Source organism: Struthio camelus, chromosome 23 (assembly GCF_040807025.1).
Source record: "Struthio camelus isolate bStrCam1 chromosome 23, bStrCam1.hap1, whole genome shotgun sequence".
In the NCBI taxonomy this organism is placed as follows: Eukaryota; Metazoa; Chordata; class Aves; order Struthioniformes; family Struthionidae; genus Struthio; species Struthio camelus.
In genome coordinates, this window is record NC_090964.1 from 5,554,914 (window position 1) to 5,678,478 (window position 123,565).

General features: G+C 46.3%; 2 long non-coding RNA genes across 12 annotated transcripts; both read right to left on the reverse strand.

The window, feature by feature from the left end:
* Positions 1-56,531: 56,531 nt before the first annotated feature.
* On the reverse strand, positions 56,532-103,055 carry LOC104140788 (uncharacterized). Of its 11 annotated transcripts, none has more exons than XR_693390.2 (12): positions 102,766-103,055; positions 83,209-83,341; positions 74,671-74,875; positions 71,685-71,830; positions 66,134-66,189; positions 64,478-64,824; positions 63,361-63,505; positions 62,382-62,576; positions 60,992-61,114; positions 59,528-59,763; positions 58,502-58,553; positions 56,532-57,742 (listed from the first exon to the last, which is right to left on the reverse strand). It is a non-coding gene; the product is annotated as an uncharacterized lncRNA (long non-coding RNA). The 11 variants fall into 11 exon arrangements; XR_693386.2 differs by having other exon boundaries at positions 67,887-71,830; XR_693389.2 differs by having other exon boundaries at positions 64,478-66,189.
* Positions 103,056-111,246: 8,191 nt separating this feature from the next.
* Positions 111,247-117,708, reverse strand: LOC138062035 (uncharacterized). The gene is made up of 4 exons (XR_011136012.1): positions 117,591-117,708; positions 115,628-115,917; positions 113,614-114,157; positions 111,247-111,284 (listed from the first exon to the last, which is right to left on the reverse strand). It is a non-coding gene; the product is annotated as an uncharacterized lncRNA (long non-coding RNA).
* Positions 117,709-123,565: the final 5,857 nt, after the last annotated feature.

A 123,565-nucleotide genomic window follows, 5' to 3' on the forward strand; every position in this document is an offset into this window, starting at 1 on the left:
CCCTTTCTGAGTACTAGCCACGCAATCACCTCATAGCTCTTGTCCCCTGGGGCCACAACATTGGCTAAGAGGTGCAGGGAGTTTTTTTCTGAATTGGGGGAAACGGAGCGCAGGCTTTTCTGGCTTCCACTGACTTCAGTGGAGAGGGGCCAGTTTACGCCAGCTAAAAGTCTGGCTCTTTGGAAATGGGAGCAAAGTGCAAAGAAGCAAAGGTGATGCTTTTACAGGTATCTCCAAATGCTGCTGACTCTGTTCACACTTCTTTAGGGTGGTTTGACGCAGAGAGTCCTTTGAAACACTGGAGGAACTCAGCTCCTCCAGAAATCCCAACCTGAGCCTCATCAGTGTGGCAAACCCCCCACAGAAACTACTCGTCTCTGCTATATCAGAGACAGCCAGCACATCCCTCTTTGCGTGCTGCTTGTCACCGGCATCCTAACAAGACACTATTGATTAGGACCGTCAGCATCGCTACAGCATCTGCAAGCTGAGAGCGAGCTCGCTGCATCTGCAGAGGGCAAGCAGAAGGCACTCTCACTGCCGTAGTGGCTGGGCAGCACAATGCCTGTTTGGGGTGATTTATTTGCTGCCGAGGGCTGCATCAAACTGTTCTTTCCCTTTTGTTTTCCCTTTTGTTTTCTGTAGTGGCCTGTCAGTTCTCAAATACTGAAGAATCGTTTTTCAACTGAGCAGGGTCCCTGACCTTCTGCATTTAATTACTAATCAGAACCACATGGACCATCAGTAAAAGGTGATGAAAGGCAGGTCTTTATTGGCTGTTTGCTCATTTTACCAAAGAAGTGTTGGGTCCTGGAGGTGAGAGGTGCTAAAAATTGCTGTCGTGTGGGACCTGACATTTTCATTTAACAAAGAAAACAAAAAAAAGGACCTCATGAGACCTATTTTTCTGAAGGGAAATGGAGAAAAGACAGACCCCGATTTCTTGCACTCCTTCCAGCAGTCCTCAGAGAGGGGAGAGGCCAGAGACTACCACCTCCATAGCCTAAAATCCTGAGCTCTGTCCAGGCTTTCTAGTATTTTCATGACCAGGGCAGGCAGCCAAGATGTCCTGGCTTTTCCAGCCCCTTTCAATGTTTGTGCTGCAGAGCTGTGACTCTTGGGATCCTGGTGGAGTACTGCAGCTTGTCCTTCCTAGGGCCAAGAGGACAGAGAGCAGCCAGCCCTATGCTACTAGCAAATCCACTCAATCTGTGCCCTGTTAGTCTTTCTTAATGAGACTAAATAAAGGGTGGCTGGCCTCTATAATGAGCTTGGAAGGAGGCAGAGGCAGCTGGTGATGTGGAAGATGAGTATCCAGGCTCTGCAGGTAGGTCTTAATGCTGCTTCTGTGGTTTGTGCTTTCTGGAGAAAAAAGGTTGGGAAATTGGGAAGATGCCTTATGAGCTGTGTAGAGTTTGGCCATGGAGACTAAATGATCCTTGTTTCCTATGAGCTTGTTTGCTTGCAGGAATCTATGCATCCGTTGCTTAGGAGGAGTGCTCTGAGTAGGGTTTGCTCTAGGTTGGTTGAAAACAGTAGATGCATAAGAAGGTTGATGGTGCAATAAAGGGACTTTTTTTTAGGTTCTTTAGACTCTCAAATTAGGAAGATAAATTGTACATCAGGTCCAAGGCAGGCATGCACTCAATATGAAAGACTACTGATTGAAATGCTTTTTTTAAAATTACTGGGCTCTTCCTGAACGTATCCTGAGCAACAGCTGGATGGAAGGAAGCATTACAGAGAGGGTCCTAACATGCTGCACTGTTGTGTACCAGCCCAAGGCAAGGCACTGAACAGACCTGTCCTACTGATACAGATCACTGGTGCCTCTTACTCCAGGCACAGCATTGTGGGGATCTCCATTCCCAAGGCAAGAAGCTGGGCAGGAATCTGGCTTCTTTGGGGAGTTTTCTAGAGGAGGGGAAAACAGAAATAGAAATCTGGCTCTGAATTGGTACTGCCTGGCAAGAAAACAGTTTGTATTGCAGCACTTCATCTGTGTTATAATACCCCAAAAGGTGCCTCTTAAAATGTGCTGGGGTACCTGTGCTTGATATGGATGAGGGCTTTTTGCACACGAATGGAATAGCCACAGTGACTGGAGAATTTCACCTGTCTTTGGCTGAAGACACTTGACTCTTCAGAAGAAGCAGATGAGAAATGATGCAGTGAGTGCCTGGGGTTTCAAAATGTCAGCATCTGTTCAATGGCTTCGTCTTACAAAGTGTTTGCATAGTGCCAGGAACCATGGGACCTCGGTCTGTACTGGAGTTCCTAATGCTGCTGCTGCATGCTGACAGGGTGGTAATGCACCTCCTGGAGCCACATGTCCTGCGGTGACCTGCAAAGTCAGAGCAGTGCATGGATGCTGCAGGCACAAACCAAAAGATGATGGGGAAAGGTTTGGTGCATAAGGCACCAAGAACAGCAGCAGGAGGCCAGCCTTCAGAGCCAGGGATGAACTGAGAGGCTGAAAGCTGAGGTCTCTGCGCTTCTTCTTCCACACCTGACTTGTGCGGTCGTAAAATCCCTTGGCCTCTCCTAGGGGAGAAGCAAAGGTCAGAGACTCACCTCTGCAGGCTACGTTATTCTTTTTACTTGCACACTGCCTGGCACTGCTCAGCCGTTACACGCAGGCTTGGCCATTCACAGTCTCGCATTAGTTGCAAGTCCAGAACATCAACTCCCTTTTGCTGCTTGAGATAAAAGGGAAAATCCTTCTAGTTTCTTTTACAGAAAGGCAGAGGGTCTGGGACACCCAACACACAAATCTCTTCCTCAGCAGTAGAGGACAATGGCTTGCAGCTTCATTTTCTTGGTGCTAGATAACTAGCTGATGGAGCTACCAATGACGCCCTCCTCCCCTGTCAGTTCAGTTTCCTTTTCTGATGAGAATTATATCTGCACATCAGACCTTGGAGTTGTGCTCATAACCCAAACGTGCATTTGATCTGACAGTCCATGGCCTGTTCCCAGGACCAGTCTCGGTGCCCTGAGCAGCTCTGGCAATCCTATCCCCATGCTCCTCTCCTTGTGAACAGCAGAGTTTATTAATTGATCTGTGTTGCAGCAGGAGCTGGGGGTGGGAGGGAACAAGTGTGCGCAAAGGCAACGATAGCATCTGCTTTGTACCAGGCAGCAGGCAGAGGGGTTATTGTTTGTTAATAGATTGCTTTTGAAAAGCTGCTCATATGGGACCAGGCAAGTTTCAGAGGTAATTAAAACTCCGTCTATGCAGAAGGCAGGATCTGATTATTTCCTTTCCAGAGCAGGCAGATTAAACCAAGAAGGTTTATTTTACCAGTTCTAAGAGTGCAGGGTTGCTTTGAATGAAGTTCAGAATATAGCAAATAACAAATAAAACTCCTCAGCTTCTTCTCTTACATTTACTTTTTTTTTTTCCCTCTTTTGACCATCTTCTTCCTGGACTTCTTCCTTGGATTTAAACAGTTCCCATTAAACAGGACACACATGCATCCATGAAGTACTGTTGCTCCAAAAGTCACTTCTTGGTTAACACCTTTTAAACCCCCTTACTCTCATCTTTGAAAACTGTTCTGCTTCAGGACTCCATTGTAACTGAGAGAAAAATGATGGGGACTGGGGAAAGAGGCTGAAAAATAGTAGTGAGGTCTCCTTACCACCTTACCTTTAACACTAGTTGATCTCTCTCTTTTATTTATTTTTTTTTTTTTAGATGAAATCAAGACACTTCAGAATCAGGTCAGCATCTCTAAGCTTAAAGACCAGCTGTGGAACTGTACTGTTGCCCATGGGATTTGATCTCTGCACTACTTTTGGCTTTAGGCTCTGCCTGTTCTACATATTTCAAAAAACTGACCTTTGTGGAGCTCCAAGGATGAAGAAATCTAGGTAGAGGTTCATAAATCTACCAAGGAGAAAGAAAAGAATGACTTTATCTGAGAGTCTGGCACTATTCTTATAGTTCTTTCATCTGACACCTGGCTGAAACTCAAGATTTATCTTGGCTGGGAGGTATAGCTAGCAGAACTGGCCAGATGGGTGAGCACTGGCCTGTAGTTGGAAAGAAACATGCCCAAGTTCTTGCAGCAGCAATGAGGCATGGAGGAGACTTGCTTGGGAAACGTCTCTGAGGTGGAGACAGATATATGCCTGATCCAGCCTTAGTTTTCCCCACACTGAGGTGGGCAAGCCTATGCTAAGCAGGTCAAATTCAAGAGGAGTCAGGCCTCCTAACACCACTCTTCTAGTGCTTTTCTGGAGGCAAAAGCTCTTGGCAAAATCTGTGCCACGTTGCTGCCTGGCCGTGAAATTTAGCCCCAGGCAGATTTATGCTTTAGATGACTGTGCTACTGTGTCCTGCATGAAGAATGGAGAGGGACTGTGCAGGAGCTTCCCTCGGAGCAAAAATCCTGCTCTGTGGCTGCCAGCTGGATCTCCCTGCCTTTCTGCAGTAAATATGGTGAATAAAGAGCCTTGCTGTATTTTGGGCTCTGAGGGTCACATATGGGGAAGCGGGGAGGCCAAAAGGCTCAGAGGAACATGGTAAGTGACCAGGAGCAAGGGGACTTGGGCGGGGGGGAGGGAATCAGTAACTTGATCTGTTTCTCCTGACTATGTTCAGCAGCTCAGAGACCAGGAGGGTTTGCCTGCAAATTCGGCACAAAGTTGCCAGCTGAATCTATGCCCAAATAGACCAGCTGACTGCAGTGGGTTTATGTAGGTGGAGCAGAGATCTAGGTGCAGACCTCCATCTCCTGGATGCTGAATACCTCTAGCAGCGGTAGATTTTTCTAGCTGAAAAACACTATGCGAAGAAGGACTGCTTTATGCAAGGACATGTCAGCAGCATCGTGACTGCTGTCCCTGCTTCCATGCCAACATCATCGTTTTTTATACAGCTCAGATGGCTGCTTCTCACCTACAGTCAGGTGTACAGTAGCAGTGGGTTAAATGAGAGATCTCAGTCCTTTCCAAGTGAAAAAAATCTCACTCCAACTTGTTGCTATGGGCCAGCTTTGTCAGTTGTGTCATCAGAGGAGGACCAAAATACACAGAAACCTTAATGGAATCATAAGCCTTTTTCACCCCTTCTTCTCCCGTGGCTGTCTGTACTCTCCAAGTTGGATGGTGCAGATCACATTAGTCCTAAATTAGGAGTCACTCCTGAAAATCCTCCCTACTGGTCGGGTGAGGATATTCTCTGTTGCCCATAATTTTTCTGTCAGGGCTGAAAGTCTCCTCTAAAAGAGGTAACTCGATGCAGAAATTACGGAACGAAATGACACAGCCCTTATCCCATAATAGATTGGACTAGCTGATCATAACAGTCCTTCCTGGCTCTAAAATCTGTCTAGCATATGTAATATAGTTGCATACATTTTACAAGTGCATGGGTTTCTTTGCGTGTACTTAAATTGAGCACATGTATGCATGCATACACATATTTTATTGCTGATAGGAAATGAAACCTCAGATTAAAAGGCATTAACAAAGATAAAAAGCAACAGAATCTAATTTCAATTGTCTGTGGCAGGAACCCAATTTTCGAATGATAATTACAATAATTAAAAATTCCCTTATCAACAGAGACAAAAATGCTGCACATTGGCAGCCAGAGACGATGAATGAAGCAAGCACAGACTCCTCAGTGCTGAAATCAATTTTCAGAAGTTCAAACAAGCCCCAGAACAATTCCAGTTTTGTTACTTTTTTTTTTTTCTTCCTGGCAGGGGGAGAGACTTTCCCCATGTGTGTGTACATATCCCCTCTCCCCTTCTTTTCCCCCCACCCTTCATCCACAAGCACGTTAGCTGGAGTAATGGACAAACGTACCTCTCAAATGAAAATCTCTCATTAACAAAACCAGCACAGTTGGCAATAGTTGTAGGAGCACCATCATCATCATCTGCCAGGATTATCTCAAAGATAAGAAGGGACAGACTGCTCTGGGTGGATGTCATCTACCTGTTTTTACAGGGTGCCAGGTCAAAGCTGAAATTGGACTTTCCTGTAGAATTGCAGTATGGGGATGGTTCAAAAACATATCAAGCCTTCCCAGTTTGGTGGTCTTTTCTAATTATGGGTTGTCTTTATTTAGAATTAACAAAAGCATATGCTCAGTTTTTGGAGAATCAACCAAGGAAGGTTATTAAAGAGCCTTTACCATGAACCATGAAGTTGCTTTCTGGTGACTACTTCTGTTGTTGCCCCCATTTTACCACTGGGGAATGATGCACAGAAGTTGAAATTTAATTTTGAAAAGTGTGCATCTAGAAAATGGACATTTTTTGCTCTGAGAAATCCCAGATTTACCTGCGGGCACTTTCCAAAGGTAATAGACTGCAAAATTTGTGACTCAAGTTTTTATGTCGCAGAACAAAAATAGATTGGGTGGTTCTCTAGTTTTTTTTTTTTTGGGGGGGGGTGGGGGGGTTAACAAAAAAGTGTGCAAATTAGCAGGCAACTAGGCCCAATTGATCAAGCTCGGTGATGCCCCCAGAGAGAGGGAGATGGGACTCCAGACAGAGCTTGTTCTTCAGCCTTAGCAATTCCCTGGGAACAGAGGGTGGGAGAAGCATTTTCAATGGAGCAGAGCCTTGCTTTCTGCAAGATGCTTAGTCCAGGTCTTTAGGGAAGCTTTCACTTCAGCCTGATGGAGTTAGTCATCACATTGTCATAAACATTGGAATGCAACATGATGTATTTATGAGCAGATGAGTTTTCAGTGCATGGCAAATGCATTTAGCAGTCTTTAAGCAGCTTTAATTGTACCTAATTAGTAGACAGAGTCCCTAAGCAGAAAGTTTGGCTCTGGAAGTCTATCCAAATGTCTTCATTGTTATGTGAGCATTTGACTTCAGGATTTAGGGCAGGCTGTGATTCCATTTTGAGATCTTTTATTTGTGGGGGCTGGCACTTCTCACACATCTATCTCATGATTCAGCGAGTTCATCCCTACCCATGAGCAAATGTTTGCACTATCAGCTCCATACTATGTCATCTGGTACATGATGCATACAATTACTTAATGTTCCTTCTCTTAGTGCCCTCTCTCCAGCTCAGGAAAATCCTACAAAAATATTGAATTGTGTGGGTGGATTAGCGTAACTGCTCTAAAACCGCATTAGTTGCATCTCTGTTGGATTTTTATATGAATTGGATTTTTGCTACTGGGACAAGCTGTTATTTGGGTAACAGTCAATGAGAATTTTCTGTTTATCAGTGCATGTACAGGAATGTGAAGACAGACAGAAAACTAACAGCCTAGTTCATTAATTCCTTGCTGGGTTTGAAGAAAGTTGCAAGATCAAAATATGTCTGGGGAGGCAGAGAAGGAAAACTTTGTTAGCTTAAAGGTAGGCTGCACCAACTCCATGCAGAGTGGAGTGGGCTTGCTGTGGTGGTGGGCTTTCCTGTTGGCTTTTTCTCTCCCAGTGGATTATAATCCTGGAGAGGAGGAGGACGCATCTCAGCCATAATTTTCCACCTACGTGGAACTGACCTAAAGCAAATGTTTCTGCAATATGTGATTCAGAGCCACAGATCGAGGGCATAGCAATAAGGGGAAGCCAGCTAGAGGGGAGAGAAGCTATGTTGCCTTCACTGACTTCTGATTCATGCTTCCCCAGATCTGATCTCAGTGGCTGGCAAAACCAAGGTGGGGGGTAACAGTGGGGTTTGTGCCAAGCAGGAAAAAGTTGTGCCTTCAGAAAGAAGTGAGGTGTCTGATAATGAGAAATAGGTTTTGTACTAGTTAACGATTTTGATGATTCATTCCCCTAGGTTACAGGGCTTGTACAAGCCCTTTTGTGTACAGTTGGATACTTCCTTTCCTGTAAGGGAAAAAAATGATGGATCTGCAGAGCTGGCTCCATGCAGGGGCAGGCTCCCCCTTGAGTGGTATAGGTCAGTCCGTCATAAGCTTCACTGTGATGTCCATCTCTTTTGAGACCCTCAAGAGTCACCACAGCCTTAATGCCAGCTTTGGAATCTCCCTGCTCCCCCTCAGCAGCCTCCCCTCTCTCTTTCCCAAGCTGAGAGGATGAACATGGATTAGACCCACCCTGCTGAGCTGTGCAGCTCCAATAATTACCCAGCTCTGCTGGCACCACGCAGAATTGACGTGTTGATGGGAGCAACTTCGTCAAAGCGGGCAGAGCTCAGAGTGACCTCAATTTCTCAGCTCCGATATTCAATTATTTCTGCAAGGAAAAGAGTTTTTATTATTTAATAGTGGTTGAGACACTCAAAATTATGCTTTAGGGGAGGAAGTGAGTTGCTGAGATGCAAGGAAAGGATCTGTTTTATGTCAGGGGTGTGATGCACTTGGAGTCCTACAGGACGGAGAATTTTCTACCTGCTTCACCTAATGTCCATACCCAGCACAGATAAAACCACCTATTTTGGGGGTCTCATCCAGTTATGTGGGCTGGAGGTATCCTGGGTTTAAGCTTATCCATTAGTTTTTTGGGAAGAGCTCACCTAATGACTGAACCTGACCTTATCAATGGGTGACACTGTTCTTGTGGGTACTAGGAGACTGGGATCACCTCCAGGTTAGGCCACGGGGATCTTCTTGTGAGCATATATAACCCATATCCAGGCTGTCAGTGCCTTCAGTGGGGTTTCTCATTCATCTAGAGCTCCTGGCAGAAAGCTTATTCTCTGGCAAAGGTGTCTCTCCGGGTTGCACAAGCAGCTCTGGCCCACAATTTTTTCCCAAATGCTAATGATAAGCATCCTACCTTTTAGGCATCAAGCCATGCAGCTTCTACCTGCATCTTCTCATAAGTGGCTCTTGTACAGCAGGTCAGTGGTGTGTCATGAGATGCTGCTGAATGAGTGTGAATCTGTACTGGTGCATGCATCCCCCACCCACATGCATCACAAATCACATTCTTCCACTCAAGTCAGAAGGTGAACCTGTAACATGCTGGAAGCCGTTTTCTGAATGTACCATACCTGCATGTTTGAAAAGAAAAAACATCCTTGCTTGGATATTTAATTGCTAAATTACCATATAAATGTCATGTTACTTAGGATGCCAGAACTCACTGATATTTTAAATGTTTCCATGTTTTAATTCCTTACAAGTCAAACTTTGCAAGCCTAATTACAAGGGGAAAAATCACTAAGGGCATTCTCTCCACTATGTTTGGAGCTGAAGAAAATTTCTTGAGACCTTCACAAGAATCTTCAACTGATTTTTCTTTTGTGGTGATCACAGGAGTTCCTCCTGCTGCTCTTCACCAGAACAAAATGAGCTGCTGTCAGTGAAAACCACAGAGTGGCAACACCAAAACATGCTTGCAAGTTTGGGTTAGTCTTGTAAAAACATTTCTGCAGAATAACCCCAAAATAAACAGAAAAGCCTACACAGAGTTGAAAACCTTGGGGAGGCCTCATGCAAAAAAGCTCTGTGCTTCAACATTTCCTTCAATTTTATTATAAAAACAGCTTCTGAAAAGGATCAAAATCAATGTGAGCTATTTGGCAATAGCATGAGGGATTTTTTTTTGTTGTTGGTATTTTTGGTGTGTTGAGAACAGCACACCTTCAAGTCAGTCCAATATTTATGTTCATGATTACAAGTGCATGCTTGCTGACTTCCCTGTATTCACTTCCATATACTCCAAACCTATGTTTGTGGTGCTGGTATGGCATCGCCTTGCACCAGCCTCTCCCAGTACTGTATTAGAGCCAGAGTCACGAGTCAGCTGAAAGAGTAGTCGTTGCATTTACGATCGGTAGGAGTTCTGTAACAACTGTAGTCAAACATGACAGAAATAGTTGTGCTTCCCTTAGCTCACCCCTCCTGGTGGCCTGTGGCACTTCTTGGCACTCACTCCCATATTTTCAGTAAGAATAAATGGCTCTGGCTACAGATGGGATGTGAAATCCTGAAGGAATCCTAGGGAATAGATGTTCTTGTCCGCCTGAGCTCTGCCTCACGCAGGTCTGGTGGAAGGGATAGCATTAGTCTTTAGTCACCTTAATGGTCTTTGGAGTAAGAAAGGATATGTTTCTGTTTGTGACGTAGAACAGCTAGAGGGATGTTCTGTTTTACAGCCGGTCGCTCACCGCACTGTTTTAGCAGCTACCTTTCAGAACTGAACTGCCTCTGAAGAAGCAGATGTTTCTGTCGCCTCTTCAGCATAATGTCCAAGTGTATTCCCATCTCTGTTTACAAACAGAAGAAAAACAGGAGAGCAAATACCAAAACACCATAGTGAGGTAGAGGCATGACTGATGTTGTGAGTGAACATATGAGAAATAGCAGCTCTGCAACACTCGAGTACTTCTGAGGCATCAGTGGTGTTGCCCAGCATCTCAATGTGACACAGACCATTTCCTCCTTCAGTCTTGTCCTTGGTTTCAGTCTCCCTGCTCTCCTGGAGCACTTTCCCTTAACAAGAGCAGAGTCATGTCTGTGTGTGTGATAGAGCTGACAGGGCACTTCCTAGTTCAGCTGTTGCTTCACCAGAAAACGTCGATGCAAATTCACTTTTTTGTGGAGCTTCAAAAGGTGGAAGGGTAAATACTGTCAGAAACGTATCTGATTCCAAGCCTGGCTGCCTGGCAGTCTTTTGGGGAGCCTGATCTTCCAGAGAGCCTTTCTGCACTTGGTAGCTTTGGGTCTGCAGTTCCTGATTTCCATGCTTTTGATGTAACATAGCTACTGCTGATAACCCTCCTCTTCCTTGGAGTTGCTGGGCGTGAGATGGTAGCAGAGCACTTTCTAAGCAGAAAGCAGAGTTCTTCTAATTCTGCTTATCTTGTTGTTCTTGCCTGAATTTTTCTGGTTTGAAGTGGAGGAAGCAAACTCATATCCGCTAATCCAGATATTTAAGACTACATAGCCAAGGTTAATAATCCAGTGACATCTGAATTGCACATACTGTAAATAATCAACATCTTTCCAAAGAGCTGCTGAAGGATTTAAAATAGGCTAATTGCAGAAATATGAAAGGGAAATGGCCCCATTGATTCAGCATGTTGCTAAACAGAAAGACAATTTCATAAAAGACTGGGGGTGACACTCTGCAAAACTGTGTGTATAAAATATATATACAGCGTGTATGTGTATATATACATGCGGGTATATATATGTATGTATGCACAATACAAAGTTTAGGAAACTTTGGAAATAAGGATCTTATTTCTACTTTGATGTTTCTTGCTTCCTAGTGAAGATCATGTCTCCTACCTTCTTGCTCCTGAAGAACAAAACTAGTCCAGGGTGTTGACACGATTGGATTTCCAGCTTAGCTTGCTCTGGGTCTCTCCAGTCTGCTTGGACATGCACAACAGAGGCTTTGAGTGCTGGGGATCTGAAGCTTGATCCCAGCTCTCTCAGACTTTCTGGACACTTTGGTCAAGGCACTTAATGTTTATGTTTCCCCTCCTGCCTCTTATTGAAGCTGCTGTAATCTGTTCTGCCCTGACTTTAATGCATTTTGTCCAGTGAGTTCCCTGTCTTGATCAGAGACTGCCGGACACTGTGGTAATGCCAATAGTGATATGTTTTGCCTAGGACTCTCAGGAAAGCAGGGGGTTTTTTTTGTTTGTTTGTTTGTTTTTTTTCCAGAGTGCATATTTACTGCAGACTCAACTACCACAGAGCAAGTCCTCCATCCTCAGCCCCAGAGCAGAGCCCATGTCCAGCCTTGGGCTGGGCAAGGTGCTATGAGCTGCTTCCTGATATGAGTATGCGTAAGGGAGGGGACAGGACCTCAGCAACAGGGAGAGTAAAATGCCTTGTTGGTGAAACACTTCAGACTGCAGAACCTGCAGAGAGGAAAGCTAGCCTATATATAGTGACAGGCACTCTAAGACCCAAGGAAAGGAATGTGTCTGCTAGAGAGAAAAAACACCAGCTATTGACTGCTGGGATGGGATTAGAAGCATGGATGGCCAGACCAACAAACCCCTGCAGCGGAGAGGAACCAGTGCCAGTGTTTCATGGCCTTTCCAACCCTACAAAGAGGAGCTCGCTATAAGAATTGGTGGTGATAGCATAGGATAGCAAGGGACACAGCTGCGCTCAAACCAAAGCAAGCAGAGACTGTAGCAAAGGGACCTCCCTAAAGTTCAGGCCACTTTTGTCTTAGTGCCCCCAACCTTTGGGTTAAATCTGCACATCTCTTCCACTGGCTTCTTGTCCTGGCCACACAGCAATGCTGGCCATGGGGCTGTGTGGCCAGGACAAGTTTGCGTGTTCAGGCTTCCTGAGATGGTGTCCATAGATGTGGCTAATTATTGTCTAATGCATAATAAATCTTTGTGGAAATCTCATTTATAAAAATGCTGCGTTATTCCTCCACGACTTTTCTCTCTTCCCAAGCAGAATGTGTGATGTTCCTTAAAATGAAGATGTAGAGAACTTATGTTTGCTTGCACTGGTGGACAACACGGTAAGGACAGGCTGTTGTGGGGTCCGATCCCTCAGTGTTGTTCTTTGCAGCCCCTCCCTCCAGAAAAAAACAAGGCTACCCACAGGGTTTATATTGGAATAAGGACATAATGGAGTCCTAACGTTTCAACCAAGAGTTGAAACATCTTGAGCCGTGTGCAGGGAAAATTAAGGTCTTTGCACTTTCCAGTAGCAATATTGCAAAGACCAGGAAGCCAAGAGAGATTCATTGCAGCCCATAAGTTGCATGCAAGGCTTCATTTGCAGTGTCTGTTTTTAACCTTCTGTCATTACAAAGCGTTTGTATGAAAAATAGGGAAAGTCAGGAAGCAGGAATGCTAGAGAAATAAAGCTCAGGAATAGATTCACCTTTTACCTGGGTGCTTTCTACTCCTTTGCAACTCCACCAACTTCACTGAAGTTCACTCTCTGAGTGAGAGCCTGGGGCCCCTACGCCTTAAAGCCCAGCACGAGGTCTTGTAGGATAACAAAGAAAATGCTCTAACAAGCCACAAAAGTTTATGTAAGGCCGAAAATGAAGCTAGGGAGGGCATGAAAATACAGACTATTTTTTGCTCATGCCTATTTCTGTTCACAGTACTACTATAAAAGCCTCTTAATTACTGGAAAGAAACTTATAATAGGCCTTTTGGTGGAAGGCCACATTGTTAGCTGCATTTGTATACTAGGAGTTACATTAGAAGCAATCTGAAATCTATTATAGCAAGTTCCGTGGATTAAAGGGGGATGGATGGTGGGGGCAGCCAGAGCTTTGTGTGACTGTCCTCTTTCCGCTCTTTGATGGTTTAATGCAGTCAGGGGCATTGGTGCTATTGTTCAGGAAGCTGCAGCATACGATTTTGCCTTCACTTCATCATCTGAATTCTGCTGGGTCCTTCACTCCTGCTGGCATTCCTTGCCCAGACTTGCTTTTCTGCATGTTTAGCCTAGTTTCATCATGCCTGTTGCACTGGCTTTGTCTGGTCTGCCACTTCTCTGGGAAGCTGGGTCGTTAGAGGACATATCTCCCCAAAGACTAAGAGGTCAGCCAAGGTCTTCAGAAGTTTCTCTCCCAGAAGGGTTATATTGTAATCACCAACCCCAAGATTTTCATGCAGTACCAATCACTCTGTGAGGACTGATCTCCTATCAGGAGGTAGAGACAAAGTAAAGCAATTCTTATCTCTCCAGTGGTTAAGTCATTTCTCACTCATGAATGACTAGCAGTGAGGAGAGCCCTACAGTTGTAGCACCATGGGCCCCCCTGCCAAAGAGAAGCGCCTGGCCCACAGCGGACACGTGAGAAACACCCTCCTACAGGCCCTCCAGGAGCAGGGAATGACAGCCTAGATCACATCCCTTCCTCTCTCCCAGCAGATCCTCCTTGGGGCCCACGCTTAGCAGAGCCTATCTGCAGGTCAGCACCAGACCCAAGACATTTTGTGTATTTTAGACTTTCAGATGCTCTAGTGTAGGCCAGCTGGTGAGGCTTTCATCTGGGGTGGCACAGAGACAAAATGACCTTTTGGGAGTCCTTACCCACTGCTTCCAGAGAGCCTCTTCTGCACCTTCAGCTTTGCAGTCTCAGTGGCAAACCAATCTTTTACCTCTGCCCAAAATGATCTCTGCGTAGCAGTGTGGAGGGATGGGGTTTGTGTGGTACAGGGCTGTGTCTAAAAGAAAACACCTCTGCAAAGTCAGAGGTACCCAGCCGGGCAGAGCATGCACGATCTTGTGTAACAGTCAGGATGGGAGCCTGCTCCAGCCAGGCGGGAAGAGTGGCCCAGATATGAATTGCAAAGCAAATGAAACTTTGATTTTCCTGTCAGCCTGTGTGCTCTGCACTCCTGGCACCCTGCTGATAAGCTTGTTTTAATGGCAATGGGATACAAAGCTATATTGACCGCACCTCCGCGCTGCCTTTCTCAAAGGGAAGGCTTTGCGTCCCCAAAGTTTTATGACTTGAAGCTGTCAGGTGCGGAGGGGGAAAGCTGTGATGGATTCATTCTTCTGCCTTATCCAGTGGCTACGCTGCTCCTTCCGCAAATATCAGCATCTTGAAATGCTGTGGAGAGAGTCAGGAGAAAGAACAAGCCCCAGATAAACGGGCAGGGTTTGCAAGGCTTTATTGCCAGTGACAACAGCATCTGAAGAGGCCCTTATTTTTCTCCCTCTGTTTAATTCTGTTTTATTTCTCCTTGCCCTCCTTCAGTCCTGTTCCTACTCTCACTTGTTCGTTGTTACACTTAATGACTGTATTAATTAGGAGACCTAATTATGGGTCAAAATTCACTTGAGCTTGGTGCTGCACAAATTCAGAAGACAGGTGCATTCATCTGTGCGTTTTCTCCTTGCTGCTTCTCTCTGTATTGCCCTCTCCCTTCTCTGAAGCAGGTCTGGGAGCCCAGGGTCCTGCCAGCGCTGCCCCAGATGAACTCCCCCACCTCGACCTGCCTTCACCTGCACCTGGTGAAGGATGCTGCACGTCTCTGCCCGTCCATGGGAGACCCCCTCGTTCAGAGTCACGGCACAGGCACAAATCCAGAAGGGGGCTGTTCAAACCTGTACCTGGGCAGTAGCACATGACCAAGAGTTTAAGTTGCAAATCAGGCCAGCTCAGCACTTGGAGCTTTAGAAAAGAGTTCATATGTGCTCTATGTCAAATAATCACAGGATTTCAGGAGACGAAAGGTATAAAAGTCATGATGGTGGGAACCCTGTGAGGCTCTGGGTGCTGCTATGAGTTGGGGCAGTAATATCGGGAGCAGCGGTGATGATAAGCTCTCCTAAACGAAGCAGGCTGTTCCTTTAGGAACCTCCGAGGACAGGAGGCCAGCACACCGTTGTGCAGAAGGGGAAACTCATGCAGGTTACTCAGACACCCAGCAGGGCCCAGAGGACATCTGCAGTCTCTCAAGCTGATGCTTCTGCATCATGAGGAGGGAAGAGGGAGGAAACTGTGACACAGGAAGGGCTTTAAAGCTACTGCTTTGAACACTAAGCTGCCTCTGCGGGACTCTCAGCTGAGTTACAAATCTGGGGGTTGATTCATGTTTTCTGGGGCCGAATCCGGACTAGAAATCCTAAATAAAAGGATTTATTCAAAGCTTCAGCAGATGTGAGGTGTATGGTGCTGTGTTCTGGGGAGGGTTGCAGGGACTTGGCAGCTCCTGTACTGCAGCACACAAATTGCCCAGAGCTTTTATGTTGCTTCAGTGCTGGAGGAGGATCAGAGAAAGATTAGAGAGATTGAGGTGTGGGATATTGGACACCTGCAAAAAAACCCAGGAAAGTGAAAAGAATTCATTTCTACAAAACACTGAGCACCTCTTCTCTCCTCTTCACTGAGTTTCCAGGGCATCAAGCTCTTATTGCAGCTATGGTTTATGTTACAGACAAAGGCCTTAATGAAATCTTGCTCCAGTTTGTTAAAATGCTATCTGTACCTAAAAGGAGAGATGATCTCCTTTCCCAGAGCCCAGCTCCAGTGCAAATAGAGAGGATCCAGCAACGGAGGGACTGGTTTTACCTTCCCAGTAGCAGCTGGAGCTGCTGGACCTGCAAGGAGGTGTGAGGCAGTTAATTCCTGTTAAGTCTTATTGGGTATTTTGGCATTGCCCAGGGTGGCAGGAGGAACTGGGTCCAGATCCGCAGTTGCAGATGGCTGATCCAGGTCCATCTTTTTGCCTGCCTGGATTTGTCCTTTAAAAGAGGCTCTAAAGCAGCTTCAAATTTTGTAGGCAGGATTTGTGAGTGGCAAATGCTTTTCATTTGGACTGATTAGCATGAACTGTGAGTTTTCTCATTGGCTGTGTCCTGTAAATCTTTCTCTCTTGCCTCTCACTTTTCTTTTTTCTTTTTTTAATGGGTGGGGAGGGAGGGGGAAGATGTGGGATATAACCCTAGCAAATCTACTTTAACATATGTAAATCCATCTCTGGCTTTTAATTCAGCAAAAAGCTTAAGCTCAAGTTAGGGTCTGAAAGCACTGATTTCGAAATCAGGCCTTTTTCTTCCCTCCACGCACTCAGAATTTCTTGACAGGTCTTATTCACTGGCACAGAGACTGTGCGGCTTGGCCTAATACAAATACCCATAAATACAGCTTGCAAGAGCTGCTCATACCCTCAGCCTGATTTGCTCCCCTTGCAGTCAGGCCGGAGCTTTGTGTTTTCACACGCAGCAGCTTTTTTTTTTTTTTTCCCAGGCAGTGCAGACATCAGTGCACCATTCGAGGAGGCAATGCGAGAACTTATGTAAAACAGGGTACATGAGACCTTTGAGAGGTGCTCATGGACCAGCTCGGCAGATGGATGTAATGCCACCAAAATTCATTCAAGTCAATGGAGCTATCCTGTTTTACACCAACTGAGCATATGGCCCTTAGCGCATAATACCAGATGGTATTTTATAAGCACAGGAATTATTTAGGAGTGTGGCTATTACCCCAGTACTAATGAACTACAAATAACTCCTCCAGGAGAGACCCTTTGCTGACTAAGAAACATCTCCCCGAGACAAACTAACTGTTGAGGTTTAAAGGGTCAGCAATTTTTTAAAAATATATTTTATTCCTTATAAGTTAAAGGGGCCCAGGATTATCCCACTTGCCTCATTAGCAAATATTACCCAATTTTTCTTTCACAGTGTAGCAGGGGAGAAAAAAACACATAAAATAAACACCTGGCAGGAGCGCATAATCTGCATAAATTCAAGTGGTTACACTCTTGACAGAAAACCAAACCAAAATGAGACTTTCTAAGCAGGCAGTAAGACCTCAGTAATGATTTATTTTCACGCGTGGCTAGGATTTTAAAGTGTAGCCTTACAGATCCCAGCACTCAATTCCCTCTGGATGGACGAGTCAGCTGATGTGACTGCCCAGGTGTTTGTGTTGGTTGGTCGGTTTGGGTTTTCACAAGTTACTAGAAAAACAAGGTCAGTACCACCTCCCCAGATTTCTGCTGCCTAGGCTGAGTAACTGTTGCGTTGTAGCTGTAGGTCACCTCCAGATCATCAAGGTAGGAGGTTTGGCTCCTCTTGGTCACAGGCATGTGGTGTGTGTGCTGGAGACGAAGCACAACAGTTTCACAGGTTTGGAGGTGAAGTTTGTTCATTCACACCCTGCTAACTCATTGCAATGCACACAAGCATTTTTTGTTACAGGAGCTGTGGTGTTTTGGGGACGACCAGCACAAACTCATGCCGTTTCTCCATTCGTATCAAATACAGCAGCGACCAAGGAAGCACAAAGATGTGCTGCATTCGTTTGCAAGCTGTGGTTCGCACCAGCTAGCTGGCACATTCTCAGTTTACTCTCCTTCCCAGTCCATCCTTTCATTCCAGCACCAAAAAAAACCAATAAAACACAGGGGTGGCTATGCCAGCAGGACAGGTTTCCAGCCATAGCTGAGGGAAATGGAGAAGGCCTTCTCTTTTTAAATGCATGTGTCCATTAGGAAGAGCTGAGGTAGGTGGCCTGACTACCAGTGCTAGAGCAGAGGGGAGAGGAGCCCTTGTCATGCCAGGAGCACTCACAGCTTTCTCCAGGCTGTCTCTCATTCTCAATCATCTGGAAAAGTAAGCCCACTCTAGAATGCTTCAGTAGTATGGAGCAATGCAGTGGGAGGAATGAAGAGGGATTGTCTCTGAAAGGAAAAAAGGTTTTTAGTAAATTTTTAATGCTCAATTAATTTTAGGTGCCAAACAACATATTTGCAATAGAGCTCATCTCATCAGAATAATAGAAAATCCATGTTCATAGACATCAATTATTGATAAGGGTCATCAGGGCCATATCCATTTGGGTTGGCATGCAGAGCAATGCCTTCTCCTTGTACATCAGGTTTTCTGTTTCTTTCATTCTCTCTTTTCAACTTCTAACCCTGATGTTTTAAACCTTCCCCTGCCTGCCGTACCCTTCCCACTGATGATTTTGCCCTAGAGGTAACTGGTTTATTTTCTCCCCCAAGATAAGGTACCATTCAAGGTGCTGGACTGCAAGCCAACATGTTACCAACAACACAACAAAAAACAAATCCAGCCGCCTGAAGTATTTCATCCCAAGTCAGGAGACTACATTTAAAATGAGGCATTAAGTTGTAGGTATATATGCCTTAGAAATCTAAGGCAAATAGATTGCTCTTCTTTTGTTTACAACTAAGAAGGCTGGAAACCAGCAAGAAAAGAAAGGGAAGTGCTGAGGTTCTCTCAAAACCACAGGGCTCTGAGACTTGATTTAAAAAACCCGTATGGTAAAATTGCAATAAACTTTCTATAGCAAAATTGGCAATAGCTACCCTGAGATCAAATCCCAATGGTTGTTGTCACTTGCTGGGCTTTGAAAACCACCAAAGTGGAAACAAGCCCAGAAAACTCCAGCCCTGGTTTTATATATTTCCTTGCAAAAGCCTGGTAGCATGGAGTCCTTTGGGACTGTGATCACCTCTGTACCAGTTTCCAGCCCCACTGAACACAGTAACTGCCCTGCTAAGTCTTTACTTTTGAAGCTTTAACGTTTTCATTGAGCTTTGAGCCACCCTCTGCTTTCCCATCTACCAATATCAGAGCAAGGCAGGGCAAGATGACACCTGAATGGCAATTTTTGCCTAGGATTTCTTCTCTCCTGCACTTGGTGACATGCTTCAGCAGAAATAAGCCAATTATTTCTCTGCCGAAGCTTTTGAAGGACCGGGACAAGCTGGGACGTGGGGCATGGAGAGGTTTAGAGCTTCCTGGTATCCTAGAGACCTAACTAAACAAGACGACATAGGAACGCTCCCCAGCTACAGGGCTATTTCCTGGCTCGTGCCAAATGGGATGACGTCATGGCAAAGGAATACGTTCCCCAAACTCAAAACAGTATCTCAAAACAAAATGGCCAAAGTGATTATTCATTAATCCAGGAGTCAGGAGCAAGAGCCTCTTACCGTACGCACTGGGCAAACCACGCCACAAGCCCTGTCCTTACCTAGTATCATTTTGTTGCGATTATTTCACATTTCCTCTTTTAACTAGCAAAAACCTCATAGTAATGCTGGCTTCTTCAGGGTAGGGAAAGGAAGGAAAGTTGATTTCATCTCCCTCCATCCAAAATCCATATTTGAATAAAGGCTAGGAAAAATTTGTGTACAGAAGCATCATCTCACAATTAATCATAAGAAGTAGCATAATGCAGCAATGATTACCTAGCAGGAACAAACACCCACTCTCTTCTAACTTCCTTTTGTTATGATTTGAACAATTTTCAAGAGTTAATAGGTAAAGCCCAGTTTTCAATAGCTCTTTCTTCCTTTTTTTACAATAATAATAATTAAAAAAAAGTTCTTTTCTCAATTATTACATGTCCCAATAGGTTTTAGGCATTAATGGTTGTTTTCACATCACTTACTGGATTCATATTTGAAAAGCAAAGTAGGTGGAAGGAATAAAATTTGGATGCATGTGTTACATGCAAACTCTGAAAGTTTACAGTGCTACTGAGTGAATGATTATGTGTCTGGATCAACGCCAGACCACCCAAAATAGACGTCTGTGATTCTCTGCTGTTTTGGTGATGCAAGTGAAAGAGAGAAGTGGGGAAACAACACAGATTTTTTCCAAAATCTGTGGAACTCATTGCTGCAGGATATTACTTTGGCCTTCAGAGTGCTTCCTCTCCCTATTTCATCACAACCATCTTTGAGCCACATCCGTGGGTCATGTACCTCAGCCTGGGAGTCCAGCCACTGGAGCAGTCATGTCTTCTGAGAGCACTTTCCTGATTGCACTCCTCAAATTTTGGCTAGTTTCTTAGGACGGGTGGTTCAGACTTTCCCTCTCCCCCGTCCCTATAAAAAAAAAATCAATTATTTCAGCATTCATTTATAGCAGAAAACAAGCCTTACAGTCTCTGGGTTTAGTTTCTAAAGCAGCATCGGAAAAACACTTCTGTCCTATCCCAAGCAAAGTCACTTTTAGATAAGAGCTGGAGAAAGTGTCCTACCACACATCCCTCTCCAGGGCAAACGCCTGGGCAGAGCTTTTCTCCAGAGACAAATTGATTGTAGTGAAAGGGGAGAGAAAGGAGTTCCCTGGCCAGAGGGAGGGCTTTAAAGGAAGGCAGGCTGGTAGGTCGTATAGACAACATCAACCTGGCTCTGCCACCACCACCATAAGGGCCAGGTGTCCCAAGGTGCAGAGCAGGCCCTACCCCATGCACTGTGGGAGATCCCTGCCAGGAGCCCATCATGGCGAGGGGAGTCAGCAATCAGCATGCTGCAAGCTGGGCTTCCTGGATTTTATTCATCATTTGTAAATAGTCCAAGAAAAAAAGGCCATTATTCTGATTAGAAAGCGCTTTGGCTGAAAGGCTGCATTTTTTATTATTTTTGTCTGTGCAGTCCACAAATAATAAATAAAACCTAGGTAATTTAGCTTTAATTATGCTCCCTGGTTTCATTGCTTTTCCATGTCCTAGGTGTGCCAGATCCATTCCCCCCTGTTTAGCTACTCTATCACTTCCACAGAAACATGCATCTGATTATTCACCCTGTGTGCTTTTGTGATGTAGAATAGACCTTTTCTTGTCCCTGCCGCTGGACCTTGGCTTTGTTTCGCTACGGTATCCCTCACCCCAGGCTGGAGCAGCTGCAAGCAGAGGGAGGGCAGGGGCCAAGGGAGCAGAACACGGAGTGGACGGACCAGGATTTGGGAGATATCAAATAGAGCCACTCAGGAAGTTTGTAATAGACCTTTCCCTCCCCTCCCTGCAGAAGTTACCAGGTTTACAACTTCAGGACTGTTCACAGCAAATAAGTGACCTCAGTGATCTCTCCTCCTTCCAAAAAAGGATAATTTGAAAAAAACCCTTTGGACCTTTTTGAAGTGAAAATATTCTGACTGAGGGTCAACATTAATTTCCATTTAGATGTTTAGCTTAAAAAGGAGAAATAAAAACAGGGGGGCTGACATCAAAAGAATCATTTCCATCATTTCCAGTGATACGAGAGATCTGCACTGATCCAGCCGGGAAGGAGGATTTTCTGGTTGTTTCATTTTTGGTGTCCGAAATGATGGTGCCTCTCTCTCCGCAGTGACAATCTTTGCAGACCAGAGAGCCAATCTAGCTGGCAAAGCTATGTGTGCAACTGCAGACAATGCAAACACCTTCAGTCTCTAGGGGACTCCCTGGAGCGGCTGATGTTATCCCCCCGCTCAGCTCCAAGGTTGCAGATATTTGAGGGCTTTGAATACCTTGGATGTATCGACAGAAGTGAGGAATGCCAGTCCTGGGTATCACTCTCAAGGCAGAAATACTATTCCAAGAGCTCTGCAGCTTTTCCTACTTGCAGTCAGGCATTTGGGTCACTCCACCTCTTTGGGAAGATTTCCAGAGACAGGTCCCCTCAAGAGAGAGCTCTCTGTCCCCAGCTCGGTCACGTTTCCTTCTTGGCTTTGCAAGCTGTTTTGTCCCAGAGGAGCGCAGCTGCTGTGGTCGTTCGCAGATCAAAATCCATTCTTTGATGTAAGCTGGGGTCTGAGCCATGAACTGGATTGTAAATGAGGACCCTGACCTTAAACTGGCACAAGTAACTACCCAAGACTCGGTGGGGGGAAATCTGAGCTTGTATCCGATGTCCTCGCAGCAGCTTAAGCTTTGTGGATCAGCTAAATAATTGGAAATTTGCATATAGGCTGTCCCCAGGAAAAGATCCCAAAATTCCACCTGAGTGATGTTCCTGTCACTTAGACACGAAGCCTAAACAGTGGAGTTATCTGGCCTGCACCGACAGAGCTGAGTGACAGGTGGGAGATCTTAGTGCTGTTTGTCACAGGGTCCTTTTGCTGCCTTTGTGCAGAGTGGGTTCTTCCACGATGTGGCACACCATGCCTGTAAAGGGTTGGGCAGCTGATCCAGCTAAGCTGGATCTGGCTAAGTTGGGATAGTTGACCCAGGTAACAGAAACTGCATGCTATCCCAGCCACGTGCGCCAACCACGGGCTGAGGTTTGAACGAATGTGCTTCATCTCATGCTTGTGATGGAGAAGAAGGGTTATCAGAGGGTTACCTGGCTCAGCCAGGGGAAGGTGACTTGTTCCCAGGCTTCATTCCTTTGCGAGCCCTGCTGAGGTGCTGTGTTTCTGGGGCATAAATACTCATATTTTGCATGTGAAGGGATGATCTCACTGCACAGCAAGTTAAGCACCAACTCCACTGTGCACCTTATTCAAAAGCGCATGGGAAATCCCAGCTCCACCTCACTCCCAGCTGCTTCAGTCCTTAGACTGAGAACAAATAAAGCCGGAAAAGACTTACTTACTTTTTGGTATTTATCAGGCAGTGGCTGAGAAGTGAGTAAAGACTCCAGGCTCACTTCATAAAGGTCCACTTTCCTTGACAAGGCTTGCCTTGATCCAGTTTCCAGGCCACTGTGCCATCTTCATGTCCATGCCATCAGCAGGACCCACCACTGCAGCTAGTCAGCCTGGATCCAGCCTCCACCGAGTGGTCAGGAATGGCCTTGACTTCTTCTGGGGAAGGACGCACCGTATTCGGGTTGTGAGCCCTTTGGGATCGGAACGGTCTACTGTCTACCAAAGTGCAGCATCGGGCCCAAATGAACCGTATTCCTGTCTGATCTGTAGGGACCATTATAATGAACCAGGTTAGGGTGGCAGGAGGATGTTACTGAGCCACATATTGCAAACTGGTCCCCCCCATCAGCTCTGTTCTTGGTAACTTTGAGATATCATCATTCCAGCACCTCTATCTAGACAAAACGAGCCTTAAATAAACATAACAGTAAAATCCATTGTTCACTGGTACGATGACATGCCTTTAGCAGTCAGTTCCCATAGGGAGGCATCTCTTTCCCAGCATGTTGGATATAAACCTTAAATTTACATCTCTAGTTAAACAGCAGATTCTAAGACTAAGACTTCAGTCTCTAGTGACAACGAACAGAAACATCTCCTCCATTAATTTTTTTTTCTGATGGAAAACTGTGCTGCGCAGGCATTTTTATAGGTTCCCACATAGGTGGTCTAGCTGCAGTGTTAAATCTTTGCCATGTCAGGCAGAAAAGCCACTAGATGATGCCTAAACATCACGTCCATTCCCCTGCCATGAAAAAAAATCCTTCCCTGCTGGCTCACAAGTCAGAGATTAAAATCAGCACCTGCCATGCCTCAAACACAGAGGGGAGGTGGGAGGGTGCAGCAACCAGGCACTGCGAGCCAGAGCACCTGGGTTCCCTCCCTGCTGCGATCACCCACCTGCTGCGTGACCACGAGCAAGCCGTTTTTTTTCTCTACTCCCCAAGCCATTTCTCCTCCTTGTTGATTTAAATGATCCGCGTGCCAGGGCAGGGACCGTCTCCCGGCGGTGCACAGCACCCACTTCAGCCAAACGCCAGCACAAGATCAGTAACGCAGTTGCGTGGTGCTCAGCCGGCGTTGTACAGCCATGCCTGGCCTCCCTCCTCTCTCCCTTTGCGGGCAGTGTAAAAGACCAAAAAAAAAAAAAGTTGTTAAAATAGCATTGCTTATTGCTTAAACAGACAAATGCACAGCACTGCAGAATTGAAGGCTATTATCCCCCACCCTGGTAACTCACCTAGCTTTATGGAGCACATATGGCAGCCTGACCACCCACTGCTCAGAGATTTTGGCAATCCAGTAGCCAAAGAGGGAGTGGGGTAGTGAATTAAAGATGAAGTGGCAGCTGGAAGTGTGAAGTTCCTGCCTTAGTATTATTTTGGAGGAGTTCGGTGCATTTGATAATATGTGCCGTGCACACGGTTATTTCCTTGAATTAGATAACAGTAGATAACACAATGATCCTAATCTCCCCCCGTTGCTTGAAACCTGGCATTACGCATCGGCAGCAGAGTCCCTGCTTATCGGCTCGCCGATGGCTTCCTCGGGAGCTCTCACCAGCAGCTCTCCTTATTTAGATATTGCCAAGATTACTGCAGATGGAAATGAGTGTCTGCTGGCAACCAGTGCTCCCTGCAAGGTGGGAGACTGGAGATATTCAAAACCAGTGCTGGTGGTGGAGACAAGCTCCTGCCATCTACAAAATGCAAATGCTCTGAATGGGATTATAAAGGTGGAGGGGCTAAAGAAGAAGAGGAAGGAGGACTGTAATTCCAAAGTGAGTGCCTGGAAGGCAGAGCGGCTTAGCGCTGCCCAGCAGAGCATTGCTTCCCGCTGCTGGCTAACCCCATAAGAGCATCTGTCTCGTTCTCACAGGAAGAGCTGCTTGTCCTGGGCCCACTCCAGAGCACTGAGAAACCCACAGGTTTTCCTTTTCCCCACATCTCCCCTGGTTTTCTGGCATAGGAGCAGTGCTATAATGGTGCTGCATCAAGGGCAGTCCTTCCTGGGCTGCCGCGGGAAGACGGGATCCCTGGGAACAGCCTCGTGCCCCAACCTCCCCCGTCACACCGGCTGTCCCCACTGGGGTGCCATGACATCCTGGATGTGCCCGTCCCATCACAAGGAGTCTTTCTGCAGTGATGTAAAGGCAGAGATTTGCGTCAGTTTGCTGCCCTGCCAGCTAAAGGCTACTTCAGCTGGAGACACCTGTAACGCTTGCTTCTAATCTTGCAAGAGACCAGGACAGGAGGACATTAAATATAAAGGTAAATCCGCTACCAGCACCTCTTGGTGGGAAAATGAGGTTGAGAGGTGTCGTACCGGTTCTGTGGAGAAGATATCAAGCTAGCGCCTCCTTATCTTTTGGAATAGCACCAGCAGATGCCAGGCAAATGCATCTGCAGCCCTTGTCAGCCCTTTTTCCCAGCCAAGAGCAGCATCCTCTCCAAAGGAAGACGAAATGCCTTTTTTTTCTCTCTCTCTCTCTCTCAGGCACAAAGGGTGGTAGGATTCTGGTATTTATGTATCGTTTTTCCCTGCTGGCATTTAATGGGCGTTTTAGTAGCACAAATAGAAAATGCTGCATATTCATCTTCCATGTCAGAGGCATTGAGATGGAGAGGAGTGAAGGGAGAAGTGCCTCAGGCTCATTGTACCAATCTTGTCCTCGGCAGCAATCTTGAAGATGAAGAATAACTTAATTACCGCATATCATTTCGTCTCCTTTATTTGCTCTTTGTTGCTCTCCTCTGATGCCTGTGCCCACACTCTGACATGCGAGCAGCAAGCAGTCAAATCGCTGTTTGATTAAAACGCCCGGTGGAATACCGATCCCTGACCCACTTAGAGCTCCCGCGGAGCGGGGTTCGCTGGCAGGAGAGGGGCAATAAAATACGGGCTCCACCTAGAAAGGCACAGGAATGAAATCCATTTTACTGGCCGAGGTGTTGCCTTAGCAGAGCAACAAGCTGGCCTGCAAAGCAAGCGGCCAGCTAAGGGGCTGGCTGCTCACAAGGAGCATCTCGGAGAGTACGGGGCACACGTGTATATCTGTCTTGTCCAATTTGCTTCAGGAAGAGTGTGGGTGCTGAGTTCATTCGGATGAAAAAAGCAAATTGAAGCCAGGAAGAGCGTTTTCCCCCCGCACCGCAACTCAGCCATGGGAATCAGGATTGCTCTGTACATGCTTTTCTTCTGACCTATGTGGCAGGAGCACCTGGCAGTCCCATCCGAGGCCCTGAGTGATGCATGCAATACAAAAGCTGCCCTGCGGACAAGGGGAGGCTCTGGCTAAAGCACCTCTTGGGGCCTGGGGGCTGGGAAACGGCCACAAAGCTTGCCCCAGCAAGTTCCCAGTCATGCACGAGGCAGACAGGGAACACAAATAAAATCTACTGCGCCCTAAACGAGGGTACTGAGTCCTTCTGCTGAAGCACCCTGACTTTGAGTACAGTAAACATGCACAGGGAGGCTGAGTTATTTTTCCTGAATCTCCCCACACTGGTTTAGTGAGGGCCAAGCAAACAAGAAGATGGGGCAGCTGCCAATCAGGGCAGAGCGGTCAGCTGGCAAATGCCAGGGTAGCATGAATGAAAAACTATATTCTCTGACTGTCTCCAGCACTTGTGAGATCGGGACATGACCTGGGAGGCTCAGCAGCTTACACACTTGTTTTTTTTTACAGGATGGAAAGTGCCAGAAGCAATTAACATGTTTAAAATAGCTTCACAAAAGCCTGCTGCAAGTTTGCAGTGCAGGGAAGAAGCTGAACTCTGAGGACAGGACCTCCATCACCATGTTCACCATAAATGGAGAGACAGTCACGGAAATGTTTTCACTGGTCTCGAGCATAGCGCTAGAGCCAAATATCAAACTGCTTCCACAGCATGTCCTTTTCTTTCTGACCTTAGGAATGGTTTTAATTGCTGTATTAATTCTCCTAAGAAAGTGCAAGGGAACAAGCTCTCTGCTGCCAGGTACTGGTGAGTTAGTGGAGGCAGCAAGCTGAGCAGAGCTCATTTATTTTTTGCCAGTGCCCTTCCCTTGTGAGCATCCTGGTTGTTTTAAGTAAATGTTACATTACATTTTGAACATGCAGGTAATGAAACTGTATTTTCATTATTCCATTATTAAAAAAAAAAAAAGCAGAGCTGTACTGAATGTGCCCTCAGTGAAGAGTCACATCTCTTCACAGCCAAGCCTCGGAGTAATAAATGCTGAGTTAAACAGGACAACTATATGATGTCCTGGTCTGCAGTAATTTGATCAGAAGAGCGAGGTCTTAGTGAAATATCAGGCTCATTTTGTAGAGTAATGTAGAACTAAACAAAGCAACCAGGTGGAGATACCTGATGCAAAGATGACAGAAGAGGGAGCTTTGTGGCTTTGTTAGGAATCTCAAGGATTGGAAGGTCTCAGATAAGGACTAGGGACTGTGGAAAGAGAACAAATAATTTGCTGGCAAGCTGTTCCTGGAGAGCTGCAATTACTAAAGCTGGATGTGGAGATGGCACACGGGGCTGTGCTGTGCCTATAGGCTATGCCGCAGCAGCCAGGGGCCAGCAGGCAGCTTTGCCCCCTCCCAGGGCCACGAGATGCCCAGGGGGTGAAACGAGCTCCTGCACATCCGACGGCTGGAAAAGGGGCCCTGCTCAGTCCCCTCAGTTGCTGCTGCTGCCCAGCAGCATCCCCACTCCCATGCAGGCTCGATTAACCATCCCGAAATAATTCCCAGACTTCCCACGGCCATACAGCTGAGGGCGTGCTGCTCACCCTGCCAACAAGGGCAGAGAAAGCCAGACCCTCCTGGCTCTAAAGCCATTTGTTTTAGGGGCGAGACCTCCCAAAGCAGGGCAAAGTCTAACTGAGTGCTTCCTCATCCATCCAACACCTCACCAAGTGGTCCAGGCACATCAGCCCATTTACTGCAGTCTTCCTACTGACTAACATTTGCCATAGAAAGGCTCGAGGAGCAGCACTTCATCATTAGTTGCTGTGAACAGAAAATCAGCCCTTGCCCCAAAGGCTTGGTAAGGCACAGCAAAGAGCATGCCCTTATAGCTGGGGTTGGAAAGTGCCTTGTGTTAATTGCTCGAGATATAATTTGGGTCTAGGATGAGTTTCACGGTTTGAGTTATATCTACAAAGTCTAGAATTCACTCTAAGGAATTAGTGAACTATTCTATTCTATTGCAAAGGGAAAAGAAGGAAGGAAGGGAGGAAGGAAGAAAGGAAGGAAGGAAGGAAAGAAAGAAAAAGAAAGAAAGGAGGAAAGAAAGACAGATGAGAAGAGAAAAGAGAGTGTCACTCTCTCCAAGAGGTGTGAGCATGCGGGATCGGGGGGAACCAACAGCCCACCAACTACTGCAAGTTCAGATGTGCATGTTCAGTTCTGCTGAGACCTCACTAGGGGGACTGGAAGATCGTTTACCCTTTTCCACGTTGCAGTTCGTGTTGCAGTTTTATGTGCATGCTTGCACAGTGGGAAAGCTGTAATGCTTAATTAATGTTAGTAGCATGTTTGCAAACTGCCATGGGAAAAGCTCTAGCTACAGCAGTTGCACAGTGCTATCAACATGCAGCAGATCTTTTGCCATGCAGACTCATTTCAGATAAACAAAACCCAGAAGGCATTATTCTGACTTGCCCTACAGAAAATAAAAATAGTGCATTGTCTGTAGGCCACAGGAAGAATGGCATGTGGATTATTTAAAGGTTTCTTTGGAAGCATCTGGACATATATTTTAAAGCATGGTAAGAAGAGTAATAAACGTCATGTTGGATTTTATGCAGAAGACATGCTGTCTGCAATCAGTGTAAGTTGCTTTCTTGGACTTAAAGTGACTGAGCTGTCTTCCGAAACACCAAGCCTGCCTCTTTGGGCTCTGTCACAGCTCAGGATGTTGAGGAGAAAGATCTGCTTTATTTATTCCCTTCCTTTCCCTGGTTAAAGAAGGGGAAAAAAGTAACAAAAAGCCCTTCTTGCTCGACAACAAATCCCATGCAGAAGTTAGTATTTCAGCAGATCTTTTGGAAGAAGACACCCTTAAGAGCTGCGTGAAAGTTAGCTAACCCTCTTTTCTCTGCTGAGCCCTCGAGCTCTCTCAGTTCAGATGGCAAATACTTTTTCTGGCACGTGAAAACGCCTCATGTTACCACCAAGAAATCACCAGACTTTCCCAACTGCAGGAAGGCAGAACAGAAAACAGAAGGAATTCACAGTATTTCATTAAGCTGTTGCCTGGAGCTCCTAAATGGCAGGCCCATGTTTCCCACTCAGTGAGTGCAGAGTGCCCAAACCCCACAGGCCCCCTACCCTGCACCAGAGGCAGCTGCCTACACGGCATGTTTTCCCCTCCAGGGACATCCAGTCCAGTGATGTTCAGGCCATTTGAGCATCTGGTCCAGCCCCTGTATAGGAGATTAGCTAATGCAATTGAGTCCCCGCACTATTGCACCTACTGCAGCACATGTAACTAAAAGATAGCTTCCAGGAAGGCATTTATTCTTGCTCTGAAGTCTTTCAGGATATGAAGAATGCCCTGTTTCCCCAAGTCATGTGTTCCACTGCTATCTTCCTTAATTTAATAGCCAGCTAATCTGGTGACCACCAGCCTAGCCGGAGGGGGGGGGGCATTCAGCCTGGCTCGGGCAGTGGAGCAGACCAAGGGAGCAGTATTTCTCAATCAGTCACTGCTGGAAAAGTAGCCTCTGCATTGAGCTCGTGCTGTACTGTCTACATTGCTCACATGACCGAGATGGCTGGTTTCAAGGCAGAGCAGGCGTGTTTGGATGAGTAGAGGTGGCCAAGGAGCAGGCCATGTGCCTATGGAGTTGCTCATTTGCTGCTGCAGAACTGTGATCCGCAGCCGTAAGTCGGATGCAACTCCGGATTGCTTCCTCGTCCAAGACCTCTCCTCACTGTCCCAGGCCCCTGTGCCTGCACGCTGCTTTTCCCATGCTTCTTCCGCTTCTTTTCTTGCTGTTGTTACATTGTTTGGTTGAGGGCTTTTTAATCCACATAAAGCAACGAGCAAATGTAAAATATTATGATATGATGAATATTATTTTATATTGTACTTACCTCTGGGCGTTCACTTTCTTATTTCACTGTGATTGTTATAGTTCTTTTATTCCTTTCATAAAGCAAAAACATTTAATGTAAAAATAAAAGGAACCCTGATGATTTGGGTGAACTGTAGTGCTCGAGGCTTTCCTCTACATGTGCTTAAAGATATGTATACGCTTTAACGCAAGAGCCTGCGGAAGAAACACTTCATCTAAATCCTATCAAAGACTGCAGGAATTTGACCACAGGCAGAAGACAGTGGAGTGGCTTTGGGTGGGGAAAGGAAAGGCCATAGTTACCCTCATGGTTTGGCCAGCACGTCTCAGCCCTGACACCTCACAGGCCCTGCAGGTTTTGCCGTGATTTCCCCAAGTCTAGTCCTTGCACCCACCCCAGGAGCTGGTGAGGACATGAACCCATGTGGCCTCCTGCCTCCTTCGCCCTTGTGTTCCCTGCAGTCTCTGCTACTTGTAAAGCCCTCTGCTCTGGGCTGAGCTGGAAATGACTGCCCAGCCTGAGATGTCTGGAAGGTCCAAATCAGTTTGCGGAGCAGGGGGGTTTGAAAATAATTCCGTGTTGCTACAAACCAGCCAGCAATGGTGGTGTGGCAGCAGTATAGCCAGCCCTGCGAGGGAGGCTGCTGCAGTCTGTGCCCATCACTGCAGCCTTTCCATCCTGTGGTATATACTCAAATAGATGTGATTAATTCTGGTGGAAAAGGCTGGGGTGGGCCCTGAGATTTCGGCAGAGGAGTGCCATTAAGTCAGTCAGGATCACGCTGAACTCGTCCACTCTTACGCTCTAACAAGAGGCTCCACCAGGCCTCTTCCACAGATTTCACTATATGGGCTGAAAAACCCATTAGGTTTCAGTGGTGTGATTTCTGATGTATTTTATCCCTTTTGGATGCTGCCTGTGGATAAGTAAAGGGTTTGTGTCATTTAAGGGATCTTTTACAGCCAGCTCACAATACAGAGGGCAAACGCACAGGGGATTATCAGTGGAGTCTGGACCTGGCTGAAAACTTCGTGTCAGGATTTTTCCCCAGCTCTGAGTGTGCGGTTGTGAGGTCCTTGTTGAAGGTCCTCCTGCCCCTACTCATGCTGTTTCTCTGCACACAAAGATTACAAGGTCCTTTCTGCTCTGTTCATTCTTCTGAATAAGATGACAATGAATCTGAGAAAGGAGAAAAGCAGTTTCTCCATGAAAGCTTAGGGTAGGAGTTGGTCTTTGTGTGAGGTTATAACAAAATCAAACAGAGAGTGACTGCCTATTGCTGTAGCGGTCCTAAAGCCGTAACAGCAAAAAAGCCATTGCGGTTCTATAGCTCAGCCCACGATGTTTTTTTACTATGCCGAATGGCATTTAGCACAAGCACAAGCTGATCCCGGCTGAAGCATCTGCATGTTTCCTTAGTAATATTAATAAACACCCAGTCTATATGGCATGTGCTCCACATGGAAGAACTGGCCCGAAGCTGCAGCCTGTCAAGCAGGTGCTGGGATTCGTCCTAGCACCAGCCCTGCTCTGGCAGTGGGGGAGTGATTGCTATCTGCAGCCCACAGCGTGCAAATCTCCCCAAGCTGTGTCCACCAAGGGGGCTGCACTGAGCAGCATTCACCCACGTAGCACGGAGCACGAGGGACAGAGCTCTGCTGCCAGAACAGACTAGGGCGCAAGAGAAACCTTCCCAACATCAATGCTGTCAGTGCTATCAGCCCCCAAGGGGGCTGTCAATGAGATGGTACCAGGAACCAGATGAGAACAGACCATTATCCCCAGTACAGCCGTAAGCACATAGGCTCATTTGCACCCCAGCACAGTAGCATTCAAAAGCCCTGTCACTCACATAGGGTTGATTGAAGATATAGCACAGAGCAGGGAGCAGGATGGCTGTGGAGGTGGATGGGGATGTTGTCCCCTCTCTCTCTTTGCTGTGTTCGTAAACAGACATTGCAGAGCAGATTTGCCCCAGCCTACCGGCCCCGGAGGGCTAATAATAACGTCTCACCTTACCACTAGTGGCCTCCTCAGAGGATGTGCTTGAACATGAGGCACCATAAGCTGCCTAGCAGCTCTAAGGAGCGTGAGGAGCACTGCCTCTCCAGGAGCTGCAAGAGCCTGACAACGTGCCCAAGAAGGAACAGGACAATGCTGCTCCTCCGACAAAGCCTTTTCCATGCATAGACCTCCAGACTGCTTTACACAAGAGATCAGATTCATTTCAGAGCTGATCGGAAGCTCTGAGGCCAAACACTTCAGACAGAAAGAGTGGATTTTTTTCCCAAGCTGAGGTTGTGTAGCAGGAAAGGTTTGGTGAGTTCAGGAATCATGGCAAGAGCCAGTGACAGTCAGCTTATGGTGATCAATATCACAATTGGTAGGGCCTTCCTGGGGTTAAACTGGAAGTTATGTTCTTGGTCTGGACCGTGTGGAGCTGCCCCCACAACCAAACCACGCACCAGGGGATAGTGCTTCCAGAAAATCATTGAAGAGTTTTGTTTTCATCCCCGTGTGGAGCAAGGCGTTGCCTGATGCTAAAGATAATCCTCTGCTAGGCATTTACATCTAGGACATATAGACACAGTGTCTGTGCCTTGAGAGCGTGGCTCTGGAGTGCAGGCGTAGAGCCCAGGGAGGAATCTGCGGTTTCAAAACTTCTAAGAGAGCGTCACAGACAGTAATAAGCCTAATATGAAGCCAATTATGAACTATTTTTAGAAAGCTTTTGACAGCATCCCCTCTTCTAACCCAAGGATATTTATTCATTATATTCTAAATCAGCTCACTTACCCTGAGGTTGATTCACATGTCACCGGAGCATGATATTATCAGCCTAGCATCAGCAATGTCGCTTACCATACCAGTGCTCATCTCGGCAGTATTGACTGGCACAGGTTACAGACAGGTCACAAAGTATCAATATTAGCACTGCTTCTAGTGACAATTAAGCACTAAGTGCGCGCTGGGCAGGATGACACAAGTTTTGGAAATATTCAGGTCACTGCAAAGTATCGATAGCAATAAATTCACGTGTTCCTGATGCAGCAGGAGCCGCTTGGTTGGAAAATAACTTGTCCTGTGCATAAAGGGAGCATCAAAGTGAGAAAAAGACAGTCAGCTGGGATGTGCTGAACAATGGAGATGCGAACGGTCTGTTCCTTCACCACTCGGTGTGTGCATTGATGTACACCGGTTACCAAGTGGAATGGCCTTGTTTTATCTCTGGTTTGCAGAGGTATAAACAGCAATGGCGGGAACAGACAGTGGAAAATCAGGCTGTTTAGCATCAGCACCAAGGGCGACTTCGTGGTTAGCTTCGCTCCTGAGTTTCCCTGTAGATATATCACTTGGGCCAAGACTTTCTAACAGAATACCAGGAAGGTGCACAGGGCTATGTATGACCTCATCCGAACTAACTCTATTTACTCTTTTTAAAAGGTTTGAGGCCCAGGGCCAAATCCAGAGATGATGTTCCATATAGCATAAAGCTAAGGCTCCCCTTACTCTCTCTATCCTCATTTAGACGCTATTTTTGGCTGGGAGTTATTTTAACACACACCTTCTCCTCCGTGCATAAATTACACTTATTTAGTTTGCTTTATGCATCAGCAGACAGGGTGTGAGTAGTGCCCAGGGAACCTTAGCGAAGCTAAGAGGCTCTAAATTAGACACTTCAGACAGCACCACTGAATTCGCCCTGTGGCATCCCAGGTTGCTGAAAGTACCATGACTGAAATAGCCAAGACACAATATGGAGGTGATTTTTCAGACCAGTTATGTCATCAGATCTGTATGGATACTCCATGATTTCCCGGGTGGACTCACCAAGCCAGAAGGATTTTGTCCCTGGGCTCAGTAGTGTCACCTGGCAGAGCCCGCTAAGGGGGGCTTTCTGCTGTTGTTTCAGGGCTCCAACCAAGGGCAGCATGGAGACGACACCGTGACTCTGCCACAGCCCAGCTGCCGTGGGCTTCACAAATACTCTTACTGACATGGGCAGAGCTAACATATAAGTACATATATAAATGCATACATGAATACAGAACTAACAGGCTTGTAAACCAGCCTGGGACATGCCTCTGCCGGAAGAGAAAGACTCCCTCTAGACAGTGCATGGTATGAGCAGTGCCAGGTAGAGTTTAGTAGCTCCGGTGTGGATGGCTGCCACAGCGCGGTCCTCTGCAGAGCTGATGCTGCTGTTCAGCAGAGTTTCCCACCCTCTGCCCGCACCAGCAAAGTGGTGCCAGAACAGCAGCTCAGGGCCAGCAACCAGGGCGCGGGGCAGCTCCGCGGGGCCAGGCTGTGGCCTGCACATCCTGCCTTGCTGGTGGCAAGCAGGTGCAGCGTTCCATTACAGCAAACTTGGAAAACTGGTGCCAGGCTGGAAAATGAGAAGAGAGCTCTGCATGAATGCATGTAGGCACCAGCAGCGTTGTGGTGGGAATGGAAACGGGGGGCTGCACTGAATGTGCTTTTTAAAGCACTGCGGGCAGCCAGCAGGGAAGTAAAAGGGGAAAACTTGTAACAGGTTGCTGCAGTCCTTTGCAGGCACAGCACCCACTGACCTCTCTGCTGTTCCCAGCCCACAGTATATCAGGGTGGAAATGCTCATTAATTAAGGATTCACCCACGTGTCATACTTCTGCTATAGCTCAGCAGCAACATTACAGACCTGGCTTCCTAGTTCAGCTGTTTTTCCGCCATGCTCTTCTTCTCTAGCACTGTAAAAGCTCTGCTGCAGCTCCTGTCCCAGTGAATTTCCCATTCCTGGAAAATCCCTTTGGTTTTAAGGGTATAGGATTGTAACAAGAGGAAAAAAATCATTTCATTCTTACAGTTAGGCTCAAGCTACGCAGCAGAGAGATCGGGGAGGAGTTTTGATTGAGGCCTTAGTTGTTGCTGGCGCTCTCTGTGCAGGAGATGAGAGGGGCTGAGATGGGCCCCTCTTTGCTGGAGCCACCAAAGCTCGTCATGACCTTGAGTGAGCTAATTAACCTTTCCACCCCACCCCACCCCCCGCCTTTTAAAAAGAAAGCAACAAATGACACGTGATACTCACTGGCTTCAGGATCTGTGACCCGGATTTCCTACCTGGGTGCCCAAGTTAAATGCTCCATCTCTCTAGTCCAATTAATGCTTAACCTCTCCTTTGGCGTGTCAACAAGGAGATCCAGAAAGCCTCACATTCAAGCGTCAGCGAGCGGGAAGCACTGAACACTACCAGTTCACAGTCCTTTTACATCCCTTAGTCTTCCTGGACTGTTGCAGGGCAGCAGCGCTGTCTGCCCGCCGCCCCGCTGACGGCAATCCCTGGGAGATTCGGTGAATTCCTGTATGGTTTCACCACCACCGACCCCAAAACAGGGTGGGAAGGTTCCTACCCTCTCCGGTATGCGGCAGGGCTCCTGCCCATGCTGTTGTTACCTGCTCTGTGGGCTGACTGGCATGGGAAATACTGAGGATGGTTTAGGGTGTATCTCAAAATATATTTGCAAAAGAGAGGTGCATTAAGCTTAGATTAGAATAACAGTGAAGGGAAAAACAACATGGCTTTTAATTCACCACTCATGTCTGCAAAGCAGCTTGGGGGGGGTGATTCCAGGCTAAAACTTCCTTTAAAACCCGGTTGCTTCGTGTTCACTTCTGTCTTACCACAGTTAGTTAAAATGTAATTTAGTAGAGCCAAATTAAATAATTTCCCCCCTCAATGTAGGTTACCTTAAGGTGCAGATAAAGGCTGGTTCAAAAGGTCTAACTCCGTCCTTTCCCAGGCTAAACCCCTACTATTAACACTGGTTAAAGCTCCTTGGATTTGACCCCAGGATCAGGATTAGCAGCATACCCTGTGTCAGGGCCTGTTTAATTCAGTGTGACAATTCCCAGGCACGCCGATAGACTTTGGGTTGAGCCACATTACTACCGAAAGTGCTGTATCACTTCTTTTCTAACTGTATCCAAGTTTTAATGTTTAATATTTAAACATGAAAGTTCCTTTTGAGACATTTAAAGCAGAATTATTAACAGCCCCATGTAGAACTGACAGGTTAACAGTGCGACAATTAAAAAGAAAGGTTAAATACATTTTCTTTTCAGACCAACTGCTGTTGCTTAAAACTAATAAATCCACCAGGAGATGGTTTTTACAGAGTGTGAGGGGCTGTGTGTCAGCTTTTATAGGCTTGGGTTTTTCAGAAATCACCATACTCTCTTTCCAGGCAGCTACAGGTTTCAGTCTATATTTAGCAAACGGGGCTTCTTCCAAAGGGTTGTGTGAACCAATTCAGAGAGGGGGGGGGGGAAAGGAATATCAAAAACACAAAACTTACCAGCTGTGGGAACAGCTCACAGTTTGCTTCACTTTTTAAATTTCTCATTACTCTCTGTTGCCATGAGACCCTTGAAAGCAGAAGTGCTGGAAAACAGCAAAAATTCTGGCCTAAGGCCTCCAAGGGATTCATCTGAGGGCTAAACCCTTTTTCTCCTTTGGAAAATGGCTATCTTTGCAGGCTGGGAGGCACAGCCGTGGGCACACAAGGGGTGCCTCTCTGGACAGGCAGCTGGATGCTGGCTGGGACATCTGGGCCCCTAAATGGCACCTGAACCACTGTTGGGTGTTTGTATCCAAAATCTGGCTTCCCAAGAAGACATTTTGCATTTTTCTATATGCATTTACTCATATAAATTTTAAATTAATTGTGCTTTTCACATGCTCTGTGATTACATGGTAGAATGTTTTGCTGCAAGATTTCACGGAGGTCAGAGGAAGAATGGATTAAAAAAGGAGTAAGCTATGTTCATGAGGGATAAATCCATCCGTGACTATTGAACATAAAGGCCCAGATACAACCTTTGGCTCTCTGCAAGCCCCCAGAACTGCATTTGCTGCAGGGGGGGTAGATAGACCAAAGAAAGGATGGCTGTCTGGCTTCCCCTTATATTTCTTATATCCTTCCTCTTAGGCATCATCTTCTGTCCTCTCTCAGACAAGAGAGATCTTGGGTCTGCCTCAGTATTACCTTTCTTATATCACAGTTCCAGCTTCTTTTCAGCAGCAGCCCTTTCTTGCCTTTCATGAGGCATTGATTAGGCCCAAAATTTGCAACCACGGACAGTCACGTGACCTACAAATATCGAGGAATATTTACTCACCCTATGCTTTTAGCAAGTTAAAAAAACATTAGCTGGTGTTTTAAGTGAGTTACTGACAGCAGTAGCGGATGTTACAGATTATTATAAGCACATCAGTGGAAGGTATTATAAGATGGCTATGAGCCATGGTTATAAGCAACCTGGTTTTGATTTACTGGACTCTACAGCAACCCATATAAATTGATTAAACATGTACTAAAATGGCTATTAATCATGTATTATCTCCTTCTGCAAAGTTTATAAAACTACCTTGGTTACAACCTGATTAAAAATGGCCAAGCCTAGCATTAAAACTTTGGGGAGACAGTCTTGGTCCTTTTTGGACTGCACCTTCTTACCTTGTGTTAGCTTCTTTTGGGACGTGCCGGAGTGAGCACAAGCAAGCACGCCACCATGCGTTTTCGGCATTCCCGGGGTTCCCATACCTTCATGAGCCACCAGACATTTTGTTGCCCAGAGCCTCTTTCTCCAGGAAACAGCCATGAACGATGTGGAGGAGAGAGCCTTGAGCCGCGCTGGCGTTTGGATCTGTGCCTGCGGCGCGAGCTGGAAGGCGTCCCCACGTCCCCGCGTCCCCACTCCGGCTTGTCGCGGCAACGGGAGTCATTCTCACCGGCGAAGTGCCTGGGGATCCTACGCCAGCAGCTGCCTGATGATTCCTGTAAAATATAGACACCCTGCAGCTAGGGCACAAAGCAGCCGTGTTAATGCGTTCACCACTTAGCCTGGGACAGCAGAGGAGTTAGGGAGCAATAAAGAGCATACTAATTCCTGACCAGCAGCTTTGGCAGGACAGCTCCTTCGTTGCTCTTTAAACCAGCCTCAGAGCTGCTGATGCATCAGAAGCCAAGAACAGAGGGTCTCCTTTTTATTATTCTTATATTTTTTTTAAAGGTCAGTTTGACAGCCTTATAATGGACTTGGGGATATGCTGCTCTCTGCCTCAACTTTCTCCTATCTGCCAGCCACACGCTCTGGTGTCATCTTTTCCACATGCAATATATCTTAATGCACACGTCTGTACTGTTCTCCCTCCCTTCCCCGCATCCCACATGAATATATAACCACCAAATGTGATAGGAAGAAATTACTATTGTAATAAAACTGGTTCATTACATCCTTCTAGTCAGAGGCGTTTAATGAGCACCAGGGCTGCCTAATGCTGTTATGTTTCCTTTGAGCCAGATGCAAATGTAATATGTTTCATCATATCATTTAATTTACTCCTTGGAGCCATACAAGGAAGCAGGCAGGTCCTTCATGCAGTGGGCACCAGCGAATTAGTCAAGCCACAAGGAAACACCATGGGCTGCTATATAGACAGCTACTAAGATGCTCCATCTCAGCAGAGATCACCATCTTCACAGGGAGGATTTTGGCCATCTTGAAAATAGGTGTTTAACTTGGGAAGTAGGAAGGGATCATTGCAGGTGGACCTAAATCACCAATGGGAATTGGACATCTAACTTAGAGACACCATAAGGGCTAACCTAGAGCCTGCTGGAGGCAGACCTTCATTAACTAAGGCTGGAATAAGTAGACCCTTCCCAACTGCAGATTTTGCATTGAGTTCTCAATCAGGGCATGGTAGACACAGTAGACAGCAATTTGTGACTGACTTAAAGAAAAAGCCTCCCCCAAAAACAGACATTAGGGATGGAAACTCTTCATCGAATTCAGATTAGGATGGATTAAACTGTTTTGGCAGACGAAAATGCAGGACAAGTTCCAAAAATTATATTTGTTCTGTTTTTTCAAAATGAGTTTTTCACTTTACAATTCACAATGGCATTTTTCATTTGGAGTTTGGCCTTCTTGAAGAACACAAAGAAAGCAGCACTTCAGAAAGGATTAAATAATCCTAACTGAAAAAAAAAAACAATCTACCTGGAGGGGCAAATAAAATGCTTGTTGGATATAGTGTGGAAATTGGGGATTTTCTCACTTTTTTTTTTTCCCAATATCTCTTTCAGTTTGACCCAGAGCAACTTGATCTCTGAGCACCTTGGTCCTATCCCAACAGGACCAAGAACCCAACGGGCTGAAATGTACTATGGATTTCACCTTGGAAAGCAATGCTGTTACTGCCTATCACATCCACCTTGTACGCATTGTCTTGTGCCTCCCTCTGAGCAACTGGTAGCTCTGGTAGGTCCTAAGAGCCAGCACCACCCCCTGGGCACTGGAACAGCCCCTGGCCTTCTGCTCCCCCTCTCATGCTGCGTCACGATTTGATCTGGGACAACTGCTACTGCCTTGCTATAACCACCACCTAATTCAGATCTTTCCAGACTACTGCGCACCTGGAGAACCTGGATTTTTTTTTTTTCTTCCCAAAACCCCATGCCCAGTGCTGCCAGTGCGGCCTCTGGAAGTCACAGGTGTTCAGCCCTTCTCCACACAACACAAGCCCCAAGCCCCAGGCCTACGCTGTGTTAGTTTAAAGACAGACTCAGCCATCTGCCCTAAATCCCTCTGGCAGATTTCAGCAAAGCATCATTTTCTTCATGACGATATTATTCCTCAATATTTCCTGTTGTTTTCACCCAGCTTGTTTATGGCAAATAGACCCTTGAGATACAGTCCTTTTGTCCTGGAAAGCTTTAATGATGTTGGAGTCATTGTATTGGCATCAATTTAATTCCAGCTGCTATAAGCTGGCAAGCAAATGAGAAGGGATGCGTTTATGGGATCTTTGGCTATTTTGCTAGGGTCTGCAGTACTGTGCTAGCACAGACTTATGGAGCTTTGCAGGGCCATTAATTAAAGGTACTCTGTGAAGCTGTAAATGTATCACTGATCATCTCGCAGGCCTGAGAGAGTGGAGGCTAAGGAAAAGAAACCCTGCCCTGCAGTAGGGCTTGTTTTTTTCGGAAATGACGTTGTTTCTGGACAGGGATCTACAGCTTCTCCCTGTGAAATCCCTTCTGGCAGGATGCAGGCATTTGTTTTATGGCATATTTTTCACCTCTGAGCCCTTGTGGCTTGCCTGGCAGATTAACCTGACTCCATGAGAATGCAGCATGATTTCCCATATCCCGACTGCTTTGGAGACAGCTTTGGGAAGCAATGGCTGGTGCTTTAATCAGGACTGGATGCAAGGACGATGAGGCTGGAAGGGATTGTGTGCGGCGGTACTGTCGCTTGCCCATCGCATAGCTGGGAGTGCATGGCATGAAAGAGGGTAAACAAAATACGTTTTTGCCAGTTCCAACCAATACATGGTTCGTCCCTATGAGCCATGCATGCCAAAGCTTGGCTGCTGCCAGTCTTCTCTGAAGGTTTGCCCAAGGGGGAACTCTCTGGAAAAATTATCTCAGTAAAGTAAAAGCCTGAATTTCAAGTGGATTTGCTAGACTGTTAAACCTCAATGTGAATTAGGCTGAGTGGAATTAAGACTACTTTAAATTTAAGGATGTTCACATGCGTGTTTGAAGAACACTTTAGTCATCATGCACATCTCTATATAGACAAACCTTAGCAAAGAGCCAGGAGAAGGCACCTGCCATTCATTAGGAAAAGTGGAAATCCTCTGGGCAGACAGGATGTGCTTTTCCCACCTTGAAAAGCTGTACGGGAAGAAGAAAGCCCTGTAGTTCTGCACAGTGGGTCATGTCCTTTTGTTTGCTAGCAGATCTAAGGAGATCACTCTCAAAAGCTCCCTGGGAATTTAGCACCCTAAGTCCATTCCCCAAGCTGGTAAAAACAGCATAGCTCTGTTGCAATGTCTGAGGTAAAGCAACACAGAGGATTTGCAGACTTTTCCCACAAGAATTCCCTTTCCTGTTCCTAATCTGTGTCACTCTAAATACAGAGGAGAACCAAATCTGACAGCTGTTTTAGTCCACCCCAGCTGAATGCTCAGCACAGAAATCTCCATGTAAAATACACAGGGCTTTTAAGCGCCGTTTATGCCCCAAAGTGAAAGCAGCATAACTCCCTGAGTGCAAAAAACAGCTTTATTGACATAAATGCAGTTATGTGGGGAAGAGGAACAAGCTGTGTTAGTGAAAGACTGCTTTATACCTTCTAACTAAATCCACCCTTGCCTTTGTACTGATCCAACTAATAAGCAGTTAATATGCAATCCCATCAGCACAAGACATAACAAAGCCTGGTTTCCTTAAGATCTGCATTTCATGCTTGATTGCAAGCTCTGTTCTAATCTTTTCCTGCAGTTCGGATGGGTACGTGTAAGTTCTCTTCCCAAGTGTGGAGTCTTTGATGTCTGATAAGGTAGAAGCCCGCATTACGGCCCGCCGTTCAGACAAGGAATGCTGGCTGGGAGCTTTAATAGACTCTTTCTCCTCTGCCTGACCACTGTTTTCACAGTACGTATAAGAACTTAATTGTATCTGAGGCTGCTTTCCTCCCCCATCAAACCTGCTTGAAACCACTAATGGGTTCAAAAATTACTAAGGTCAGAATAAGCATGCAGAAATGCACACATATTCATTACATGAACTTATGAGCTTAATTTCCTTAGGCAAGGCGGATAAAAATATACCACATGTCCAGAAGAGGTACTTATACGGGCATAAAAACTCTATATATTTCGCTGGTTTCCTCCGTTCTTCACTGCTCTTTGAAGAGCTGTCCTGACAGATCCAGCGTGCCTCCTCTCTCCCAGCTGCCACGTGCACCTCCTAGAGCCAACAAAAGTCTTCCAGACAAAGGGGAAGGCGCTGAATTATTAACTTCCATTTACATAGCGCGCTATCCTACAGTGCTGTGCCAGTGATGGGAAGGGATGTGTCCAGTCCCTGAGGTGACCCAGGGAGATGTCTTCTCAGATCGTCTCCTCACCTCCAGAACAAAACGCTTCTGTCAGGCTGATTTTTGAGAGCAAAATGACCTAATGATGATAGGCAGCTCCAGATCATCACAGGCAAAATCATGTCCCAGAGAGTTGGCACTTCTCACCAGCCCTCTGGAAGGCTTTCCGAGTGATTGGCACAAAGTAAACATGACACAGCATGGTGGGCAGCTAGAGCCTGCCCACGCGAGGCTGAGTGGCTTCCTTCGTCTTCCTCCCCAGTGCGCTCTCAGCTGAATAGGGCAGGGGGATCTCCGTTCAAGTGAAGACCAGTTGTATCAAATCATTTCTAGATTTAACTGGCCTTTCTTTCCAGGGAGAGAAATATTAGGTAATAGTTCAGGGACGTGGCAGAGGGCCATGCATACAAGGCCTGCTCTTATGATTTCACCTAGTGACTTGTCATATCTGTCCCAAGAAAGGGGAGTTGGAGGCCAATAGTTACAGTGAGGTAGCCCACCTGTGTCCCAAGGGACCTGTATGTTTCTCCTGGCTGAATAAGTTACTTTTTTCCCTGTAGCTTTGTCTGCTCCAGCTGGAAGGTCTCCTGGGGTCAGGTATTCCTTCCTGCCAAGCACAACTGACCCTCTTCCAGGTCCTAAAATGATAAACTCTGCAACAAGGGCCGAATGAAACTTTTATTTTGCAGCTACATACCATAGATATATTAGCCTAACTATTTAATGCTATTTCCTCTTAGGTAGTCCAACAAACCACTTCTGCCCAAATAACCCTTTCCAATGAAACACTTTCCCTGACCATCTGTCCCCTGGGCGCTGACATCTAAACTTGCTGGCTGGCTGACTGTATGAGGAACTTTTCTTCCAATTGCCTGCAGCAAACAGATTAGGGAATCTTTCTTTTTAGCAGAGCACATTCACAAGTCAAATAAAGAAAATTAAAAAAAAAATTAAAGATCCGAAGCACAGCTACTGAAAAGATTAAAATTGGACAGGTTGATTATAACCTGTCACAGTTAGGAGCTAATGAAATTCCATTGACAGGGCATGAAGGGCCCAGAACTTCCCTGAGATGAGTTTTAAGACCTTTCATCTGAACTCTAAACTTTCATCATCCGCTGATGAGTTTCTGTTGAGCTCCCGTCTAGCTGAAGACAGGCTCATTTCCATCCACCAGCGTGACACCAACCAGGAGAATTGAACTGTTGCTAAGTGAATTAGTAGGCGAAGGTCAGCGTCACAAATGCAATGGGTCGATGTCAGGCATGCTATTTTGGATGCGGTGCATCAGTGTTAGTGATGCCATTCTGAGTTCAGTTTTATCCACCCTTTGCATTATACTGAGTTTTGCAAGTTCACTGCCTTCTGGGAACCTGTTGCTTGGTTCTCAACAAAGGTCTGCAAATCCAATGATGTGCAGGGCAAGGTTTTTTAAGCATCACCAAGAACTATTCAAGGAAGAGAAAGCTCAAATTCCCTTCTTTCTCTAGGGAACTTCCTTAAACCCTGTCATTTCTGAAGCTTTTCCTCTAACCCTGGAGGCTAGAAGGGGTCCTCTGGTTTCATCATTTGCTCAGCAAGGGAGTTTTTGCAAGTCAAAGGTTCAGATGGCTGGGTGAGTTTATGTGATCATACAATTTGATGTAAATGGGACTCCTTTTGTGTGTGTGTAGCGGTGGGGAGTATGATAGGAGCACCGGAGGAGCTGAAAGTTGGATCCATCTCAAAGAACCCTAAGACTGTCAAAGCCCAGTATGCTTCAGATCCTCTTTACTTAATGAGGTCTTTCCATCCCTAAGTTAATTTAATCCAAGTCAGCCTATTGCTACCACATCTCACAGTGGTGAGCCAAACAAGACACTGAACAGCAAAGCACTGGGAGGTGAACAGGCTTCCTTCTGACAACTGTTAGTGACTTTGCAGTGTCAGTCCTTCAATTTATGATCATAGGCAAACCCACTGCAGATACAGGACAGTTCCCTTAGCCTCTTTCCCAGCATCCCTTACTTTCTCCCTTAAATGTTTGGGAGCGATAATTTATGTGCAAAATGCAAGAACTAATTAGTGTGTCTCTTGCTTTCTGAGAGGGAGCAAAAACCATAGCAAATGACATTCCAGCCAAAATGGGGCCAGCTCAGATTAAACTCTCTTCCCATTTATCTTTGGTCTTTAGCACTAAATTTACCATACCTATTAGAAACAAATTTTAATTTTCCACAGCATTGGGCAATATCTTTTCCTTAAAGCCTACAAGAACATTCATTAACATTCTCTCCCTCCAATTCAGTGTGACTGTCTCCTCATTTGCACATAAATGTGAAGTTTGCTGCCTGGGAAAGCTTGCTTGAATGACATCAAAGATCCCGCATCAGTACGCAACACACACACATATGCACAAATACAACCCCACCCACCTTCATATACCTGTCCTTCACTGTTCTAGTTTTGAAATAGTGCCCAAAAAGCACTTGCAAGAAGAGGCCACTGGGAACACCAGAACATGAGTGACCTCTAGAAACAGAAGTGCAGGCATAAGGTGAACTTCTCAACTAATTAACGTAGTCTTTCAAACTTAAAGTTAGGCCTCTAAATTGAGCCACTCATCTAGGCTTCCTTAACAGTCAGTGAGTGTGAAAAAGTACTTGCAAAGGGCAATTCAGCCCCTCTGAGCAGACATTGTACTAACGAAGGATAGCCCAGTGGCTGGGCATCTAATGTCTGCAAAGAGTGATCAGAGTTCAATAACCTGTTCTGTCCCAAACTGCCCAAAGTCACTTTTGGTAAGTCTTTAGACTAAACTCTCCAAGGAATACCTCTACATCTCATTCCAATGAGCATAAAGGCATTAATCTTTCTTACCCACCTTCTTTAGATGTTCTAAAGGTAGATGTCAGTACCACCGTTACAGTCAGTGGAGACACATGAACACACTAAGCGTATAATTCATCTAGACTGTTTTGGGTAACAACAATAGGATGAGATGATCTGTGCCTTAGAAGTGCTGCTTTCTCCCCAAGCACAAAAGGACTCTAGACAGCCAGCACCTATGGAGATAGCTGTATTGTAGACTTCTGAAGTTAGGTGAGATGAATTTCATGCCCATTCAACTGCAGACAATGACATTTGGATAAATAAATATTGCCTTCAGTATCACTGTACCTCTGAGTGAGGATCTGGGCCTCAGTGTAGTGTTCCCCATCTGTATAAGCAAGATAATAGCACTTACCTATCCCCAGGCTCACTGCGAGGATGAACACATCATGCAGAGTTAGATGCTCCAATACTATGGTAATCAGGTGCTATCTCAGCACACCAGAGAGATAAGAGCCAATAAAGTACAAATGGCATTTCAGCTACAAATCCCTGGCCCAGTGAGCAGGGGCAAACTGTAAAATGAAAGCTGCCTGCTAGACTCATGTAACTCTCCATTTCTGAGTGAATTTTCAGGCTTTTCCTTCTGCTGTAATATCACTATAGGTAGCAACATCCCAATGCAGTGAAGGGACAGCAACTATGACACCAAGGGTGATTTTTCTAGAGGACTAAGACAGCTGTAGCTGTTCCAACAAACACTGACATTTAACAATGTATTGACCCTCTCAATAGCAACCAACAGTTTCTTTTTCCAGCATTTACTCAAGCAAACAGCAAAATGACAGGCAGTTTCTTACCTGGAGCTACTAGGCTGCTGGAGGAAATCTCAGCTGCCTCCACCAGGTATAGGAATGTCCAGGCAAAGCTAAGAGAACCTTTTTAATTGTCTTGGACATGAGTCCACACCCAGTCTTTCCCAGTGGATTGCAATAAACTGGCAGTGCAGCCAGTGACCAGTCTGTGCAGGAATAGTATGTTGTCAGCATCTCTTATTCTAATTTTATTCCCAAGCCCCCTGTACAAGAGTAAGTATTGAAAAGGGTTCTCAGCATTGGACCCCCAACTGTTCTGGTTCTTCCCTTGAAGAAATGAGACTCAAACACAGAAAAATGCTTAGAGGGCTAGATGGTGCTGTAGATCTGGAAAGAGAGAAGCCTGGGAGGAGATAACACATAGGTCATACAAGCAGACCTATGCAGAGCTGATGGATAGAGAGGGTGTGCGGTTTTCCTTTACTAGCTCACTCTCTTAAATATTGATCTGGAAGCTTTTTGGCTCCCGTATCAGTGAGTCCTGATTTATGCTCCCATCTCTGACTGCCTGTGTCCTTTTCCCAGTGGAAAATCAAAGGGCTTGTACCTACAAATACCCATTTTCCGCTTGGCCAGCTAGCTGGCAAACATGAGCACCTCTGTATGCCAGCTGTGCACAGATGTCCATGGGTTGTGCCACCTGCAAAGCGTCAGATGATGCTTTCTCCTTGAGAGGCACAACAGTCAGAGGCGGTGGAGGACAGGCAGAGAGCACTTCTGATGCTCTCAAAAGGAAATTTTGTTATTATTATTTTTCTCCACCAGTGTCCTTTGATCTTTCTCTGGCTTGTGGTTCAGTCCAAGGAATGTTGTTTAACTTCCTTTATGTGCCATTTCTGCAAGCCTATTTGAACTTGGGGACTTGGGTTTTTCTTATGACTTCAAAGTCAGGTTTAATGACTGTAAAAAACAGCACAGCTGTGGCACTCCAGGTACAAGACGTCCCATCTCAAGGATTGTCAGGGAGTAATAAAAGCATACATGGTGGAGACATGTTGCAAGTCACCTGCGCTGTAAATAAATGTGCTTGCTGCTCTCAGAATTGACTTCTCTTCATTGTGCTCAGAATGATTCTCTGAATTGAAACGCTTTCATATCTGAAGGGAGGGGATGGGGGGGGGGGGGGGAAATGTTCCCTGAAGATAAAAAGTGTAATAGTCTATTTTATTTTCCACTTTCCACATCAATAATGAAAAGTTATCCTCCAGGGACAGCTAGCAACATGCTCAATTCTAGCTCTTACACATCAGTAGCACAAAGTACCCCTCGACGTCGAGGCTGTGATATAAAGCACCGAGATGCACCAGGCAGATCAGAGCTGGGGCAAAGAGGGGAAAGCAGGGGCAAGGCAGAGTCTGCTTGCAGCCTGCGGCTATCTGAGTTCCCGGTTGACAAAAGTGTTACAATCAAGCTCATGCCTTGAAGCCATATCTACACAAGTAAATGGAGGCAGAGTGGCTCTGCTAAGACACACAAAATATAAATAAATAAAAGGAAAAGAAAAGAAAATGACATAAGAATCCAGATGGAAGCTGTCAAACAAGGCAAAGTTTCTTTTTAAGCCAAAAATAAATAATAAATAAACAAGGCTTCCTGCAGCATGCTGATATTGGAGGCGACCAGGAGCTCAAATACCTCAAGGAAATGGGTTCTGTTCACTTGATTTCTTCCTCTGACTACTTCTTTCATCCCTTGGTTTTACCCTTTTATACCAGCTTGGCCCCCAGCTCTCAATCTGCTGTGACATTAAACCCTTTGCAAAAAAATGACCTCTTTCCAGTTGCACTAGCAGTGAAGCAGTGACCCAGCTATTGCTGAGGTTACTTCCAAACAATTCAGCTTCAATTCCCCTGCCACACTGGGAGTATTACCTTTCAGGGAACAGGATTAAGATATTATGAGCCTGTCCAAGGTTATGCAGAGAGTCCCTCAGCTCTAAGAATGGCCCAATGTTCTTCTCTACAGGTGAAGATCCAGTAGGCCATTAAATCGCCCTACCTTCAGATGACTCCTCAAGCCATCTTTCCACACTTATGTCCCTCAATTACATATAAAATATCTTCTCCAAAATGCATGCACCCAGAAGGAGTGGTGCTCACCTGATCACACCGTGAGTGTCCAGGTCTGGCAAGGACAACAGTGGCATACTCCTGGCCTTGCACAGCATGACTCTTTCTATAGGAGTCCAGCAGTGGGATTCACTGTCCTCACCACATTTCAGACTGCCCTATGGTCTCATTTTGGTCACCCACTTGAAATTTTTCAGTCTAATTGGTCGCAGAAGCACAGTGAAATGCCATCAGCAGCCTCATGCTACTTGCTAAATGCTTCAGAGTAAGTTCACCAGTGAAAGCAAGCAATCTTTCTGGGCAGCTTAATCTTTGACTGCTTAAATTAAGATCTTTTATGAGGGTTTTCTTTTCAAGGAAAGAATGATCAGCTTGTCCTGAAAATGAGGTCCTTTTTAAGTGGCTCATCTGCATTACCCACTTTTGACAAGTTTGACATGATGGAATCCTGTTTGAATATGTACTTACAGGGTTTGGAGGAAATTCTGGGCAGGATTCTCAGGGAATGGCTCTTTGAGTTGTTCCGTAGTCAAACAATGACTGTGACCTACCTCTTCTGCTTTCTGCAAGCAAAAAAATTTAATTTTGTTTTACATCCCTATCCCTATGTTTTCCCCAGCAATTAAGTGCTTCTTTTTTTTTTTTTTTATTACTCCATCTAAAGCATCAGTATAAATTACATCACTCTAAGACAGAAGTGATGGTTTTGCATATAGCCCCTGGAGTCACTGACTAGCCAAGAAATTGTCACAGCTGTAGAGCCAGGCATCTGCTTGGGACTGGTTAACCATGAAAGCAATTGCATCCTATTTTACTAAGGAGACAGGGAAAGTTGATGCCTTTGTGTTCAATAGGGAAGTAGAAAAAAACAATAATAGCTGTTTGAAATACTGTGATGAATAATAACAATGGACACCCTGCAAACAGCCTATTGGCAAATACCAGCCAACAGGAAAATGCAAGCAACAAGCATTCTACATATTCCAATTTTGTTCTTCCATTTTCTTCAGTTTAGTAAGGGGAAGAAAGTGCTCTATGTGTGGAATGGAAGAGAGAAATCAGATCGTAACCATGTGTTTCCCAGTGTGCACCATCAACATCAGTGAAGGATGGAGCTCCTCCCGCGTCTGGGCAGCCATACCAATAACTGTCACCCATCACAAGTAAAACTGAAGTAATTAATAGTGAGGGCACCACCATCTTTCACTCTCATGGAGCTGGCTCCCCTTTGAATGATGAGAATCTTGATTCCTTGCTTGGCTCGGGCCAGACTTGGCTATAGCTAAGATAATCCTAGCATAGAGCTGAAGGACCTCCCTGGGGCAAAGCTTAGCTGCAGAAACACTGAATCCTTGAGGGGGAAGCTGGCATCAAACTCAAAATGCTAATATTATTTACCATACTCAGCTAGAGGCAGTAGAGCTTCCTTTACTGCAGTGTAGACAATACACATCAGCAGACTTGACACAAATCCCTGGCACTTCATTAGTTTCCAAAAGCTGCTCTAAGACCACAGTTCTCCAGAGAGTCTGGCCTAGTAGGAACATGCCGCAAGGAAAGGGATGGTAGCTCTGGAGGTAGAGGGAGTAAAGGGGAAAGGAATGATGCAAGAAGCCCAAGAGCTCTCCTCCTGCCAGCTCAGTCATGTTGCGGAGCTATTACTGTGCTGCATCCCACAGCAGGGCTCACCTGATGCTGCTGGACTCCAGGCAGCCCAGCCAGCAGTGCCAAGTGTCCAACCCTGAGCATTGTGCAGGGTGGTGGAGCGTAGAGAGCCCTCCGTGGTGCAGAAATGGCAAAGCTGCAATGTGTCAGCCTAGAGTAAAGAGAATTGCAGGAAAGTACAGAAAGCAAGAGCGCTGCTACACTCTCCCCACCAATTGTGTCAAGAACTGGAAGTCTATCACTTCAGCCTAATGGAGCATCATCAGCTTACCTCAATGAGGCACTTAATCGAAAGAGCATTTATACCACTTGGATTGCCAGCCGCACTTTATGACAGCTCTTTGCACAAGAGATGTCATCGTGCATTTACTTCTTTGTTAGGCTACGTTGGAGTTATCAGCGGTTGAGTAAACTCTGCCACTCGCAGGAACACCCTGCATATGTTTGCAGGACAGAAAGAAACAGAACAGGAGAAAGGACAGAGCTGATTGATAGAGGTGGGTATGACTTTAGAGATAAAGAGAGATACAACAAAGCCATTCCCCAGAAAGACAAGGCGATTTGGGCCATATCCTCAGCTGGTGTAAATCCCCACGATGGGCTGCATTCACATCACCTTCAGTGGTATCTGTGTTTCAGATAGTTGTAAGTAATTCAGAGCAGTTACCATGCACGACTGACCACAGTGCTTCATACAGTGGACAAGGAGGTATCTAAAACCTTTGATTTTCTAAGTGATTTTCTGATTTTGGCTGTTGTTTTTTGCTATCAACTGTCTAGCAAACTGTGGCCAACAACCCTTAATAGTAAGTTTCTAATGCCCTCATCAGTCTCTTGGGATGCACCAGTAGTAACTCCAGTGCTGTCTTAGATGATTTGAATACAGCCCCATGCTAACTCACACCAGCCTAAGAAACATCCCCTACATAACACAGTTACCCATCCAAAATAAGGCATAAATACCTTATTTACAAATATAAAGAAGGGGAAGAAATATCTGAATCAGCCTCAGAGAACCAGCTGCAGGACTATATGTGTACATATAGAGGTATGTATATATATGGCTTATATGTCTATTCTGCCAAGTCTTGTAAGAAAACAATTTTTAAAAGGTAATAATTTGTCTTTCTTCAGAAAAGAAGGCTAATAAAAATATCCTGAGATGAGAAAGAAAATTCAGAGTGAGACAATCTGTGGAGAAATAAGCTAGACACAGGAAAAGCAGTGGAGATTCTCCATGGCTGAGTTTAGGAGCTGGATGAGAGAATGCGGTTTCTTTGCCTAGAATGTATACCTGTTGCACCCACTGGATTACACATAGGTAAACTGTGAGTGAAATTTAGCATGCTGAAAAGACATTGCATTCATGTAGAGGGTTGAATATGCATTGCCTAATCTCTTGGCAAACCAAATTTAGATAGCAGCATTGGAATCAAAGTGTCCCCACACTGTGGACTTATCTCACTTTGTGCTACAGCATCAGATCACATGGGTTTCAAATATTCTTCACCCAAATGCCATTCAGAGTAATGAGAGCAGGAGCCAGCTCATCAGCATCAATAAAAAGAGCAGCACCTTCAAAAAGCTGGTGAGGCCTCTCTCTCTGTTCACCATGGCATGAACCCTATACGGCAATTTTAGACTAGGCACTTGCAATTTAGATGGCAGAATTTAGGTGCAGTGCACTCACTACACGAGTCTTTCCTTCAGCTTTGCTACAGGTCTTAGGGCCTCTCAGAGCCCTGATAAAACAGTGAGCAAACCCCAACCAAGGAACCTCTACCCTGGGACGAGATCCCTGTTGAGAGTCACATCCCAGCTCTCGTGAAAGCCTTTTGGCTACCCGAGCTCCCAGTTCTTCTTAGTGCTCTTTGCTGAGCCACGAGGCCTGCTTTCCAAGGAAGCCAACAGGTTTTCTTTAGTCTGTTGTCAAGACCGCTCCCGCAGGTAACACTTGAATCCTCCTCCTTCTCTTTAGTATCAGCAACATGAGATGGGAAACCATTTCTACCCCAAGTAAAGGCATAAAACCAGGCAGAAAATGTGGCTCCCCTTTCCTCAGGATAGTAGTGAGAGAGGAAGAGATGAGAGAAACATGCCTGGTGGCCCAGAGAAAAGCTCGTAGAAAGACAGCTGTTTCCACACTAACCCGCAGGGGGTTTATTTGCCTCTGTTGAAATCCAGTGTATAATTAACTGATCTCTGATAACATTTGCCTTGCCAGGATGGAATTCAGATCTTATCTTGTTTGACAGCAGCGTTTATGGTGTTAATACTGGGAAAGAAAGGGAGAAGCTGTAATTGCGGAAACCCTATTTAATTTGAGAATTCTGTTATCTTGTCACAGGGGCTGAGATTTTACTAATAGATTCTGACTTCGGGAAAATTATATGCTCAAGTAGATGGGATTTTAATAGACAAGATCCCATCGATATTTACATGAAAATATAGTAAGCTGCACTGGCTGTTTAGAAATGTGTCTTTGCTTAGGGCAACTGCTAAAGCTAAAATATGGCCGCAGGATCCTACCAAGAGCTGCGTTGTCCCAGAGCGGCCCAGGATTTGAATGGAGGGACACCAAAGCAGATGGGCAGTGCTCCAGAGAGTTTTGATGGGCTGGAGGTAGCCTTTGCTCCCATGAATCAACCAATCAGCTTAGTGACTTAGTGACACAGACTGGAGAGCAATAACGTTTAAATGGAGATGACAAAGGATGTCATAGAAAGGTCCCAAGGCACCAGCTGTGACTTGGTCATCCTGGCCAAGGTCTCACTATAGTTTTTGCTTAATCTAAGTTTGTTTGTTTGTTTTTTTGCCTTCCAATTCTCAAAAATTGTTTGCTGTTACCATGCAGTCTCATAGAAATCTTCACCTCTCTGTTATGCAAAGGAAATTTGCCACCCCAAAATGAGCATAAAATTGCTAAAATATGCCCTGTCAGAGAAGAACGAGGGTGAAAAAGAAACAAAGCCAGCAGCCATTCCTGTTCCATCAGTAGAAGGCGCAGCGTCCTCTCCTAGAGCAGGAAGACACAGGTAGGCTCAGAGCAGGGCCACCATGGCCACCCTCCCCAGGGTGGAGAGATGTCTCTCAGCTTCAGGGTCTGAAGCTGGAGGGGGAAGCATTTGCAAGCACCACAAACGTGTGAATCTCGTCTGCTGCCTGACGCCAACTCCAAGGTTTCTGCCCAGCTGCTTCCATATCCCCATGGCACATCACCGGAACGTGAGTTGACTACCTGCAAGGACATGGTCACTGCTGAAGACTCAGCGTTGCCTTATCATTTGACCAGAGCGGTATAAGGAATCCCTTATGTGGCTCCAACTTGGGCTTATAGGATAAACTAAACAGAAAGGTGGCAAATACTTATCTAGAGGAACAAATGTCCGCAGAGTATCTACAATGCCATTTACAATCATATTAGTTAATGGGAGATCAATTATTTCTATTTATGACAAAATCAAAAGCACTAGGCTACAGAAACCCGCTGTGTCCTCATCAGCACTATTGATTGACTTGCAGCATGTCAACAGCTACTTTTCTGACACTCCCAGCTCCCCTTCTGTCCAGCCTTGTTTCCAGCACAGATCTTGCAGACACAGATTATTTGTGCATGTCGAGTGTGTATGTGTATGTGCAAGGCTTTGAAAGACCTTGCTTGCACTTGGAAAATATTTTCCTGGAAACAGAACTAGTGATAAAACTGCCTATGCTTGCTATCAGCCAGGAGCATGAAGCAGATGTCTGCTCCATAGCACTGAAAAACTCAGGTCCAATAGCATAATCCAACCATGCTGGATTTACCCAACATTTTTATCTTTCGTGCTGTTTTTCCTCTCTTCTGTACAAGATAAGAGTAATACTAAAAAAAAATAAAATAAAATAAAAAAATAAAATTGGACAAATAACCTTGTTCGTAAATATCAGAGGGTTTTTATCATTATTATTTATTTATTTAAAGCTGATTAATTCTTATCGGTGATGCCAGCTGTCAGCAAGATAAATATGACACCCCATTAACACCTGATTCCCCAGGGAGCGCTGCAGAGACGAATTAGGTTGCTTTGGTGTGGCACACATTTGGCTTGGCCCAGTTCCCCAAAGGACTGGCTATCTTTTTTTTTCCCAGGAGCACTCCAAACCGAGGGCGCAAAGGGCCCAGTCCAGACTCCCCATCCCTCTTCCCCTGCCTGCAGGGTAACTGCTGGTTTCACCTCCCTTTGGCTTATTGGGACAGAGAGGGTGATACACGAATGCGGATTCATTAGGCAGAACAAGTCCCACGTGTTGTGTTGCTCCTACAAGTAATAACTTCCCTCTACTGCCACCATCCCTGTTGGAGATGACAGGGAATGCATCTCCATGAGTTACAAGAGGACAAGCTGAGAGAGATGACAGACTGGGCTAATGCAGTCCCTACTAGGAAGTGGGGAGCTGTCAGGATGGGATCTGCAGTGGTTGCAGAACTTGTTTCAATATTTCTGCCTCTCTGAGTCTGTTTAGAAATGGCAGCTAAAGGGAGACAGCTCTGGAGCCTTTCTTTAATAAGCAGTTTGGACTGCCTTTTCCTTTATAGTGTAGCCCCATTCCTCCTGCGAGACGGAAAGACTGAAGCCCAAGTCTTGGAAGTGGACAGGGTCCTGCAAAGGGCAGCTCAGAGCATCCATGCTAGGTCTCAACGTTGAATAATCCTAGTTAGGAGATGCTCTCCCACCATTGGAGGGTGCTAGGATGACACTGATGGAAGATGCTAAGAGAACATTGAGGCTGTCCTGCTAGACAGACAGCCTTTGTGAAAACTACAGGGATCTCAAGGACTTCATGCCATTGGAGCAGATTTGATCTCGACTGTTGTCCAGTTTCAGACAGCTGCTCCTCGGCATGTGCTTGTGGGCAAATGTAACTGGAGAGTGGATGGGCTCCAGGCTTAACCAATAGCATAGCAGGAATGATTGACCTTCCAGAGACCTAATCCTAACTGGGAGTCCTAGTTCAGAGCTGGGACCACAGGACTTCCAGCCTCATAGCTATTCCACCAGGAGTTTGACAGCCCTGGAGACAACAGTTCATAATGGGCTCTCAGGGATTCCTGGCCTTTCAGAACCTGAGCATAAAGTATCACCTCAAAAATACATTGAAAATCCCATCCTGTGCCTGGGGCTGTTGCGCTGAGGTGGACCTCAAAGTAATCTGTAAGGATTATGTGTCTAATTCCCTATATGTCAATAGGCATCTAATTCCCTTACTCAGCTCTAAACATCCCAAAGACCATAACTCAGCGTATTTAAGGATGTCCTTATATCCCACCAAACCCAATTGAGTCATAAGGTCTAGGTTTAGGTTTAAACGTTCACTTAATGCCATACTGAAGCAACCCTATTTCTTACGCTTCCACTTTTCCAGATCTCTAATTAGAAGACAAACATTCATTTATTTCACTTAGGGTTGCTGTGAAGCTTAACACCTTCATGTTTGTTTGCAAAGCGCTCTCAGATGCTTGCTTGAAAGGTACTTTAAAAGTTCCACTTAATCTATGTTATTTTTCTTACAGCCAGAGCCTTGCAGATGGTGGTTAGAAATGAGATATCTCTAGGTACAACATAAGTAATGTCATAACTTGGAGCCCCTCTGCATGCTCTGCTGTTGCACTATGCTGAGATACCAAGAATACTGCTGGTAAACTCTTTCTTGAGACAAATTGGGGGCCAGATTTTCATATTGCCACCCGAAGGCATAGGACAGCCTCCCATCCTCTTTGCAGCCCACTAAGTGGGCCACTTTTCTGCAATGCCACCTGCACCTCCATGCCACCTGGGATGTGCCAGTCCTCACTGTTCCCATGAGTGCTGGTGGGTGAAAGTGTTGCTGCCCCTGGAGCAGGGCTTGAGATGATACTGGTTTTGAAGGAGATAGGTTGCCCAAGAGAGTAAGGCAGCTGAAGACTCAGCTCCTTTCTTCCTGGCTTCATCTCATTTTGGCCTTTCCATTTTTCGAGGAAAGTAGGTAATGATGCTTCCCTTCATTGAGGCAACGTTTTATTATTAAAAAAAAAAAGAAAAAGAAGAAAGAAAAAAAGGAGCGCTGCTGCAAATCCTTGTCTATATACCTATACAGGGGTATCGATTTGAGTCACTTGTGAGTCAGTAGGACTTAGGGTCCTGGGCTGCTCAGATGCTGTGACAAGGCAGTACAGCAGCCCAAGAGGGGCTCGCTGCTCCCTGTCCAGTGCACGATTCAGCTGGAAACACAGACGGAAAGTTGATCCAGGGGAGGAGATACAAAGGGCGATACCTCCTACATCCTGCTCTTGGCTCCACTGAAGAAAGTTGGGCTGCTAAATTGTGCATGCTGTCTGCAGACTGTGCGACTGAATGACTGATGCATCATGGAAAGAGTTTTAAATAGCCTTGGGCAAAGCGGTTTTTCCTCTTCTGTTCTGAGGAAATCAGGTACACAGTAGAAGAACGGGAAAAGTGATTTACAGACTATTTAAAGCAGGAGGAGCTTTCATTTTCACTGGAAAAATGTCGACATTCTGGCACCACATCTTGCTTGAAAACAAATAAAATGACAACCAAAAGCCAAGGACTTTGTTTTCCCCCAATGAAATATTGAAATTTTCAGCAGGAAGCAGGCAGATCTCCTGGGGCAGGGGGGAGAGGGAAATCCGTCAAAAGCTTAGTTGGTGGTTGAAGAACAACAGACAAATTCCAGCCTCAGTAGGGGAACCTTGACCGCAGCCCCGGTTTCAGACGCGCGTCCCATAAAGCATGTCTCCCACTTCTGCCGGCTCTGACCTGCCTCCAGCAGCAGATACACAGCTCTCCGGAGAAGGCTGCAGAGAGCCGAATCCGGTGGGTGGGAGCTCACGCAGTGGAAAAGCTTAACAGCAGCCCAAATGGACGTGACGCAGCAGACGGGCGAGCGTTTATGGGCAAACCTGGTAAGAGGTTGTAAGTTGTAAGTCTTCAGGCTGACTCTTCATGGCTTTTTCTTTTTCCCTTGGAGAAGAAAAGCTTGTTCGTTAAGAGAATTCTTTCTAATTCCATTGAGACAAAAATTATGTCAAACTCTCAGGAAAATCTGTTCTGCTCTGTCTTCAGCTACTTGCTTTTGACTAGTTCTCTCTCTCTCTCTAATGGAATTATTGAGATATTTTTGAACAGAACGGAGCCTTATCTTAACCTTAGCTCTCTTTTTGGAAAGGATGTAGTGCAGTTCTCTTATCTGGATAGAATTAAAGGCCTTATGATGTGTTTTTCCACCACCATCCCCTCCTTCCCAACCCCTCCAAAAACACTATAGACTCTAAATCATTATAAAAAAAACCTTTAATTTTGAAAGCAAAGGGGGATGGAGAGTTAATGAGCCTTTCATGGGCAGCTGGCAAAGAAATATGGAAGGAAACAAAAGCTACTCACGGGGCAGGTCTGCCGGAAAGGCTTTGAAAAATGGTCTGAACTGCAGATTAACTGTATTTGTTTTGTGTTTAGTACTGTGCTGCCTGCTTGTCGTGGAGGCTGGTGAGGCCTTTGCTAAATGCATGGAGCTATTTGCTTAGCTGTGCTGTTGTTTCTCTAAGTCCTTCCGTTTAAATGCCTCTGTTTTGCAACTTTTCATGGAGTGGCTTGTGCTGCATGGCTTTATCGCAACAGACGTTGCTGCGGAGGCAGCGTTGTCTCATGAATAAAGCACTATATTCAAGTAGGAATTCAAATATGCACCTCTTCCCTTTCCTGTTTGTCTCCGTTATCTGATGGAGCAGCTCTGTTATTGTAAGTGACTTCACTTCTGAAAATGCAACCCTCTCTGCATCTGGAGAGAGCAACACAGATTTCCGCAAGCAGCGCTCACCTATTCTTATCACTGGGCTGTTAAACACTGCCCGAAAGCATGTGATTTGCAGAGCTAAAGGACTTTTGGCTCCAGCCCTAACATACAGTGCGATCTCGGACACATCCGTTCGCTTTTCCCCCGTTCTTTCCATGCCCCGTCTCCTGACTCGCTGGTCGGGAAATGCTGCTGTCTGAACTGTCACTTACCGCTCGCGCTGTATCACGCGGCTGGAGCAGAGCGCCAGGGGGGTTACGGCAATGTGAGACGGCTGTGACAAGGATACAGCCATGCAAATGTGCCCGGGGGCTCTGGCATATGCCTCTGCTCACGGCAACCTTGAGTCCTGTACCCACGACAGCACCTTTGGGTTCCCAGGAGGAAATGCCAGGTGTCTGTACACCCCCAGGATGCCTTTTCCTGCAATCTGCTCTGTGCAGCTCCCAGACAGCTCCTTTGCTGCCGGGCTGTGATTTCCCTGCAGCTCAAGGGCGGGCTGCTTTCATGGGTCACTGGACATCCCCGTTAAGTCTCAGAAGCAGCCTTGGGCTCAGCTCATAGCAAAGCAGACTTAGCATGAATTGAATCTTTGTTTCCAGTCCCAGGAATGCTCTAAGCAGCTCTGACTGCGCTCTCTGCACAGCCTGTGGCTCTCTTCTCGCAGAAAAATCACTCCGGCTATTAGCAGAGCCTGGTACCCTTAGGGTAAGAAGTGGAGATTTTTCTCTTCCAGCTGGGGGAAAAAGAAAAAAAACAGTTAGTCACATATGTTTGCATTTGCCAAACATTTGCAGGATGAGACATATATAGAGGGGCTGAATATAGATATTCTGCACCCACAGCCCATCAGGTACCTCTTGCTACCTCCTGAGCCCCTCATCCTTCCCATTTGCTCTCTCTTGCCTCATAGTTCCTTGCAGGGCCTGTCATTTCTGTGCATTTCTGCACAGCACCTCGCACAGAAGGGGTTGTGGTCAGTTATGGAGGAGTCACCACAATGTTTTAATAAATGTTAATGGCAGACAGAGAAGTGGGTGCCGTGGTGTGAATTCACCCTGAGTGGTGACCCAACCCGGACTGGTGTGTTTGGGTCACGAATGCTCTGTGGCATCGCCCGACATGCAAAATGCATGTGAAAACAGTTGGGAGTTAAATACCACATGTCAGGAGATGCTTGATGGAGTCATTAGTAAAAGCAGTGATGTGGCCAGCGTTCAGGGGAATTAATAAAAGCATTCAGCCCTAAGGCCAGGAGGAAGGATAGCACCCAGGAAGGAATGATGTGAGATTTGGAAAGAAATGAGGAGTCAATGAGGTGGAGATGCACAGGGAGGCCACGGAGGAGCTTTGTGCTCTGAAGGCGGGAACATCGAAACGGAGCGGGGACGTGGGGCTGCAGAAGGGAGGCAAGGACCCAGCTGCAGCCCCAGGGGGCTTAAGGGGTGGTTTGAAACACGGCAGCCTGAAACAGAAGCCTGAAATGAAGTCTCACCTCATTGGCAGTGGTGCAGCAAGAAGGCGGTCTCCGGGGCATTGCAGAGAAGCTGAACGTCAGATAAGTAGAAGAGGGGAAAAAAAAAAAAAAAGGAAAACAGAAAAGGCCATATTCAATGCAAGTAGGACCTGTTGCATTCAGTTATTAAATCTGTTTCAGCTAGGGATGGCTCTGATCCAGGCTTCTGTGCAGGTTGCGAGTTATTTTTTTTTCTTTTTTAAGAAAGCCCAAAACCAGCAATAAAAGTTTGACGCCCTTTCCTAGCACGGCCCCAGCAGTTTGAATGACGACAGAACGACGACGAGCACAAACGCAGGGGGAAATTCGCTCCAGAAAGCACTGCGCACCTGATCTTTCCACCCAAGCGTAAGCAGGGTACCCACAGACCTGTTCTCCTCCTGTGCCTCCTTTAAGTACCTTTATAGCTCAGGGCTGCTGGGCTCATCCAGACTGGGGCGGGGGGGGTGGGGGGGGTAGATGTATCTGCATTTAAACTTTCCCTCCCCCTGCTAGGTGGCAGTTTCTACCTTCTGCTGCTTTGAATCAGGAGATGCAGAATTGCCAAAGGAAAATAAAATAAAATGTCATCTTTTTTATTTAATATTTAACTGCTGCTTAGACTCCTCCAAGAAAAGACCCTGATATTACTGTTTGGATTGAATTATGATGACTCCGCCTGAAAGTTATATATTGCTGGTGCTCCATTATTCATTCATCGTAGCTTTTCCTGTCAAGATCAACATGTACTTCTCAGCTGGTGCCTTGACTGCGTAATGCCTCAGATACTAAGGGAATGTAAAAAAAGATGCCTCTTAATTGTTTGGGGATTTCAGACATGGCTTTTAAAATGTCAGTGATGGTTCCTGAAAGATGGCATTCTTTTCCCCAGCAGCTTTAGATTGCCAACAGATGTTAACAGCCCCCAGCTCCACCCAATCCTTTATGAACTATAGAGAAAGTAAACAATATCGGGATACAGGCAGCAAATCCATTCCTGGGGAGCGGGAAAAAAAAAAATCAAACCTGTGGCTCAGTGCAAGCTGCACATCATTCGTTGCACCGAGGTTGGTCTTTCAAAGAGCGATGAAGCTGCCATCAGATTGGGAACTTTAGGAGGACGTAACCAAAATCTAGGGCACTTCCTGAGCTGCTTTGTTCTGCTGCAGCCCAAGACTGGGCACTTCGGGGTCAAATCCTTGCTCTCCAGCAGGTTTTACCTGGGCAAATCGCCTGGCCTCAAGGTGGTTTGGCTCTTCCTGCTGTAGGAAGTAGAGGCATCAGAAAGCAGACAGCATCTGGCCAGTGCAGTGGGGGATGCTCAGTACTGTAAGTTTATGGGTTATTCTCCTGCATTTTTCCACCAAAATTACTGCCTTCTACTTCATTCCTTAATCAGCTCTTTAGGACCTGGATTTCCTATCAAACCTTAACTTTTCAGCTTTGGATGAGTCGGATTCCCAGTGAAATGCTCTACATTCAGCGGAGCTGGAGCGAGTTACTAGCTTGTACCTAGGAGGAAAGACAGGTCTCTGCTATACCAGTCGCCACGTGTGGGTCTCATGCAGCGTGCAGCATTATCCTAAGTGTGCATGCACACTAGTGTGTGTGGGAACATGCATCTGGGCTGTGCATGGTGCGTATGCAACCGTACGTGAACATTGCCTGCCTTGGAAATAGCCAGGCACAGTTGGGAGCCCGGTCTCACGGACCTGGTGCTGATGAGAAAGCCTCCTCCATCTTCTGCTCTTCTGCAGGCTTTGCTGTCTGTGCAGGCAAGGCTTAGCTGTACCCCACCCCTAAGAAAAACCTGCCATCCCCAAAGCTCCCTCCAACTGCAGCTATTTCCACAGTCACTGGGAACATGTTTATTATAGGGCAGCCAAAAATCTAGTATTCAGTGGCAGCCCTGTGCTCCCCTCACTTGTCCTTCAGTTTAATGGGATATGGGCATAAATCATAGATCTGATACCGCACATGGGCTCTGGCTATATTTTTTTTATAAAGAACATTTGCTCTGATTTATAGAGCACTGGGTTTTGAATTAGTCTAGCTTGAAAACTGAATCAAATCTTTCCATCAAGTCTGTTTTTTTGCATTATAAATGGCTTAGCTGTTTAGTAATGGAATGCCAATCAGCCATTGCTTTTCTCCATAGGCAATTCTGAGAAGATCATTTCGGAACATAGACTCTGTGATTAACTGAAATGAACTGTAAAATTGTATTTTGTTTAAAGCTTTTTCTTTTGCTTGGAGAGGCCTGGGCTGAGGCTGTAGTCACCTCGCGGGTGGTGTGACGGGGGTTAAAGGAGGAGGGGGACGCAGAGGGGGGACGCATGCCTTAGCTGGTCACCTTATCTCTGCCAAAGTTTTCTTATGTGTAAAACAGGGATGATAATTTTCTGTGTTGCAGGGATGGCTTAAGAGTTAGGACCAAAGCTCAGATTTGGTCTACAGACCTGCCCAAAACAGTAATGGCTCATTTCTTACTTTAAAAGCAGAAGAGAAAAGGTGAACTCGTCGGCATGGCGCTCCTGGGATGCAGATTGTTGTCATCTCTGCCAGACTCTGTCCACTTGCAAATCTCAGCTTCATTGGGAGCTGTTTCCTGGCCTGCCAGGAGAAAAAGACACGATATAAACCCACAGTGGATCAATAAGCTGATTTTAGGACGAGGCCAGGAGGGAAGAAGGGTTTCCGTGTGCACCAAGCCACGCACACAGCCCCGCTCTGGGCGATGCAGCTCCGCACTCACAGCTATGGGCAGCTGGGGACAGGCACATGTTAGGTGGCACATAGAGAAAACAGACGCACGGTTATCACCCCAAAAGCCATTCTCAAAGCTTGGCTTTCTACTTTTCTCCCACAGATACACAAAGCCGCTACAAACAGCCGGTTCGAGCTGAGCCAGGACCCTCAGCCAGCACTTTCTGCATCAATCTCAGGACTTCACTGGGAGCTGCAGCAGCTCCTGTGGAAGAGCCATCCCAGCCTAGCGTAAAAAATGACAAATGCGCAAAAAATCCCTGATGTCCCCAAGTCAGTCAGGCTGCTGTTAATTACCCTCTGTAAGAAAAGCGCGTGCCTTATTTCTCGTCAGAATTTGTCAAGCTTCAGTTTTAATGAACCTTTCTCCACCGATGTCCATGACACCAAGGTGACAGAGTGCTCCACCTTCAACTCATATTTTTGCTTTGTCGCATACACAGGAGCATAAATAAGCTGTTTTTCAATCAAACAACCCAAGGTTCTCCAAATCTTTCATATTCAACTGAAGTGAATTATTCAGTGAATTATTTTGCTGTATTTAATGAGTTCCAGTTTGATTTGACTAAATATAACTTTACAAACATGTTCTGTCTGCTCCCATCCATCTCAATAGCAGCTTTGAGATATTCCTTTAAAGTTGTGTTTAGTGGCTTTGGGTTAGGTCTCATTAATACAGTAATGATTTTCCTAAAGAGCTCACGCGCTAAACCCACTCTACGGAATACATTAGTGAAATCACTTTAAATGGGCTGAAATAAATAACTTTCCAGAGCTTTCATGACGCTGCTCCAGAACATCTGAGCAGATGTATCCTTGAATGGTGAAATGAAATTTATATGTTTGTATAAAACACTGATGTAATTCCTTGTGAGCTAACGTCGAGGCAGACACAGGGGCAAGGTTATAGGCTAGCAAAGGGAAGGAAAAGGGCTCCTGTTTCAACTCAGCTACTTTCACGTAGGGGACTACTAGGCATTTCACTTAATGTGCCTGGTGTCTTCCTCAGTTCCTTCCTCCACCCTCACCTCGGCATCTCCCTGCAGTACAAATAATAATTCAGAAAACTAGGAGAACAAGAAAATACTTATGTGACTATCAGACTCCAAATTACCTGCTTTCCCACAGATTTGCAGCTCACAGCTCACTGAGTTCTGGTTGAAACTTTTTTGCTGCTAAGTCTCCTCTGTTTTCCTCCTTGCTCCCTGCTACCCCGTGCAGAGGCTCAGATGTCTAATGAAGTACGAGACGATGCTGCAAGGTTCGCTCAGGGTATTTGCAAGGACTTTCTCCTCTGCTCAGCCACCCGCTGTCATGAAATTTGCAGAAACATAATGAATCTCTATTTCTCTATCAAATTTGTGTAAAATGAGCTGACACATTCACAATATACTGAGGTGGCAGAAAACACAGGTACACACACACACACTACAGAGTAGTTACTTTTAAGCTGAATTTCAGTAGAAGAACAGACTAAATGGCTTCACAAAGTTTGACTATATACAAAGTCATATCTGAGTGCAAGGTCTCACTGGGAAAGACAGCCTCTGCAGTCAGTCGTTTTGGCATCTGAGAGGTACAGCAGCAACAAGTGGCATTTCTAGTCACAGCTCCTGCCTCAGTTTCCCTCATGGAAAGACAGGGATGGTGATGATAAAGTCTCTTTTCTTAACCCACTTTGAGACTGACAGATGGAAAAGCTGTCTAAGAGCAAGGTATTCTTAGTATTAATTCACCGGTGGCCAATTTTGTACCCGGGAACAATATGTGTTTGATTGTGCCAGTGCCAGTAGATTGCATTTCATAAGTGTGTCCCTGGAAGAAGCCAGAGCTGGGATCTTTCTCAGTGGGAACAACCACGAGCTGTGATGTATCGCTTCACGCTGGAAACATTTATAGCGTGCTCCTCGCAGTGGGCATCCGCAAAGCAGCTTCTTAAGCTTTTATCACAGCAGGGTAATATCGACAGCCAATGAACTTTCCCTTTCCGTAGCAGTTAGAGAGGGATAGGTATTAAAATCCTCCACCCGCTCGGCTCCCCGTCGATTTTCATCCATGCTAAGCAACGGGCTTATCACAGGGTTATGTCTCACCAGGAGAGCAGCTTTTTTGGCACCGTCCGGGAGGAAAGCAGCCCGGCGAATGCAGCACGCCAGCATCTGCCCTCCCAGCCGCCGCGCCCCAAATATCGGCCCCGGGGGCAGCACCCTCCACTGGGTGACATATCCATGGGTATCCCTAGGAGAGATTAAAGCCAGGGAGATCACTCAAAGGTGCAGTACGGACTATAGAGCAGCACCCACTGACCCATCTTACCCCTTGTCCAAGCTGCAGGGCTGTGCCAATTCACACCCCCTGGGGCGTAAAGCCACAAGTGGGAGATTGGCTGGGGCCACAACGAGCTCCTGATTCTCACGGAGGGACAAGTTCAGCACTGGGACATGGAAAGGATGCGGCTCAGGAGGTAAAATAATACAAACTCAGACAAACAAGAGTTTGTTTCTTCCTCTCTATCTCTTCTCTTTGTCCAGAATTTGAGCCAAAGGCCATTGAATCAACAAGATTTCCTGGTATCAAACCATTTGGGGTCAGGATCTTTTAATACAAGGGAGGAAATGCATCCCCACGTTTGCAAACAGCATCCAGATTTATTATCATGATCGTTATTATTGAAATATCACTCACGATTCCTTTATTGATTTGGGCACATAAAGCAGGGATTCAAATCTGCGTTAAAATAACAGCTCCACTGCAACGCTCGGTATTGATGGACAGGGAGCAATAACACTTACTGGAATGAAAAGCCCAAGGTGCTGCAGGCAGCGGCGTTACAGGGAGGCCCAGTAGTGCCGCTGCTGCAAGGGCAGAAGCTTCGGGCAGAGGAATTATCCTTCTGCGCTGTTTGTACAGCACCTAGCACCCTGGGGCCTGGCGCTGGTTTGACTGGGTGCTAGCATAAGAGTGAGCAGTCATAAGAAGGGACTAGGCTCCACAGCACAGTTCTGAGGAGGAGTCTAGAAGAGGAGCAGACCAAGATTTCCAGCTGAAGCAGGGGAGTGAGGCTATACCTGAGTGCAGGAGCGATGCCCAGGGCGTGACAGCATGGAGGAGATGCTCACTGCTGCACTCAGCTCCTAAACATCTCTGCGTTTGCTTCCTTCTCCTGACAAACTGGGGGACACACCAGTTAAAAGTTCCCAGACCACCTACCTGGAGACAAAGTTCTGGCCTGTCCTTTCCAAAAGCTGGTCAAAGAGGTGCTGTTCTCATAGACGGCAATGGGATGAACACGCCTTTGGGGTGCCACGTGCTCCTGCAGAGACTCCCTGGCCACTGGGGCTGACATTACCCTTCTGTTCCTGGAGCTTCGAATGGACATGGGGCAGAGCACGGCTCATGTGTCAGCACCTTGGAGGACTTCATTTCAGAGACTCCAGCTGTTGGGTTTGATCCATGTTGCAAGCTCAGAGGCTCTTAAATAGAGCCATATTTGTACAGAAAAAGCCAATTGGGTGATTTTCCCAATAACTTTCCATTGAGTGATCCTGCATTCAGGCCTGAGGAAAGGGGAAGTTAGCAGCTCGCAAGGCAAAAAGTTTTAGTTTTACTTTTTTTTTCCTCCTCCTCTTCCTCCTCTGAAATGTATTACTTACGAAGGCAAGGGCCCGGGTGAGCAGAGCGGTGCAGCAGTGCTAACGGCAGCGCTTGGCACAGCCAAGGCAGAGGCCGTGGCCTCGTGGGGAAGCACCATTGAAGAGATTGAGCTCAGAGCAGGGCAGGACAGACCTGATCGCTCTAGAAACGCCAGGGCCTATTGCCTTTTCATTCTCCACATGCACGTTTTGGGAGGGTAATATTCATATAACCTCTCTCTCTCTCTCTCTCTCTCCACTACCCCAGCTCCTTTCTTTATCTATCTGTGTACTTAGATTTCCAGCTACCTATCTGCTTGTATCGAATAGATTAGATAAAGATTTAGGTGTAAGGATGGATGGAGATGGATTGGCAAAAAGCTATCCAGCCATCCATCTATTCCTCCACCTATCTATCTTTCTTCTTAAATCCTGATTCATTTCCAATCATAGGGAGAGAGCTATCCTCCTAGATGAAGACTGAGGATAGATAGATGGATGGTTAAGCAGATCTTTATTTAATCTATCCATCTATCTATCCTCCTAGACCAACCTATCAGCTCATCTAGCCTAATTTTTTCTCTCTCTGTCTAAGCTCAGAAACCCCGATCCATCTAGCTCCCAGTTAGGATTTACTACAGCTTCTCTCATCAAAGAGCAAATGTGTTTGACCCTTTTCATTACCCATAAAATTACTTGCAATGCTCCTTGTTTTTGGTGATTGTAGCTGAGAGAAGCAGAGGCTGAAAGCTAGCAACTACCAAGGCACTCTCACCAATTAAACACCAGGCTAATCATCACAGGCGCCAGTGAGCCGAGAGCAGCCAGAGCAGGGGAGGGTGCAGAAGAGACCCTCCAGCCAAAAAGAAATCCCTGTGCGTGAGACCCACAGCTGCGTTATTTCATCACACATGAACAGTTTGTGCAAGGCTAGAGGTGAACGCACCCACGTGACGACTCTGCCGCGGAGGTGCAAACGTGCCCTGAGCGCGTGAACGCAGCGGGGTGCCGTGCACCCGAAGGCGGCGGGGGACTTGGCCCTGCTGCTGGTCTCCGTGTCTCAGCACACCGCATTGTTCACAGCAGAGCAATGACAACTGCTTGTTCTGGAGAGCACTGGGAGCTGGTTGCAGAGAGCCCGCTGCGGAGGCAAGCAGCAAAACCGAACACTGCGAGGCCCCGAGGTCTTCAAGCTCAGGGAGAACAAAACCCAGCTCCAATCCTCACCACTCACCCACTCTGGCCGTCAGGTGCTGTATCCCACCTCCTTCCAGCAGCGGGGAAACGGTGCTGCAGAAAGAAGAAAACACGAGGGTGTCAGGAACAGAGCTGGGAAAGGAAGGACTCGGGAGTCCCAAGCCAATTCTCTGTCCCGATATAAACTCCGGAAAACCAAATGGATCAGATTTTGTACAAGAATTAGAAGAAGTTCACATAGTTCCCCTAGCATCAGTGGATCAAATCTACTTGGACAGTACCAGCTTATAAATTACTAACAGCAGCCCTGAACTGTACAGTTTTCCCGTGAAGGAGGGGGGATTCTGTTCTGCAACTTCTTGATGTTCGTCTAATTAAATACCCTGCTCCCATCTTTCTCTCGCACACCGTGACAGGTAATTTATGACAGCACACAACTTATTATTGCAAATGTTCCCTATTGCTCTGATAGCACATTTCCCTCCCTGGTACGCTATTCACTTACTGAAGAGAAATGATCTCGGCTAGTGACCATTGCTGCAGCCCTGGAAAAGATTCCAGGGAGTTTATATCGTGCCTTAAAAACCAAGGAAATTAAAGGAGGAGGAGAAAAACATTGACCTGGAGGCTAATTAAGTCTTCAGTACAGGAAGGAAGCTGGGACTTACAGAAAATATATATTTGTCATAATGGAAACTTTTGTGCAAAAAAAAGGCTATATGCAAGCCCCCTCTCCTTTCTGTCTGCCTCCAGGACATTTCCGCCTTTGTTAGAGTTTCAGCATTGACATTTGCAATATAAAAGAAATTTGTGGTTTGAAACGATTCTGCGTTTCACAATGTTGAGCTGATTATCATGAAATTAATTATTACAAACATAAAGTTAACACGGCAGGGATGGAAACAAAACCTCCCCAAATTGCCAAGGGAATTATTTTCACAGATCAAAAGCAATTTGTTCTCTCCGGCTTTTGTATTGCAAAGGCTGTTAGAGAATTCCTCTTTCCATCCCAGCGAAGTCGGCAGAGGGTGTCTGCTGAACTTGCAAGCATTTTTGCAGGGCAGGAAAATCTTTCCTCATGCAGCATAAGCGTCAGTTTAGTTTTATAGAGTGAGTCGAGGTACCAAATCCCAGCAAACACCCCTCGGCACTGCCAGGGACAGGGCATCGGCCCATTCCCTTGTGCACATCTAATAGCAATATTGCAGATACTAAGGACCAGGGCCCAAACAGGACGTGGTGAGACTGCGAGGCTGGACTGGACAGGAGAGTCATAGGTCAAGACTGAGGTGCCTTGTCGGGGTTATATTTAGGGAGCTGACAGTAAAAAAAACAGGGCAGGCTGGAGGAGCCGACGTGCACCAACGGCCATTGAGGTGGCAGTTCCTTCACTGCAACTCTGCCTGACCAAGGTAGCTTGTCCTTCATTTCCTGAGCTACAAATTCACTTGGACACATGTTCTGAATTTAGAAGCAAGCACATTCAGTGTAATTCATATTTTATGAGGCCTCTTCTAGGGCCATTGTAAAAGAAACAACTGAATATGATTCACCCATTCTTTCCATTCCCCTCAAACTAACTAACAAGCATCCGGAATGACGAAAGGATCTGCTCAAACTGCACCATGAATCAGGAGGTTCAGGAGTCTGTGAACACCTCAAAATTTGCTATGCGCTAATGACACTTTAAGAATTACAGGATGACTTTTGCTCTCACTGCAGTCCAGGACAGCCTTGCTGTTTTCACACTGAGGCAGGTTTGGGGAGGAATTGACTTAAGTATTGCAGACCTGGTGATCCAAGAGCATGCTCCGTCCCAGCGTTGTGGTCTTGTTGACTGTTTTTCCATCATCTTCTGCTTTCTTTCTTTTTTTTTTTAATCTTAGAGACGCCGTGGACACAACTACATCAAAAGAGGTGAAGGTGCAAAATCCAACGCTCAAACCTCTGGCAGCTCAAATCTGCCATTTTAATATTCGTAGATATGGATATATATGCACATATATACACTCCAGCTGCTAATTTAGTACCAAAAAAATGTGAGGGCCTTATTTTTTCAAAAATAAGTCATGGTGTTTCAACTGCCCAAACAGATAAACCTTAGAGACAGGATTCTGCACTGCCCAGATGTGCTGCACTCTCAGAAACCAGCAAGCCCCTCTGACCTCTCCCAAAGGTTTTTCCTTAGAAATGGAGGGTCCTCAAAATTATAGCTCCCCTCCGAAAATGAAGGCAAAACTTGTCTCCTTGCCTATGTCTACGTTAAAAAGTTTTGCAGTGTAACGGGAACTGAGAATGCTGAGGCCCCAATGTCTATGTTGTGTGAGTTTGGGGGTTCCCTTTGGAGCAGCCTCAGCCCTGTTCCATGCTCCAAACATGGCTGGGGCACGCTGGGTTGCTCCTGGAGCACAGCTAGGTTCTTCCAGACAAAAGCCCATTCACGCCATCTGGGATGGCTTCATGGCATGAACCAAAACACAGCTGATGAGGACAGCACGGGGAATCCCTTCACAAGCACATCTCGGTTCCAGCTAAAACAGTAATGGAGATGTCCCCAGAGAGGCCAGGCAACTATCCCTCAGCCAAAGCTTGGAGATTTGGAAATTCAAGTCTGTAAAATTTCTCTCCACCCCCTCTAATCTATAAATCATCCCCTAGCCATTTGTTTTGGGGAAATATATATAGTCCCTGCCATAACCACAGTGAGATAAAGCATTGTAAGTGTTACGACATGTGGCTAATCCCTTTAATAGATCTCTTGCTATTAATTTAAATGCTTGCTTTGGCTTTGCTAGGCCCTGTCATTATTCCCGTGGATTATGTCTTCAAGGTGGCCTATCTGCCTTATCCAAATACTTTTCATATTTCAAACTCTCGAGCTCACTTAGCATTCAGCACAAAACCAGCCAAACACCTTGCAGAGCCGCTGAACTGGCGAGGCATAAATCTGCCACCCGTCTCGCAGCAAAACAAATGGCTGCAAGTTAAAAGGAAGAGTGCTACATACTGTATCATTTAGCAGCGATGATCTTAAATGCAGCTGCAGATAGGCACAATTTGCTCGTTCATTGAATAGTGGGAAGGTACATTTTCTCAGCAGCCTTGTAGGCCAGTTGGAATGGAGTAGCGCTGACCTGAGAATTACTAGAATGTATCCGGTCCCGTCTGCTTCCCTATAATTGACCTGCTTGGGCACACTGAAGGTCAATCAGCAAAGTTTCTTTTTTGTTCTAATTACAGATGGATTTTTAAGACACAACAGAGAGTGATTGAGGCACCTCTGTGTCCTTTCCCGAAGTTAACGGGCCCTGACGCTTCTAAACCTCATGCTGAGAGACATCAGGAGCTTCAAGGATGTCTTTCCAGCTGGCATCTCCCTGTAGCCCTTGCAGAGTCCCAGGTCTATCCAGTGGTCGCGCGTTCGCAGCTTGAGTGTTTCATCCTCACAGAAGTGCGGCAGGGGAAGAGCTGGGGCCGACCTGTGCTTGGCCGTGCCTCCCAGGTGAGGATGAACCTCCGCACTGAATTTATACCAGTGAATTCTCCTGCTGCTTTCCCTCAGCTTGCACTCATGCCAAAGGAAGGTGAGCTCTGCCTGAGGAAAGAGCAAATGAAAAGTCCAGCGAGGACATCAAGAATACGACCTTCTAATAGTACATTACCGTCCACTTTGAAATAATTACATGCACTACAAACCGGACGCTTCCTGGGAAGAAGCTGTCTCGGCATCAGTTCACAGGCAGCTCATCTCAGTAATGTTGGGCCAAGCAGAGAAATCAAACGCCGGACCCCCCTGGACCCATGTCTGAGCCCCAAGCCCCTCACCCACTGCCTTTGTCAAGGAGCTGCAGGATGTCAAAGCCAATGAGGAGATACTGAACCTCGTTGGCTTATGTTCATTTCTGGTAAGTAATGACTATTAGTATTCAGGCCAAAGACCTCGCAGCATTATACAGTTCAATATTTTCTGCCCCTATAACAAAGGCAATCCATTTTGCATGCAGAACACAGGAGTGCAACCTTTTGTTAGTCGAGTTTCTTAAATTTTTATCTCAAAAATCAATGCAGGAATTGGAATTCCACATCTCATTTTACGGTCAGGAGAAAAAGAGGGAGAGCATGAGGGAAAATGATGAAAGAGGGGAAAGGGAGAAAAAAATCCTAGCTCAACCAGATATGCTCATAAATTCTTTAACAATTTAATTACTGTGCATTTTGCGCTTTGGTTTTAAAGCTTTGAATGAGGGTTGGTTTTTCTGTTGATTTTTTTTTCCTCTGCAGAGTCTATAGAGTTCCTTGTCTTTTGTAGTTGATCTTCTTGGAGAAAGAAATTATTCTCCATCCAATTAATCTAATTAGAATGTAATCAAGTTGTAGAGATCTGTGCAGCAGTGTGAGTGATTAGGAAAAATTACCTTTCCACAAAGAGTTTAAATTTAATTTTAGTTCCATAATCTAAAGCCCAAATAAAGGAAAGTGTAATTTGCACTGCAATACTTCGTGCCATGCTGCCTGTTTCCTGGGTTGAAGAGCGAATTTCAGCTGTATTCACAACAAATCACCCTGGTGCTTCACAGCTCAAACCACGCAAAAGCAACAGTTTCCGTTTTCCAGAAGGAAATGGGAAGACACATTTCGCTTAAGACGACCCAACAGGTGGTTGAGAACAGACCTAGGTTTTTAGTGGTCAAATCTAGGGTTTAACCCATTAGACCATTACACAGAAGAGCTACCATCTGGTGGGTTGCTGAGAGCAGTGTCCTTTTATATCAACCATGATCAATGCTTTAGCTTTCAAACGAAAGTGTGTGAGCACCCCTGCAGCAAGCCAGAGTAAATCGGAATATTCTTTATTTTCTATATTTTTCTCCCTAAATCAGAATAAACATTTGAGATCTCAAATTTATCTGCGCAGTGACATAGTCTGAAAACACTTCCACCACATCAAGAGGTTTCCAGGGCCATAAATAGTTCAGTCAATAGTAAAGAATTAAACTTGTATTTTTTTGTAATTTACTGAATTATTTCTTTGGGTTCCAGCCCTCCCATTTCCACTTAGCTGAGATATTTCATTTCAGACATAGCTTTACTTTCCCTCTGGGAAAGGTTTCTGGGGGAGTAGCATCACTCCCAGCTCTTCAGCACATCAGGAAAGCAAAGACAAAAATTTTTGCATTAGGCTGCATTAAATCTGACTGAAGCTGGTGAGCAGAACAGCTGCCTTTCATGCTAGGCAGTTGTGAACTATCAACACCTGAATCTCGAAAGCCATCTACCCTTTAGAGACCTGTCTCAGCCAAAACCTTGCACCAGGCCCACCTACTCTCTCCTGCTACTTGGATGCAAACCCTCATTCCAGAATTTGAGAAAACATCTCCCAGAGATATTCAGTCCCCAAAATCATAGCCCTGCTGAGCTTGATTCAGCTGCTCAGACAAGATCTCCACTACACTTCTGAGTTTCGCCCTTGAATCCCTATACGCACGTTCACCAGCCAAAAACTAAGCAACGGAAATGTCCTTGTGATGGAACACACATACATAGGTATTTAGATAGCTAGATACCTACGTACATACATCTATACGTACAAACATAGCCTGAAAGGCATATGAGAGGAAAGATTTTAATGTGCCCCATGAGAAGTTCGCACTCTCTTTAAGCCAAGGTTGGAAGTTAGGAGGTGGAGTACTCTGTTGATTGCAAGAATGACCAGCCAAGGATTTTCCACGCTGCCCTGCTGGGAAAAACAAAAAACAAACAAACAAACAAGATGTTGTTGTTCTAATTTTTAGGTTTATGAATTCCAAAAGATTTTGAACATTGTCGATGATAAAACAAACCTTTCCTACTCTTTTCTCTCTTTTTAATATTTTGTAGCCTTTTGAGGGAGTGTAAAGCTTTATTCATCAGAGCTGGGAGGACTGAGGAGGCTGCTCAGTTGCTTCCCCTTCATGTGCACTGATCTAACCCTGACCCCAACAGAATTAACTGAGGGACTGAGGTGAGGAGTTTGTCAACCGAGTGCCCCTTTAGGACCCTCGTTTCAGCAAGAAGTGATCACTCGCCTTAGCCCTTGAAGGAAAGGGGCTAAGGAAAAGAAAGAAAGAGAAGGCGGGAAGGAGAGTGAGAGAGAGAAAAATGAATTGCTTAAAACTTCTATTACTCTTCATTACCTTCTGCTTTATGTAAGTTCCAAGGTTCATTTACCAGCTGTAAGTAGCCCGGTGCCTTTGTGTGTAAGAGTTGTCATGCCTATTGCTCCCATTAATGTACTGCGTGAAACTAAAGGTAGCTCTGCTGGTGCTCCAAAGCCAAGTCAATGTAACTAATGTACCTCGTGCCACAAATTCGTAATTTTCCAATGTTGGACTAGATAGATCAGCTTTGAGTGTTTTTTTGCAAGTGGGCAAAGACAGAGATTACTGCCACTGTGAGCTTCCCAGTTGTGTATGGAGTGAAAAGGGATGTCTCTCTGGGAAGGACCAGCGTGTGCCCTTGCTCCTGGGTGCTGAACACTGGCTCATCAGGGCTGTTCCTGCACATCCAAGTGCTGGACATGAGCAGGAACATTGCTTCCTAGAAGTTCAGAAGAATGCTTGAAAATCTTTTCTTTCTTTGCTGAGACTTGGCCACATGCATCAGAGATCGGAGTGGTTGCACAGAAATTTGACCAAATCAGCCTTTTTTAGGATTAAAATGTGTTTTTTGGCAGAGAAGCCTCAGGATGCCTTTAAAATGTGCTGTACCACTGCACGGACCTGCCAGTCCACTATGATCAAGACAGTGAACACTCCACATTCTGGATAAAAACAGCAACGAGGCAAGACAATGTGGGCTGAACACAGAGGAAAAATGTTCATTACCTGAGGGAATATCATTTTTCTATGAATTTTTCCTAGCACATATCTGTAGGCTTGGTCATGCCTAGAACTCTATTCTCATAGGAGGCAATTTGCAAAGTTTTTCTTTGGGTCTCCCCTTTAAAAAGAGAAAATTCTTTAAGAACATATGCAGTAGCTCAGTATTCAGGTGGGGAAAGGAAGGCAGGAGCTGCTAGGAGAAACGGGTCAGCCCAGATTACAGAGATGCTGGCCCTCCCGGTTTTGAAAGCTGCCAGCTGAGGACTTCATCCTACCAGGAACTCCCTGAGGTTGGTGAGGTCTTAGTTTCACTTTCCAGACTCCTACTCCAAGCACAGCGTTCATGGAAATGAGGTGGGTTTGCTTATTCGAAGTCACCAGAAAAAAAAGCTCACTCTTATCTTGGAATACATATTGAAGAGAAACAGCATTAACATTTTGGATTGCTGTTCATTAAATGCATGTTTATAAAACTCTCACTGGGAAGGGAGATTGTGATGGACATCATTGCCTGTGAGCCCCTGAAGAGGGTTTTTGAGGAACTGTCTAATGCTTTTGTGTTTCTTGCAATTGTTATAGGAGACCCTTCCAAAGAAAGGCTCTGAGAAGCCTTAGTCTCAGGGTGTCTTTTCTTACTAGGCTGGGAAGCTGTGCTAACATGCGCATCCCACTCCTTTGGACTGTTTTGGAAATTCTAGCAGCTGTGGTCTAACCCAACTCTACATTGTAATTGGCCATCTACAGCTATGTTGGATGTAATTAAAAAACAACAACAAGAAAAAACATAGTTCCAGCTCTACTAGATAGTCCATAAGGTTCCTGGATAAGCCCAGGTACTGTGTGCCGTGAAAATCACAGCAAAAGCCGATCCCTGACCACAGACCTTCAAACCTAAATGCATGAGAAGGTCAGAGGAGGGAAGGAGACATTAGCACAGCGAGGGACAGTGATTTATCCAAGGCCACCCAGCAAATCTATGGCAGAGTTAGGATTTTTCCAGCCACCACATTAGTCCTCACAGCACCAAAGTAAAATGTTTTCTTGCAATGCAAAAAATCCTCTTTTCTATATTTAGCTGAAGAATTACTCCTGCAACACAATAGTTCTCGTAGGTTCCTTGGACAAAATAATATTTTTAAATTGAATGCCAGTGGAAGCAAAGACGTTCTGACATTTCCTGGAAAATTGTACTCTAGACTGTTAAGGATGGGCAACCCCTTTGGATGTGCTGCAAGCATGAACTCTTCAGATTTATACATTTCAGTCAGAGTTGCCTGCAACCCTTTGCAAAATCGGAGGAGAATTTCATACTCTTTTCCCCTCTATCTCTTTACGCTGAGACAAATCTCCAGGAAAATTCATTACGCGGTTTAAGTGATGGGATTTATCGTTCCATTCAGATTCTCAAACTCACAACTCTCCTCGCTGTCATACCAGCGAGGCAATTCTAATTTGTTTCTTTCATATTTCCACCATGAAGTTTGCGTCTGAACGATGGGAAGAAAACAGAGGTGAAAGCCGAGAATGTCTTCGGGGCTAAACGCAGAGCCATGGGCCAATTTAGTGCCTGCTGCTTCCCTGGATGGGACTGGGGAGCCATTGCAAAATGGGAGATCATCTTGGCCAGTTCATAGGAACCTAATGTGAAGCTTTGTACCGGGGGTCCCATACAGCATGGGAGTATCATGGAAGTACAGACAGATCTGTCACCTACCGCGGTGAGGGTTTCTCGCTCCTGAAGGAAGGCAGGAGGTGCTGGCTTAGCTACTCCAGAGAGCCGCTCCTTGTGTGTGCTGAATTTCTCTGAGATCTCACCACGGTTGGAGTGCCTCTTCTGCTGCCTCCTCCCTGGGCAGGACTCTAAATCTGGCACCTGAGTCTCATTTTAAATGCGTATGGCTTTTATTCGGTCTGACCTTCTAAGAAAGGATGAAATGAAGAAATTTATTTTATGTGTACTAAAATTTTTTTAAAATGCTGTGAAAGATATAAAACATTTTGGAATAACTGTAAGCGGTATTAATATGATAGCCAGTCCTGAAAATAAAATGTAGTCATAGGTAGGTAGATAGCTAGTAAAGAGATAAAGAGAGAGATCTTACTTTAAATAGATACATATACTATTCAAGTGCAGCAGCATTGCCATGCAGTTGCAATGTTCTTTTCGTACTAACACCAAATTAATTCATTTTGATTATTGTTATTACAGCAAATGGCAAAAGGAATTAACAATGATGAAGCAGGCACTTACTGCAAAGCACGAGCTGGATTTCCTACCTCCCATTGAGACACAACAAAACCTGCACATGGTTGCAAGTCCATAAAAATGATGGAAGAAAATGGAAAGGAAATCATCTAGCAGGTTAAAAAGATTCCTTGCAAGTTAGTGTCTGCCAGACTCTGTACAAGACCCGAGATCATCACTGTGACCTAAAAACAATGAGAGATAGAACTATTTTTTTCCCCCTATGGAATCACATTTTTGCCTCGAGAGAGGGTGGCATGGCCATAGTGAGCACCTGGACTGACCTGACACCAGCTGCGCAACCAAAGGGCAGCTTCTGCAGCCTGTACCTTCTCAGGTTATGCACTTGGAAGGCAAGTGTGCCAGGCTGCAAAAAGTGAACCAGGTCTGGAGGGCAGCTCCAAGCCTCATCGTCTTGCCCCCACTACATTCACAAAACAGCCCCACAACATCTCTCTGGCTTAACTTGAACCGTTTTTTTTTCCCCTCTGTGGCATCACTGTGATAAGGGAAGCACCACTTTTGCTCCTGAAGCCCCTCCTAAGTTTTGACCACAGAGAAGCTCCACGAAGACGTCAAATGAACTCTCCCCCTAGTTAGAGCCTGATTTGCTTGTATCTATCAGACCAGTGGGGCCTCAGTTGACAAGAAAAGAAATGAGAACCAGCTCCACTTGTCTCCTTATCTCCCTGGAGTCATTCCTCAGCGCTCTGAATGCACCACTGCCGCTGCGCAGAGGGATCCTGGCATCCCTGCTCAGCCACACAGGGAAAGCGCAGCTCTACATTTAGGGCAGTCGATGAGGGACTCGGATGATCTATATTCAAGTCCCACTAGGGCTGGAGAATCCCCTTGTGTTGAGGAGTTTATTCTGGCCTGGGAAATAATTGATAGCATTGGTAAGTCTGAGAGGACTGTGGGGAGAAAACAAAATCACAGCCACATTTGACAGGCATGATGGCAAAATTAAAAAAAAAAAGAAAAAGAAAAAGAAAAAAAAGAAAAAAAAAGAAATTAGCCCTGCGCAAATGAAGTTTAATGCAGCTGGAGCGTCCTAAAGCTCCAACTCATTCAAGGAGGGGACTGAACTCAATAGCCGAAGAAGTCCCCACGAGAGGGCATTGCTGCAATGGCTCTGTGCAAGGCCCTGCATTTCTTTGCACTGCTGTTAACCCCTTCGCAAGACAGATTGCAGTAACACAGTCTTCTCTCCACACCATCTTGGGGCTTTTCTTGGGGCCACAGACTTGATTTGCCTCTATCATCAGCTTGGTCTGGACCCCCTCCACCTCCTCCCAGCCCTAGCATTAACAAATGCTCTAACACATGCTCATCTTAGAAGAACTGCTGGGTTGGAGCCCAACTGCATTAGGGACTTTAGTGTTACCGTGTCCTCCTTTTAAACAGTCAGGACAGACTGAGCATGAGTGGGAGCAAACAGCATTTCATTAGCAACAGAGATCCCACATGCATTGGGGCAACAGGGGCATTGCTCAGCTTGGTGGCCTTTCATTTGCTTTCCTCTGTGTGCTCTCAATTTCTTTTGAGAGCAGGAACAAGATTGTAGGCATGGGCCTGACACCTCCTTGGGCAGCTCCCAGCTGCTGGTAAAAACTCTGGTGATACTCGCCGTTAAGTGCCCAGCGAGAACAGAGGCGTTTGGTATGTGGGCTGGCACCATAGCCATCATTGCGTTCAGGGGATGTTATGGGAAGTGTCACACAGACAGGGCTTATCAGACTTCCCATAATTAATGTGTCTCTACCCTGAATCCCAGCCAGCACCTTGCCAGGGCTTATGCCCCCCTTTTACATAGCTATTAGAGTTTGATGGACCGAGGCTGTGAGCTGAGAATGGTCAAGACAGCTGGCATTGCTTAGGGGACCACGCGACTTCCTGCAGTACTCTGGGACATCCATGCCACCTCTTAGCTGGAGGTGGCTGGGCTGGCTCAGGGGTCACATCCAGGGTCCCCACGGCTGGTTTGGGCTCTGCCAAGGACAATCTTTAGCTACTTCATATGGGCGGGCAAGAAACCCTGAAAGAGCAGCTCTGGAGCAGCTCGCCCAGAGAGATGGGCAAGACCCAGAGGTTTGGGGCCCTGCTCTGCCCTGGATGGTTTTGAGCCTCTCTCTGCTCCCTCAATGCCAGCACTTTCCTACAGACATATTTTGAGGTACTCAGAAAGAAAGACAGGAAGAAAGACCTGTTTGTAGACCAAACCCATTCCAGAGGGCTAACACATGATTCCAGCAGTGCAAAGAGGCAGAAAGACCAGGCTTGCGAGGGTCACCTCAGTGCTGTGGAGCAAGACAAGTTCCTGACAAGAGCCTTCGCCCTGGTACAGTGACCTGTCCCTGCAGCCACATCCCGTAATTCTTCCTGCAGTTACAGACTCCTGGCACCCTCTGCCAGCAGGTCTATGGCATTTCCAGGGCCCAGTCCCCACTGCACAGTCAGGATCATCTCCGTCCAGACAGGAGCACACTGCAAAAGCCAACAAAAGCTGTTAGAAGCCAAAGCTGTCACAGAGGAGGCACCATTGGTATGTTTGTTTGTTTGTTTGTAGACACCAAGAGACCATGTGATACTATTCGCGTCTTTGAGTCCTCAGCTATGCCGAGCATGCATGGAAACAGCAGGCAGCGCGTCTCCCTCTGTTCAACACAGTAGGAGAACAAGGCTGGTTTAATAAGGAGGTGATGTGAAGGTGGCTGCGCAGGAGGGAGCGCAGGGAGAGTGGTCCTCCTGCCTGGCAAAGAACACACTTGCACACACGCCAAGGCTGTTCCCACCCCAGATCTGAACAGAACCAGGGGGTCACAGTTTGTGGGGATGTGGGAAGGAGAGGAAGATAGCAGGGCTGGAGGACAAGGGCAGGGGAAGCTGCATGGCTGGTGCCATGTGCAGCGCTCCTTAGGAGTGGTTTTGAGAGGGACTAAAAATTCTGGTGAGATTTTAATAGAGCAGCAGCAACACTAGCAAGCATTAGAGGAACAGTTTGGGAGTGAGGGAGGTGGGACGGCTCCATCTCCCAGTTTAACAGTCTCTAACCAGGCTCAATACCAACCAGGCAGACCCAGGCTGCTCTGGGAGAGGTTTCCTTGCCATCCTAGCCCCTTCAGGGCTCCATTATCCCTACCCTCTGGTGCAGCCGGAAGCCTCTTTTTGCCTCCTTTTCAACTCCTCAGGGATGCGGCTATTTCTGTATTACAGGGAAGTTTAAGGAGAAGAATCCATTAGGTGCTCATTTACAGCCATGCCCTTAGGCAGATGCAAACCTAGCTTCACTGAGATGATAGACTAATCCATCAACCTACTTCACTGCTGGCTTGTTCTGTCTGGAAATAGCATTACTGGGCACAAGTACCCAACACAGGCTGTGCCTGTATTCTCCCTCCCTTCACAACCTGAAGATGCTCAAGTACTCCTGGACCCACTGACAGGCAGAGCTCCCAAGGACATGAAGTCCTGTGTCCATGTGCCCCCACCATTGTGCTAATGGGAGAGGATCTCTTCCACACACTGATCTGCAGCTTTTGCAAACACGTGGGATGTTTCCTCACAGCCAGAAAAGTCCATGATGAAGTTTGGATGCTGTTTGGGTCTCTGCCTTTGCCCTGGAGATGCTCAAACCTAGGGCTGTGGCTTGCCTTCCTGCAAGGAACTAGCAATAGATTCAGAACCAATCTAAACATCTTTTCAGTTCCATTTTTGGATCCATCCCTAGGCATGAAGCAGGAACTATTTGTGCCAAGGGCATAATGTAAGAACAACTTCCTGGCCCAGATCAAAAGTCCATTTAGACCTGTACAGCCAGAGTGGGAACAAGACAGGCATGTGCCAATAAACCCCTCCCGGTTCTGACAATGTACAGAACATGTATCTCTAAGTAACCTATATTTAAAAGCTTTTGATGGACCTTTTTTCTATGTATTTGTCTAATCACTTTTTGAACCCATTTCTGTTTTTGATCTCCACAACATGATCTGGCAATGAGTCTCATAACTGAATTAGGCATTGCCTGAAAGTGTCCTTTCTCCATAAGGAGAGAGATAAAGGTATCTTGAATTTCATCTGTTGCTGACATCAACCTGAACTCAAATCTTTCTTGAATCTCTTCAAGGAAGTGCAAGTCATGCTAGGCCAAAGGACTGTAGCCAGCAGGGTGCTCAAAGGATCCTCAGAAAAGGTATTGCTCTCCCCAGGGACTCCTACATTCATAAGGTGCAGACTGTCCCTGAAGAGTCCCTAATTCTGGTAAAGTATGTTCCTACTAGGGCTATCCACATGATCTGCACTTTCAGGCCTTTTAAGCCTTTCCCTCACTACCAAGCCCCTTCTAAATCTCTTTTCATCCACTGATGTAATGGGACAAAAGAGAATTGTATTATCCCCCAGAGATGGAGAAAGTAAGGCAATCAGATTACATTTTACAAACTCCTGCATTAAAAGGGAAGCTCGTGCATCCATAGACATGAAAAAAAGCACCAATTCTTTCTAGAAGTTTGTATCCTCAGTCCAATTTCAGATGAAGATGGGACAGCTCTGTCACATCAGGTTGATTATACCCTGGGCCAGCTTTGAAAACATCAGCCTGACTTCCCAAAGTTTCCATCAGGCTTTTGCTGAAGCAAAAAATAAATCACAGGTCTCTCAGATGCTGTTCTCAGCCTTCTCACTCACAGATGCTTGTGCATTTGTCCAAACAACTCTGCCCCCTCCATCCTGCAAATTTCAAAAGGAGACTTTTCCACTGGGAAGACTGCATTTTTTTACCTTGTGCTTTTCTGGACCTTACCACTGGTTGGTCATAAACATAGCTTTAGTCCTGAATAGTGATACTTTAGTTCATAAGTGCTCTCTCCATGTGCCCCAGATCATGACAATGTTCTCTCAGATGGTTTCTGAAGTAGATGTCAGAACAGGAAGGACTGGGAGGGAAAAAAAAAAAAAGGAAAGAAAGAAAATTCCTAACAACCAAAGTGATCAGTGCACACCTCCATTCTCCTGATGTTAAACACCGCTGACATAGGCCCTACATTGCACAGATCTGTAGCTTCCTTTAAATTAGCAATTCCACAGACACAGTAGGAGCTTGCATATGAATTGTCCATAAAGGGAAGAGAGTCACAATATCAGCCTAGCATGAAACCCTGGTTTCTGCTTTTTAATTAAGATTTCAAGCTTGTGTCTCCCCTGAGGTGCTGCGGGAGGTTTTGCCAGATAGAATAAGCAGCCGGGGTCCCTCTCAGCAAATTGGCTTTTCATAGGATCCTAGCTCTGCTCACACATCCCTTAGTGCTTAATTCTCAGTGCCAAATTTGGAGTACAACATCTACAAGAAGGTAAGGCCCTGAAGTCAGGCACTGTGACCCATCCCTGCACGCTCAGTCCTTTTGTGACTCCCTCCTTTGAGGAAGGTCTTGCAGGCAATATGCAGAGGCATATGCAGAGGGGACGTGAGTTTTCGTATGAGTCAGTGTCAGCTCCTTGACTAAATGGAAGGATGACGTTCCCAGTGTGGATACCTGGGTTTATATACTTTAAAATCTGTTCTCCGCCCTTGCATGTTATTTTAGTATTCTCTTAGAGTTTCTTTTTCCCTTGCTATTCCTGTCTGCCATGCATCCCTGCAGTTGGAAAGTGAATTCAAAGAGACATGAACAATCAAGCAAGTTATCTTCCAGAATTAAAGGCAGATATTTCCAGGAACTTCTGGAAAATGAGTATTTGGAGTTATTCCCCCTGCTGCCAGGGTTTGTATTGCCCTGTGAATATAGACTTAAGAGCAAAGCAGTGTAACTGGTTGCCAGTGGGGTAGACTTGAATAGCAAAGCAAGCACTGGAATTGCAAATCAAGGCCATCATGACTGAGCGTATTTATAAACACAGTTTTACATCTCTTCCACTTCCACCTTTGGCCCATCTTGTCTCCTTGGATGTTGTTCTTCAGTGGTCATCATCTGGCAGTGACAGGCTTCCCGACTCAGTCAGGCCTCTAGGTTTTACCAAAAATGCAATGACAGTCTTCCTGGACAACGAGGGCTTCACAGCATTCATGCCTCTGTGTTAGAGAAAATAGTCTTTCCTTATTCTAGAAAGTGGTTTAATCCCCTACCAAGAAACAAAGATGGAAGGGAACTGCATGGAAAGAAAAAGCAGCCCACTTCTGCAAAACTCTTCCAGCTTTCCTCCCTCTCCTCTCCTGCTCAGGCCCAGTCAGGGATGAATGACAGGGAACTTCCTGGGTGACACTTCAGGCACTTGTGGACACACAGCTCACATGTGGTCACCTCTATACCCCAGGAAGCACCAGGGCACGACATCACCAAGAGCTGTCAATGGCTGCAAGGCACCTTGCTGGCCTTCCCGTGGAGCACCCCCGTACTCTCATCGCTGCCCTCCAATAGTAAGAGGGGGCAGATAGGGTCTGCTATAAGCTTCAGGCTAGGCTTCAGGTATATCCCACAGCTTTTAGCACTTTTCTAGACTCCACTCCCCCATCATAGGCTTCTTGCCCCATCTTTAAATGCAGAGTAAAACTTGGTGAATCATAGGCACCCCAGAAATGAAGCAGTAGCAAACCTGCAGAGTGCCAAGAAAACCTAACAGGCATGAGGGTCACAGCCAGAAATCCCTATCTCCCTCCCTTTTACATCACTGCCAATTTAAGATTCATTTAGCAGGAAACAAAGACACCAGAGATACCCCAGTGTGACGCTCCCCAGGCTATTGCAGTTTCCGACCTGTCAGGAAGCTCAGCTGCATGCATCCATCATCCCAGTAAATACTGCCCCTCCAAAGGCAGACCTTTCCTGAACAAGTAGGAGCTAGCATCTAGGTGAAGCAGCATCTTCCCAGGCACCCATGGCTCTCGTTGCCTCCCAACAGGCAGTGCTAGATCGTGTCCAAGACTAACCCAAGTCCCCAGAGCAGGGACTTTTTCCGAGTTTGCAAAGGTCAGGCTGAATGAAGCCTTGCTTGGAGGCCATTAAATGTGACCTGCACCATCAAGAGCAGTACCACAGAACAGCACAGCCCACTGCTAGCTGCCACCATATAGAAGAGAAAGCAAGGAAGGCCACACTGGAAGCACCTTTAAAGGTTTCACAATCGCTCCTATAAAGTATTTAAAGTGCAATAAAAACAGCAAGTGAGTTATCAGGGGCTGATCAGGAGAAGGAAGCTAATGCCTTGCCCTACAGATGTTCATGAAATATTAAGTGACTTTAAAAGGAGGAGGAAAAGGCTGCAGTAAAATAGACCGCTGTTAAAAGCAGGTCCAGCTGCCCCTGGCCTCTGACAAACAGCCAGTGAAATGCTTGATTTCTTTAAGACTCATTAACTCCCATGCTAGCGTTAATGGTTCTGTAGCCGTTCACTCCTCTTCCTCCCCACCATGTGAAAGGCTTTATTTAGAAGCCGAGATTGGAGTTCAGCTCCACAAATAATGTTTGCCTGCATGTAATTAGGCTTTAGCAGAGCAAAACTCCCCAGTCAAGGGACAGTGGAAATCCAGGTCACAGAGTCCTCTGCCTGCAGCCACCTCCTCCTGGCTTGCTGAAAGTAAATGAAGTCAGGGAATTTGATGAGGTGGCATGGACTTCCCAGGCCCATATTTTCCTGGGAGGTGGAGGTAAATTGGGCGGAGAGAATCCTGCTGCGGGACAACTCATTGAAACACATGGGCTGGCTGCCCTTGGCACTGGGCTAGGGGCTTTCATGTCCACCCTGCCAGTGGATGGACCCACCACACACAACAGCACAGTGCAGCATAAACCATGCAAGCCAGAGACACGCGAGCGATGCATTGACCAGCGCCTCACCCCATCCTCCCACTGCGCTTGCACCGGGACCTGTTCAGATGGTGCTTTTTCCACCCACCGTTTCCAGACACAGTCAGAGGCGGGGAGACCAGGGGACTGGCAGGACAGGAGTCGTGTCAGCTCCAAGCAGGGGTGCGCAGCCAGATCTGGCAAGGGAGGAAAATCACAGAGCACCTACCTTGAATAAATGAGCAAAGAGCAGGCAATTTCCAGGCTGGTGTGGAAACAGCTCTCCCGGGAGCACTCAGGAGCCAGCAGCGGTGCTGTCTGTTTGTCTCACTGCAGCATGAGCTGCACCTGATGTGTCGAGCCTGTGTGATACCAGGGAGCAATAAGCCATCAGCACCATGCTATTTTGTATCGAGCCACTGAGTTCACTGCCAAATGACTCTGAGACAAAGACGAGAAACATTCCAAACCGATGTTTTGACATTTGCCCGTCCCAAATAGGGACAGAAAATTGAAAATGCAAGGGGGAAAAAAATTGCAGAGCTGGAACGTCATAGAATTTCCATTCAGAAATGTCTAAACAGCTAAACAGCTCAAGACATCAACCTGCTTCTGCCCACACTGCTATTCAGCCCCAGGAAACCTGTGGGAGAAGCACCAGGTTCCCAGTCTGGGCTGGCCTCCCACATCGTGGTGCTAAGCAGCTCCCTGGATGCTGAGCTAAAGAGGAGAAACAGCTCATCGAGGGAGAGGTAATTTAGCCAAAGAGGATACCATGGTCATGAGCATCTACCTCGAGGCATGCAAACAACTGATTTCTCATCTGGCTACAGTATCAAATAATGAGGTGAAAATCATTTCAATAAGAACAAAATCTATTCTTTGGATTGAAATGCAATGATTAATTTATTCTCTTTAGATACACATTTTAGTGAAAAAGAATTAGGTGTCAACAAATAAAGTCCTTTTGAATCAAGGCTCATTTCATTTTCAAAATGTTGAAAGGCAGAATGCCAGGTGTTGTGCAGAGGTTTCTTTGTTCATTGTCACAGTTCAACATGAATTTGCAAAATACATTGATTAAATCCATTCTGATTTTTCTGACAGAAACATTTCAGGTGACAACTTTTACCCAGACGGCCCCACTTGTGGCAACTCAGACCAAACAATTTGATGTCAGTCTGAAGGGAAGTATTTCATTTCTACTCTCCTGAAGAAAAGAAATGAACACTTCCAACAAAATTGACACTTCCGGGGGGAGATATTTTCCAGAAATCTTAATTTCTACAGAGATAAAATAGAACAAGGACATTTTTCATGGAAAATTCTTAGTCAACTGAAGTTTACCTATGACCTCACTTAAGGTTTGTACTTTCCTGTCCACATTGCAGCATCTGTTTTCAAGTGTTGGAGCAACACTTTCAAACACAGGCACCGAAGTGAACAAGCTAAAACATTTGCAGACTACCGAGCTCCAGAAATCTGGATGCAGAGTTTCTCTGTTGATACCCAGGCCTTAGGACCCTCAGGAGCTGAAACTAGAGAGGTGGTATAATTCAGCATGTGTTTCCTGGCATTGATGGAGTGACGTTAATTTAGAGCAGCTGAGAAGCTGGCCCCGTGTCCTCCTTTGTGCTCTGCCCAGCGCTGAACACTGGCCCTTAGTAAATCTTGTGCTGTCCCCTCCATATGTCCCTCTCTCTGTGATAGGGGTTATTTGCTTAGATGGGATGGAAATTAGAGAGGTAAGCATCTGTGCCAGCCACAGCTTTTGTAACAGTGAGAGCTATGCTTTTAAATGACCATCTCCTAGCTACATGTCAGCGCCGCATTGTATTTCTCCCAGAAAAAGACTGAGAGCTGATTTATCATCATCAATCTCCCTTTCCGGGAGAGCCATTTTGAACTCACCTCTCCAGAGCCGTAAACTCCTTTTTTCTCCTTGTAATCTGAGACAGTGAGACCCCTTGTTTCCCTCCAACCTCAGTCGGTGGGACCTGTTCCAGCAGACCCAGCAAACCATCCTGAGCTACAGTGAGATACGCTCCTTTCCCACAGGATCTCAAGTTCCCTGATTTGCGTTGAGCGATGAGACCTCAGGGACCAGGAGCTCTTAAAGGGAGAGGGTGCTCGGCAGTTCTTCTCACACTGCTGTTTTTACTTGACTTATTTTAACACTTCATAGAGTGTAAGGTTTTTTTTTTTTTCCTACTGCTAAAATTATTGCCCTTTACATTTGAAAAAGCTAGATTAGACTTGCCTTGTCCCTTCTCTGCAAGTCCCCTTTGGTTAATCTCATTAGTGGATGCATTCCCGGCCTCTATAGGGTGGAGGGAAGGGGAACTCACCTCCATAGCTGCAGACCCAGTCCCAGTTCATCCCCCTCATTTGCAGGCCCATAGGTGACATATCTGCATCAGAGGGAGCCTCTATATCAGAGAAAGATGATGCTTGCAGAAAATTGCTGAGCCCTTCATGGAAATCTTTTGCCTTGGCATAAATGCACATTTTGGACTGGCAAAGCAGGAGAGCTTCCAAGCTCACTGTGTGGATAAAGGGTGGGCAGCCAAGTGATATAAATTAGAGCAGACCCTAGGCTGGTCTGATTACAGCAGACCTGCCACCACAGTTTTTCTTACATGGGAATGAGGAACTATCCAAATGAACTCTGACAGGCGGACTCACTCAAGCCTGACCGAGCTTTTCCAAGTTTGCATGATTTCCTTGCACATCATGGTGGAGAGAGCTACTGATGGGAAAACTGGACTCTGCGTGCTCCAAACACCGGAGAAGTGAAACGCAAAAGCAAAGGGAAATGCTAAGGTTGGCCTGCTGCTCTGAGCACAACCACAGAGCTCTGCTGAGCACAACCTCCCTGCGCTGCTGGGAGCTGTGAGACTGGGAGCCAAACTTCATAGCTTGAATTTTGTTCTGGGAAGAATTGAACTGGAAGCGTGGACCTCACTATCTTATCATTATTACTAGTTTTATGACTGTATCAGCTAGAAGCCCCAAGCGTCCCCCCTGCAGCAAAGCACTGCAGAAATCAAAAATATGAATGGTCCTTTCAAAAAGAGTTTACTGTCTTCTTGGCTAGTGGCCCATCTCAAGTTTCGGGTTAAGCCAAATCCTAAATTCTAAGAAAAATCTCTGGCATTCCCCTTCTGTTTGAAGGGAAGCTGCCGACACATCTCACCAATAATCATCCAGATCTAAGGGGAGACTTTCAAATTTATGATGGGAGGCAGGCAGCCAAATTCCATTCATCTTCAATGAAAATCCCTTAGTGAAAAATCCCTCATCCCGTCACCAACATGAGCAATCAGGCTTTGCCCCTGCTGCCTGTTTTATTCTATGGCCCTCATCATCTTCAGGTCTGATTTCTTATTGCTGTCCCACTATTACCTCCAATTAAGCAGGGTGGAAGAGGAAATTAACAGTGACTCCTACATGCTCCTAGATAATGTGCCCTAATAAACTCTAATTCATTTGTTACTTTCAAAAGAAAATTTCTTGAAAGAGGAAAAAAATTCTGATTCACCACCAGCTTTCACCACTAGACTGTAACCTTCCTCTCCGGAACTTATGCATTAGGCTCAGGCACGTCACAAAGTGGGTGAGGGTAATGATTCATTTTCAGTATTTAAAGCGAGCCCAATAAATCCCTAAATGATTTTCTAACGGTGCAGTAAACTCCTCAGAACATAATCAATGCACATTAACAAAGCACTGGGAAGGCAAGAAGCCGGGGAGGAGGAAGGGGGGTGTAAAACACATATCATGAATCTTTCCCATGTTGTTTTATCGGTCAGAAACTTCCAAACCCCTTATTACATTCGACATGTATAGATGAGAAATATCTTTTAAAGCCATTCATAGCCTAGTCCAGGATTTTCAAAGGAGTCTATTGGAGCGGGAAGGTCTAGGCCAGATTTTTTAAGGACTATAAGTGCCTTAAGGTACAGGTGCCTGTACCTTATGGAATTTAAGGCATAAGGGACCTCTGGAGGTCTCTGGTCCAACCTCCTTCTCAGAGGAGGGCCAGCTTCAGCATTAGTTCAGGTTGCTCAGGGTCTTGCCAGTCAATTTCTGAATATCTCCAAGGATGGAGTCTCCACCACCTCTTTGGGAGGGCCTGCTCCAGGGCCTCACGACCCTCTAGGGAAGAGGCCTTTGTACTATGCAGCTTTTGGCGGTTCATAACATGTAAGGGCATTCAAAGGAGGCCCATTCCCCAACCGAAAGCTCGTGCCAAGTCCTCTCCGTCTTCTGGGGCTCCACACATGAGAGGCACATGCCATTGTATGACAGGCTAGGTAAGAAAGTACTTGAGAGATCTGCTTGCTTTTTCTCCGTATGTCAGTAAAGTTAATCACTTCCAAACTAAGGATATTAGTTTTACACCTCAAGGGGAAAATGGGCATTTCCCTTAAAACCCAGACTCTGGATGCATTTAACCCACCCTAACTTGAGCAAATAAAAACATTAAGCACCTAAATCAAAACTAGACATTTTCAGCTCTCTTCATAATCCTTAGGGAGAAAAGGAGCAAATTATCTAAGCTACATTCGGCCCTAAGGTAAGTACTGGCCTGTGGTAACTGGCTCAGACTTGAACATATATCAGCGTTTCAAGTTAGGTCAGACAAATCTTATACCTGGACCACCCCAGACCCTGAGCTCCAAACAGGACTGGAGGGCATCCAGGCATCTCTCATTATGCTCATTGTTTCGGGGTACAGAGACCCTGATTAGACACGGTGCCCTGTCATCCTAGGAGCTGCATGCACAGAACCAATTCCTGGCCCAAAAGAGACTGCCATAAAAATAGACAAGACAGATGGAGGCACAGAGATTTATGGAAAGTCACGCAGCAAGTCAGAAGCTGGGTTAAAACAAGAGTGCGGGCAAGTAGCAGGTCTGAGATCCCTCAATGCTTTCTCTTTTGCGCTAAGGCGCAAACCATACACTTCAAAGTGATCTAGTCCGGCTGCTCTGGCTGCCTTGGATTCACGGCCCAGGAAGCTGGGAAACCTGTTCCAAAGACAGCCGGTACAGAGCCGTAAGGGACGAATACAGCTGAAACCCCAAACTGCTGCCTGCCTCTCCCAAGACCCACAATTTGTGGACAACCCCAGTTTTCTTTCTCCTGTGAAATGAGAATACAATTTTCTCGGAAGCTGGGCAACACCACCAATTCCCACGGCCTTCCCTAACCTTTTCCCAAATCTGCCATCCTTTGGAAATCAGGACATGTTACTATTGCCTCATAAGTTATATAACAGATAGTATTACTGATAGAAGCCATTAGATCAGTAATCATGCTAAATATGCTTTGTGTTCGTTCTTACAGTATTATGTTTATGTTAGTTAGAATACTTCTTATAAATAGTATTAATAGTAATTGCATCAATAATAATACCACAGTTGTTGTGAAATGTTTATATAGCATCCATCTGCTCAGAGATCCACTGTGATAGATACGCTACAACCATCTGGCACTGTTGGGCGAGTTTGGCTCATCCTTATCATTATGGCAAATCAGGCAGCCGTTTCCATCTCAGGAGCTCCCACTGGTTTTGACTTGCCAACAGCCATAAATCACCTCTAAACTGCAGCCGCTCCTGAAGAGGAAGATGGGAACCCACAGGCAAAAGTTAGGAACATCAAAATGTGAAGCAAGAGAGCTTCTTACTGCAGCGTGCAGAGGCTCAGAGAGGGGAATCTAGAAAACCACAGTGAAACAGGAGACACGTGTCACTGCAAAAGCACAGGCACTTTCAGAGCATTTATCATTTTAGTTTCAATTGCTTTTAAAAGTAGCACTCGCATGGTTTTGGCTTTGAAAGGAATTCCTCTTTCCCTGTGCCTACGTCTCGGGCAGTACTGCATGAATGAGGCCCTCGCACTGCAGACACAGCGCCTCGCTGGATGTTATCACCAAGACTGTATCTAACGCCTGGATAACATCCTATAATGTAAACATGTCACCTGCCTCTGTGCAGGCCCCCACGTTCAGATCATCTCATCGGCCTCATTGCAAAAAGAGACAGAAATACAGAGAAGGGAGGAGGAGGAGAGCAAGGTAAGGGGAATGTATTCCTTCCTCTTCTACTGGCGGGGCCAGAGGGTTCAGGCTGGCCTAGAGATCCTGCAACCCTGCAAGGAAGCCACGTGCCCAAAACAGACCCATGCTGAATTGGCACTGAGTGTGGCAGTCTACAGGTGCGCACACACGAGCATGCCAAGTGCCTGGTGGAAATCGCTAAAACCACTCAAAGGCCAGATCTTGCTCAGTGTCCCCCTCCTTTTTTTCATCGCTCCTATGACAAAAGCAAGAGCTTGAAGACAGAAGAAGGAGCAATGAGTCTGTGTTCCTTCATCAGGCGGAAATCGGTTCTTGTCCCACAGGAGGAGGCTCTGTTGGAAGAAGCAACCGAAAAAGCAGCTGTAACATCCTGGTCTAGGAGTTTTGGTCTCAGCTCCCGTGTCATAATCAGGATTTCAGTCTGGGTCCTTCTCAGGAGATCGCCCAACACAGCACATCTAAAAAATACAGCTCTCAGGGGAATGATCTGTCGAAAGATTAATGTTCACTCCTACTTCTCTTCAACCCCTACATACTCCCAGAGGAAGCTTCCCTTTCAGAATTCAGCACTTCTGCTCTTGCTGTGGCTGCACATACCTGCACGAAAATGAAGAGAAACTTGCATGGAAAATTCACAGGCGGATCTGGGCTCCTCAGGAAGGAGGTCTTGCAGGGACAGACAACCAGGCAGCAAAACCAGCACCTCAGAAAGCTTGAATCTCCTGCTGGCTTGCATGGAGCCTTAGAAATCACTGATTTCCTTCCAGCATTGTGACCCTTTACTGTGAACCCTCAAGCAATTCATTGGCTCCATGCATTAATTTCCTTAGCAAGAAAGCAGGCATGGTGCTTCCTACCTGCCATTATGAAGACCTCTCTTATATGTGGGCAAGTCATTCAAATAGCACGTGCAATTTTGGAAGATTCGCTTTTACTTGCTTTAGCCAAGCCAACCTAAAAAGGCCTGTTTGTTGGAAAGCTCCCAGCCCCAGCATCTGGAGCCACACTTTATCGCAAGCTGGGCACCCGTTTTTGAAAATTTTGGACCTTGGAGAGAGCAAATTCCAAGCTGTGCTTTTGTGCCATGCAAAAAGAGATGGTCTCCGCCTCAGGAGTGCCACAGTAGTTGCTCACAAAGAAGTATAAAGTAGAACATTTAAATTCCAAGACAGACAATGAGCTATTTCAGTGTAAACAGTAGGAATTAGCACTGACCGGAAAGCTTATATTTATAAACCTCACATGGAAAAATTCCTTTTATAAGCCCCTTTGGATTTTTATTACAAATTTTGGGGACTTCAGCAAGAATTTCTGTTCTGAGTCAAAAAAAAAAAAAAAAAGACCCTTTCATTTCTTGTTAGAAATGGCATTTCAAGATAAAAGGGTTCATTCCAAGATAAATGTCTTTCAAATATTATCATCAAACAAGGAAACAGATTGTGCAAAGCTGGCATTTTTCTCCACAGAAAATACCAGGTTTGATCAAACCACCTTTTTTCCAATGAGAACGTCTTTCTTGTGAAAGTATGCGTCTAGTTCTCATAGCCGTATTGTTAAATGCAGCATGTGTGGGAAAAGTGGCAAGATTCAGCTTCTCCCCACTCATCAGGCATACTAAGTATCTCTGGCTAAAATCAGGTGAAATAACGACACATGTAAAGAAAGAAAAAAAAAAGTTTCAAACCAACTCTCTTTTTTTCGCTCGTCCCAGCTCAATTGCAAGCTCTTCAAAGTTTCTCCTCTCATTGAGTTGAGTCATTAGCCTTCAGATAAGTGATGCTTGAGCCTTTGATTAAAATTACTGGGGAGCGCCTCTGCATGATTAAAGAGAGATAACACAATAAAAGGAAGAGGACTTTACGCCATTATTATGGCAAATAAGTGCAATTCCCAACCTGAGAGCTGCATCAACTTGTCTAATGTAATAAATGCTTCCCCTGTTGGAAATGTGTCAAAATTAGACTTCAAGATGTCAGCCTTCAGTTTTCAAAGGCCTTGCAGCGTTACGGGGTGCTTTGTGATTGCAAGCCTAATACGACGAAAAGTTGGAAGGTGCCGCTGCCCCATAGAGCAGGGCATCGGAGGGAGCGATACGTGCTTGTTAGTGGCTGGCGTACTCCAGAATAACGTCTGCCAAGTCAAAAGGGTAGGAGCGGATGCGGACAGACACACAGATGCATGATACCAGAACAAGTAGTCTAAGGGATAAAGGGGTGAATTTGGGATCCAGGAGAGGCACATTCAGTCTGCTGCTCAGACACAGATTCGCTACATAACAACGGGCAAGCTGTCCGCGCCTTGACATGGCAACGCACTTACACGTGCGACGGTCTGCCGAAGTCAGAGCCGCTAGCCGTGTGCTCCCTGCAGCGAGGCTCGCTGCGGGCTTGGTCACCCTTGGGGACACAGCGGAATAGCTCCTTTGTCTAGGGAACAAGCATCACTTTCAGTCTTATCCAAACAAGAATAATTGTTCCGAGGAAAAAAACAATAATAATAATCCAAAGAGAACGTCCACACAAGAAGTTATTTCAGAAAAGCTACACCATCTGATTCCCCTTTGCAGACAAGCCTTGCATCTCTGCTCTCCTCCTGCAAGAAAGGACCTTTCATTCCCTCTCTGGGCATGACGTGGGGCTATGTTATCTAACTGTAGGTGCTAAGATATTATGCTGCTGGTAGCTTGTAAAACTGTAGACTGATCACTCACAGAGGCATCCTGTTTGTGGCTTAAAATACACTAGTTTATCATGCAAATGATATGTCAACAGAATAGCTGCACTTGGCAATACTTCCCAAAGTAAATTAAGCAGTTAAACATGCCATGTGTAATATTAAGGAGGTTGTGTGTTACATATAATAAGCAGATCAAGCCAAGTTGTCAGAAAGCCAGGTTTCCTTAGGAATCTGAAATTCAATTCAGGGGAATGAAGGTGTGTAAAACTTCCCACTCAAGCAATGAAGAGCTTGCGAGGTTTCGGAGACCTGGGGTCATATTTCTGCCAAAACCCCTCGAGGGGACTTGGTCTCAGCTGGGGACCCACTGAGGTTTTATCCACGAGAGGAATGGTCCAGACCCAGCTTCCCTGTCGGCATTTCAAGAACTGGTGCATGTCGAGGGCTTGCTTTGTGCATTTTTCACAGCTTGAGTTCAATGCATCTGGGAACCATTTGCAAGGGTAAAAATAATGCATGATCCAATCTTCTGAAGGCTTTTTACTTGCAGGAGGGTGGAAATACCAGGCAGACAAAAAAAAAAAACCTCTCTTGGATTATTTCAGCTCCACAAATTGCTCCCTGAGGCAAGTAAATGTTGTAAAAAACATACACAAATATTCAGATTCAAGTTTAACCAAATACCAAGACATTTGGATTTATTCAAGTGTCAGCAGCCCCCAAGCTTTCTTAGTTATTTCAGGCTCTCTTACATCAGTGAATGTTTTCTGTATCACGGAAACTCAAAGTCAAACCTGGGGGCTCACAGGGCCTGAAAGAGCCAAATAAAAACATTTCCCGGCTGCCCCATGAACTAGTTCATTAAACTCCAACCCTCACACTGATCTCCAAAGTGAGAATAGTTCCAGCGATTTATGGAGAACCAAAGCTAAAATCCCGTTCGTTTATAAAGCTGATGTTTGGTTTTAGGGTGTTTGTTTTTAAAGGAAAGTAATGGAGTGAGCTATCAAGATCAGTCTTCCCCAGGCCCACCTTGCCTGGGATTTCAGTGCTACCCAGGTCCCTGGCAGCAGCCCAGATCTCCTCCTCTGCCACACTTCCAGCCTCTTCCAGGAACCCTAACTCATTCGGCACCTCATGTGTTCACAGGCACCTTATTTTGGAGAGAATCTCATTTTCTTATCTCCTTTACACTCCAAACGTCAAGACCACTATGAGCCTTTAGGCCAATATTTCTCACACATCCTAATAACACATCCCTTCCCTCCTGCACACACGTGCACACATTCCTCACGGTTTACTTCCCCTCAGGGCCCCATGGGCCTAAAGAGATGATAAAATGTCAGTAATTGAGGTGTTTCTTAGGCACTTCCTAACAGTTCCTGACCTTGTTTAAACCCTTGGGAGAAACAAACTAGGGTGTGTCATAAAACCCTGGCAAAAGACCTTTTTCAGTTAATTGCTTCCAAAATATCCAATGATAGGAAATCCACCACGGCCTAAGGCAGTTTGCCCAAATCATTTCCTTCACTTTTAAAAATCATCACCTTACTTCTGGGCTGGGTTGTCCTGGCAACACCTTCCAGCCGCTGATTCTTGTGAAGCTTTTTACATGTTGTGAAGCTCTCCAGTACTACAGTTCTCTTCCCTGCAGGTGTAACAGCACCATCAGCCAGCTATTAACCTTCTCTTTGGTAAAGTAAGCAGATCACATTGCTTGATTCACTCTCTGAATGGTGTGCCATCCTTTTTCTGGCTCTTCTTTGAATCTCCTCAAATATTTCTACACTCTTCTGGAATTGCAGACACCAGTCTCAAATACAGAACTAAAGTAACCTTCCTACTCAGGACTGACCACGGGATCACAAGCTGTTCATCAAGAACGTACCATCTTCCTGGGGCTTTTCTGAGTCATCAGTTGTCCCATGCTGTCAGTATGGTCTGTGTTCCCTGGTTCCACAGGTGGGCTTCCCTGCCCAACTGTAGCCATCTAAAAGCTGTATGTTTTAAAGCGAATCTACTCATCTAGCTTGCCTCCACTATCAGGGGAGAGAAATAGGCATCTCTAGAAGTGGTTCAGTCCACCCTAAGAGATATCTGAGTTACGCTGAGCAGCTCACTCTCTGGAGGTACCTCCACCCTTTTTAGGATTAGAAGGGGACCACACAAAGCTAACTTCTAGACGGCCTGAGTTAAGCGAGATGAATGGTTTGACATTTGATCATACCAAAATGCAGAATTTACTTAACCCAGGGCTGCCACGCAATTCTGAGGCTCTATTAACCAGGGCTCTGCAAGGGCCACGTTTCTTCCCTGGTCTTTGTGTCACTTTCAACGCTTATCGATGAGGGTTTAATGGACTATTTTCTTTTTTTTCCTCCGACTCCTTGCTGGAGACACAATGCGATAGGGTCAAGATCAGCCCTGTAGGGTCTCCACAAGGAACAAAGCTGTTTGATGTGGATTCTCCTTTCAGGACTCCATTTAGAAACCTTTAACAAACCCCATCCATTTGAGGTGCACCATGTTGATTTTGGACGGCTCCACTTTATCAATTAGGGTGTCCTGTAATATCAAGGCAAACGCTTTTTAGAAGCTGCACTAACTTAAGGATAAGTGTAGCCAATGACAGCTGGCTTCCCTTAAACTGGTGGGTTTTGAGTTCAGAAAGGATGATTACAACCAGGGGTTCTGACCTCCTCTGTGACACAGGCTATAAAACTTCATCCATTAGGCTCCTTTGAAAATTCCAGCTATAAATCTTTCAGGTCCAATCTATTCCCTTTGCAGCTCCCTTGAAATCACCATAGTTGCTCTGAAAGCTCAGTAAGACAGTGGTGTGGTCAGGGAGGGAAGGGTCCAGCTCCGGCTGTGCTCAGAGCCATCCTGCCCAGGACATTCTCCACTTCCTGCACTTAGGTCTCTCCTACCTTTGTTGACCTAGCAGCATACTCCCAGCTTATAGTTTCCAAGCCGATAATTTTAGGTCTTTGCTTTCCAACACCCACAGACTTGGAGATATAGCCTGATGCCTCACTGTGGCTTAAATGCTTTCTAATGGCCTCAACACAGAGATTAACATTGAGCCAATTCACTTCAAAACCCTTCCATAAAAATGCCTTCTGCAAATAGATTTGTTTCATTATCATTGGGCCTGAAAGTGCCTGAAGTAACAAACAACTTCAAACTCCTTCAAATTGACTGTGGCACTCGATCTGCACTTCATTTAAACCCTGTGTACCTGGGTGCATGTGTTGTGGGGGGACAGGCAAGGGAGGGAAGGATGCAGAGCTCTGGTGCAACGTATCGGTGATTATGATGCAATGAATATTGGATGGAGGATCTATGATAACATCTATTACAGCTTTATGAAATATTGATAGCGTCTGAATACATATTGCCTCCCAAACAGCTCGTTCCGGAGATGTTTAATGAAAGACATCTGTCGTTGTATCCTTGAGTCTACATGCAGGCAAAATACAGTCTTTATCTGCGCTGTAATCACAGTAACAGTTTCCAGAGCCATAAGGAAATGGCATGAAATACGCATGCTCACCTATCTGGGGGGGGGGGGGGGGGTGGAGGGGTGAGAGACAGAGTCTGGGTTATGTATACCAAGTCTTTCATTTTGAAAATGAATTAACTTTGTGCTAGTCCAAAATCAATCCCTGCACAGACAACTGGCTTCCTTTACTGGGACCAATAAAAGACTGCGTAGGATGCAACGATGAAATGGTGGGAGAGAATGGGGGCCCCCAGGAAAATCAGCTTATGCTTCAAACATTTATCCCTGACCATGCACTTCTCACCACTCAGCCCTGTGTACAGCACCAGGGCACAACATCCCAGCTCTACATGGTCCAAACGCACTAAACCTTGACACGTTTTAACCTCAAATGCCACAGCATATTCCCAAACTAATGACATGTGGTATTATTTCTCCCCTCTTAAAGTCCCTCCAAGCACACGTGCACATACATGCACACAAGCCCTGCAAACATTTGGTTTATTTTAATCTTTATATCACAAAATTCACCTTCCTTTTAACTCACCTGCCAAAAAAAAAAAGCCCAGTCTCCCCTGCTAAAATCTTCCCAACACAGGGAAATCAAAGCAAACATCTCCATGCACATTTCACCGACAGAGCTAAAACTCCCTCTTTCCATACACACAAAACCCAAACGTACCATTACACACAGCTGTCTCGAGTTGGAGATCTAAGACATACAACAGTGACACCCCCCCTGCCCCCCCCCCTCAAAAGGCCTTCCAAACATAAAGAAACAGAGTTTTACATTGCAGCTCCACACAGAGCTTTCAGGCTGCTATTTGCACCTTGTCCCAGCTCATCCATTCTCCTCTTGGCACATAGTTTGGTGAAACTTGCCAGAAATGCAAGCTGGTCAGTCAGGTTTTCAGAAAATAAGCTGTTTTCCTTCCACAACTCCCTCCTTGCTCTCTTGGGGAAACAAAGATTTCTCTGGCAGTCCTACAGCCTCTTCACAAAAGGAAAGTCCCTATATGAAAATAAGTACTGAGAGCCAGTCCTCTGCAATTGGATTTACGGATGAAATTCCCATAGGCTTCGCAGAGATGGGTCTGAGCTACTGTTCATCCCAGTGAAAATTTCAATACCTGACTGGGATCCTCTTTGCTCATGTTCTGATAGTTTCTGATGCAAACCAAGAGATATCCCCCTGGTAAAGGGCTTGCTCCAGATTCACCCTGCTGATCCGGAGAGCAGAAGCTGATCTTCTGCCATGAAGGCAGAGTGATTTAGCACAGAGGGAGGGACTGGTTTGGCACCAGCTGCTCTTGGCTGGGTCAAAGTTCTCACAAAGAGCAGTGCGCTGAACCTGTGTCAGGCAGGCTGAGCTGAGCCTGTTATTATTGCTTGTTTTCTGTTGTGGTGTCAAAGTTGAATCAAGAGGAGCAAGAAGAAAGCTCGTTCTGCTCAGCAGTGAGATATAATTGAAGAGCAATGACCTTTCCTCACCCACAGAGAGGAGACACGCTGTGTACTTGTAGCTAGTACAAGGCGCTGGCGGGCTCAGTTACTGTGCTTTGTCCCACTTCAGTCCTTGTCGAGGGCAGCCTTCACCTTAAGGGTCTGACTGCTTTCTTCATGGGTGGGAACACATGTTTCTACTGATCCTGCACTGACCTGCTGGACCACAGCCCCGGGAAGAGGGCAGACCTCTCAGAGCTTTACCCTGGTTGTTCATCTCCTACCCAAGCCTGAGGCCAACCTGCTGATTAAAGTGACACAGCAAAAGCATTTTGGAAACCAGGCAACAGATTTCTTTATTTCCAGGCTGGTAATTCCAAACGTTCACACCTGACCACTGCTAAATAGGACAGAGCAATAGCAGCATCAACAGATGCCCTTTCCTCTTTGTTGGACAAAGCCTGCAAAGCTGATTTCAGCCCAGTTAACCGCAGGTTTTGATTGTAAACTCTTCCACGGACCTGCCCCTCAGCACATCCTGGCCCTGTTCCCACGCATTCATCTTTAATTAATCCTTTCACCTTAGATCTTGCCTTTAGAAAGCATAAGGGACTATCAAATTGAGCCTCCTGAATTATCTTCCCAAGGACGAAATCCTAATGAAACCTTCTTCTTTTCACATCGCTGTTTCCCCCACACACGGGATCCTTCAGCTGAACTCTGGACACTCAGGACAATATCATAACAGAAATCAGAAATGCATGCGGTACTTCAGACACCTGTTTTCTGCAACTTCTCATGAGATCAATATCCGCTTACAAGCCACACTTCCCTGGGAACATTTTCCCTTTCTAAGAACTCTTTTATCCACCCAGCAACAGCAACAGTCACTTAGGAGTAATACAACACCTCTCCCACAATTTGTTACCGTGTAGGAGAGTCTACTGTATTTACAAAACCATAATATGTGGCACTCCCTTGTTCTCTGAATTAATGAAGGGTGCAGTTGTGTTTCTCTTTCCTGACTCAGCAGGAGGAATCCCAGCACAGGAACCCCCTCTGCTCTTCATGCAGTGAGCCATCTCCTTTATGGCCTGGGCCCAAGAAACTCAAAGCACTGTGAAAACATCAGCACAGCCCATCTTTGGTCCTGTCCCTCGTTGTTCCTGTGTCCAGAGCTGAAACGGAAATGTGGCCATAGGGCTCTGATTTCTCCAAAATGCTCAACCCTTTTTGGCACCCACTCTCTACAAACATCTGAGACGGAGGCATCCAAAGGTAGCGAGCGTTTTGGGAAGTCTAGGCTTTGGTCGCTCGCTTCCAGGGGCAGAGTAGGGCACCGCTCCAGCATAGCTTAGGTTTTCCTAGAGGGGTTCCCGCTGCCCAGGAGAAGCAAAGGCAGCAGTCTGGATACGAGCAGTTTCAAGATTGTACCCTGAGCACCGATTCCAGTCTTGCTGACCAGGCAGGTAGCAATGCTGCAGGGATGGCACGATCAGAGCCAAACTTAGCGAGGTGGAGCGTGCCTAAGAGGCTGAGGACACTGCCAGGCTGCATCCTACACGTCCCATCCAGCCAGGAGTCCTCAGGCTGGATCTGGCTGGAAGACACAAGGGTGGTGGATATCCTATGGCTTTGTTTCCTCTCATCTCTCAACCAGTGTTCAACTACTCAGGGATTTAGGAACACGGCGGGACTTAAAGCCTTTCAACCTTCCTTTACACAGGATATGAGGCAAGAGCAACATCTCACTCCGTGATCATAGAGAGACCAGCCACAGTAAGATCTTAAAAAAGGCAGGAGGATACTAATGGAATGCAAGTGATAGATGATAATCTGCTTTTGGTTTGTTTGTTTTTTTTTTCTAGTCTCATTTCTTAGTCTAAAAATGTATGTCTTCAGTGAAAACTCAGTTTAGCTTTACAAGCTTTGCTTCTTAAGAAATTGGCTCAATTTTAGCATTATTATTTTATGAAAATGAGAGTAAGATCTTGCCCCTTCCAGTAAATTATACGACTTTCTACTCAAGGTTTTAAACCAATTTAGTGAGCACCCTGAAAGCCCTTGTGTAGACATTTCTTACTATGGTAACACAAATGAGGTATAAATTTCACCTTTAGCTAAGTCAGCGCAGATTTAGATAGTTGTGTAGGAAAGGCTAAACAAAACCACAAACCCTACCATTCGTCCACTCCCTAGATTATTTTCCCAGACCTGGTTTGGGAGCACAGTCCCCAGGCTCTCACCTCTCCCAAGTCAGAAGCACATAACTTACCATAGGTACAACCCAGAGGCGAACTGCTGCTTGGCCCTGCCCTTCCCCTTCACAAAGAAGCTGGTCCGTAGGCCCAAATCATCTCTTCCCAGCCTCTAATTAGGGTTTTCTGCCTGAGCATGCACACCACAAAGACACTGGCAAAGAACAACCCTTCACCCTTTCCCAGCCCACCCTCCCTTGTCTTCCATCATTTGCTACAGTACATTTCTTCAACCTCCCTCCATCAACTCCTTTTCAACAGCATTTCCATTCCTGCTGCCAGATGAATGCTTAGGAGCACGGAGACAGTAAAACATTGCTGTAATGTCCCTTGCTGATGCATAGTCTCCTCCCATTATTGGTACAGCAGCATCAGGTTACACGCCGTTAATAGCCTTTCCACTTGTTTATAGCTTCTCTGGCATCATTCCTGGATTTAGCACTGCTGTTTTACTTCCCCTTACTGCTTTGGGGACGACCTCCCTTCAAGCAGTGGGACACTCGTGCCGTGCGTGCAATGTGTAATTCAACATGCGGGAACTGGTAGGGGGGCATTACCAGCAACAAGCACATCAAAAACACATTATGTCAGTGCCAGTGAACCTAATCTTGAATTGTGTGGGTTGTTTTGGTTTCTCTCTTTTTTTTTTTTCTTTTTTTTTTTTTCTCCTGTGAACATGAGTGAATAATTCATAGGCAAACCATTGACATGATAAATTCCTCCATTTCTTCACTTTTGTGAATTGGCTGTGAACAACTTCCCAATTCCTCCCTTCCACATTTTCATTATCCAGAATTATTCACTAAACAATGGCCTACAATAATTCTAGGGAGCAAATTCTCTGATGGGGACGTCTGTGCTGACGTCAGTGGAATTAATGCCTGCAGGAGCTTTCGTTCAGAGGCAACAGGCCATCCAGAAGCTTTTCATCACAAGGATTTGGGCTCTAGGTTTTGAGCCATGCTGATTAGCTGTGTCAGAGCACAGAGGTTGGACGGTCCTGTTCGCTCTTCCACTAGACAAGCAGAGTTCTGCAAATCAGGTATCCATAGTCAATACTCATGTTTACAAATTAACAGTGGTTTGAAATTGCTGAGATGCAGTGATATCTTGCAGTGGCGCTTCTAGCAGCACTCTGCCAGCATGTTTCGTCCCTGGCCCTGCAGGGCGGATAGGAACAAAGTGGGTTTTCTACATTTCCATTTCAGCTGCTGCAAAAGAGTCCTTCCCTTTCCAGGAAAACTCCTCACAGTGCCATACAGACCCCCTAAATCCACTGCCCGCCTCATCAGTAGAGCTCGCTGCCTTTGATATTCAGGGGAATTGAAAGAAAACAACTGAAGGTTTGCTTTTAGTTTCATGGGAAAAATTTGAAAGTGCTGTTGGCTCAGTTCTGCACTTCATTTATTCATTTACAGACTGACGCCAGCCCCATATGAACAATTGAATGTCTTTGGTATACTCCAGCTCTGCCTCAGGAAAAGTCCTCGATATTTATCTGCCTGCAGTCTCCAGTAAGTTAAAGCTGGCTGACCTAAAATACAGAAATCTGAGGAACCTCTCTGGCTGATGATTCTTGGTATCTGAAAGGAATTGTCTGGGGTGTATTTGCTGTATTTATTTATTGTAAATGAGGCATCTGACACAGTGAGATCATAAGCAATTTCCAGCTCTCTCCAAATCAACAGTAGGGTTCCAATTCCAAGCTTCACAATATAATCAATTGTCCTGGAAAACTTTCTGTGCTGATTGTCAGTAATTTGCAACACATAACCGAGAGGGAGAGAATTGTTTGCAATTCTCCCCTTCATCTGCTCAGGAAGATCACCCTGTGTTGTGCAGCCCAACAAGACTGTCATGACCTTAAAGACCTGCAGATCTGGGGTCTCCTTTCCCTGAAATGTTTTGGGTCAGTGGTAAAATATAAATACCATATTTGTATTTCCCATTCTATCATGGTCAAGATATTAACTTCTTTGGTCATTTCTCTGAGTCAGCTCTTCTCCACATCAAGTCCCTGCATTTGGATTTAGATTAATTCCTGTCATCATTCTAGACATACATGTCTACAGAGATGATAAAATTTGGTACAAATAACAACGGCTCATAAATGCAATCCTGATTTCTGCAAAAATTCAGATCTTTCCTTGCTGCAAAATCTCTCTAGTTATTTGTTCTTCCATTACACAGAGGTGAATTTCACGCCGAGGAAATACAACTGCACACTGGCGAGGTTTAGTTCGGTGATGCCACAGATAGATAACTGCCCAAGCAAGCTGAAAAGAGCTCCTTGACAGCTGAAATCTTCAGATATGTTCCTCTTTAAATCTCTCCTGTGGTGTATCGCTTCCACCCACTCCACCATCTTGCAGCAGGGCTGCATGAATGTTGCTAACAATTTGAAACCTATTCCCCTTAGATGCAAGAGTTCCTCATATGCTTTGTTGCTAAAAGCAAACGTCCCGCAAGGGATGCTGTGCCTTCAGCTTGAACTCTAGCAGATGGGAAGGAGGTGAATGCTAACACCACGCAGTGACGTAGCAGAAGCTCACTTCAGAAGGCACTGGCACTGTGAAGGCAGGCAGATCCCTCAGCTAACACATGTAACGAGCTCATCAGCCTGATCCCACGTTTCAGCAAAGGATCAGGGCATATCCATGGCTATATACTTACAGTCCCGTACTCAGGAGAGACGCCCCTGTGCTACAGAATGGATTATTTCTAATACGGTGCTGCTTTCCCTGCCCACTACTCTCCGATCCTAGAGTCTTGGAAAATCCCAAATCCAGCTCAAGTACCCCCATCATGTAATTTATTATCAATCACTAACTAGTCCGTCATGCTTAAGCCAAATAAATACAAAATTCAGAAAGAGAAAGAAAGAAAGAAAAACAGACCATGGTGTTTAGTCCAAGACACCACAGCCGTGCTATTTTTTCCATTAATACAGGCTGCTGTTATGTGCCTGAAGTAGTGGCATCATTTTAGATCAAACTGCTGCCTGGAGAACTGCAGATGGCTGATGAAAAGGTCATTATCCCTTGTCCTTTCACAATGCAAGTAATGGCTATGGCCTGGTGCCTCAGTTTCCTCTTTTGGAGGAGGTAATGTGACAGCTTTGAGATAAGAGAATAAGAAGCACTCAGCAAGAGTGAGGAGTCTGTGCTGTGCTTCTGCTTCATATTGGCAGGAACTGGCAGCTTTATGCTACTGATTTACGTCCAGGGGTTCAGAAAGCAATAGCACAAATCCCCATTTTAGAAAGAGAAAAACCTAAGGACAAAAGATAAAGTTCAGATTCTTTTGGCATTTAACCCCTGCTGATATCAAGGATGGCTAAAGCCCTCTAAAAACCAGCGTGCCTCTCTGCACTGCTTCATGCAGCTCTCTGCAGGCACCCAAGCTAGAGCCAGAACCAGACGCGAATACTGGTATTAGCAGGGTGCTGTAGGTGAGCTTGCTGGAGATGCAGGGCTCTTTAGCCAGGGCACGGTACCATGCTCACATGGTCGCGTTGGTGCTGAAAGCCAAGCTGATATCTCAGCACAAAGTTGCACTGCACGGTCTACCCAGGCCCTAAATCAAAGTCCACCGTGAATCCGGGAGCTGAACCCAGAGCAGAACCCAGTCATGCAGCTCCCCGCTCGTTACCCGACCTCTGAGCCTCTCAGTGCTGATACCATTTGCAGGTAACCTTGCACAACAGACCCACATATCTGACATGTGCTATGTTATTGCCCTCTGCTGAAGATGCTATGGGAAAGCAGGAAAATATGACTCTCACCCTCTCTGCTGGGCCCTGGAGGACTAACCTTACCTGCTCAGGGTAGAAAATACTTGCACGCCTTCTGACCTCGCTTGATGCATTTGCAGGTCCTCCTAGTGTGAGCTGGCTCTGGGCTTCCTTCGGCAGGGAGAGTCAGATCTCCATCAATATTCAAGGCACACAGCAGGCAGGGAGACAAGAGACGGGGAGGGAGAGCCTCTCAGCCACAACAATATGAATGAATCTTGCTCTGAGGCAGAGGAGGAAGACGGTTAGTTGCAGGGTCTGTGCTCTGCTGCAGGCATCAACCACACTCTAACAGAGTCCTTCAGTCCCCTGTCCCCTGGCCACCCTGTGCTTGCTTTGTGCCCCAGCCCAGGACTGGAGGCCCTGGAGCTGTTCCAGGGCTTTGCACGCCACAAAGCAGGCACAGTTCTTTTAATTAGACTGAAAATGTAAATAAGCATGGCATGTGCCCAGGCCCCTCCTGCCGAGCCCACGAAGAAGTGCTGCATGCTTTTTGGATTGCTGTCGGTAAATGGAAAGGACGTTTGGCACCAAGACTGCCAGCAGTGGGTTCGCAGACAGGTTCAGTGGTGCCTGATGAGTAGCAAGCACTGTCTAGCTGATGATACCAATCAGCTCCCACATCAGCTCCCTGGCATTAATAAGCATGGGGCCCTACCTCTACCTAGCTGAGGGACCATCCCACTGTTATCTGCTGGGACCACAGATGAATAATCCCCTAGGACCAAGGTGACCATCTTGGTACAATCAAAATCAACCTACCCATCCATCCCCACACATTCCTGGCCATGATTCCAACCACACATCCATCCTTCCCCCTCCACACTCTTCTGCTGTTTCTTCGGATAAAGAAATTGGCTTTTATCTTGTCCTATCCACGCCACAGAAGTCCCTCTATGCTTTCTTCCCATAGGTATCGTTCCAGCCCCAGTGTTTCCAGCATCCAGTGAGGACACAGGCAAGCAATCTGCAAGAGTGGGACTGAAAAAATTCACTTGTCCCGTGTCTGGGAAGTTGATATACAAGCTCCCATTGTGCACCAGAGAAGGTGCTTTGAATAGGGAGGACTCAGGCTAGGATCCAGGGCAGCCTGATCCTTGTAGAGGTCTTTTCAGAGACATTAAAGGGCCCTTGGTTAGGTCCATACCAGGTTCTCTTGCTGCTGGGGAGAAAAAAGCATGTTTATGCATTGCTGGGTTTCAGCTTCAGTTTAATCCTTTCCTTTTGTTGCTGTTACAGAGTTAAAACTGACTGGTGCTGCCAAGGAACAAAGAATGCACCAGAATAGAGTCAGTGACCCATCCAGTGCATGAGACACTAATAAATATAGATCCTAATTATTACTAACCCCGAGTTAAGATAAAGTCTCCTCTTTTTACTGGGTGCAGCTCATGCTACTTCAAAAGGCCAGGCTGAGCCATAATTTACGTTCTATTTGCCCAGTAAATACCAGGCTGGCTTGCCCCCTGCCAGTGCTGGACAACCCTGCAGCATGGGGCTGAATCACACCACGCAGCGCATGGTGTGGCCCTGCGCTAATAGAGCAACGCTGGTGCAGGCAGTGCCCGGGTAACGGTGCAATGCTGAGGACATGATCAGTCATTGTACTATCTTCTGACTCATACACTAACAGACATTGTGTCCTCCAAAGGGTCCAAATAGCAAGGAAGATCCAGCAGGCCTGCGACCTCAACCTGCCAGCCCTTCACAGTCTCAAATCCCACCCACCATCCTCTGAAACTGAGACCATGAATAAAAATTTGCCTTTCCCTCCAATTTACACTCGCACTCCTCTCAGCTCTAATTAAAAGGAAGGAAAGCGCATGCTCACAGCAGGCAGAAGCATCCTGTGGTGCGATAGGGCTGAGATTCACAGTGCAGCGCTCTTTCCTTAACAGCGAGGTCCTCCTGGGACCACAAGAGCCCTTCTGGCAGTGCAGGGCTAGAAAAGGCTCGTCAGTGAGTTGAAGCCCCTGCACCATCGCAGCGTGCCCTGGCTGTGATAGCTCAGCTCACTCTCCAGCCCTCATTACCATGTCATAAGCCAGTTGGCACTGCTGATTCTGTGGTGCTCTGGAGCACCCTTATCTCTCCAGGAGAGGCTTTCATTGCAGCCCTCAAGCACTAGGAAATGGAGATACTCAACTTGCTAATGCTGCTCTGCAAATCAATCAGAGGAGGAGGATGGGGAGGGGAACAGCGTGTCCCTGTCTGTCACTCCTTGGAGGCTTCGCCCTTCACCAGTGACAGCTTATTAATTCCCGGACAAACTCAGGGAAAACTGTTGCCTCTGTGGGATGTTAAGCAGGGAAACAGCCAAGAAGTTTAGCCCCTGCCTCGGAGCACCCCGATCTGTGAGAAATACAGCCACCAGCCAGCATGGGGGTCACAAGGATGCAGAGGGCTTGGATGATGTTATCCGCAGGTACCTGAGATAGGATCTGTGCTATACAGGCTGTAAATCTGTGGGTTTCTTTTGTCAGGAAGCTGTCTCCAGCCTGGGCTAAAAATTTCCCTTGGGTGAAAGGACGAACCAAGCCTTGCTAATGCCCAGCGCAGGGGATTGCCGTCCCCACTGTGTGCAGGAGGGGTTACAGCAGGTCTGGGTAGCTTTGGTGCCTTGAGATGGACCCAAGCTTGCCTGGATCACAAGTACAATGAAAACACGATAGTGTCATGGGCTCCTAGCTCCTTGGCCATTATAGGAGGCTCCTGGCAGACCCACACCAGCCTAGTGGCCCACATTTCCACACCTACAGCAAAGCCCCGGGCTTCCACACCCCGGGCTGCTTTGGTGAGAGCAGAACACCGCAGGGCAGGGAGAAACTATTTGCCCCCTAACCACAGCACCGGCCTCCAGGGACCCAGGGAGGGTTGCAAGGGTGCCCTCTCCCTCCTCTCCCCTCCCTGCAGTGCAAGGCACCAACCTGGCCTCCTGGCTGTCGCTTCTCTGCTGGCATTTTGAGAGTCACATCACTGAAGTCACCTCTCCACGTCACGGGAGCTCAGAGGCAGATTTAACAAGCCTTTGCTTTCTTCAGCTAAGAGAAGCCTCAAAGAAGCTTGGTCTCAAGTGCCCTGAGGGGCTGGCAGGTCTCTCTGCTTCTGCCATCATCCCCACAAGAGGACAGATCATCTCCCCAAAAGGGTCTAGCAGGCCAACTGACAGCAAAAGCAGAGTGCCAGTGATCGGGGGGACAACACGCCAAAAGCACATGAGGATGCATTTGTCCTTGCTAGATCCTGTCGAAAGACCACCCTCCTCATGGGGCATGGCAGGTGACGTCCTGCTATGTCTTGCATTTTCCTGCATGAGGCCACATGCCAGAAAAAAAGGAAAGGGACTGAACAGTGGTGACACAGTGGCCACAGTTCATGAGACCCTGCAGCACTTCCAGGGGCTTCTCTGCAGGAACCTGAGATGTTAGTCATGTCCCAGCCCAGCTCCTCCCCTGATCTTCTCTCCCTCCTGGCTGGCATTCACATGCACCTCCTGGCACTTACCCACTCACGTCATGGGTCTGGAGCCACCAAACCCAAGAGATAGGCCCCAGCTAGCACCTTGCTTAGGCTGCTTAATATTTTTTGCAATGCAAGTGATATTGGGGGAGTGAATCCTGGTTTAAATCAGTATGGAAGGAAATGTAAGCCTGTAGCATTTTAAATCCAGAGGAGCAAACCCTCGCAAAAGAGAGGGAAACCAAATCCATTATCAAAATCAAGGGAAATGAGCATTTTTCTCTCTTGTAGCAAGGTCACTAAAAATGGAAGCATCACATGGGATCACTAGGAAACAAGTAGAGTAAATAGCCAGTGGACAGAGGGTCTCTTCTACTAATGAAGGAGTCCTACCAAAAACACATAGGCATCATATAAATTATCAAATAATGAAATTCCAGTTAATTTACTGTCTGGTCAGTCACAGCCCACCTGCTGTGCTCCTGAGCCTGGCCAATAGCATTAAGAAAGAATTACTTTCCAGGGCAGCTGGATGAAAATTAGGTCTGGATCACTTCTTTCAGAAAACAAGACCTTCTCTAGAACAAGGTAGGGCAAATGCTGCAGCCCCATGTCCCCATCTCCCCTGAACATACGTACACTACTAGGACCCTGCAGGCCTCACCTCTGCTCCCTGCTCAGTATAAAGAACCAGCTACCTGCACACCGCTGCTCACTCATGGCAGCATGGGCGTCTGGGACTGCAACCTGAGACCCAAAACAGAGAATTTGCCACTAGTCTGAGGACAAGGAGCCAAACACTAAGGTCAGAAGTTTTGCTTGGTGGGCCTTACTATGCCAGGAGCTCTTAGGAGCTGCTGACATGCAAATACTCCAGCCAGTGGGAGTCTGTCACCTCTTAGTTTTAGGGCTGAAACAGGTCAGAGTTGCAATCCTGCGGACCAAAGAAGAGCCCCTCAATTCAACCTTCCTCCCCCTCATAACCATAAGCTCCACCTCCAAGCTCAAGTCCACCCACTCCATATTGACCAGCATCCTGTCTCCAGCAGTGGCCAACGGCAAGTGCCTCAGAAAGGGCACAAGAACACATTGACAACTTGGGGTGCTTCCTGAAGAGTCTTCCAGAAGCTGTCTCTGTTTATCACAACCTGGAGGGCGGTTCCAGAGGAAGAGAGATTACAACTGCCCCCTTTGCTCAAGTGATGCCTTGGGCCCACTAGTAGAAAGAGACAAAGTGAGAAGTCTGGGGGCAACTTTCCTTTTGAAAGGGGCTGCAGTGATTGAAGAAAATGACAGAGTGCAGGATCGGGATTTGCACCTACAACCCTGAGTGGGTTTCAAGTATGAATCGCCTTATAACGGCTCATGGCTATTATCCTTCTCCCTCTGAGGCATCAAGCTATTGGCACTTCATAGCACCAAATATTCAGCATGCTCTGTATAATTTTAAAACCATTATGTAAGCTGCTCTCTCTCTCCCGTCTCTCGATGTCTCCAATTGGTGTGTCAGAATGTAATTAGCTTTTGATGGGATGTTAAGATTCCTTGAGCCCCTGTGGAGAGGCAGCATGGGGAGAGGCGAGGCAGTGGATTGTGATTGTCACTCCCTATGGTAAATGCTCGAAGACCCTGGAAGACTCATTTACAAAGATATAAGATAAAATAAATAAAAAAATCCAAAAGCAACAGACTCAGTAGGCTTTAGTTTAATTGACTGAATCACTGAAATTTTTTTACCTCTGCGCTCTCTCCTACTTGGAGAGAAAGGGAAATTAACTGTCTCATGGCCAACAGAAGAGTGCTACGCTGCAGCAATGGTCACAGTCCTATTGCAGACTCAGCTGGAGAGGCTTGAGTAAGCCTTGAGCTATTTGCTCCTGGCTTTCCAACACAGGCTATGCTGCAAGCTCTGCTGCTAGAACAGATCACGTAAGCACCCCTCCAGTCCATCAACTCCAGGACTAAGTCCTCCAGCAGTCTGCCATAAAGCCACTGACTTCTCACTGAACCCCATTCATGCCACGTAGGATGGAGGACCAGTGCCTTCAGGCAGGAAGTACTGCATTTTCAGAGCCTTCTCCATACCATCAGCCAAGCCCTGTGGAGGTGTAGAACAAGGCTGAGAATTCCCCCAGAACAAACTTTCTGCAATCTGGCTGGGCCTGAACTTTCACAAGAGCATCTGCCCAGGCCAGCCACAGTACATCGAGCATTTTCGTACCTACAGATGGTGCTTGTATCACTGAGCAGTATGTTTGTCTACGCATCGGCCCTGGCCCAAAGCCCACTCGAGTCCTCGGATGCTTTTCATTAACTTCAACAGGCTCTGGCTGAGGTCAGTTTGGTCAGAGTCTCCCCCGGTGCAGACACAAAGGCATTCAAATGAATCATACAGGATGCTCAAACACGCGTGCATTCAAATCAGCTATGCACATGCTTTCCCAAACACAAACCTACCACAAATTGCAAATGCGTGGGACCTGATATTATTAATACACCTCTGGCTCTGAATTAGATGATGTGAAACACAGACACATCCAATACAATAATGAGCCATTCCCATCAAATGCCAATTCAACTGGATAATGGGCCATATTGATTGCTTCAAGGGCCTGAGCAATTTCACTTGTCCTTGTAATGATTAATATGACATTATCAATATTATTTCTCTTCAGTGAAATTAATTCCCCTCACCCCACCCCTGTCCCTCTGGATGTGAATCCCTTCAAGTCTCCTTTCCTGCTGAGACAGAAGCTAAGGAGACCTCTTGAAGGACTGGACTTCATTCACTTCTAAAGTGTTGTCAGGCAATTGGATTTTTTTCTTTTACACTGCCACTGCCATTAATGGAAAGAAAACAATAAATGTATCTGGTCACCTAAGTAGTCAGCCTCCACTTTCATAGCTCTGCTGACATTTCTGTCTCTGGGCTGGACAGTAATGCATTCTACTTTAATTTTAGCAAATGCTTTCTTTATGATCAGAGACATTTTTCATTTGTACTTATTTGCGTCTCCCTTAAAATTCAATATTTCATACAGGGATGCTGGGTTATTACCTACTCCTCAAAATAAAACAAATGTGGCACAAGGATATTTCAAATGTTTTTCTCCAGCTTCCTCCAGCCAAGAGCAGCAGTCACCTTTCTGGCCACTTCCAGGCCAAGAGCAGTCAGTCCCAGTTTCAGGCCCCAGTACGCCGCAGCAGTGCTCCTGCCCAGCAGGGTACGGGAAGGACAAGGGGCTTCTCGGGATTCCCCCATACAGGACCACTCGTACAAGCAACCGCAGGGTTTTAACAAGCATTCATCACCCTGGGCTGAGTGCACGCGTGACTGCATTTGTTCCCTTGAGCAGAAGCCTTAAGCTTCATCCCGAGGAAAATCCTACAGAGGTCGTTCAGGCAGATGAAGACAGAGTCACTGTTTCTTAAACAGCTCTGCCCTATGACACTGACCTTCCCCATCTGCCAAACCAGCAGGAAACCGTGAATATCAGAGGCAGGGCAAGATCAAGATTCCTGCTGTTTTTAAGGGTTTGCATTTCTCAAGTGATCTGAATATAAAAGAGTTACACTGATGAGATTCCCTTGCAACAACCTCTTCCTCCCTTCCCTTCCAGGTTACCCCCAAGAGATTCATGTAGGAGCACAGTGGAGCTCTCAGGGCATACGCACTGAGTTGGATTCGGAGACTTCAGACATTAGTTCTGGGTCCAGAAGAGGCCTGTGGCAGTGTAGCAAATCCGCAAAAGGCATCAGACAAGGTCTAAACACTTTGTCCCAGAGCTATCGCCTATACTAGATGCAGTTACCTTCGAAATAGCCAGTACTTTGACACTCCCGTAGTCCTAACACAAGTGCTCACCAGTTTTACAACCTACCTGGAAAAAAAGTTCAGCATTTCCTCTGGCCAGGGCAGCTTATATCAAAGCGATACTGGCTCCTCTCTCTGCTGTGCCTTTCCTGGGTGTCCAGTCCAACTCCCATGCAATAGCGTTTGCTGCCAGCTCACCATCCCCACTACCAAAACCACTTCATGTAAAGGTTGCGCTCAGGACCTGGGCCTCTTGGAGGATAACTATCAGATGCTCTCACCTGGATATTCCTCTCATCTCTGGCATGAAATAAGAATTGACAAAGGAAGTGGGAAGGATATATACATAGCAATTTTCTAATTTTCTAAGCAAATTTGCTTATAGCTGCTGAACAAGAAAGCCCAAAACTTCAATAATAGAGCTTCCAGACAAGCACAGGAACGACAAGAGCTCTGAATTCAAACATGCTTCTGCCCTAACCTAGAGGGACCACTTGAAAGGCTGAAGGAAATGTTCGTCCTTCTTTGGCCAGTACGTTTAGGCTGCTGAGAAAGGCTTCTAGCAAACAGTGCCTATGTCGCTGTTTCTGACAATGCAAGTATCTCCCCTCTGGGGCCTGGTCTGAGACTTCTGAAGTGTTCTGAATCCATCCTTTGAGTGACTTGAGTCAATAAAATGGAGGGAAAGGTTTTGCATATGGGCAGATAAAGGTTTTGTGTGCTAGAGACTGTGTCTCCCTATGAACACACACTTTAAATAATTATTCAACATTTTATGGCATGAAGAGCCCATTCGACAACCTGTGTGCTTGCACAGGAGGATGGAAAACCTGGGTGTATTTTCTCAAGATAAAAAAAAGCCCGCCCTGTTATTCTCTGAGAGCAGGAACGAGCACAAGAGCTTCTCCCCCAGCTTCACTGTGATCTCCCGTAACAGCAGCACAGAACAAAAGGTTTTGTCTCTGTTCAAGGAAGGGAGGGTGTCCTAGTTCCTGCATACCTGCTTTTGCAGCTGAAGCGCTGGGGCACAAACGCTCAGCCTCATTTCTCTGTTGATTGCTATTGTCTGCTGAGCAGTCTTTGGAAGCGGTGAGCAGCTCGGGTAGAGGAAATGTGATGGGAAGGTCCTGGGGGGAATCAGATTCCTTCCTCCTTTGCCGAGGGACTCCAAACCTTGAATGCCAATGGTTTCATATCCTCCCCAAGCTGGCAAGGGAGGGACTAGCCTCTTCCCACACAGTCACTGTCCTTACACAAGGAGCACCTTGCTCTGTGAGAGAATCAGAAGAAACCCATGGAGCTGCTGGAGGAATAAGATAGTGCTCAACGTCAGAGCAGCAGAATCTACCCAGAAGCAATTTTACTTCTACTATGCACATCTACAGATTTCTGATTATATGTGACGCATCAGCTTAGCTTTTTCCTAGCAAGATTGTCTGCTGCTCAAGCAACTGCCAGAGGCACTGCCATGGGCAGCTGATGTCAGCAGGCCAGATCTACCCATACCCAAGGCAAATGATTGCAGTGCTAGGGGCTCCATTGGACCCCAGTCTCAGCTAGGCAAAAATCTAGCAAAGTTCCTTTGAAGTCATCTCTTCCTTTTCATGTTCTTTTGCTTAAATCATTTCTGGTAGCTTTCGAGGACATATCATCATCTTAGTCATTGGCTTAAGGTCCATTTAAGAAGCTAAGACTTGTTATCTCCTTTTTTTCCTGCTCTCCAGCTTTCACCTAAACCTGATTCTCTCTCTCTCTCTCTCTCTCACACCCACAGAAGTCCCAAATTATTTTGGTTTCCAGTACCAAGAACTTCATTCTATTCAGCTGCCATCTTCAGACACAATGGAAGATACAGTGCAGTTTTTTAACATCCGTAAAGCCACTAGATCTGCTCTTTCATATATTTATTAGACAGTGTCAGAAAACACCGCCTGTCATGAGCAGTACCTGAGCATCCCAGCTTCAGTGCACTGCACTGTTCTGTGTGTCAGTCTCTCTGGAGCCACATCATTGAAGGGCACATTTTCTGATGAATGAGAAGAGCCTGGCAATAACAAGCCATAAAACTAAACTGCATTAAGAAACCCCCTAGACTCATCTTTCCATATCTAATTAATTTAATGCTGTTAACTAGCCCTATTGCCCATCCTTTTCAGTTTCTATTATAAGCTTTTTAATGGAGTTGGAAGGAAAATTGACTGTCCCTTGGTGGAGGTGAGTGACATGTTAAATATCAGTCCCAAGAAAAGTTAGACTCGGTATTAAGAAAGGAAAAGAAATTAGAAAGAGAAGTAAAGGATAAAAGACCTAATGAAGTCTCCTATGATGAAGAACATATTCTGTGCCCTCACTGCAAGATAAACCTGATTTGAGCTTCTGATCTCTTCAGTGCCTGCCAAGAGGAAGCTAAGAGATGAGCTGGCTCTTAATCAAAATCAGCTCTGTCTGTCCAATGAGCCTGATGACACCAACACATGAAAACCATGGAGATAACAGAGGGTTCCCAAGGGCACAGAGCTGACAGCAGAATTTCGTCAGTATATTGAAACCACGTGAACCACCAACTGTTTCTCCAGAGAGGTTTATGCCTCCTGGTTTTTGTCTCCACTTTCTGCTCTCATCTGTATCATCTCCTACACACAGAGATTCTTCGCCAACAGGCTGGTCCTGAGGAACAGAGACCAGATGCAACAACAGGACTCCAAAACACCCACGAGAGTAGAGACAAGGCTGCCTGCTTTGCTTACACCTTGTAAATTGGGAGGGAAAAGGGATTAACTCACATTAGCGCTGGAACAGCATAAAAGTACATATGCAAAGCTTTTGGAGGAGCCCAGAGCTAGAACAGAAGGGCCTAATATAGGGCACTGAGTAAGGTCATAGAGAGGTAACAAGAGATGCCTCAGGTTATGGATATGATGCAAAAACTGCTCAGAGAAACTCCCGTCCAGAAGGGAGCATGGGAAGAGCTGATCCTGATCGACTGGGTAAGGTTTCTCGTAGTCCTGTTGTCTGTGATTTTGAAGGACTGGGGTTTTGAGCTCTTTTCAGTTCTTTTGGGTGGGGGGAAGGGGTAGGCATCAAATGTTAATCCCACAAAGTCTCTCCTGGCCTCATGCAATCCTTGCAGAGGCAGGTAGAAGACCTAGCAGTATTAGAGGAGAATGGAAAAGTCAAACCAAGGATGCGTTAGCAACTGATTATAGTGCTACAAAAGTCAACATATATATAATGACTAAGTTTTTTTTACTAGACAAGTGTCAGCAGAAGTCCCAAAATCCAACCGCTCCATGCCAGTCAAGCTGGACAAAGTCACATTACTCATTCCTGATATGAGATGTACTTTCAAAATTCCTATGGCCTTCACATTGCTAAACATTTTAGTCATTCCTTGCAGCTCTCAAGTACCTACAAGCTTTCCCCTAAGAATATCGATGAGGTTTTTCTGATCCTAAGCCTAGATGTCTCTGGGAAGTTTGCTGACCTCTGTTTCACCACCTTTTTTTGACAGTGAAGCTCTCTCCCATGTCCAAATTGGCCTGTACTGGCTTTTTTGTTAATGTAGCTTCAGCTGTCACCTCTCTGAAGAATGCACTTACCTGCTTTATTAGTCCCTGGATCTTGCATTCACCTTCTCTGGGCAGCTCGGTAAAATGGATCTGTTTGTGCTTCTATTGATTTCAGGTTCTGTTAGCACTAATCGTCCTTCCTGTAAGTGGATTTCACACTGCTTTTGCTGAATACTGGTGTTACCTGGCCTCCTCCCTCCACACTGGCCTGGTGCAGCCTGGCAGGGGGGCTCTCCCATCAGCACACGCGTGCCTGTAAGTTTAAGCAGCTTTTCGCTCAGGTTCAGCGGTGGCTACACGTCAGTGTGGTCAGAAAGGTAGGTCTGAGCCTAGGCTCAAGCACGTGGGTGTAAACAGGGAGTGACACCACAGAAGTCCGCACAGAAGGAAATGGAGGTGCAGGACAGATGAGTGAGGCCGGCAGCCCAGATAAATCTGAACGTCCAGCAGCCGTTCCCTGCGTCCGGCTGCTCAGGTGTCACCCTGGTGTTTCATGGTCCCGGAATCGAAGCAACAGCAAGTCCCAGGACATTTCCACTCTGAAGAGAAAACTGCTGAAACACAGCAGTATGTGCTGGTGTTTAAACATTAAGGAGTCAATAGCCATTAAATCCTGATAAACACCCAAATGCAAAGTACTACATCTGGGAAACTAATAGGATTTTTAGAGTGGGAGGGGGCTTAAACTGCAGCAAAATCTGCCGGCCTGCTCTGCAGCCTTGTTCAGTTCAGGGCTGCCCTCAGGATGCTCTTTAGTGTGTGATGACACCAGCCTTTTTCTGCCCTGCTTAGCTGTCCCATTTAAGTGCCCATCACTGGTCCCTCCATACCTTTTGCTCCAAGCCACAATTCAGGGGAGGGCTGGTTAGTGAGACCAGCCAGCACAGACTGTATCAGGGAGATGCAGAGAGCCTCTGGGTACTAGAGCCCGGCAGCCTCAGTAAAAATACGTGTGCAAGTATGTGTGAGTGTGCGCGTGCACGCGAATTCCCTCTTCCCACTCCCTGCTGTATGTCTACAGCCCAGAGGAGTGGGCTTTTCCTTTCTGAAAAGGTCACAAGCACCTCTGTCCCCCAGAGCATCCCTCCTGCCTGTGTGAACTATTTACCCAGCCTCCGTGAAGAACAGACCCTTTCCCTGCACAGCACCCACTTTGTTGCTGCTGTTGCCTCTCTCAGAGCAGAGACAAGCAAGATACGCAGTCATGTCTTTTAAATACAAAATGTTCCTCCGAGAGGACATGAGTCTGCAGGTTGCCCGCTTCTGGCCCTTTTCTCATGAAAATCCTTAAGCATAGTGTGCTGCACCTTGCCAGGAACCAAGATGTGGTTCCCCATCTTCATTTCACAGGCAGTGGGGTAGTTCATGAGGCTCAGCAGTTATCAGCAGAGCTACCCAGAGTAAGGGAGGTGTTCATCTATGATAACCCTATGGCCATGTGCTGTTCAGTAATAAAAGGGGCCATTTACCCCAATTATAAGGAGCCCCTATTTAAAATATTGCACAGGCTCAAGCACCCAGCCCCGAAATGGGTCCAGTAGCGATGGGACCCAACCAGTCCAAAGCAGTGTCTGCTTGGGAGAAGCCATTTCTCTCTTGCAAGTGATGGGCTCAGACCCACAAAGCTCCTATGAAGGAGGATAGAAAAATATAGTAGAAGAATGGCCCCTGGAGCCATGGTGGCTCCAGAAGCGCATGGTGGCTGCTCTTTCATCGAGTCCACATACGCACAGGGTCTTTCTGAACAAGTCTGCACTGCAGTGTCCTGAGGAGACGTAGCTAACCAGGTTCTGTAGAGCATCTTACTAGCCTGGCCACTTTGCTTCTGGCACCTCCTGTGGAGCCAGCTCCAGGATTTTTGCCCTGAGGCACCACGAGATGGGAGTGTGCCCGCGTACCACAGAGGGACATTCCAAGAGTTTCCTTCTTGCAAATGCAAAGCTTGATCACTGCAGAGCGCTAGCAGCATGAGCTAGGCAAAAGACATTCATCCAGGAAGCACCATGTGCTTTAAAACAGAAGGCAAGCTGCCGAGAAAGGATACCAAAGGCAGTACTGCTTGGCTCACTGGAATGGCTTCAGCTTGGCTCCTGGGGTCAGACCAGCCCAAAGCCTCAGGATGACATGGCACTCGGCCTTCCCTCCTCAGAGAAGCTGCACCTTGGGCTGATCTCGCTGCTCATATGGTGGCCACAGACATCCAGGAAAGAACACCCCAGGGAAAACGCATGATCTTGGTGAAGATTTTAGATGCTCCTCACATCAGGCTGAAGCTCCTCTGACCCCTGCTAAATCCGATGCTGCTATCCACCAAAGGATGGGCTCCTCAGAAAACTGAAGTAGAGCAAAGCAGAAGCCGTGTTTTCAAGGCTCAAGAGGGAGAGAGCCTGAGAGTGACCATGCGTTATGTCAGCAATAAATGTCAGCAACTGAAAACAAGCTTCAATTTCTAGCTGTTGATTTTCAATAAAAATAACAGGTGAATCCTGCCAAGGATTAACTTGCAGGAAAGCTGACAAAGCTAATCAGTTTGGCTTTCCTTTAAACACTGCAGTACCCAAGCATCTAAAAAAAAATCTTACCTGCTTGTTACAGAAAAGACCCTTGTTCACAGTGTATTTCCCATGGCAGCACAGCGAAGAACAGCAGCTAACCCTTCCCATTGCCAGCCTTGCCCTCCTTGCCCTACAGAGGGGGACACGAGCCCTGAGATACAAAAAGTGAATCAAGGACACTCAGCCTCCAGTGGGAGAGCCCCCTTTACCCTCAGATGTTCTCTTATTTATAGCTTTTTTCCCAGTATTTCTATTTCTTAGTGTTTCTGTCCAATCCAGGTGTAAACGATTGAAGTAATAAAGTTCCCACCATTTCCCCTGGAAGATTATTCCATGGTCTAATAGACTCTGTCATTAATTTATTTTTTTTTTCCCTCCTGACAGCTGAAACTTGAAGCAGTTTAATTTCATCCCATTATGTCTAGGTATGAAAGGAAATGAGAAAAACCAAGAGACAATTGTACAGAAGACTGCAAGAGAGGGCCAGAAAGATCAGGCCAAGGGCAGACTGAGGCTCCCTGAGGCATGCGTGCAAGGTGGTGCTCAGGAGTGACAGACCCACTCTACTCCCACTGCTGTCCCCAGCCTGACGCAGGATATCGAATAGTCCAGATGTCTCCTCCCTAATCTCCGTTTTGGTCATAAACTGCTTGGAATAAGAACAACCAACCCAATAGGGCTGTGACTGCACTGAAAAGGTGTTCCGAGCAACCACTGGCTGCATAGAGAAAGACACAAAACCAAATAATTTTGCCTGCCTGAAAAATTAATCTGTTCAGAACTCAGGGGATAAAAGTTCAGGGTGCTCCAGCTGTAACAGAATAAATTTTCCCTTCCCTAATCAGGACATGTTATTGGGGAACAATTAAAACAAGTCCGGGGTAATTAAAAGTAATTAAAAGCTCTCAGTGGGAGTGAGATACTTGTGGGATGCTGCATAGCTGAGAGGCAAGGGGAGCTGTTTGCCTGCGCTGCTTGTCTGATCTACGGGAAGGTTATCGAGAGACCCTGGGGTTGAGGTATGGGAAAGCCACAGCAAGCTTTGCACCGGGGCTAGGGGTTCACACAAACCAGCGGGGAGCAGGCCCTAACAGCAAGGCAGGCTCAGGCCTTCATTTTGCCCACATCAGTCGTATTTCCCACCATAAAAGGCAGAGAAAGGTTTCTGAAGGAGCTTAGTGAGAACTGGGCTGAGGGTTGAATACTGCTGGGGAACAGCTATGCTCACGGAAGGACTCAGTGCTTAACTAACAGTGCTATCCCCCAAACGCAGCGGGATGAGACTACTCAACTTCCGACAGCAACAGCTGAGCTGAAACGAACAGCATGAAATGTGGTGGCGTTAGCCAGAATAACCGGGTGTCTGCATGCAAGCCCTTGCTCCCCAACAGGATGAACCCAAAACTACTCAAGCTGGGCCCACTCAGGTGACATCCCCACGACTGTACTTACAGCCACCCACATCAGCTTGTGGGGTAGAAGGATCCAGAGGAGCAGCCTTATCTCACGTCAGCCAGAGGAGATGGTTGCAGGTAGTGTTACTAACCAGAAGTGAAATGTGTGCCCTTAGTTACAGGATCTAGGAAGAAAAAGAAACAACTGGTGGAACCTAAAGATGATTTTAAATAGCAATCACTCTCTGGCAGAGTTCATCTTCTCTGGGTTATCTAGGAAGTCCAATAACTACGTGTTCATAGTTAGAAATGTGAGAAGTTTCGTAAATATCTGCTTAAAAGTTTTAAGAAAATTTCAACTACATCTAACTGTGCAACAATAGGTGGGGCTAGAACTACTACTAGTTGGCAAGAACAAGCGCAAACCAAGATGCTAAAACTAGACCCATAATCAGAGGTTACATCTAAATGGGACATGCTTGTTGTCGTCAAGATCAGTGCGTTTACATCCGTGCTTCCTAGCTCTTTATGGAGCCAGTCCACGTGACTGCTGAAATATTTTGTACACATTTAGTGTCTGGGAATGACTTTCACATTAATGTAGCATGATGAAGTCATGGCTCTTACTAGCAGCTCTGGACCAACATTCAGTGGTCCTTTGAGGTTTTCTCCTTCTGGCTGTACTGTACAACTAGTCTCCTTCTTAAATATTGCATTCTAAAGTGGTCAAATTTTCAAGCAAAACTGGATCCCGTGGCTTGTTGATTGAACCTAGGGCAGGGTCTCAAACACCCCAGCTTGTGCTCAGATGGGCCTGAGTCGTTGCTACATGGACAATTCTTAATTGCACTGAAAAGAAAAAGCAAACCAGAAAAAGCAGCAAGAGAGAACCAAAGACAAAACCAGCAGAATGAAACTAAAAAAAAAGTAGCCTCATTTGCATAATAGGTTTTTAAATTTTTTGTGCAAATTGTTGTGTAAAAATAATGCAAAGATACTGAGAGCTCAGCAGCCTTGCGAAATGGTGGTCTCTTCGCCCGGGTAATAAAACTGTTATTAAGATAGGAGGCAGTATGGGGAACGAGTGTGTCCCATTAGCCAGCTGGCACACAGGACCCATTACCCCTGAGGTGGCTAACAGTGTTTGGCAGTGATCAGTTTGTTGGATAGGTCGGCTGGGCCAGAGGCTTCTTCTGGATTCCGATTCAAACAGGAATCCAAAATCCTCAGTCCAGAACACAAAACCTGGCCTCTACATTTTGGAGATATCATTATCCCAGAGGTGGTCAGCTCCATTCTTATCCCTTTTGGCATGCTGGGCAATGCAGAAAAAAATTAGTTGCAACCCAGCTGCTTTTAATAAAATGACTGATATTCAAGCTATTCTGTTAAGGTTCAAAACAACCACTTTATGGCAAGGGCTCTTTGCAGGAGGTGATGGTTGTGAAACCACTGTCTCAGCTGCTTCTGACAGCAGAGTAGCAGGGGTAATAGCCTGAGAGGGACAAGAGTTTCCTTCCACTAGAGCAAAGACGCCCAAAGTTTGTAAATCTAGGTCCTCCTCGCTCATGCTGGCAATGTGCCAGCTCCCCAGCTGGGAGCTGGAGCTCAAGGCCTGCTTGCCTTCTGCAGCCACCTGCTCACACCATGCTCCTCCAAGGTGCCCAACTTGCCCAAAACCACAGGCACAAGAGCAGGAGGGAGGTACCTACACATTGCTGAGGGTTTGGGTCCAGGGGCCCAGTTCTGCCTCTGGGTGAATTCTCCCCTGGGAAAATTCTTCAGGGAAATTAATGACAAGTCAAAAATTAGGCTGAGGTTTACAGCTTCATCGCACACACCTCTGGCATCCAGGGGTCCCCTCAGAATTGATGATACTTCCGCCACGAGCAAGCATTGGCCAAGCCAGCTCCTCCACACGGCCGGTCACCAGGACCTTCGAGCATCTCCTGTCCTTCAAGGGCTTCTAAGGGAGAGCATGAGCCTGTCTTTAAACATAGAGTTTCTTCCTTGCTACCTTAAAGGGGAGAAACATCATTGTCAGGGACCATTAAACTCCTCTCTTAAAAACGGCAGCAGCAGTAGGCTTTCTGCTGGCTGCAGAGCTGTTATTGAAGCCCGGCGCCAATTGCCCTTGTCAGACATGCTGCTCCCCACGCTGGCTGCGGCCGGCAGCAGGCAGCCGGGGCCGTGCTGGTTTTAATGGAAAACCGTTCACCTCAGCTGTATTCAGCGCACAGTGTGAAGTGCTTCTCTTTGTGACTCACACCAAGTAATCCCAGCTTCCCGTTAAGATAATTAAGTTCTACTCAACGGTGCTACTGCTACAATTTAAGGCACACATGTGCGCACGTGCACACACCCCTGCAGAATGAGTAAAGGTTGGTTTGGTTTTTTTTTTTTCCTCCTCCCTGATAAAAATACTTGGCTTTTACCAGCTGAGGGTGTTTCTTCTCCCCTGGCAGAAGGGTGGCCATGGCTAGCTGAGCCCACTCGGCACTGAAGAGCCATTTCTGCAGCAGGACCCGGTGGAGATCCTGATCCCTTCACAGGGCCTGTTGGGCACGTGGAGGAGGATGGAGCCCTTGCTCAGAGTTCACAGCCCAACTAGACAAGACTGCGGCCGAGCAATCTGCCTTTAGGAGCGTTAGTTGAGGCAAAAATGGAGAATATTGAGGTGATGTCCTTATGCTGCCTCCATTTCCAAAGCATCCTTGGTGTGTCTGTAGGAGCAAACGTCCCATCCAGCTGGCCTGGCTCTTGCACATGCCGCACCATCATGACAAATGGAGGTGCGAAGGCAACGATGCTGGTGCCCTGGAGCTGCCTAGGGAGCACAAAAACTAACACATCCTCCAGCCCATCTCCGTATGTCCGGATTGCTACCGGGAGGCCCCATATGGCAAGGGCTGCTGGCACCCGCGAGGTATAAGAGCTGCTTAGATGGAGGCTGTCTCCAAATCCCATCTGCCCGTTCAGCGAGAGCACGGTGGGACTTTCCGAGGTGGCCTGACGGTGAGACAACAGCACTGGGAGAGCAGATGGGGTGCAGAGAGGCAGTCGCATTGCTAAGGCAGGGGCTGTGCTCGAGGGGCTCAGCGCCAAGGCTCCCACTGCAACCCACGCCAGCTGGCAGGATGGCTGCTTCCACGTGGCAGGGACACATGGTGAGGCAATTTCCAACCTGAGCATCTCAGGACAGGGTTGAATCCAAATTCAGGAAGCCACGACATCTCTAAGCATTAGAGCTCCTCCATCAAATTGCAATGATTTCACCCACGTTTCCCAAGCCGCTTTGTAAAACACAACTGCTCCATCATGGCAGTAGCTTATTCTGAGTCACAGGGACATGAAATGACCTACCCTGCAACTAAACACAGGCTACCCCATCCAGTTTCTGAATCGGGCCCATCTCTACAGTTCTGCTGCCCCTTCTGTGGAAACAAATTCAAACATGTTAGCATGAAAGAAAGGGTTAAATTCCTAAGTGAGCCAGTAATTACTTTTTTACTGTAGTTTTAAAAGGCCATTTGAGGCCCTACGGAGCAAATATTTTCCCTTTTTAATGACACCGTAATAGATTAAGAGGGACCTGTCTCCCAGCAAACATTAAACAAAGGAGATAGATTACCCTGGTGATTCGAGCGATTTAATCTCCGGTGCACAGCTTGAGCAAGGAGGCAGTGGGGAACGCAGCTGCAATAACTTTGGCGTACGAGTGGCACATGCAGGTCAGCCCAGATTTCCTTCGCTGCCCTTTCTAGTCTCCAAACAGATATCTTGTGCCAAGAAAAAACAGAAATTTCTTTTTCTGGGGAGGGGGAGAAGGGTTGTTATTGCAGACATTTTGGTTATTGCAAGATCTGGTCTGGGAGGAGGGGTAAAGGGGAAAGACAGCAGGGGAAAGGAAATATTTATCAAGCTTCAAAAGAAGCAGATGGTTACAATGGAAGGGAAAGTCTCACGCACGTGGGGTAACATGAGCACAAGCAGGGTTAGCCCTGTTCTTGCAAAGGCTTTTAAGTGTTCCTCCATAGCAGCCCACCCTGTCACTGCCAGCCCCAGGGTGCTCTGTGCAAATTTGGGTGCTCTGTACAGTGACTGCCCAGTCATTGGTGCAGTGAGGGCTCCTGGGAGCTTGGGAGCTGCTGAGTTTCCCTGCCAGCCCCTGCTTCATCAGTGCTTTGCTTCAAAGTTAGGCATCCAGCCAAGGCATGTGCTCCCAGGGCTGCCATCTGCCTGAGCTGGGCCACGTCCCCATCCCAGGAGGCCATCGCAGGACCTGGGCTGCATTAGGCAGGACGAGCACAGCAGCCCCTGGGCGCAAGCCCTCTCCTTCCAGCTCCAGTCACCAGTGGGGACCGGCGGGGTTGGGATGCGCATCCCCAGCACTGACTCAGGCTAACCTGGGCACAGCTCACAAGTGAGCTGCCTCCAGAAGAAGTGCCCTATGATCAGCAGGATAGAAATCTGCCTAATTTGCATGAGTAAAAGCAGCAGCAGCAGGGGCCCGGGCAGCCCCTGCAGAGCAAACATGTTCAAATCAAACTGTTGCTTCTTCACTCCAAAGTTGACAAGATATTTCTTTTAAACCCTCGTTAAGCTCTTCTGGCCTCCCCTCTGCACCACCACCAGGCTCCTATGCCAGCGCTAGAGAAGCCACCGCTCCAGCCTCACTTCTGCTCTGCTCATCACCTCCCGCATATGGAAGGACTGGTGTGGAAAGGCTGAGAAAAATCAGGGAGGTTGGACTTCTCTTTCTGGATCTGCCTCCAGAGACAGCCGCTTCTGTAAAAGGACACAGGATACAGTTTTAGAAGAGCTTTGAGGGTCCCAAGCAGCAGGGGTGGCTTCATCTGAAGCTCTATGTGTGTTTGCCCATGTTTAAATCAGGGTTGACCAGCTAAGATTGCATAATACATGCAGAGAAACAGGCATTTCTAAGGTGCAATGCATCTCAGACGGAGACAGGTACAGCGGGAGGCAACTAGCTCAGCTGCAGACACCAACAGAGCAGACATCTGAAATCAGACAGGATGACTCTCATGTATTATTAACACAGCTGCCTAGGCATGGCCTTCTTAGAAAGTTCTAGATAGCCAAGACCCAGGTGGAGTCAGCAAAAAGCTGCTGAGCAGCGGTGGGGTGGGCAGACCCTTCTGTCACCTAAAGGCCTCCACGAGGGGACAGTTCTTGCAATGACAATATGACCATACCGGAGTACACAAAGGACAAAACACGTTACCAGGGACTCAGGAGAGCAGTTTGCATGATCGTCTGATGAAGGTCCCAGCTTGTAGCAAAAGGCAAGAAATCTCGTTGACCCTAAACAGAGTCTGGCAAGAACAACTGAGAGAAATTAGGACAGAGGATGGACATGTTAGATGCATTGCCATGATGTGTTTGGGACAGGTAATAGAAAGCAATGGTCTCTGCAGAGAGAGAAAGCCTGTCTGAGGATGGATGCAGAAGCAGATGTGTCTGTGCTGGGATGGGTAGACAGATAACTGGACCATAGCTGGTTCAGCAAGTCCCTCGCTATGCAGGACATTTCATGCTTACCTTGCCCTTATCCTCCCCTCTCAACTTGCTCTTCAGCCATTATCAGAAACAGCAATAGCAGGCAGAAATTCAGGCAGGACTCGTGAGTCCAGCCCTGCCAAGCTGTTCCTCAGCATCAGCTAACAGCTTTTGAATGGGAATGGCCAACACCCTAAACACATTTTTAAATATAAATATGCTAATTTCTTTGGACTCTAATTAAATACTCGGCAATGAGTCCAAGTTCTGGGTGAGTGCCCAGGTGCCTGTTCTGCATCGCAGTGGGCTGCTCTGCTGCTTCACCGCTCATTACATTGCCCAAGATGTCTGTTCACCAAGAGGTACCACAGGTGTTCAGATGTGGCACTGGGGAAGTGCCAAATTTCAGAGCCCCACACTATGCAAATAGCTTTTCCTGCCCAAATCCACTACCTAGCTCGTGGATGACAGTGCAAAGAGACCTCTCTGAGCAGAGTAGCAGGCACAATGAGG